Source organism: Rissa tridactyla, chromosome 6 (genome assembly GCF_028500815.1).
Source record: "Rissa tridactyla isolate bRisTri1 chromosome 6, bRisTri1.patW.cur.20221130, whole genome shotgun sequence".
Taxonomy (NCBI): domain Eukaryota; kingdom Metazoa; phylum Chordata; class Aves; order Charadriiformes; family Laridae; genus Rissa; species Rissa tridactyla.
This window is the reverse complement of record NC_071471.1, coordinates 18,645,216-18,789,394: the sequence shown is the minus strand read 5'-3', so window position 1 is coordinate 18,789,394 and position 144,179 is coordinate 18,645,216. Positions and strand designations below refer to the sequence as shown.

The 144,179-nt window shown below is 42.5% G+C and overlaps 2 protein-coding genes across 7 annotated transcripts in view; both read left to right on the top strand.

The window, feature by feature from the left end:
• Positions 1-893, top strand: part of FOXL2 (forkhead box L2) — a 921-nt gene extending 28 nt beyond the window's left edge. Inside the window, exon 1 of the mRNA XM_054206107.1 lies at positions 1-893. This exon is cut by the window's left edge and continues 28 nt beyond it. Coding sequence (XP_054062082.1) covers positions 1-893 — 893 coding nt within the window.
• Positions 894-33,508: 32,615 nt separating this feature from the next.
• Positions 33,509-137,728, top strand: PIK3CB (phosphatidylinositol-4,5-bisphosphate 3-kinase catalytic subunit beta). Of its 6 annotated transcripts, none has more exons than XM_054206102.1 (25): positions 33,509-33,579; positions 54,092-54,264; positions 76,320-76,439; positions 90,963-91,148; positions 93,945-94,170; positions 97,537-97,760; positions 100,439-100,621; positions 100,874-101,044; positions 102,159-102,236; positions 106,371-106,622; positions 107,161-107,257; positions 108,173-108,303; positions 111,776-111,829; positions 113,799-113,987; positions 117,351-117,472; positions 119,524-119,667; positions 120,723-120,822; positions 123,279-123,457; positions 124,114-124,223; positions 124,542-124,620; positions 132,024-132,191; positions 132,697-132,820; positions 133,899-134,044; positions 135,564-135,696; positions 136,193-137,728. In XM_054206102.1, exons 4-25 carry the CDS (start codon positions 90,996-90,998, stop codon positions 136,328-136,330), a joined length of 3,201 nt encoding a protein of 1,066 aa, XP_054062077.1. In that variant the 5' UTR covers positions 33,509-33,579; positions 54,092-54,264; positions 76,320-76,439; positions 90,963-90,995; the 3' UTR covers positions 136,331-137,728. The 6 variants fall into 6 exon arrangements, with proteins under 6 accessions (XP_054062077.1, XP_054062078.1, XP_054062081.1 ...); XM_054206103.1 differs by having other exon boundaries at positions 33,540-33,579; positions 54,096-54,264; XM_054206104.1 differs by lacking the exon at positions 33,509-33,579 and adding an exon at positions 33,941-34,070 and having other exon boundaries at positions 54,092-54,261.
• Positions 137,729-144,179: the final 6,451 nt, after the last annotated feature.

Here is a 144,179-nt window from a genome sequence, read left to right as displayed (position 1 = left end):
AGGACACGGTGGCGCTGCTGGCTCATAACACCAGCGGCAGCAAGGAACCGGAGCGGGTCAAGGAGGAGCTGAGCGCCGACAAGGGCCCCGAGAAACCGGACCCCTCGCAGAAGCCCCCCTACTCCTACGTGGCCCTGATCGCCATGGCTATCCGGGAGAGCGCGGAGAAGAGGCTCACGCTGTCCGGGATCTACCAGTACATCATCAGCAAGTTCCCTTTCTACGAGAAGAACAAGAAGGGCTGGCAGAACAGCATCCGCCACAACCTCAGCCTCAACGAGTGCTTCATCAAGGTGCCCCGGGAGGGCGGCGGCGAGCGCAAGGGCAACTACTGGACCCTGGACCCGGCCTGCGAGGACATGTTCGAGAAGGGCAACTACCGCAGGAGACGAAGGATGAAGCGGCCCTTCCGGCCGCCCCCGACCCACTTCCAGCCCGGCAAGACACTCTTCAGCCCCGACAGCTACGGCTACCTCTCCCCGCCCAAGTACTTGCAGTCCACCTTCATGAACAACTCGTGGCCGCTGGCGCAGCCCCCCGCGCCCATGCCCTACACCTCCTGCCAGATGTCTGGCGGGAACGTCAGCCCCGTCAATGTGAAAGGACTCTCGGGCCCGGCTTCCTACAGCCCCTACTCGCGGGTGCAGAGCATGGCGCTGCCCAGCATGGTGAACTCCTACAACGGCATGGGCCACCACCACCACCATCCGCACGCCCACCACCCCCAGCAGCTCAGCCCGGCCAGCCCCGCGCCGCCCGCGGCCCCGGCCGCGAACGGAGCCGGCCTCCAGTTCGCCTGCGCCCGCCAGCCCGCCGAGCTGTCCATGATGCACTGTTCCTACTGGGAGCACGACAGCAAACACAGCGCCCTGCACTCCCGCATAGACATCTAGGGAGGCTCCGGCCGGCCGTCGCCGCAGAAATGTCCTTGCCCCGGTCCCGCTGCCCCTCTGCGATCCCGCCGCGTTCTCGTGTCTCTCCTCCTCTCTAGCTGCGGACTTTTCTCTCTCTGTGCCCAAACTGTTGCGGCGGGGAGATAGCAGCCCTGCTCCGCCTGTAGTGTAAGTGTAGGAGCCGTCCTGCGCTGAGGAGAAGGCAGTGTAAGTGTGGGAGCTTCTCCAGCGGGGCTGCGCCGGGCGCGGCGGTGGCCGGGCCGGCTGCCTCTAGGCGAGCTCGGATTTACCGATCGCTTCTCTGCTCGTGTGTTTGTTTGTTTGTTTGTTTGTAAAGGGGTTGGAGGCGGGGGAGCATGTAATTATAAGCAGGCTGTTTAGCCCTCAAAATTCTGCTTGTTTATAATTCGGCCATAATCTTTTCGGGCTCAGCCTTGGGGAGAGTAAAGCGAAGCTTGTAAATAGGGGAGGCATTTCCACCCGTGGCAGGGCCTAGAGACTGCCGTGTGCCCGCGCTGCTCGTCCTCCTCCTCCTCTTCATCTTCTCTTTCTTCTTCCTCGGTCTGTAAAGCACTGCCTTTCTTCCGAGCTGTGCCTTTTCGTCAAAATAGTACTTATGTGGGGACTGCTGTAACAGCAGGAGATGTGCGATATGCTGGTTATTAGAAACCAACAAACAAAACCCGCCAGGGTCACTCGTGAAACGTTTCGGCAGCGGTAAATGTAGTTTTTAAAGGAGACAATGTCCTCTGAGGTCTTAAAAGTAATTTTATACAGGTCTAAAAAAATATTTTGATGTTATAGAAAAAAAAAGACGGTTTCCTATAAATTGGAATATTTTTCCGTGTGCATATTATTATTAATAATGAAAGTTTAAACTATCTTCGTTTTGGTTTTTTGACCCCAAACCTGGCCCAAAGTGGATTTTCCGGTAGGTTCTGCTTTTGAATGCTTGCCCTTTTTCTTAAAACGTTTTGATCCTTCGATTTTACATAGATTAATGTGAAAAAAAAAGCATTTATAATACAGGGGCCAGTTCATAGCGATTTTATAAATGTTTATGTAAGCTGATAGATGCTGTGGCATAGTACCGTTTTGGGACCAACTTTTCTAGAGTGAACTAGCACTTTTATTGTACTTTCTAGCATTGTAAAGTCTCCAATAAAATGCCTTTCCTTCTTTCCATATCGTTTTATTTCGCTCCGCTCCTCCGTGCTCGGGATCGAGAAGCGGCACCGGAGACCGTGTGCCGGAGCCTCTCCGCGCTGCCCGGCCGGCTCCCGTGTCCCGGCAGCGGGCTTGCAGCGCTCTCCGCAGCCGCGCACGCCTGCTCCGCTGCGGGAAATACGCGGGCTGTGCTCGGGGGGTGCATCGGCTCCGCTGAGCGCCGTGGCTGGGAGAGGTCCGGCGGGGACGCGCCGACCGGCGGCCCGGTGCTGTCTCGGCGGCCGCCGGGAAGGTGCGGGGAGCGTTCGTTTGGCTCCGCGGGCGGGCGGGCCCGGGAGCGTCTCCGCTCCGGGGCGCGGGCAGCCGCCAGCGCATCGCCCGTATGTGCCCGGCCCTCCCGGGGCGCCGGGAGGCAGAGCGCTCCGCGCAGCGCCGGGGGCTGTGCCCGCCACAGACCCCGGCTCCGCTTTCGTTTCTTCCCCGCCTGCCCGGGGCCGCGGCGCTGGGCGGCACCGCGCAGCCCCGGGCCCGGCCGCGCTGCGACGGGGCCCGCGTCCCATCTGTGCCCCGACCGGTGACGGTGCTGGGAGCCGCTGGCGGGTCTCGCTCTCCTCGCCGGGCCGGTGGCTCCGGCAGCGGCGTTCCCGGGGCCTGGGCCTCGCTCCAAAGCCTGCCCGCGCTTGCAGGCAGCGCGCCCTGCGCGGGCTCCTGGGGGCTCAGGAGGGGACGGGACGGCGGGGTGGCCCCCGCCCGGTGCCGGCCTGGGGCATAGCGGGTCCTCTTGGACGCCGACCCGGGCCAGGCCTGCTGTCCCGCGGGCGGGAGCGGGGATGCGGGTGTTCCGCTTGTTCCGGGTTGCGCGGGTAGCTCGCTCCCCTGGAGACGGGGTGCCAGGGGCGAAACCCGGTACCGGGGGTGAGCACTCCCCTCCCGCTGCCCAGGGCCTGCCGCAGGGCCCAGGGGAGACGTGACCCGCGGGCGCTGGGTGCAGACAGGCCCTTGCTCAGCTGCGTGACGCTCTCCCTCTCCGCCAGGGCCTTATGCAGACTCCCCGCACGGAAGGAAGCGGCAGCCTCCAGCTCGGTCGCAGAAAGCGGTGGGGGGACGCGGGGACCAGTCGCCTCTCTGCTGCGGCTATGCTCGGCGGGCACGGCCAGGGAAGAAGGGCTCCGGGGCCACCCGCCGGGCCAACCCGGCCTCGCTGCGGGCTTGAGGCCCTGCTGTGCCCCTTGCTCCCGGTCCCCAGGCCCTGGCCCGAACGGGAGGCCGCTGGGAGCCGTGGGGCGGCCGAGGGGCTCCGCTCCCGGGTGGTCAGAGAAGCGGGGCTGCGGCAAACGGGGTCGCTGAGTGGGGCCGGTGCCGCGGCCGCTCCGCGGTCTGCAGAGGGCTGCGGGGCCGAGCTGCTGCCCCGGGGGCCAGGAGGGATGAAGCGAGACCAGGCCATACACGAACACCGATGTAACGGGAGGCGAAAGGCCGCAGCGGGGCGGCGGGCAGCCCCGGGGCTGCCAGAGCACATGGGATACGGCCTCGACTCACTGCCGTATGACCCGTAGCTCCGCCGGCCGCAACCGCGATCGGGGCGTTCGCCCGGGGCCTCTGACTTTCCCGGGGCCCTCAGGTGGGAGCCGGCGGTGGAGGGGAGAGGCGGCATCGCTCACACGCCCCGAGGAGCGCAGGGCGAGCACGGCGACCGGCCCAGGCAGCCCGGTCGCCGCCTATGGATTGCAGCCTCGCACCGGAGGACTCAGGGCCTTGGCGTCTTGTTGCTTATTCGATAGGCACTGCTAGTCCCGCTTGTCTCCTCCGGGGTACGTCGGGGCCATGGCGAGCTCGCAGGGGAAACCCCTCCTGCCGCCGGCGGTGGGCACGGGGCGACGGGAGGGCGGCAGCGCCGCCCCGGGCCCCGCACAGCCCCGCCGACTTCCCCCCGGGCCCTTTCCCGGGCTGTGCCATCGCTCGCGGGCTGCAGCGCCCGTGGCAAACGCCCGGGAGCGGCTGGGGCCTTGGGTAAAGCTATACCTGGCTGTGCGTAGGTGCAGGGGGAGGCGGCGGCAACCCGGGACCGGGAAGGGCCGTGCGGACCCCGGGGCTGCTCCGATTCCCGCGGGGGTCTCCAGGCGTTGGAGCCGCAGGGGGAGGGCCCGGGCCCGCGGTGGGTGATCAGCACCCGGCTGTGGCAATACGGAGAGGCAGAGAGCAACACGTTTGACTTGCCACTCGGCGGTGGGCAATCTCCGCCCCTGGACGAGGGTCCCCCTTCCCCAAGAGGGGGTGCGGAAGTGTGAGGCTGCTTGGGGGCAGACAGAGATGCCCTCGGGGTCCCCAGCCTGCTGTCACCCACCGGGAGCCCTCCGCTGCGGCTCCCCGGGCCCTGGGCCCGCCGGGGGCGAGATGCGGGCCGGGCCGGGCCGGGAGAGGCTGCTCGTCCTGCCAGGCCGGGGGCCTGTCCGTCTGCCGGGCTCCCTGTGCCCGGCCAGGGGTCTGCCCGCCTTCGCCCCGAGCCCCCTGCGCCGTTCCCCGGCAGCAGCGCGTCCCCAAGTCAGCCGGTGCCGCCGTCCCGCCTGTAGGATGTTTTCACGATCGTTTTCCGTATTTTATAAACAGAGACTGCACTGAATGTAAACTTGTACATTTTATTAAACAGCCACCGCGTCCCGAGCACGGCTGCTACCCCCTCCCTCCACCCTGCCCTCAGGACCGCCGGGGCAGCCCCGCTGCGGACCGCTCCCCCTCCCGGGCACGGAGGGACTGGGCTGCGGGGCCCCGGGCTGCCTCCAGCCCGGCCGTGCCCCCAGCCGCGCCGCCCCGCGCTGCCCTCGGCCCTCCGCAGGGGGGACGGGAAGGTAGAGCCGGAGCCCGGCCGGCGCCCCGGGCCGGCCTACCCGCGCTCGCCGGGCTCCGTCGGGGGCGGCGTGGGGCAGGGCTCGTCCCGCCGGCAGCAGCAAGACCTCTGCCGTTGTCGGGAGGTCAGGTCCCGCCGGCCGGGAGGGGGGCGGCCTCCACATCCCTGCTCGCTGGGCAGTGGGCACCCGGCCGGGGGGCAATCGCCAGGGCCTCGCTGTGCGCTAACAAACACCCGGCCGTGGGGACGCAGGGACTGAGCCTCCACGGAGAGACTTGCCCCCCGCGCCCACCCAGCCCAGGCCACCGGGCAGCCTTGCTGCTGTGCGGCGTCGGGCCCGCATCCCGCGACAGCGGCACCTGGAACGGCAGCGGCTGGGCGAGAGGACGGGGGCTGTAACGACCCCACGAGCAGGCAGCCCCGTGGGCACGAACTGCGTGGGCCAGTGGGTGCCCACGGCGGCTCGGCGTTCCCTCGCCCCGGGCCGCAGCGCCAGCTGCTCCCGCCGTTCCCACCTGCCCCGGGCCGCGCCGCCACCCAGCCCCGTCGGCCCCTTAGGAAAGCGAGCGGCCGAGCGCCGGTCTCTTGGCAAGAGCTGGCTTTGCGCGTTGTGTAAGGCCTTTCCCCGTTATATAAATGCCGGCAGGAGGAAAGCTCCGCGGAGCGGGACGCGCTCCCCGGGCCAGCACCGCGACGCGGAGCCTCCCCCCGGCCTCGAGGCCGCCGCCCGCCGCGGGGCTGCTCCGGGGGCCGGAGCCGGGGCACGGGGGCTCGGGGCCGCTGGCCCGGCTGAGCTGCCGCCAATGCCCTGCCGGAGCGGCCCCAGGTTTATGCAACGCTGGCGAGACATGAAAGCAGGAGAGCGAGGGTTGTTTTCTCCCCGCACGGAGCGGGCGTGGAAGCAGCCTGCCTCGGCCCTGCCGGAGCGGGACCGCGCTGCCCCTGGCACTCGGGGGAAGGGAAGGGTTTGCTCCCCGGGGCTGAGCGGGCTCCCACCGCCTGCCCGTAGCTCCAGCCCCCGGGGCAGTGCCGGGCCCGGGGGACTGTTTGTAGGGTTTCGTTTTCCGCCGGCTTTGCGTAGCCCTCGAGCCTTGGCCGTGCTTGGAGGGTGGCAGAGCCCAGGGCGCCGGGAGCGCTCCTCGCCGGCACGGCACGGCACGGCACGGCACGGCACGGCTGCCCTCTGCCTACGGCCCGGCGGGAGCGCGGGGGCAGCCGCCCGGCAGCGGGGCGCTGAGGGACCCCAGGGGAGCGGTGGCGCCCCTGCCCCTCTCGTCGCGCCCGGTGCCGGTGACTGCGGTCAGGGCAGAGCTGTGCTCCGGGAGGAGACGCACCCAGAGCTCTCACCTTGCGCCCCCCTCCCGCCCCGGCCGGTGCGGCTGTTTAATACCGCCTGATTCCTGGTATTCTTGTCCGTGTTTTAAGTGGCGAAAAAGTCATTTCCAGTCCCATGGTCCGCGTTTCACCCTGAACTCATTGAAAAGAGAGTGCGGGGTCAGGACTGTTTATTATACAACCAATTAAAACAGGAAAATATGCAAAGGCTTCATTCAGCGAGATCCGGCTATTGTTAAGCCGAAAACGATATTTTTGTTTCAAAAATAAAAAAGTACATTTGTTACTTAAAAAATCTCCGCTCTGCGTGTGTGGCGGACGCGGCTCCCGGCCGCTCTCCCCGCTGCCCGTCCGCCGTGCCCCGGCCGTCGGGAGCGCGGCGAGGTCCGGTGCCCCGGCTCGGGCCGCCCGCCGCCTCCCGGGACGAGCCGCGGGCCCTGCGCTGCCGGAGGGCGGGTCGACGGGGCGGGCAGCCGGCAGAGACCAGAGTCCCATCTTTTCCCCCCCGCTGGGGCTCAGCCCGCCCTGCGGGGTCCGGTTCTGCCCGCTGGCAGGACACGCCGGCCACCCTCAAACGCAGGGAGCCAGCTCGGTGCAGGCGGGGACGGGCATCCGGCGTGGTGCTTTGGGCAACAGAAGGCGGTGAAAAAAAAAACTACTGCGAGGACTAAAAAACCCGACACTGTTGTGAGCGATGGCCAGGGCCGGGATAACCGGACTGGAGAGCTCCGAGCCGCGCTGCAGAGCTCTGGTGCCGCGCTGAGCCCCGCCGGCGGCGCCTGCAGCCCAGGGCACCCCTCGGCGGCCGGGAGCTGGGGACGGAGCGAGGCCTCCAGCGGGGCTCCTGGGTCTGCCTTCTCCACCCCCTATGCGCACCCCTCCGAAAGCCCATCCCTGGGTCTGCGGGGCATCCCCGCGGCTTGGCAGGGCTCTTGCTCTGCGGCGGTGTAACATCTGCCCCGCAGCAGGGATGCGGCCCCGCGCAGGGCAGGCGGCGGTGGCGGGGGGGGATCCTTCCGGCGGGGCTCGGCGCCCGCCCGCTCGCCCGCTCCGTCGCCCGCGGCCGCGGCGGCACCGCCGCCCGCCCCAGGTAGCCCTCGGGGATGTGCTCAGCGGCGGGCCTGGGAAGCGCTCACCAAAACAATCGCTCAGGCTGCCCTAATCCAATGAGTTTATTTTAGTCCTTGAGCTGTATTGAAAACATTAGCTCTGCTTCTTGTGGTTGTTTACAGTATGCTGGTCTCAACATCACAGCCGCCCTTCTGGAAAAGTCTTACAGGATTCAGGCAGGGGGAAACCGACACAGAAGTGACTCGGAAAGCAAGATGGAAAATGATTAATCAAATCAGAGACAGGAAGGCGGAGGTAATCAATGAGTTTTCACTTAGAGTTTACTAGGATGGACATCTTTTTCCTTTTTTCTTTCTATAAGTTTAGAAACCACATGGGGTTTTATTAGCCAAACAAGCAGCTGCAGAATTTGGTGGGGTGGTGGGAATTCGTTCAAAATCAGCTGCGTGTTGCCTGAAGCAAGAATTAGGCTTTCGACAAAACCTCGTGCTTGTTGCCGCCCCAGCACACGGAGCCGGGCGGCGGACACCGAGTCCGGATCCCGCCCGCTCCCCGCTGCGGGGCCCTGCTCCCCCGGGGACAGCGGGTCGAGGGACACACAGCACGAACGCACTGCTTCCCCTCAGATTGCACAGCGAGCAAATGCTGTGAGAAATCTCATCAGGTGGGATCTTAAAGTGCAGCACCGTTTCTCCCCGCTCAGCCCTGGGAGGCAGCACCCCCTGCCCTCAAGTCCCGGGGGACCCGAGCTCGGTTTGCCCCGGAGGGCGCAGGCGGGCGCGGGCACCCAGCCGGCTCCTCAGCCTGCCCGAGAGAGGAGCCTCCTCTGACAGCGGCGGGGGCTCCTGACTTCCCAACAGGTCCCTGGAAATGCTGTTTTGCTGGCAGATGAATTGGTCACCTACCTTCGTTTAATTTCTTTCTCTCTCTTTCTCTCCCCAACGGGATTTTTCCCCCCACACCCCACGAATAGCTAATTCGTAGCGGTTACGAAGTAACGGGGCGGAATATCCCATTTCTCGTTTACACCGACTATTTTCGATTAAATTAGGCAGCAGGGTGTGAATGCCGCACGGGAGCGGTCTGGCCCTTGTAAGAGCGTTTCGATGACAACTGGTGGCAACTCTGGCACTTGGCTGGGGCGGGGGTGTCTGAAAAAAACGAGAGGCTTCGCTAAATGGGCTTTGGGCCAGGGTGGGGAAGTGGTCCGTGGTTTCTAGGCTAGCGGGACAGGTTCCACTTTTTCGGGCAAGCGGTGAGCGCAAAAATGCGCGCTTTAGAGACACGCTGCCGGCTCCGCCGCGCGGAAGAGTCAGGGACCTGTTGTTTAAGAAGAGGGTCCTGTTTTCCCGTTTTTTCCCAACGATAACTGTGATTTTTTTAAATTACTATCGTTCTGTTCCGTGAAAACCCAAACAACCAACAAAGGACAGGGCGAAACTGAGCGCTACACGAGGCGTAATGTCCTAAGTTATCAAAAGGGGGAAGAAACAAAAAGGAGTCACTCGCCGCTCATCTTTTGTCAGGTGTTGCTTTTAACAAGATGTTCAGGGGAAAAAAAAATATGTCAGGCACATGTTGTTGACGATGGGCTGAGTTTCCTCTGCTCCTTGCTTTAGGAGGCGATATCGCTGGGCGCTTATCGCTTCGTGCTGGGCGGCTGCGTCTGTGGTATCTGGTACCTGACTCCTAGAGGCTCCCGGCGCTCAGGTACAAATACGGATCGCGGTGCGGAGGCTGCCCGGCAGCCAGCCCCCCCTGCAGCCCGCCGAGCCCTGCGCTGGGGGGGGGCTCTCGGCCCCGGCAGGGAGCGAGAAGCGGCGCCGATAACGGCTCACCCAGCCCAGACGAGGAAGCGCTTGTGAAGCACCAGCGCCCCGGCAAACGTTCCCCGGCGCTGGCTGCCTGGTTAAAGACCCCCCCGCCCGCGGGGTGAGGCAGGGAAGGGCTTCGGGGGGAGGCAGGTTCAGGAGGCTGAGGTCTGGGCAGATGCAGTTCTCCCTTGATCCGTTTTCAACAAGGTTTTTCAGGCCGGAGGCGGGCGTGCGGCCACCCCTTCTGCCCTCCACATCATCCCCCGGTCAGGCGGGAGCGATACACACCGACTGGAACTAGATGAACTTTAAGGCCCCTTCCAACCATTCTATGACTGGGAACGGCCACCGGGATCCCCACTAATACTAGTGGGAGACGAATCCCCGAGGGGCTTTAATTCGTGTCCTCACGGATTGCCATGGCAACGAACTAATGTCCCCAAGGCGCGGCGGGAGGGGCGCGGGGGCGGTGGCCGGGCTGGGGCAGGGGCGGTGGCGGCTTCTTCGTCCCCTGGCCTTGCAGGTTGCCTTTCTGGTTCCTGTGACGCCCCCGAGATACGGGGACACTTTCAAAAAAGAAACATGAGATTTCTAAACTCGGGAGAAGAATTTGCAAAGTCTTTTAAAACACGCATTATTTATCACATCTCCTGTAGAGCAGTCTCCTGCCCTGGCTGCTGTGGTTCCAGTCCCACGGAACAGCCCTTCTCTTTTTTGCTCTTTCCCCAAATCAAGTGAGCTTGGTTTGGAAGCCCCTTGATTTGCCTTTTTTTTTTTTTTTTTGATGAACTACCGTTCAGTTCATCCCAGCGCAGCCAAGTGTTGTCTGGGACAGTCACCAGTTACTCTGGGATAGAAATGGGAACCAGTTGTTTAAACATCCTAAGGTCCCAAAATCTCTACGAGCCATCACAGAAGGGTTTTTTTTTCCCCTTCCCGGAGTGGGAGGGGAGCGAGGGGATTATAAGGAGGAATGTCTGCCCAGGCGGCTACAAGCACCATAAGATTTCGGTTTGCCTTTTTTATTTTTTATTTTTATTTTTTTTCCCATCAGTTTTTCCATTCCTTGAGGAAAATTTTTCAGTATCTGAATCAAAGTGCATTATTCCAACTTTTTTTTTGTTGTTTTGTTTTATCTTAGCCCTTTTTCATGTTTTCGTTTAAAAAGTGACAGATTTGGTAAGAACCCTCAACTGTTTCCCATTAGAGGCGGAGAGTTCACCAACGTGCCTTTCTGATGTTCCACATTACACGTTTGGGAGTTTAAAGCAGGAGTACATCCTAAGTAGTTACAGTTGGCCCGATGCGGGAAGCCCCGGTGTCTTTATCTCCCTACCGGGGCTCTCGCCGTGGCTCCGGCGGCCCGGCCCGCCGCTGCCCCCTGCCGGGCCCGCACCGACCCGACCCGCACCGACCCGACCTGGGGGAGCGCCTTGGCCGGCACCCCGTGCTGCGGAGGACCCTGCCAGGACGCAGGCGGGGGGGGCTCCAGGCTTCCCACCCCAGAAGGCGGGTTTGGTGCCCGCCGCCGGCCGCGGCCCAGATGCTCTCCGCATCGTCCAGTCGCCAGAAAATAACCCAAGAAAAGTCGTGGTGGGCGGGAGGTGTTTCCCAGCCGGCTGGACGTTCCTCATTCGGTCTTGAAATGTGGGCAATTCCCGGGATATAAACACGCAGTTGCACATTTCTCCTTTTGCCCTCTCCGTTTCCCTCGCTGATTCTTCTTTTCTCTTTGCGGCTGCTCTTACTACTATTGCTTCTCTCCCTCTCTCTGATATTACAGGGGCTGCAGCATTCCACCCTGACAGCAGGCTTTTACCATTGCTCTGTTGTTCCGTATCTTTAACCACTAATCTCTCCTTTAAGGAAAATCCCCTTGATGTAACAAGTCATTCTGAGTCCTTGTGTTTTGGAGTGTAGCCCTGTACAAATCCTGGTAAAGCGGTGTGCAGAGCAGCGCTTGGTAGGAGAGTTAGAAGGTGGCAAGTGATCTTCATAGCCAAATTTTCTTGTAGGTGCATGCACAATGCTATATGTTTCTAAAAAATTCTCCTTGGGAAACTGAGACCTTGTAACTATAGAAAACGGTTTTGTACACATGCGCTGAAATTTTTGGTGATAAGCCTTCATTTTATATTCCTTAGACTCCAAAAATCATGGTGTGGTCCATTGATCTTGACCGAATGAGCACATTTGTGATTGCAAAATGTGAAATGAGAAAGGAAAAAAAATATAGGTTAAGGAACTATCCCTTTCCATACATTACTTACATTTGTTAATGCACAAATGCAGGATAGCTGATAGCTTACGGCAGCAGTTTGTAATTTATGCAACAAAATCACCGAGTGCTGTAGTTCCTAGTGTAGTGGAGTTCAAGGTGCTCACAGTTTATTAGATCCTACATGAATTCTAATATTCTTTATATGATCAGCTATTGCCTTTAATTGGAAAAAAGAACCGAATATTTATGAAGTATTAGGAGAAACAGGGTTTGCTAAAGAAAATAAAAAGCAGGGGATTCTAGAGAAATACAAGGCACAGTGAGATAATTTATACTGAAGTAAGAAGGAAGTCCTGGTTCTATCTGCGCTGACGTGAGTTCCCTCGCTGAGGCTAGGAGCAAACCTTCCCTGTTTCAGTCCTGCGCTGGGGCTGGGCAGGGGGGTTTGTGTGCTGGCAGCACGACTGACAGGGATTCCTCACCTTCCCCTTGACTCAACCAGCCGAGGAAGATCACAAAGATGACTCCGATCCTTGTGTCCCAGCGCTCACCCCCGCTGGAGGATGAGCTGTATTGTTGCCTCCATTGCTGACACAGAAAGGTAGACTGCAACTCAGTCCCCGAGTATTTGTCTGCTCGGACTTGACGGGGGTGAAGCCACCTTCCCTGTCAGCGCTGCGATGTCAACGTCACAGCCCTGGTGGTGGGATGTCATTTTGCAATGGGAAGGACTGAGCTAGGGGAGCTCTCCGCAGTGAACAAACACCTATGCCGATCTTTCCGGGATTGTCTTTTCTTTAGAACTTTCATCTTTTGAGTAACAAATAGAGAGTAGAGCAGAGCTGAACTGTAGACTCATTGAGCACCCGCAGCTTGATGAGGGAAGATGGGGTGCTGGCTGTATTTGGGAGGAAGATGCTCACCTTGCATCGGGAATTACAGGAGTGGGCAATTTTTTGTGGTTTATCTTTATAGCCATTCTTATAGTTGTTTACTCTTCAAGCAAGATTGAGGCGTTGCTGTAATACCACAGTATATGAAGCAGCCCCAGCTCCCGAGAGCCCCCATTCCAAATATTTCTGTGTTTTCAGACTGTTGGCTACCTCAGAAGGAAGGGTGCCCTGCTCGCAGAGAACTTGCCAGGACTGCGGCTTCACTGCTGCGGATCAGCACAGCAGTAACAAAGTCAGGGCAGCCTCATCGCATTAGGTGTGGATTTCTACTTCTATTGACATATTCGGTTAATGTGGTTAATGGTACTTTTTTTTTTTTTATCCTGTGCTTCACATCACTAGTACAGAACAACTGTCGTGATTTAACTTTTGTACTTTTTCCCTAGGTTGTTGAGTGAGATGGATCATTTTCACTTAGTATTTTCTGGCTGGCAGTTGGAAAGAAAGTTCATCCACTTGAAACCCAGGTGGGGCGGGAGTAGGACAGAAAAGATAAAGCTCCGTGCACGGCTGTATTCTCAGACTACTTGAAGGAGGGTGCCTGTGGATTCGGCACCAGTGGATTGGGCACAACGTGAGAACTGTTTTTCTGTATCACTTACATTATAGTTGAAATGTGAAATGAGCTCCATGTGGCAGCAGCCAAAGGAAAGAAAAAGGAAAAGAAAAAAAAAAAACACTCTCCAAAAGTTTCAGTTATCCCTTGAAGCTATATTACAACATATACTACTCTAATTGAATCAGTGTGAGAACTTTTCCCCTCCATTTAGATCAGTGCTAGTGTCTGTCCACTTTTCCCTGGAGATGCACACATTTGATACCAAGATGTGCCGGGGACACCCCACCTAAGGTAGGATTTTAACATTCGGTTTAATGCTTTAGCTGCTGAAAGGGAAATGTCGATTCTTACGCATCTTTGCCAGAACCCGTTATGATTTTCTGCCTTTTCTCCCTCCTTCTTTACAGACTTAATACCAGGGTGTGATGCAGGAAAGTTTTGTCTGAGTAAAGGCTACTAGACCTGCTCTGAGGGTGCAGTAGATCAATTCATCATTTCTAGGGAGTTTGTTGGGATGAATCAGTAAACCTTAGCAATACTGGCGGCGTCCATGAAGAGCCGTTAACAAGGCTGATGGTGATGGAGAAGGCATGTGGTCTCGATGCTGCTCAAACTCTACCACCCTGTTAGCCCTGATGCGGAGTTGCCCGTGAGTGCTTCTTTTTCACCTGTGAAAGGACACTCAGCATCCTGAGCCCTCATTCGTTACATTTATAGAGTATTTTTAGAAGCATGGAGAAAATCTTCACACATTTCAAAGTATCAATGCTATTACATAGCACAAAATTAATTGACAGCTCAGAAAGCAAAAGCAATTGATACCCAAATACATGTCCGTCCTGTAAGTATTCACATATGCGAAACAATACGTGATCCACAAAAACATATGGCCCTTGTATCAAATACATGGAATCAAGTTGAATTATGAAGACTTTGAAAAGGTCCTCAGTTTAAATGTACACAGCTCTCTGAAACGTCCAGCTAAGTTTAGTGCAGCAATTAAAAACAGATAGATTGTCAGGTTGCATAGACCAGGGGTAGAGTTAATTCAGTATGAAAGAAATGAGTGACTGGGAATGAGAGAGAAGAGCAGAAGCAGCAGGAAAGGAGCAAGAATGAGTGGAGAGACAAAATGCTAATAAGAGGGGGTTAGAGAGAGCCAGGAATAGAAGGGGGGGGATAAACAAGTGAACAAAAGGAGAGAGAAAAAAATGAAGGAAAGATATGAGATAGGAAAGAGAAGGAGAACAGCAAGAAAAATAATGATATTTTATTGTGTAATCTGGCAGCTTTCACTTTAGGAGAACAAAGCCTGGAACAGACCTAAAGGCTACCACTTACGTATTGAAAATATGTGGGAGGGTCTGTCTTTGATGGTTTTATATATATATACACATATATGCATATAATTACATAAATAAGATTACATAGAAATTGCAGTCTTTCTGGGGATCTCGCCCAGTTCCCCGGAATCACAGTTTTCCCCAGGTTGCCGTGTGTCCGGCAGCAGCAATGCCCTTCCTACGTGCCGTGCTGTGAGCCAGGGCTTTCTGTTTCACTTTGCTCTTGGTTTCTGTGCCGCCTGCCCGGCGCTGGAAAGGGCATTTCTGGCTCCCCTGTTCTGCGGCCCCCGCTGAGACGACAACCTGATACCACTGAGGTATCGCTGGTGTTTGCAACCGCTGTTTCCTTACGTTGATATTCATGGCAACATTTTCATTTTGCACTGGCTGATCCAAATCGAGTCAAATGTTTTATTGTTGTATTAGTTGGGGGGGATGTTACAGTTTTTACCTTGTCTGTCTCTCTACATGTGAGCTGCTAGTAAAATGGCATAACTTTTCAAACTTCTTTTGGCTAAAAAATTCATTGATTGGTATTTTAATCTATCTATCTATTTAATAGTTTAATAATGCTGAATATTGATCTGAATAGAATCTACCTGCCTCCTTTAAAACAGGTCCTTTCTTATCTTAACATCGTCTTCTACCTTTGGTTTGGGGACTGCTGGGACCATCAGTTACATATCTTTGACTAAGACTATTTATACTCATGCCCAGTAAACTGTGTGGTGTTATTGTATGAGGAATAACACACTCGGCAAAGCAAAAATGGATTGGATGCGATCATCCATCTGGCTTTAGGAAGGCTGTCTCAGGGAGACAGGAGCAATGGATGAGGTTTCTGGCTTGGGCAGAGGGGTGTGACGCACATTTCTCCAGACAGCTGAGCATCCCAAGGGATTTATGATGCCTGCTGGAGCAGGTGTGCTGCCAAACCTCCCTGCCACCTACCTGTCCATGCACCGAGCTGACTCTTCTCATTAAACCCAATATACATTTTCTGGATCTTCTTAGCTGATCACAAGATTCATTTCAAAGCTGCCCACGGTCCCTGCGTGTGTTCTTCTCTTGCTCGAGGTTAAACTGTCACACCCACCACACCCGGTAGCTTGAGGATAGTGGAAAATTTCCTCATCTTGCACAGTGGTTGACTTGTTGCTGGATGTCTACACGGGTAAGCATACCCATACAGCTGGCTTCTGGGCTTGCACTGATTCCTAGTTTTGTCAGCCATTCCAGCTCCACTTTGTCCTGCCTTAGAGATTCTCCCCAGGGCATGACGGGGGTCAGATTCCCTTCGTTTTTTTCTTCCATACACTGTGGAGAGCTTCCTCTTCTCCAAGGGCATCCTCATGTCCTCCCATGATTGCATTTGTCCCTTGTCCCTCCAGGGAGGCTACCTTTTTGAGGAGTCCAAAGGATGGGTACGTTTGTTTTTCAGTGACGGACACTTTATTTCCTGGTGCTGTTAGAAATGGCAGCTCTGCATTTTGTTAGTGACCTGTGTGCTTCATTACTATGCCCGCTTACAGTTGGCATTGTTCAAATCACCTTTTCTAGGGTACAAAGTTTTCTAGTTTAAGCATGGTTCACAGGTTCATTAAACATTAAATGGTTAATCTGTACTTTTTCTGAAAAAAAAAAAAAAAAAAAATGGCATCCAGCCATTGCTGGACCATTTCTGAATGTCTTTTCTGCTGTTTCGGATAAAAATATGAGTTAAATTTTGCCATTCTCCCTCATCATTTCCCTGTTTCATTTCTCATCATTCTAATAGTTCTGTTATGAGGACAAGAAACAGAAACATGGATGTTTAACACTTAACAATGTCTTATTGTCTCATTGCTTTTGGAAAAGGGAATGGAAGTGGAAAAACCTCCCATACGGCTATAAACAAAACAGAAGGAAGTGAGTTCACTATCCACGGGAAAGCATAGCTCTCCCGTGAAGGAGATTTTTATTTCAGTAGAGGGGAAATGCACCACTGCTCTGGTACTGAGCAGTTCTTTTCAGCAGGCTGCAATGCCAAAAAAACTTGTCAGGATACCCCAAATGTGCCCTGTGTACCTTGGGAGCATTACTGATGAAGGTGGTGGTGAAAATGGCTCATAGTCTACCAGTGTGAAGTCAATGGCAGATTCGTATTGAGTACAGCGTTGCACACTTGGGCTTGCTAGGGAGAAAGAAATACCATATCCTGTCTTTTTTAGAGGTGTCATTTTTAGTGTCCACTCGAGTCTGACCTCTTCTAGTCCATTGTACCTCCCCAGCTGTTGCTTTCCAGCTCTTGGCCTCTTTAGAATTCCCTACCTTGTCCAAGTCTTGGGTATTTTTTTACCTTGTCCTCATCCCTGACCTGTCTCTGGGCACTACAACGACCTAGAAACCCAGCTGTCAAGGGCTAGGCATCTTCAAGCCACTGGAGATCAGGGTTGTCATCACTAAATGTAGTGAAAAAAGTGGAAGTTAGAACTTCTGAGGTTGTTAAAGGGATGGATGGTGTAAAAAATCTCCCTATGTTTTAATAAAAGAAGAGGAAAAAGGAGAAAGGATGAAACAAACCAGATAAAAGCTGCTTCTGGAGCCTGAGGCGGAACTAAAACATCATTGGAGAATTGTGGATGAAATGGTTAAAAAACTCCCCCAAAATTTCCACAAACTTAGTGATCTTTGTGAGAATAGCAAATAAACAGCAAACGTCTAAGTGAAGTACAGCATTGTTGTCATTACTGCGAAACGCAGAAAATGAGTCATATCCTCAGTCTAGAGCCTCAAGTAAGTAACAGAAGTGGGTGTAACATCATCTCAGCATGAGCTTTCTTGGGGATACCTACAATATCTGTTTCAGCATGACGAGAGGAGGAGTTGTAATAGATTATTTAATGCCTCGACTTTGATAAAGCACAAACGTAATTGAGCATCCTAATTTTATTCCCTTCCTCCAGAAGATGGCAAAAGTTAGCTGGACATCAGACAGACAGATGGAGGAAAAGGTTTCAGGACTGTTTGTGCTACACTCCAATTTCAGGTCACCACTGGTTTAATGCTCCAGGTGGAAGGGTTGATGCCAAACCCGCTGAGATAAGCGGTTATTTGGAGCAGTCGGACACGGCAGCTCCAGGTTGGCAGCGCCACGGTGTGCCGGCTGAGGTGCCGCGCTCCGGGCAGCAGAAGGGGCTGCTCGGCTGCAGCAGGAGGGTGCTCCAGGAGCCATGCGAGTCCCAGCATAGGTCACACGTTTCCTTTTGTCGGGAGGGAAATTGCTGGTGACATCTCCACGGAGGTCGTAGCCAGAAATGCAGCTGTGGGAAGTTTAAATTTTGTACACAAAATATGAGAGATGTGAATTGCAGTGTTTGTTAGTGCTCATAGGATTACAGACCTTTTGCTGAAGAAAAATCCCTTGGGACTCACTCCTTGAGTACTAAAGAGGTTAGTTCCCACTAATATATCACATATTTTGGCTAGGACAGAGTGGAGAACTTGCATTTACAGAGAAACCTTGACTACAAAAAAGGAAAGAATATGTGACAAATATACAGAAAGAAACAGATTAAATACAGATTTGGCAACAAGGAATTTTTTTCCAGCTCAGCAAGGAACTCTAGAAAAAGGAAAGAAATATTACTAATAAATTCAGAAGAAACACAAAATAAGCTTTTCTTTCTCATACAGTTAGTTTATTTTGCTCCTATATTTAGCTGCTCTGGCAGTTTATAGTTTCAACATTAGGAAAATGTGAGAGTATTTGAGTAAAGTGATATGCTGAAGTCAAGAGGCTTCCTGCCAGCAGAGAAGGAGAACTGAGGACTGCTTGTTTAAAGGATGCTCCTGAGGTGGTTCAGCTTAACCTGGTTCTTATCCCACGGTGAAGTTCTAATTTGATTCCAAACAAATTTGTCCTCACAATTTTTTCAGCCTAAGGGTTTTGACAGCTGCTGTAGCTGACCGATGGATGCTCAGAGTGCGTTTGTGCCCATGCCCTTGGAAGGGACGGGAGTGATAGCCCAATTTGAAGGACGTTTGACACCCTTGCAAAAGCCAACACATCAGCAAGCTGTGCTAACAACGCAAGAGTCCATGATAGCTATTCCCCTTCTTAAATGTCCTCTAAGAAAAGGTAGGCTGTGTCCCTAATTGTCAGAAAGCTCCAACTGTCATTTTAGAAACCTTGCAGCAGGGCAGGACCAGAGACCTTCTCGCTCTCTACAAGTACCCGAAAGGAGGGTGTAGAGACGTGGGGGTCAGTCTCTTCTCCCAAGTAACAGGCAACAGGACAAGAGGAAAGAGCCTCAAGTTGCACCAGGGGAGGTTTAGACTGGATATTAGGAAAAATTTCTACACTGAAAGGGTGATTAAGCATTGGAACAGGCTGCCTGGGGAAGTGGTTGAGGCACTGTCCCTGGAGGTATTTAAAAGACAGGTAGACATAGTGCTTAGAGATATGGTTTAGTGATGGTTTTTGTCAATGTTAGGTTGATGGTGGGACTAGATGACCTGAAAGGTCCCTTCCAACCCAGGCAATTCTATGATTCTATGATTCTAAGGACACATGAGCTCCCACCTGAGCGGCCTTTACATTGAGTTGGGGTTTGGATAAGGTGCTGCCATTTGAATACACAATTTCTCCTTTGGACAGTGTTCAATGTATCAGTCACATCACTTAAAACCCACAATAAGGTAGTGATTGTATCTTCTGTTATGAGAAAATGTTCATGTCACAGTTGACTTCTTCAAGGTCATATCCTTATTATTCAAGCTGACTGGGAAATTTTAATGAAGTGATTCCCTGGCCCTCTGCTCCCTGAGAAAATGCAAATTTATCAGAACAAAAAGTTGTTTTTTTCATTTTGAAGACCCTTTGTATGTCAAAATATTCTGTTTCCCATCCAGAAGGAGGAAAAAATCTTGTTATCTCAAAATTTTTGGCCAAGCTGGGTTTTCTGGGTAATACAAATGTGCAGAAGGAATATTGCCAACTGGCTGTTTTTAGCAGCATGAGAAACAATAGCAACCATGGGGAATGACCCCGCATCGCTTTCATTTGAGTGACTCAGCAATACTAGTTGTCAAGAACCGATTCCGATCAGGTTGGCAGAGCCTTGCAACTGCTGCCGAGTTGGTTCAATCCCACCGGCTGCGTCATCGATGGCTTCCCTAGCTGTGCGGCGGAGGAAGCAGTGAGACAATAGCTACAGCGGTAGGAAGCTTTCTAGCCTCACCCCTGCTTCCTCCCGGCAGCAGGGGTATTACCTGCTCCTCTGCTGGGTTCACCTTCCTATAATCCCTCTGGTTGGGACAGAGGGAGTCACATTCCTGCAGAAATGAGATTGTTCTCGAGGTGTGTATTCGCCAGTGCACTGCTGCAAGCTCTGAAGAAGCTGTTGCAGCGTTAATAGCTCTACTGCTGCCAGATGAAAGGAGGAGACTATTCAGATCTAATAAATCAACAGATGTTAAAGCAATTCCTGCCTTCTCTGTTATATTGCACATCAACAGGAACGTGGTAAAGTGCTTTTTTTTGTACCGTTTAGCAGCTGACATTTCAGCACATCTTGTAAGTGTGCATTAGGAGAGCGGAATGTTGCTATATTTGTACTTGCAGATTTGGAATGAGAATGAAATCTGGAGAGATGCAATGTGCACACGGAATGTTTTCCAGAGGGGCTGAGGCTGAAGAAATCCAGCACAGTGAAGCTTGAGCTGTCTTGAAACTTCAGGCTGCAAACGCAGGGAGACAGAGCACGCATGGGTTTTGAGACAGAACTGAAACGCGTTGAAACTTGTAGCTGCTTCTCCAAACCCTGCTCAGTTGTGGGATCACAGATACCATTGTAAAATACTGAAATAATGTGTTTGATTTTTGCTTTTTGTTACTCTCAAAACATGTCGTTCCTTTGTCTTGTCTCCTAGGATATCGGTGGTGGCCCTCTGCCCAGTCACTTCACAAGGGAGCCACTGCCATTGAAAGTGCTACTTTTAGGGAAGCTGGACTTTTACTGCTGAGACCTGGTGGGGCCATGATACAGCACTGTCTCTCTGCAGCCATGGTACTGTGCATCAGCACCACCTCTCCCCAGGCTTCCATCACCTGTTTTCTGTTAGATCCCTTCTTATCTGTTAGTGAGGTCTCTGCAGACACCACAAGCCTGAGGTCAGCAAAGTTACTCTCTTGTTGTGTTGGGGCCCTGAGGACACTAATAGGCTCTAATTATCCTGAACAGCCTCACCTGGGGCCTCCACATACACCCCTGCCCAGGAGCCTCTTTCAGCTCATCCTGAGCCTTCAGTCCTCACCTGAGCTATGTGGCAGGAGTGCTAGTCTCCAGCCATGGTCGCACCCGTGTCTGGCGGTGAACCCTGCTGACCTGGACCCCAGTCCACAGACTGATGTCGCAGCCTGGCCTCAGACCTGCCTTGGAGACGTGAAGGGGACAGGTATGTTGCTCAAATGGTAGGGAACCAGCAGTGGGGACTGTATTTTGACGTGGAAGACGGGCCTTGGGAGAGGGGCCTAATGTTTAACTCCCCCACCCTTGTGAAGAGAAAGTGAGTTCTCTCCAGAGGTGAAGGAACCCTTCTGCATAAGGTGCATTCCTGGTGGACTTGTGCAGGGAGGGTCAGCGTATCCTAGAAGGTGGAGGTGAATTGCAGAGGCAAAAATGGTAACATTCCTACCCCTCTTCCCCTGTTTTCCAGTACTTCTCCTCAATTCGCTTGTTTGAATGTTGCCTTTCCCTTCTAAGTTCCCTTCTCTGCTCCTGCCTGGACTTTGCTTTGTCTTTTTTAAGAGCGACACCAGCTTTCAGGTCTCCTTTGCTTCTTCTCCAGTCACCTGTGCTTTGCTGGTAATGTTCTTTGTTTCCAGCAGAGGCTGATAAGTCTGCCTTTACAGTTGATGGGGTTCCAAGGGGGTGCAAGGGCATATCTGCTTTCTCTCCTTCCAGAAGGGCCTTAGGCTTTTCCCTTTGATGGGAGGAGCTGAACTCAGCATCTTCAACAAGCCTATGGCTCCCAGGGGTTTTCCATTGGAATTCAGCCACTTCTCAGGCTTCCTTGCCCCATGGCCAAGCTATAGAAGGATGTGTCTCTTCACTCCTGAAATCCAGATCCATCCTTTTCCACCGAGCTGCAGAGCCAAACTGGGGCAGCGCCGCAGAGGGACTGCAGCCAGCCCGGCCTTCCCACCTGGAGTGTTCGCTTAAAGGCAGGTGAAAGGAGATGGGGCCAGGAAAGGCTTAGCACATCTAGGTGAAAATATAGACATGGAGGGAAAGGCTTTGGATGTTGCTGGAGCCTGGATATTGTAAGAACATTTAATGTGTCTCTGTTTTTAAGGCACAGATGGGTAGATACACCTTGTTTTATGGTAACAGAAACTTGTTTTTTAACCCAGCTGTGAGGAATTCCTCTCTCAGTAGACCTGAAGATCTAGCACTGAGCACTGGTTTGCAGCTTGAATGTTAAGAAAAGGGCCAGTTAGCCAGAGAGCAGAGCCTCCGGCTGTTATCGACTGCCCACCCGAGAGAGGTTGCCCACCTCCTGCGTCCTGCAGTGCCTCTGTCTTTGGACCATTTGGGCATTACGGGTGTTCACTTGAAGGCACACAGGCTGTGATAGCGGGACCCAGCAAAAAAAACCCCAAACTACTTGTCTTTACCTTTGCTGCTGCAGTCGGCTGCGCGGGAGCCTTCGTCACAGGGTGTTGAGCTGTTGGACACAGCCCTGACCCCCTCGGGCAGTGCTTTACTGTGTCTGTGTTTCTACTAGTGAAGGAGAATCTTCCACAAACATCCCTGTGCTAATGAATATTTGCCTAAGGCTCCTCAGAAAAATCACTCTGCTTCCAGACTGAGTATCTGTCTTGGGCTGGGCATGCTTCCTGCGATGCTCCGCTGTTGTTTTGCCATTTAGGCTGGTTTGGAATACTTTATTTCACTACCCAAGGGATTCCGCGTTAAGACTTCTGCGTGTTGGCTGAGCAGAGGAATAAAAAGCTCCGTAGCCTCCGTTATCCAAACGGTTCCGCTTAGGAAACGGTGACTCTTTGTGTCAAAGGCCTTAGGGAGGCTTCCCCCCGAGACCGGCAGACACCGCTCCTGCGGGGACGCGGTGCCGCTCCCCTCCGCCAGGTGGCGCCATGGGGCGCGGCAGCCGCGGGGCTCCCGGCTGGCCCCCGCCAGGCCCAGCCCCGGCCCGGCCCGGCCCGGCCCCTCCGCAGCGGCTGCCGGCACCCGCGTCTGGGGACTCCCGGCCGCACCGCCCGCCCGCGTCCCGCACCGCCCGCCCGCGTCCCGCACCGCCCGCCCGCGTCCCGCACCGCCCGCCCGCGTCCCGCACCGCCCGCCCGCGTCCCGCACCCGACCCTTCCCTCCTCCTCCCGCTGCGGCAGCCAGCTGAAATGGTGGCTTTGCTGACGTACCCTGTTTAAAAAAAAAAAAAAAAAAAAAAAAAATATATATTTTCACGATTTTAAACTTAACCTAACCTATATTTGTAAAGTGTCTGGTAGAGAGGGGCCCTGACTCCACTTGGAACAGCGGGACAGTAAAAATACGCTGAATCTTAACACGCCCTGAGGTGAGCAGGTGTAAGAGGCTCTCCCCAGCAGCCATACGCGCCGGGCAGCGTGGCAGGTGCAGTCCGCAGGGCGTTGCTGCCAACTTGAACGGAGCCGAAATTTCAGCCCCGTCTTTTGTTGAAGAGAAATCAAGTGCTAAGATACAGCACTCGTGAACTGCTGCCTCTGGGGTATGTTTTGCAGTGTTCGCCCATTGCTGAGGTCCTCAGGCCTTCTGGCATGTTCTCCATGGGGATTTGAAAGGATCATTTACAAATACCTAATTGAACGTGTACTCCCCTTGCCCCAAATGGAATCAGGCCAGTTTATAAATACATGTCCAATCCTTTTTGGATACAGATGAGTCTCAGCTCAATTTAAATCTTGTGGGAATGAGTTCCATAGGTTAATTATGTGCTGTATGGAGAGGGATTTTATAATTTGAAATGTTGCCTTTCAAATTGTATTGAAGTTGTCTTGTTCTTGTATTATTAAAAGGGGGTAACCAGTCAGCCCAGAGCTGACTACAGGGACTTAAACAATATGCATTAGTGTCAAACATGTTAAGCATGAACAGGACTTGGGTTACTATGCGCTCCTGTTAATGTCCAGACTCCCTCTATGCTCACCTTAAATTCTGTGTGAAAAGGTATTTCCTTTCCTCAGACTTGAGTTTTCCACCCTTTCCATTCCCTTGCATATCCCCGTGTTCAAACAGCAAGACAGGAAAGAGCCAAGGCCTGTCTCCTGTAGTGACCCTATTCATTCCAGGGAGTGCTCATACCAAGTCTCCTCTTACTCACTTTCTCTCTGTCCTGGAAAGTCCTGGTCTTTCAGTCTTCATTTGAATTTTCCCAGGTCCTGTATCATCGGCATCTTTGTGAAGATGAAGTAGCCAACAGCTGGAGGGCTGGTGTTTTACCCTGAAGCAGGCAGGACTGTAATGTCCCTTCCTTCCTACTGCCACTTAGCACTGCTCATGATTTTTTCCCGTAAGCTGAAAGAGTAGCTGTACAATTTTACGTAATTACAGCTGTATGTTGCTCACATAGCTCAGGTTCCTATGAAGATATTTTATTTTTTCATTGTCCTGTGTCTCAAGCATCCAGGCACTTGTTGCCTTCTTTGTCCATAGCTATGCATCCCCATGAAGGCTTTCTGAAGCTGTTTGCAGTACGACCCAGGTAGATTTTGTATTAGCACCATGAACTGTGAGCAGCGATGTCTGAAAACATCCATGCCTCATTACTTTACTGAAGTACAATTATCTCTTAAAATGCCCAGTCTGACCTAGCCTTTATTTTATCCCCTGTAATTGAAATTTGGCTTGAAGTGTTTCTAACTACAGCCAGTAAATAGAGACAAAACCAAATCCCTCAGCAGTAACTCATTCACCCATTGTCTGACAATGTCTCCAATGATTTATTTGATGACTGTTGCTTGGTCATGTACGTGATGGGGTGAGCAATGGAAATGATACTCATTAGGACAGATATGTCCTAGGACAGGACACTGATGAAAAAGCAGATTCGACTATTGCTGAGTAATTTGGAGAGTGCATCGGAGAGGACTGTATATTGGAGGCTGAAACGTATATTTCTCAGAGGAGTAGGAGGGGAGGTCAAAATACGTGCATCTTTAAACAAGCTGGCGTCCAGATTTTGTTACCCTTATTTAAGGTTATCCCAACAGGCCAACTGTCAGACTTCACTGAAGTTTGCTTACGTAATGACTGGGTTTTCTTCCTCTTTGGATTTTGTCCAGAGAAAGTAGGGAGCAGCTATCAGTGAGCTTCCAGCAGAGCTCCAAGGAGAGGGGATGGCCAGCGCATATGAAAATAAGATAGCGTTACTCATTACAACAAGTGGCAAAATCTGGCCTGTAGATATCACCACTATTTTTCCACTTATGCAGAATATTGGTCGTATGCCAATAGAAAAAGCTGCCAACTAAAACCTTTTAAGAAAGGAAACGCTGTTTGAAGTCTGGCAATAAATGCTTTCCTTCCCCTGAAATATGTGCTGAACATATATAAAGAAGACTCAGAAGAAGTGTCTAGTGAGGTTTAACGTTTTGTGATCATATGGGTGGATTTGTTAACATTTTTTCACGCTTTGTTCTTTAATAGATGAACACTGTAACTAACGCTATTCAGTTAAACACAGTAATTAAACACTGAAAACAAGAGATAATGTAATGCAGTTGGATAAATCTGTTAAAAAGGCAGTAGTATAACATTAAAATGCCAACACCATGAATTCTTTGTTGGTTTAAAATTCCTTTGCTGTTCTGCCACTTTTCTTTGTTTCTTTATGCTACTGTTTTTTTTCTTGTAACTGAAAACATCAGATGACCACTAGCAATGAATATGCAGCGGTGCTGCCTCCCAGGATGTGTAGCTGCAGCCTCTAAGCCCAGTGTTACGCCAGCAGTCGGGATCCACGTGGCCAATTGTTTTGCAGACATAATGGTGGCGTATTTATGTATCTCTAAACTTGTTTTTCAGGATCTGGGGCTGCCTGCGTATCGTGAAGCTCGCCGCTTAACAACAGAAATAAAGCACTTGTCAGGCAGAAGCAATGCGTCAGTGCAAAATGGAATTTGCAAGACTAAAGTTTACACGAGGCAACAACAAAATCTACTGTGCCATTCTGTTAGGCAACAAAGGTAATTTGTTATGCAACATAATGAGGACTTGTGTGTGATAGACGGCAGTGGCTCCCGGTTACAGGGCATTGACATCAACAAGCACATGCAGCGCACAGATATAAGAGAATTGCTATACAGCAGAGAACTCAAAAGCTCTGTTGTTATAACGGGTTTTTTTCCACCTTAAAAATCACAGAATAAACAAACACACTGAGACCAGTCCTGCAGTCCTTCACGGTCTGGGTAGGACCTTTTTCATTTCCTTTTGGATTGGTCAGTGTCTTGGACGTGACCGTCAGCCTAGGGGCCACAAGGTCAGGGCTCGCAAGTGTCATGCATTTCATGTGGCTCTGACACATTTGGCAGGTCTCCTGCCAGCCCACAGAATGACAAGGGAAGAGCGAGGGGGAGAAGATACACTCATAACACTGTTTACCACTGCCCAGAAGTCCATGATGTCTAATCCCACGTGCCCTACTGCTGCTCTTAGCCCAGACACCCCTAAAAGCCAGTTATCCTTCCTGTAGGGAAGCAATGGCCAGTCACCTGTTTTGCAGATAAACTGCCCGTAAGTGGGCTGCGTACCGAGCTGGCAATAGAGCCCTGGCTTATAAAGCAGCGCAGTTCATCTGCTTTGCCGTATCACCTTTCAAAACAAATCTACCTGCTGATGTGATTGGGGCTCTTGTTTACGATGACTGAGGCTGCCTTCTGCCTCCAGAGCTGGGGCTAGACCCAGAGATCCTGTTTGCTGACATTCCAGTGCTGTCTTACAAATGCTTGTGTAATTTGCTGTCGGGTATGCGTTCTCCTGGCCCACGCTGAATGTTTCCCTTGTCGTTCAGCTGGAAGAGAGAATCTGGGAGCAATATCTTCCAGAGAGCTGCAAAGGAGAGGCTGGGCTCCAGCTTCACTGGTAAATTCATGCAGGAGAAATAAGGAATCAAGACTGTGCCACATGGTGTGTAGAGTAGAGGATTAAGCTGAAGTTGTGTTCGTGTCCTTTGTCCTGGCAATCTGTGGGGTTGGTTCAGTTTCTTCAGGATGTATGCGACGTTGTACCTTACACGTGATATTCTGGAATAGTCATCATCAAACAAGCAGTTTTATTCCATGACTGTTGTGTTAATCTGGAGTTAATGCTTGCTTTTTGCCTCGAACCGCAGTTGGGCGTGCTTGGCCAGACCACTTTAGGGGAACCTGCTCCTGTAGCAGTGTTGAAGACCCCCATTCCCTCGTGTGCTGTGCCTTGAGCATCACTGTCACTGGCAGGATGTTGGAGTTCCAGCTGTGCCAGTGACTCAGCAAGGGGCTCAAGCGGGAGCCCGACTACTCGGCACAGTTATGACAGCAGCACAGTTGAGGGTAAACCACTGAGTTAGCCACTACCTCGGTCAAGCTACTTTACCACTCGGTGGCTTGGGTTATATGGGAGCATCGTCACTGTGAACTTACTCTCTGGTGCTGGAGGGTTTAACCAAACGGACTGAAATAGCTAAAGAAAAGCTGTGAAACAAAAGCTGCTTCAGTGAACTACTGTGTAATGTTGGGCATGACACTCAGGTCAAGGTATTCAAATTAATATGCGATTGGGAAAAATTTTGCTTTTGGTGCTAAACAGGCACCTGTACTCCATTTCCAGCCATTCAGCAGTGGCTTCCTCGAATTATAAGGCAGATGGGGTGGTCTGGCCCTCTTTTTCTTGTGTGGGTTTTTTTTCTTTTTTTTTTCCACAGCCCCTTGAACAATAGGGATCTGGTCCTGACAGAGATATTTTAGGGGCCACTATGATAGAAATACTTAATGATGATACTGTTTTGTTTTTTTTTTTTTAATTTAACAAATGTTCATTTAATTACCAACCGAAGTAATTAAATTAAGTCTAACCAAAGGAATATTGCATCATAAGAAGCAATAAGATTCCATACTGTGAGGGTAAGAAGCAAACCAACCAACCCTGCCTTTCATGCAGAAGATGCTATCTGGTATTTGCATAGATATTGTATTCATAATTAAAGCCATCCTTAATGTGTAATGCTGTTATTACAGCCCTTGCTATTTTGTAGCAGTTGGTAGACCTTATAATGAGCAAATATAAAAATATCCCAGGGACTCTAGAAGGCATTACAGCGATGTTGCAGGCAATGACTGTCTTAAAGTAAACCCCGTGAGCATCCTTGCTTTTTTTCCACAGGGAAACCTCTTGTTAGCATCCGTCAGCCCGAATGCCATTTTGCATCAAGAAAATGCTGATGGTGGAACAGCCTGGGCGCTGCGCACAGGAAGCTCGCAGGTGAGTAAGCCACCTGGATCTTTCCGCAGTGCAAGCACAGAGTGTTTTCAGCTTCGCGGTGCTGCTTGGCTGAGCCTCGGGTCGAGGAGAGGTGAGCTGCCGTGCCAGACAGCCCGGTGCGAGCTGCCCTCCCAGAGGTACCATGCTTGGCTGAGCGGCGCGGCAGAATTGTGCAGCGGTAGGCGATCCCGTGCCGGAGGGTTGTCTTTCCGCTTGAATGCAACTCCTTGCAAATGTTGTGCTGCTTCTCTCCTCCGCAGCCCTGCTTTCAGGACCATTTCAAGGTCAAGGCTGTTAACGGGGCTGTGAGTGCAATGCTTCCTCTCGGACTGCGAGGCCCGTGGTACGGGGTGATCATTTACGATACGCTGGTGCTGTACCTAGTGCACTGAAATCTTACTTTCCTCAGCACCTGCAACCTGCCTTAGGGGCCGCACATGTGCCTTTTGTGCATGTCAGCCCTGCTGTCTGTCCCCCAGGGTCCCCGCGTGGGCAGCTGGGCTACCGTAGCCTTTGGGGCTCCCACCCCAGATACCGCTCACAAGGAGCAGCTGGAGTGATTGGTGCTGGGGATTAAAGCTGGATTCTGGCTCTTCCCTTCTCTTTTGCATAGGCAGCAAGTGGGCACCCACCTTGCAGCAGTGCCAGCACCCAGCAACAATATGGCAACCTTACCCATCCCCGAGGCCTCTCTGTCCTTGTCCCTTTCTCCCTCATTTATTCCTTCATTTCCTGCCCCCGTAGCAGAGGACACCCCACCACTTCTTCAGCCCCCTTGCCCTGTTCTGTGGAGTTCTGCATTCCCTTTCCAGCACTCCTCGAGTCAGGCACAGCAAGATGAAGGGACAGCTCGGTGATGTTTAGCTGAATAAAGTGTCACGCATAGAACCGCACAGAACTTGCACCTTACCAGAATATGAGTGAGTACGATTGTTCAAAAACCAAGTTTAGAAGGATTTTCACATGGACTGAGATTTGGTATGGCGGCAGATGGATGCGTGGAGTCATGTGTTTTAGGCCTCTACTTTACCCTCTTCAAGATACTGAATTAGCGTCAGGCTCATCTGGGTTGAGGTGATGGAATTTGTTCCTTGGCAGGAAGCTTGCCATCCGATTGCTCCCTGTGGGGGTGCTTTTTGTGCAAATGGTGTATCTGTAGTGCCTTAAAGTCAGTGTTGTGCCCAAACTGCACCTGGATAAGCCTTTTCAAAATTCAGGAAATGTGTCCATAGAAGGGTTTGATTTTAATGATTAAAAGAACAAAAAAAAAAAAGAGAGAGATTCCTTTACTCTGCTTTCAGCAGGTGCTGCACCTGGTGAATGTCAGATACAGGATGAATGGGATTGTAAAGGGCTGACAGGTGACCAACCAACTTTAGTTGACCAAATTGGTAGGTTTTTTTATTGTAATCTAAACTGAGGTTCAAAGCAGGTGTGTTAGAGGTATTTACTAAGTGCTAGGGCTCGATAAGTGCTGTTAGTAAGACGAAACTTTGAATTATGCACTTCGAAAGTCATACCAGGTCAAGTATCTAATGAAAAATTAAAGAATGAAATTAGCGGGAGCAAGACAGTTCCCACCAGAGCAATAACCCGATCCCTGAAAGCAGCCGGCCGCCTCCGCCGAGGCAGTGAGCCTGCTCTCTTCTCACAGCTGCTTGCATCTTCTCCCGAGACTGTGGCTTGGCTTAGTTTTCCTTTTGTTTGCTGTCAGCACAGGCTGATTTGAATGTGGTCTGAGTAAAAACAGTTAAGATCTCAGGATCTGCCTCCGAGAGAGTTTCAGTTGTGCTTTCAGGAGTGGTCACGCATGCTGCTTACAGCCAAAGGTTCTCCACTATTAGTCAGTCATCTCATAGCCTAGTCGTACTTTCGTATTTCTTAGCTATAGAGCAGAAACACTAAGAAATTGGCTGCGTTCATAATACGCAAAGATCACTGAAAGGGCAATATTTGGGAGTAACGTGCCGGTTTTTCCCTGTATTTCTCTGCCCAGGACTTGTGACTGCCAGAAGGGACTGCAAATGCAGCGGGCCCTGGGGAGCAGCGGGCAGCTCTGGCTCTCAGCCTGCCGCCTCCTGCCCTGGCTCGGCTCCTGGTTTACTCTTAATGCTTCCTACAGGGCTGCTCGCTACCTGGGGATTGCTGCTGTGCTGCCGCTTTATGAGAATGGTAATTTTTGGCTGCCTTTGCCCCTTCCTACAGTGAAAGCAAAATGCTGAGCACCCCCATTCACGCAGTTACCCCATGCCAGGGCAGCAAGAGCTGTGGGTGGTATTGCCAGACACGAGTCTTAGCACATCTTCTGCTCTGAGTGTGTGAGCGGGGTGATTTCTGGTTTTGGGGTTTCTTGTAAGATTCCAGATCTTTAAAGTTATGTTAATAAAAGAAAACATCAACCTTAAAAAAAAAAAAAAACCAAACAAACAACAAAAACAAATAAACAAAAACCCCAACCCCCCAACCGTAGTCCTTATAAAAAAGTAAAGAATTTAAATTAATAATATATGATAAAATATAATTTTTGCCCTAATGTTGCATGAAAAAAACTAGAAATGAGATGCAGCTGTAACCTAATAGTTCAGGCAGAAATTAACTGGTAATTAATATGAAAAAGTCATACTCGAAGTAATTTGCATGATTTTTAAATGCTAAGTATTGGCAATATCATCTCTTTAATGGCTAAATTCAAGGCTACGATACTGCTTTTTCCTCCAAATACTGTTATAGCAATATGTAAAAGCATGTTTAATACTGTTAGTTGATTAGAATTGGGCAAGCATAGACAAGCAAGAAATAAGGAAGAACACAGAGCCAATTCCTTGTGGACTTTACAGGACCATCAGGACATTCTCACTGTTTATCAGAAAATATGTAAATAGCTCCTGGCTCCTTTACTTGCTCAGATAGTGAGGCAAGACCTTTTTCGGTAAGCCTTTTTCTTCCAGGAAACCCTCCTCAAGGTGTGTAATGAGAGACAACAGTAAAAGGAAAAAGCATGAAGAGTAAAAGGCAACACTAGATAATGACAAGAACACAAAGATCCTGGGAAGTGGTGAGGGAGAAGCACGGATTGTCAGGATCTGAAGAATGCTAAATACGCTGATAAGTGACAACTAGGTGAGATGAAACTGTGGTCAGGAGTATGTAAATTAGGCTGGGCAGACAAGCTGTCTGCGGCCTGAAAAATCCAACTATGCTAGTGGACATTCAAAATAAGATTTCTTCACAGCAAGGGCAAGAAACGGAGCAAGTCAGACTTGTCTCTGCAGTACCTTAGTAATTATTTTTACCCTTTCAGGCGATGCTTAGGTGCCGTAGCTGTGTTCAGTGCATGGGGAACAGCCTGACTCGGGGAGCATCAGCTGTGCAGGGACAGCTGATGGAGGGTGGAAGAAGTGAAGTATTAGTCATGCTCTGTGGGAGGAAATTGGAAGTTTGGATTAAGGAGCTGTCTTAGGGATGTTCAGTGAAGAACTGGAGCCAGCAGTGCCTTTGCTGCTGATTGTTCTCTGGGATTTTTAAGTTGACACACTATCTCCCTTGGCATAGGTGGCCATACCAGAGTGTCGGAAGGAAGCAGAGTCCAAAGTTTGGTTTAACCTGCAGATGCCACAAAAGCTGCTGGTGAAGTGCTGTCAGAAGTCAGTTATGGAGAATTATATATATGCCTCACTCAAAATGTCAATTCTGATGCAGATATAAACTCAAAAGCACCGGCAGTCTCTGAGACGTACTGGTGGAAAGCACTTTGTTAGGTCCTGACTGAAATTGTTTCTCCTGGTTGTTCCTTCTTAGCTGTTTATAGGGCCTTTGTCACATCTGCTGTTGATTTACATAGGTGTTAGGTTAGGTGGCTGAATTTAGATTATTAAATGACTACTTCCAAATACAGAAGTGAGTACTGCCTCTTCGATGATGAGAGAAATCGAGAGGATATATTATTTTTCCTTTAAGAAGGCAGTTGTTAAGAAGTCACAAGAAGCAAAAAGTTCTGTTTTACCTGGATTAGTTCTCTTGTCCCATTTGTCCTGTGGGAAAGAAACTTGCAACAGTGGAACGGAGGGGGTGATGCAGAGAGCAACGCGAGTGGGCAAAGGAAGGTGGTGTCTTCTTGCGGTGTGGGTTTATGCCAGATGAAATTTCAGGGGCTGGGGCAGGGGGGAAGAGCTCTGGCACTGAGGATTTGCAAAGCAAACCATGAGCATAGGCTCCAGAGGAGCCTGGGAAAGGAAGCTCCAGCTGAAGGCTGCTTTGGGTTCCTTTGTTCTGTGACATTGTCATTCCTGCCTGCTCAGACCCCTATTTGTGACCAGCACAGCTGTAGGAGAGGGTTTGGAGTTGCTGCTGTTCATTGCAACTTATTGCCCACTAAAAGAATGTCAGGCTTCAAAAATATAATGTTGCCACATTTTTGCATATATTCCAACTTTGTATGTTTGAAAATTTGTATTAAACCTTTCTTCAAGTACTAAAATTTACAAGAGACCATTAAATCAAGTTCCTCTGCTGACAAACACATTCTCACTGCTTATGACAGCCAATAAAAGAGGAATACGAGGTTGAACTTGCCTTGTGGGATGTTCCAGGCCTCCTGCTAGGGCGTTTTTTGTATTTGGGCTTTTCTGAGATGCTATGTTTGCCTTTGGTCTCAGCGATGGAGGCTACCCCTGTGGGGTACCTACCCTGTGGGGGCGCTTACTGTCCTCCTTTTAGCTCTAACACCCTCATGTCTCCAAGCAAACACCCCTAGCCTTCCCGCCAAATACAGCCTGCAGCCCCCACCAGCAGAGCTTTGTGCTCTACCACCTGACACGTTGACAAATGTGATGACTGGGTTTGCACATCTGTGAACATAACACCTGAAGTTACAGGTTTTGACTTATTAAAACATCATCTCACAAGCAGTGACCCAAAACCCGTTGGCTGTGTTGCTGGTGAAGGTTGGCACAAGATGCTACTGAAATGTGGAGGAGAGTGCTTTGAGTGAAGGGGTTTGAATGGCTGGAGGTTAGCAAGATGTCCGTGTCGGCTGTGGGTAGCTGGTTTCTGCTGGTGCCTGAAAAATGTGTGGCAGCACTGTGCTGGCTCGGGCAGGCCAGAGCATCCTCTGGTCTTGCAGGGGGGTGCCTGTGGGATGGCCAGTGTGTCAGCTGGGGGGCTTCTGTGTGAGTTTCTGTGGCACATGTGACGTTTGTGAGGAAGGCAGGCACCGTGGATGGGTGGCTAGATGGCAAGGATGGCCTCGGTTGGCTGTGGCAGACCTGGGCCCTGCATCCCCCATTGGTATCACCTGGTACTTTACAGCCAGTTCCTCAGGGGGGAACTGGCAACTGGTGTGCAATGAACCAGCAGATTTTATTGCAATAATCACCTTTCCTGTGGGAAGGCGTTAAAGGGGCAGTGGGTGAGGGATAGCTGGGTAGCATTTAGCATGACTCAGTGTTTCATTGCCAAGTGTAGAGTCATGCCTGAAAAAAAAATCACGCTTGTAAACTTTGGGGGCTGACCTGCTCTTCTGCCCAGGGCAAAGGTAACTAACTTGCCCTGGGGCACCTGTGCACGGCGGTGGCCCGCCGGGGCTCCTTTGGCCCTGGGATGCTCTGGGCAGGCAGCGCCGCTTCAAAAAAGTGCTAATACCTGGAAAAAAACCAACCCCAAGGACCTGGCCCGAGGCCCCTGTGGGGAGCAGGGTGCCGGCAGCCCCGCTGCAGCCCGAAATACCCAGTGTCTAAACGTGGCTTGGCTCGGGGCCGGGCCGAGGAGGAGGAGGAAGAGGCGGCGGCCGCGGGGCGGGGCGGGCTGCGGGGCAGCGCTGCCGGGGACGCCCTGTCGATGCGAGCCTGCGGGAGCCGCGGGGCCGCCAGCGCAGCCGGGTAGGACAGCGGGTCTTCTTTCTTCTTTGTTTCAGTTTTTTTTACCTTCCCCCCGACCCCTTCCCAGGACTGGGAGCCGTGGGGCGGGCTGCGAGAGCCGGGCGCGGCGGGCGGCTCTCCTCCCCGCCTGGGTTCCCTCCCCAGCGAAGTTACGGAGCCCTCCTCGGCGGAGGATCGCAGGGACGGCGCTGAGGAAGAGCCCGGGCTGAGGGAGCGGGACAGCCTGGTCCCCTGCCCTGGCTGCGCCCAGCCGGGCACCGGCTTCTGCGGCGGGAGAGCCCAGCTCCTCCCTGCTCCGGCTTACTGACAGCCGGCTCCTTCCTGGCTCCTGCCTGCCTGGGCTCTGGTGCGGTCCCCTCCCTCTCGCTGGCGCCTGGGGCTTTCGCATTTTCTGAGAAGCTCCTGTGTCCCACTTGGTGGATGCTGGTTGAGCGGCTTCCCAGCCCTTCACGGTGGTGCATCCCCAGGAGGGGGATCCCCCCTCCCCGGAGGTGCTTCTGGGGTCTCTTCCCGTTTTCGCGGGGGAGGGGATGAGAAGTGGGGTTGAGATTGAAAAAGATCAGATGATGCTGCTGTATCAAAAAGAAACCGGGGGGGGGGAGGGGGAAGAAGACTTAAAAAATCAAAAGCCAAGGAGACATGAGTACAGAGGCTAATTTACCGAAAAGCAATGGGAACAGGCCTCTAATAGGGAAACTTGCAAACCCCAGGAAGGTCTGGCAGCTGCCGGGAGTGGGGAAGTGTGGCTGGCAGCGTGTCTGAGGCTAACATCTCCTGCCTGCCAGCGTGTGTCAAACCGTTTAGGGCGTTAATGGGAAGAATTCACCAATTAAACAACATTTCATCTTTTTTCCTTAAATGTTTTCCACGTGTGCTGTCCTGAATGGTAACCTCAAATCTTTTTAATGATGTAAAGTATTAATGTTGCCTGTCTTCTGTAGCAAGGTGTTTTCCTTAGCTGTGATTAATCACCCTGTTTTTCTATGCCAATTAAGCTGCTCACTTGGAGCGCTGAGACAATCCGTGTCTCATTGTAGAAGCTGGGCTCAGAATTATCAGCGAGTTTGTCCCTCAGATTGGATTCTTGGTAGACCGGAGGTATTTTCAGTTTCAGGCTATTGTATTTTACTGGCAATTGCAACATGCGGGAGGTTGTTTGAGTCGATGACCTGTTAAAGCATGAGCAGACTGGGAGGGGTCTGATAAGAGCAGAGCCTTGATTGCCCACACATATGTGTGCAGACATTACATCTGGCAAGAGACTCAGACAGCTACTGAGGCATCCGGGCTATTCATTGCCCTGGGATCAGGATCTATGTTAAATGTTTGATTGCAATGTTCCAGTAATAGTTTTTTGTACATTAAAGACAAAGATCAGTGAGTTAATCTTTGACGTTGTCAGGGCGATGCACAACATTCCCTGGTGAGCTTAGCTCCTTTTGGCACTCAGGGTGGACAGGTACTGGAGCCGAGATGCTTGAGGAGGGGAAGAAATGGAGGAGGAACAGCAAAATACTTGCAATTCCCAAAAATGGGAAGAGTCTGGCAATGCTGGCTATGGCTTCTACTATTGGGGCCTCCTGTGTCCTGGTGTAATTAGCTCCATCTTCAGCAGTGGCAGCTTCAAGGGTCCCAGAAAATGGTGATGAACAGACCTGATCCCCAAATACATTATTTTGCTGAAAATTTTAAAGCAAAGAGTATTACTTTTGCCAAAACTTGCAGTATATATGTGTTGGTTTTTGTGGGTTTTTTTAAAGTTTTGAATACTTTTGGTTGATAGCTTTGCCTCAACTGCAGACTGGCCTCCCTGGCTGGGCTGTCTCTGCCCAGTTGTGTCATCATCCGTCCCCACTTTGTGTGCTCTCACACCGCCTCATGGGAGGTGTGCTCTGGCGGCTGCGGCCAGGGCGACGGAACCACAGCTCCAGGGAGGCACCGCTTCATACCCAAGTTTTTGTTGAAAAGCAGAAGATAGTAGTAGATCTTGTGTTTTTAGAAATAAAATACTGGAGAGAGTGAGTGCTTTTAGTGGAAAGCTTTTGTTCTTTCCCTGAAGAAAGCCACAATTTTCAGTAGAAAAACATCACGAAGGGATTTTTTTTGAGCAGCCCCTGGCATCAGTTATTAAGATCCAATATTAATGGAGGGATGAGAAATGAATGCAGTCGATCTTGTCCGCTTCTCGCCTTGACAGCATCCATGAGTGAAACGCTGACTGCCACGTCATCCCGGTGTGGCACTTTCTTCCCAAAGAGTAGGTGGAATGTATAAATCTCTACGCTTTCCTCCAGAAGCCCATGTGGTGTATGTGGTAATACTCGTGCCTTTCATGCCTTGGTGGATTGTGTTCTGTTTGTCCACTAGTTGCCTAGTTCCTAGGCTAACAGAGCCATGAGTAGTCAGGTTTATTTTCCACACTTTTGAGGCATCTATGGAAGTTTTTAGGACCTGGGAGTTCTGCTGGGATGCTGTGTGCTGTACCAAGTGCTGTTTTCAGGGAAAAATGTCATGAGCAGGTCCCAAATTTTATCACCGTTGATGCTGTGTTCTGAATAGTGGATCTTATTTTCTGCCTTGCGTAACATTCCTCTAACTTCGTGGTGAATTTTAGCAAAACTTTTCTGGCCTGTTCCCCAGGAATCACGTTTAAGTCTGTCAGACAGTGTGGCTGGGAACCTTCCTCTGCCACATCTGGTTACGAGCAGTGCTGCAAACAGGATCCTTGGCAAAAATGAACCTTGCTCTCTGAACCATTGTGGTTTTTCTGATGAGATCAGTTTGCCACCTGCATCTCTCTGGGGTGTGACTTTATTTTAGAGATATTGTAAATGTATAAACAACCTTCTGACCTTCCTCACTTCCATCTTTTGCATTATTCTCCATTTCCTTCCCTTCCTCTTCATCCTCCCTCACAGCCCCGTGTCCTTGCAGACATTCCCCATTGCTGGCTTGAGACACGTTACCAATTGACCATTGTTTTGCAGCTACTTCAGACAAGAGGAGGAAAAAGCTTGCGCAGTGAGACGGGTAGCCTTCAGGATTTAATGAGCACCCCCTAAATATCACATCAGCTAAGCTCTGGGGTTTTTTGAAGGCCTCACGGTACTCTGGTTCTCAGCCTCTGACTCCTAAGTGTTTGCAGCAACTCACCAGAGCCCCGTGCTGGGACCCCCCCGGGTGTATACATCGAATCAGCGTCTCCATTTTGTGAACAGAATGGACTTTAGCAAAGAGTTGTGAACAGTGAGACCGAAATTCCCCAGTGACAGGGTGATCCAGGAACCCAATTACCCTTGATAGGGTAATGCTGAGAGAGATAGCTTTATTATTATTTTTCATTAAAGTTCCTCAGATATAAGGAATTTGCATTCAAGGCCTTAATATTTGTGATTATATTGTTTTTATTTATTGTAATCAGTCAAAACAACACTGGCACTGAAACTTCTGTGGGAAGATTGTTTGTGAACTATTAATTATTTTCAGTCTACTTGGCATAATGTGAAGGATTATTAACATAACCAGTCTTGCAGGTGATGATAAATTCAACAAGCATTACTTCTACTTTTTAAAGAGGTTGGTTTTCATTATTAATCTTTCACGGAGGTGCCCTTTTCTGGCTGACACAAATTCCTTCTAGAGCTGACCTAAACCTTGTAATTTGCCAGGAATTTAGGAGAGCTCTTTATTTAAAATACAGTTTTCCACCTTACTTAATATAGTGACCAAAACCAGGCCTTTAATTGCATCTTGTAGAAAGCAAAACATGATGACATTATCTCAACACTGTGAAGTTAGTTTACGTGCTATTCTGTGACTTAGCAGTTCATTTTAAGAGGAAGAACGGGTCTGTTAAATCATGGGATAACTTTTGTTTTCTTCAATTAAACACCTTCCCTCACCAATATGGCCAGGAGGAAAAATGTTTTCCAATTGTTCCTATCTATTTCCTTTCAATATTGAGTGTAGCAGCCCGAATTGCAGAGGCTGGACTGAGAATGGACTTGATGTTGGTGAAGAAGATACGTATATTTTGGACCAGCTTGCACTTCTGATCTACCTGCAGCCCCCCTTGGCGGGTTACTCACAGCTCTGACGTAATGTTGTCAGCATGCTTGTAAGCATTAAATTGCTTTTGTGGCTTTGATGGACATTTGTTTTGGTGAATATATATTAGTTTCTTGCTGAAACTAGTAAGCAGGTTGAAACAAAAGACCAGCTATGTAATCTTACTCATTTTCCTGCCTCCATTGCAGGTGTTCACGTCATTTCCAAGCATGCATTTGCTGTGCGGTACCATACTATATTGACTAGTCAAGTATCCCGTGCATTCAATGGCCTTTGAAAATGGAGGAATAAAACATAAATTCATGAGAAAGTAACACAACAGTGTGAATACCCATTTATTATATTGACTGAAATGCGTGTGTGCAAAAAGTTAGCCCTCTAATAGCCTAAATAGAGAGCTACTTGTGTGTATCTGTAGGAAAAGGGCGGGGGGGAAGGTTGTGCCCCTCCCACGTTATTTTTATTAATAGTAAATACCTTTATCTCTTCCCTTGGTGAGCAGGTGTGGTGATGATGTGCCTGTAGTTAAAGGAAGTTAATCTGCTCTTGGTTTAGTTACTCGTTTTGAGGCATCAGATGAGTGAGGGTCACTTCGTATGGTTAGAAGTACTCAGGGTGTTTTATAATGAGGCAACTACTCTTCTGATGAAATGTACCCTTCGGTATCCCACCCTCACAGCTCCTTAGCAGTGACTTACTGAACTTTCCCTAGCCTAAACAAAGCTTTGGTGCTGCTATTTGTGTTAGTTGTTTGCATTGTAGACACCACTTTTTTTTTTTTTTTTTTTTTTTTAGTTCCGCTGAAATCTATGCTCTGTTGGTCTTTTGGTACAAACGGCTTTGTGGAACTTGAAAAAAGCTGTCATGAAGAAACCTTGTTTGTCCTTAGCTGAACTTGTAAATGGAGCCTCAGTGCTCAAAACGAAGTGCAGGGCATACCTACAGTGATGCCACACATCATCTCCACGTGTCCCTCACTCTTTTTGCTTCCAATTAGAAACACAGAAATGTGAAGCAATGTAAATAACTGCTTGTTTCCCTTTTTCCTGCCTGCCTTCCCAATTAAAATGCTGCAGACAAGTGAATATTAAAAAGGAATGTCTATTCCTTGTCTTGACTTTTAACCCCAGTAACATTTCAATGGCAAAGAAATGTCTATCCTGCTAGTCATCTTTTGTGATGTGGTCCAGCAAGTAACAATGTAAACTGTATTTCAAAATAGCAATTATAGAGAACAAAGAGATGGCCGGAGAGGAGCTGGTGTTGTCAGTACACATTACAGGGCTCCTTCAGGACTGCAGATGCCCTCAGAAGTCTGCAAAGTGTCCTTTTAACTGTTTCCTAAAGTACAGGTTCAGATGAATTTCCTTTGCCCCATACCTAAGCTCTCAAAGTGATGGTAGCTTCAAACCTCAGTTAATACTGTAGTGAACTTTCTTATGGATGACTTAAGTGACTTTTACAGTCCTCCTTTCAACTTTTTTACTTAATTGTGGGTTTGGTTTTTTTTCCCCCATATCGTTCAGCTGCATATTTTACCTACAATATTTGTGCTTTGGTTTTGGTGGGTGAGATGGAAACACGGAAATCCCATTTTTCATGTTCCCCAGCTGCACAGCCAGTGTATTATAGTTCCACCTGTGTTGGCAGGGATTTCCTGTTTTAGAAGATTAATTTTGTTGAGCAACTCTGAGTTCCTCTAAAAGAAACGATTTTCCTTTCCTGTATGGCAGCGGAGATTGCAATCTTCTGAGGCTGTAAACTTGTTTATATCTACCAATAAAGCAGTTGGTTGCATTTAGGGATACCTAACTGCCTGCTTTAAATTCTGTTCTGTTACATGGATGTAAATCTGAGTAGCTGCCTCTTTTAGAGGTTGTTGTCTGTGTAGCCGGAGTTTTTCATCCAGCTGGAAGTTTGCCTTTCTCTCTCATTATCTCCTCTTTCAAAGTCAAAAGTTGCTATCTGTATTTTACTACATCTCAGAAAATGAGTGCCCTGGTTGACTTCAAAACTTTAATTCTGCAACTGCACAGAAGTGGTTTCTAACAGACTGCCCAGTTTGGATGGCCCTAAGGATTCGTGTGGAAACAGTTTTCAATCATTTTCTTTTTTTTTTTTTTCTGCCCTCTCTCCCCTTCAGCTGGTTGAACGGCCAGCACTCCTGCCTCACCCAGTTAGCTTGTCCTGGTCCAGTTCCAAAAGTCAGAGGGAGAGGAAATGGCCTTTTTCCTAGTTAATTTGGCCTCTGACAGTTTTTCTCATTCGTGTCTACCATGTTAAATTGACATATTTCTTGCTTTATTATGCAGTATATTTGAACATAGCTTGCTTAGGAGAGCTAGATTCTGGCTTTGTATTCATTTTGTTGGGATATCATTGGATTATTTATTTTGTTGGGATATCATCCCTTATGTGCGGGGCTACCATTCAGTTTGATGGAGCAGGTCCAGAGGAGGGCCACGAAGATGCTCAGAGGGCTGGTGCACCTCTGCTATGAGGACAGGCTGAGAGAGTTGGGGTTTTTCAGCCTGGAGAAGAGAAGGCTCCGGGGAAACCTTAGAGCCCATTCCAGTACCTGAAGGGGCCCTACAGGAGAGATGGGGAGGGACCTTTCACAAGGATGTGCAGTGATAGGACAAGGGGTAATGGCTTCAAGCTGGAAGAGGGTACATTTAGATTAGATATCAGGAAGAAATTTTTCACTCTGAGGGTGATGAGCCCCTGGCCCAGGTTGCCCAGAGAAGCTGTGGCTGCCCCATCCCTGGAGGTGTTCAAGACCAGGCTGGATGGGGCTTTGAGCAGCCTGGTCTGGTGGGAGGTGTCCCTGCCCAGGGCAGGGGGGGTTGCAACTAGGTGATCTTTAGGTCCCTTCCAACCTAAAGCGTTGTATGAATATTGACATTTGGGTGCATGTGCACCGCTTGTCCTCATCCCCTAGAGATGCACTGTCAGAACCGCAGTGCCGTTAGCGTTGCTGTACCAGTGTCTGAGGAAGCTGAAGGGGCTGGTAGTGGCTGCAAGACTGTCTGCCTTTCGTAGTGGGTTGAGGACATAATATATAAAGAAGGCAGCACCAAAGCCTTCTGAACCAAAGCAGGACCTAGGAGGCAGATGAGATACCTGTGAAGTGAAGCAGCGGGGATGTACGCTGGGCTTGTTTTCTGAAACACATCATGGTGATAAGTGAACCAGAAAGAAGACTCTTTCCACATGGTTCTGCCCAAAACTTGGTTGTCTGCCTTGGCTAGCCAGAGCTTCCCAGGGACGCTCGGGTTCCCGGGCAGTGGAGGGTGGCAAAGGTGCTGTGGGCAACCAGCGCTGAGGCTGCCGGCCAAAAATACTTTCTTTCTCTGAGGTTCTACAGATTTGTGAAAATGCACTGCAGCAACAGAAGCACATGGCACACGCACGATGTTCTTATTCTCTTCACGTCTGAAATACAAGCAAGCGTAAGTCCTATTATTGAGTATTCTGTTACTACAGTTCTTTTCAGACAGTTATGGGGAGACACAGGCTGGTTGAGAGAAAATAACTGAGCCAGAACCTGCAGTGAGGCTGAGGAGTTCAGATGCGCCCTGAGAAGGCAGCCCCGTCCCTTGGGATTTCTGCCACAGTTGTGTAGTTAAGGTTTCTGCGTACTTTCTAGAACTAAAATGTTAAAAATGATCCTAGACAGTTTAAGCTGCATCTGTTACTGCCTTCTGCCAGTGTAGTTTGATCCCTTTGCTTTTAACTGGGAACCCTCAGGACAGAGAACACCATAATTTTAAGCAGTCTGAAGTCTTGCTGTTTGTTTTTTGGTTTATCCTCCTGTGCTTTTTATTAATGGCTTGTTTGGGGGAGGCAAGATGGGAAGGTAGCTGGGAATTGCCAGATTTCCAGAATGCCAGAACTCAGTGCGTCACATCTCTGAACCCAATATGTGGTTAGAAGTGAAGGTGAAGTCAACATGCAGTAGGATGGGAAGAGTGGAGACAAGGGACAAGAAGGGATAAGAGGAGTAAAAAAAAGAAAGGGGACAGTGTATCATCCAAAATAATAGGAGAGTGAGAAGGGAAGGAGTTCATGAGGGACATTGAGATTTTATTTCTAATTTAGGCACGAGCTATAAAAATATATGTATTCATATATCTCTCATATGACTTGCTTTGAAGGCTAGTAGGATTTTCCATGAATAAAACTCTTTGTTCCTCTCTCTGACCTGTCATGCTCAATCTTTTAAAATAGTTACAATTTAGCGGCAACTGTAAGAAGATATTTGAACTGGTCTCCTGATTCCACCCTAGCATCCGGAACCAACACACCAATCGGAGATTAATGACAGTTGTGAGAAATAAGCAACTTTTTCTGCGTGTGCCATCGACACACAGCTTATTGGAGATGGCAGGGCAGCAGAATGAGATGTTGTCCCATTATGTTTTCAACAGATCTCATCAAGCCCAGATCTGGCACTGTGGATTTGAGACTGCTGTTGATTTGAGATTAAGAAAGAAAATAATTCTTAACAAACGCTTGGGAAATACTGTTCAAGAGATGTCATTTTTCTCCCACTCCTGCTCTATGTCTAGGTGGAATTTTGGCCACAAACCAGACTTACGTGTGTTTTTTCCACTGCGTACTTTGTCTCATGCAGTTTTAAGGAGTTAGACTAAAAGATGTCTGCTCAGCTAGAGAGTATTTTTTGATCTGATGTAGCAAAAATAATTTGGTACTGGTTTGAAAACTCACCCTGACAAAAACTGGAAAAATAACTTGACAAATGACAGGCTTCTGCCAAGTATCTTTGAAAAGGTCACACTCAGCCAGCCAGTTTGGAGAAACACTGTGGAAAGAAATCGAGTTAAGCTAGTTCTTTAATAAATTTCCCCTTAATATCATTACAATGTACATCAGATAGGAAAAACTGGAAGGAAAAAGGTGAATTTGAAACCTTGGAAAATCATAGTCAATAGATGGAAAGGTTATAAACAAATGGGATGAATTGGAAAAAGGCAAAATGTACAGAACCTGACTTGTGCCGAGCACAGACTGGTTTGGAAAGACAATTGAACTTGGCAGGATTGCTCGTGTGTGTGAGGTTACGTGTGTGGGTATGTGGAATCGATCATTACAGACCCAGAGAGTGAAACAAATTGTGTTTTTCTGCGTGTTAAAGAGGCTGATCGCTAATTAAGATACTTGGTATCTCACTACCTGTCAAAGAACCCGAATGAAGCAACCGCAGTAATGCAGAACTGGCAGTAAACTCGTTATACAGGCAGTCATTTGTAGTCTTCTGACTTTGGTAAACTTAAATCTAATCCTAATGCGTTTGCGTGCCATCATTTGCTAAATGCGAGGCACTTTGCTAATGTGCAGATTAGTTGTTTGCTACTGAGTGAATTGATGATGTGTACGGGCTGCAGCAGCGTGTTGTTGCCAGCAGTAGGAAATGCAGGTAGAAGAGAGAACTCATTTTCAGCATAAAGATGGGGAGGAGCAGCGTTGGGACAGCTGCGGTTTCCGACAGTCTGCAGGTAGTGCCACAGGTAAAACTTGCGTGCGCTCTCTGAACGCCTGTGCTTGAATATTATCTCCAGAGTTATCTTACTGCGAGTCTGATTTATGCAGAGTCTGCCCAGAAGGATTTATTTCAAAATGCTCTGTTTCAGGCAGGACGCGTAGAATGGGACACTGGTTTGTCCTTCTCGGCTGCGCTACAAAAGCGCCTTTCAGGTGTATTTTAACAGGGTGTGGAAAAGCAGAATGACGCTAGTACAATATTGTGCGTGCTTACAGTGCTGGAAGGGGCAGCCCCCCGGAGGAGTTATTACTGGCTGTAATGAGAAACACAAAGCATCTTTTGTTGAGTCTCCCCACGCTATTATTCTAATTCAGGGTTTGCACAGTGCCACAGCCCCGCTTCTTTATCAGACACTAATTAGGGGCTATGCATATTTTTTCATCTTTTGAGGGAGGTTATCACCTGATCCTTCTCGACTTGAAATAATCAGGTTTTTAACAGAGTTCATGTGGCCAAGCTGCTGTAGAACTGCATGTCTGTTCCCTCAGCTGTCCTTGGGGGGAAACAACAAAAGAAAATCATGCTCAGTTTTTCAAGGTATGTTTATGGTAAATGGTAATTTAGCTGAGCATCATCAATACTTAGGTTTGTGTAAAGTGATTAAGCCACAAAGTGTAATGGCATATTCTTTGATAGAAAACCTGACATCCTGTAACGGCACCTCGTTTTCCACATCTACTTATATTTCTTTTTAACGTATTTCTGTGAAAAATGGTACTTTGAAATGCGACGAAGGTTAGAAGAGATGAGGTGCACATGTCTCTAATGCTTCACTCAAGACTTTTTCTCAAAGGAATATTTAGCATTAGAGTCAAGGTTTAAAGGTTAAGCATACATCTTTAACTTAAATTATTAGAGGAAAGCACTAATGTTAAATTATAGTGTTTTAAGAGGTTATTTTGGATATGTTGCACGAAGAAGTTGGCACAGGATGTTTTTTGTTAGTTTAACAGGCAATATTTCACAAATAGAGACTTCTTTTTCACTACTGTAGAGCAGATTTCTTTTGCTGTATTGTGGCTGTTCTAGGTACTGGATCTGTTTGTTGTTAATGGTGCTCGAGAACAAAGATGGCATTTTTAAAGTGCGCGAAGGCTGATACTTGGCACCTTTTTGCCATTACGAAACACCCCTCTAGTCCACACGATAATTGATTGACCCTAACTGGAAGTCGTAGTTGGCAAAAAACATTTAAATAGAGTTTAATGACAAGGTAAGGATGCATTTGAAGTTTCAGTCTAAATTATTCTGTGTTTGTAGCAGTTGTATGGTGGCGTTAGAAACGCTGTTGGATTTCCATGGGATGGCTAAAGGCAGTGTGCTCTCCTTTAATGGTGTTACATCGCTGCTTTGCTTTAACAGTTCGCTGCAGTTTAAGATATGGATCACTGCAGCTGAAATTGGCTTGCCAGAGTCCTCTGTTCGAAGCTCTGTGAGTTAGCGTGTGGTAGTAAGGATACAGATGTGTGGGTAGACAGGTATGGTGGGATACAGATGTGTGGGTAGACAGGTATGCTGGTGGTGGGTGGGTGGAGGGGAAAAAGGAGAGTGCAAATGCATTTCCTTTGCTGTCATCACATTCCTCCCTGTATAGGGAGGGAGCTTATATGTGAAGTTCAGTACCCTCAGTGCCCTGGCTGAAAAATACACAGCTTTTCAGTTGAATATAATTTCTTGAGAAGTTCTGGAAGCCACTGGTCTTTCTGAGAGTCCGCTCAGCCCTAGCAGTACTGTTCTTAGAAGTCTGGAAATCAGTGGTTTCATTAGTCTTTCACCAAAAAGAAGGTTATTTCACAGTATAAAGAATAATAAAGAATGCAGTGAGTTACTCTTTCTTAGGAAAGCAGCAGTGGCTAGCCAAAGCTTTCTCCAAAGGTGTCTGCGGATGGTTTGGTCTTTCCAATAGTTCCTCTTCTGTGAAGGAACTAAAAGCAGCAGGGAAGTAGCATTCAAAAACTTTTCTTCAAAACATTCCTCACTGAGCCCTGGCATTCCTGTGATAGCTGTAATGCAATCATTAACTCATTGCTGCGTTGCTGGAAACAATTTTCTGAGCAGGACAGGCTCTTTCTGGCATGGTTTTTGCTTTGTGCCTGTCTGGATCAGCCCAGACATAAAAATAGGCCCACAGCAGCAACTTTTCACATTACTGTGGTCTGATTTTGCCATGGTGGCCATAATTTCTGTTTCCCTCCGTTTTATTTTCTTTGAGCAGTCACTGGTACCGGTGCTCACTTATCATAGAGGTGGGAAGCCTCCCAAGAGCTGGTGGCCTTGGGGTGGGAGCTGCGATACTCGGTATCGCTAACCCGATACTTCTCATCCAGATGTAGGAGATGAGGCAAAAAAGGCCACTGCTGTAAGCAGGGGGAAAGAGAGGGCTTGGAGGAGATTGTTCTCTGGTATTTGTGCTTTCCGTATATTGCCCAAACAGGAGCACGTTTCTTACTAATGGCAGATTGTCTCTGGGAGTAGTCTTCTTGTAACTCAATAAGGAAGCCCAGGTAAACTAATTTCACTTTAAGACAGTCTTCCAAAAAGTTGTATTAGAGCCACATGATCAGTAAACATCAAAACAGGTTATTAATCTCCTGTTCTTTGGATGTTCTTATGTCTTGTGCCAGAGGTTTCCTTGCGCGCCGTTGCTTATGAACTCCTATCAAAACCACATTAAAACCCAGCGTTAGTTTGCCATGCTTTCAGCTTGGAAGCTCAGTTGAGCTTTTTCCTTTTCAAGCATCTTTGTGTACTGAACAACGTTTTTCAGCATGAGCGAGACCCTTGGTTCTGAGTAATGTTTAGCGCTGCTGGTGTCGTGTCCTCAGCTGGGCTGCAAGTTTGATTGCCAGGAAAACGATTCACTTATGCAAAGGAGAACACCACAACTGTGAGCCCTGTGCAGCTAACAGACATTAAAAGAAATAATGTAGACTTGGAAAAAGTGATAGAAAATGCATGACTTTACCTTCCTACTTGAGAGCTCTCTTCAAAGTTCTTGCCCAAGCGCTTTTCAGAGCGGAATTTGGTGGTGTTTCCTGGGAGTTCCTCAGATACTTGGCCCTAGGTCAGTCTCTCCTACAGAAAACTTTTTGGGAAAGTACAAATTCCAATGGAAAATCCCAGAAATTTCCTTGGGCAGTTCTCCTTTGGGATTAATGGTTCTCAGTCTCGTGGAGGTGATTCAAAAGGCCATCTTCATCCCAGCGATGTTTTAGCCCTAAGCAGGTCCCCTTTTGGTTAGTTGGCTCGGAGCTGCATTTGCCCCTGTTGTGGAGTGTCATAGACAGTAAAGGAGAAGGAATTACTGGCATATGCTGTGCAAACAGAACACGTGCCTAAAGCTATATTAAATTCTGAGGGGATTTCCTCTACCAGATTGAAAAGGACTGTGACTTCCCAGCACTCTGCTCTCACACCCTTGGGAAAAACTATGTGAAAATACATAATCTGAAAATCGTGAGGGAGTGTGTGTGTGGGGAATATTGTTGGACAATTCACGATGGGAAGCCAGGGGTTCCTAGGAAACATCTTTGGTGGTATGAGAAGAACCCAACTTGTTTCCCATTAGAATTTGTCGTTTGTCCATAAATGTATTACCAGAACTGTAATATTTTTGGGACGTCAGGTTACCCCTTTGCGTAGGCTATAGGGCTAATCAGAGGCTTTCAGAGAAGGACATCTCTGAGTAAGGCTTCATTAGGTAAGTTGTCAAGGGTTTTAAAATCTATATTGGGAGATAGGGGAGGAGGAAGATTCCAGTCAGTAATTGGTAGGAAATGCTTCATTAATATTAAGCTTTAGGTGCAGAAGAACCCAGGAAGTCGTTTTTCCACTATCACAGAGGGAAGCAATACCAGTTAAGCCAAGGCCTGCAGCAGAAGCATTTACTGGAAATGTTTACGTGTTACTTAATACCTTGACATGCATTATTCCACTTGTGTAATGTCAGCTGGGGTGGAGCAGGGAGGAATGGCTTTGCAGAAGAATTTGTTTGCTCCCCATGGAATATTTTTCTAAGCTTAGCTACCTTCTTTGGCAGTGAGGTATGTTCCAGGAATAATAATAAAAAAAAAAAAGCTCTTCAGCCACATTTTTGTGAACTGCTGGAATGTGTTCTCTTGCAAAGGTGACCTAACCTTGTCCAGATGGCTAGCCCTTCTCTGAGCAGTGATATCCTGTCGGTTTTTCTCCACTGCAGAGCAGAATTGCAACAAAACCCCTCTATGAGCCCCCTCCAAGCAGGAGAGCCACACGCTAGGTGGTGGAGCCGTTTAAATGGATGCACTTCCCAAGTTGGAAGTGAAACCCCGCTTTCCCTCTCAGAGGTGTACGCAGCAAGTGCTCTCTCCTGAGCAAACCACGGACACGTGTGCTTCAGTTTCCCTTGTGTGTCTGGAGGACTTTCTGAACTGCAGCCAAATGGTGAGAAAAAGGCCAGAAGAGTTTGTCTGCTCGTATTAGCACTGTCACAGTGATACAGCGAAGGAGCTGGGAAGGAGAAATAGATTGGGAAGCGTGAAGTTAAGCTGGCATCTCTCCGCTTCCCTCTGTGTTTACTTAGCGTCCGCACAGACAGTAATTTCATGATTCACCTGCTGAATGATTTGTTTCGCTGACAAAGCTATGATAAATAGAGACTTGGCATCATTTGCATAGTAGTTTAATCTGAAGGCGTGTGAGTCATATAAATGAAGCTTTCAGACTTGTTGTGATAGATTGCCAGACAGAGTGGGTGAAAGAGACACATATTTTGATTTGGTTGATCAATACCTGGAAACGTTGTTGTAAAAAGCGATTTAGCACAAAACCTGGAGTTTCCAAAATGGCAAGGCAGGCTTAATTTGTTACTTTTGAAAGTAATAATAACATACTTTTCCCCTTATGCTGCAACATTGTTTTGTTTTGTTTCTTTTTTTTTTTTTTAATGGCATCTGGCCAGATTTAGTAATATTTGCTACTGAGGACTAAAAATGAAGATGATGCATATGGAGCTCGAAGAAACTGTCTAAAATGTAATTCCTAGAAATAACATGAGTCTTCTCGATTCAGGATGACTGGATTGTTTAGCAACAAAAGGTTGTGCGACGCGTTGCTTCAAACTATGTACTGGCGTTTTAGGAGTATCCCCAGAACCTCTCCTGCCGTGCCCATTGGGAACAATTTGTGGGTGCTGTTCTGAAATGTGTCAGAGTGCTGGTTTTTCCGAGGGTGGGACTCGGGGCTCCTGATCATGGGAAGTTAAATTAATAAAACCATGACATGAAGGTGTTTCTGTTTGTTCCAGCAGAGCACTGAATATTTTTGGTTCTCACTGCTTTTGGTGTGTCCTAGCGACTGTTTGCGCTCATCTTAGTGTAGAAGAATAGTTTTATAGCAAAAGAAACGTTGATATGATTACATGCTCATAAATTAGTATTAGACACTTGAGACATCCTTAATATGAAATCTATAAATACCTTTTGAATGCCTAACTGCTAGATATATGTATTTTTGATAGTCCTTTTAAAAATAGAAACTCATAAGTAGTATTAAAATTGTAACAGTTTTTCCAGAGGGAAGAAATTCAAATCTGAGATTTGAAATAGTGATTCAAAATAATAGTCCCTTTGTAGCTAAGACTTGATGTTTTTAGAGGAATGCTGTTGCGTGTAGCATCTGTTATTTTTCTTGTGCTTACTGATTTTTAAAATTTCACATGAACGTTTTCCGTTTGCCCTGATATGTAGGTATAGATAGATACAGATGTACAAACTCTCTAGCAGTGTATAATAATCAATGAGATTACAGTGATCACGTTTTTCCATGGGCTAGTGAAGTGTTAATGCAGTACCTGTGTTTTATGGTAGCGGTAATATTTCACATTTGCTTTTATCTCTTTCTTTGGTTTGCACATGACATAACTTGTGTGAGACAAAGAAAGATTTGTATTTGAGCAAGTCTTTCATGGTTCGCAAATGGCACATGACCAAATTCAGAAGTGATGCTCACTGTGTGCTGCAGGTCAGTAAATGTATTGACTCAAAGGGTAACTACATCAGTGTAATTTAGGGGCTGAAGACTCTGTGTTTTCTGTCTTATGGCAGTTCTACACAAAATGAAGTTTTGCAAACCCCAACTTAAACCGTTGTGACTGGACAATGAGCTCCTCTAAGCAAACTTGACAAAACACCCATTGGAAGTCTTCTGCAAGGCCAAATGCAGAAATAATATGGTGTATTTCATATCCATAGTCATTAAAGAGAGTGATAGACTCAATAGTATTCACGATCATTATTCATTTGCACAGTTGTTAACATCTGTTCTGTTATCAGAATAGCCATAACAAAAAGGCCAGCTAGAAAATAAATCTGTAAAGAAGGTGAGAGAGATACAGGTTTCTTTAAACCATTTGTGTTCCAGTTCCCGTAATGAATCTCTTCCTAGTCTTTGCCTCTGGCTGAGAATAGTGATACACATTAACCCAAGAGATGTGAAACATGCTGTGCTGAGCTTGGAAGGGTGTCAGAAACTCCTCCTGTAAGGATGAGAAGGTACTTTATTGCCTCTTCCATTGTTGGACAGTCTAATCCTGGTAGGCATTTTGGCAAAATGGAGCTACTAAAGTAATTGTGAAGCCTGATGCTTGCTTTCCATCATTAGCATGTTGCAAAGATGAACTGGTAGTATAGCTGTATCGAGGCAGGTACAGCAGCTATTACACTTGAAGTGCTGTCTAACACATTACAACCTGCTGGACATTGAAGCCTATTTTTAGTAAAAGAATAAATAAGCCAGCTGTGCCCTACTTTTAGCCAAAATGTGTCATGGGATCTTTATATTTGATTAGAAAACTCAGCAGAAATAACACAAGGGAACTCAGTGCCTCATCTGAAAACTGGCAATTCTAACAATGCAGTGCTGCTTCTTATTACAAAAATACATTAATATTGGGTATGAGGTCAGACCCATAAAGTGGGCAGAGGAGATAATAGCTGAGGGGAGACTCGCCTGGTGGTATGTGAGGATACGCATGGACAAAAGTCCTGGTTCTATTAGGCACTAGCTATTCAAGATGCTTTTGATGAAAGATGTGCTTTTGGATTGATGAATGGAACTATTCTTGCAAAAGCTCTGTTAGGAAACTGGACAAATGAGAAACTGTGTAGTGATATTTATATATAAAGGGAGGACGTAGCAGCAAAGTCAGACGGCCACTTCAGGATGCTGTTGAGCTTTGTAAAGTCTTTCTAACTCTGAGCAATTTTTTTGATCTCCATGGCTGATATAAGATGGATGTCCACATACCTTATGAACAAGCTGTCTTGTAAAGAGTGCCCATACGCAGAAGCCTCTGTTTGCCATGAGCAGGTGCAGAAAATAAGCAACTACATTTCCATTTGCTATAGTATAGTCACAACTACTTTCAACCAGTTCCTCTACAGATAAGTGATATAAAAAAAAAATATGCTGCTTTATTACAATAGAATCGTCATAAATTGATTGAGAATGCCATCAGTTAAAAGTGTCCGCCTAGGAGCTCCCGATAGTGGATTTTCTGTGATTTGGGAGCAATATGATGCTGTGGTGTCTAGGTGTGGATTTACAGAGCAGGGAGGAGGGTTCGGCTCCCAGTTCTGACGGCACACGTGCAGCCTCAGTACGGAGGGGCTCTCCTTTCCAGTTCCTCCAGATTTAGGGAACCCGAGAGAAGCAGTCATGTTCTGTGGGATCACCAGCAAAGCCGGTACTCCGGCGCTTTGGTGGGTGAAGGCCTCTCTCCAGCTTGGACCTGCTGCTGCACACCAGCTCCCACAGCTTGCCTGAGCGGGGAAAAGGGGAAGGAGCTGAGCCCGCTCCCTCCCGCAGGGCTGGGTCTGCCCTGCCGGCTGAATCAGCTGTCGTGCTGGTACTTCTGGTGTGGTACAGCGGCCGGGGGAGGCCAGGGAGTATGAGGAAGAGGCCCTCTCTTTCAACTGGCTTTACGTCACTTAAGTTAGGCTTAAAATTTTAAAATGAGAGACACTGAACTCAGCTGGGGGAACAGAACAGTGATGTGCCAGGGTGGTGAATATTTGGGTATCAGTGCTGCTGGCTCTTTGAGGCGCTGCTGTAGATAACAGAGCGGTTTGCCTCTCTGGCTCCTGTACATATGCTATAGAGTTTCCACTGAGTTTTACACATATTAAATAACTTGGTTTAGCAAAGCACTGTTAAAAGCTGCTTGTTCTTGCTGCAGGCTGTAGCTTCATTAGCCAAATTCAGCATCCGTTTTGTCTGACATCTGCATTTGCAGTCTGGTACTGAATGTCACTCAGTCCATTATTTGCCACTGCCTCCCCCTTCACCGAAGTCAGTGTGGGGAACAAAGAGAAGCTTATTATAGACACACACGCTGGTGCAAGCGCAGGAAAAGGCACCAACGTACTGTGCAGAACACCTTTGAGGGAATGGTAAGCTTACAAAATCGAGCTAGTGTGTTACGCTGAGTTTTGCACCATGCAATTAGCACTTTATCAGTGCACCCTGAGAGGCCCCAATGGCAATGGCCAGCTTTGATTGCACGGAGTGGTCTCACATCTGCGGAGATGGGGAAGGTCCAGTCCTGTAGGGCAGCTTTTATTTATCAGCTGGGGCTGGTACAGGATCATGCTAGCCACATGCCGTATCTTCTCTATCACGTCATTTTTATGTGTTGTAGTGCTTTAACCTAGTGCATGAAATCATGTGTAGACTTAGTGAACATACTTTTAGCATACAGAATTCTTTGGAAATCTCTTAGTATTTCCCTTTTAGGAAATTCAGCATAGACTTTGACAGTTAAACCTGTTATTCTTGTGATTTATTTTGTGTAAACATATGGCTTGAAATAGTCACACCAAAATTACTCGCTTGGTTATTAACACCTCTTAAATTTCAGTGACTAACAAGAGATTGTGTCCCCCAAATGCTAACAACTTACTGCCTTAGGCTACTGGGGACATGGGTTTTTTTTGATAGATGAAGGAAGGACTTAGAATTGGAAATGAAAGTTTTGTTAATTCCAGATAAGCTATTTTTTGAATATTACAGTCCAAACTGGCTTTCCTCTAGTGGCTACTTAGGAGACTGTCATGTTATTTTTCATATGCAAGATGTTCTAAAGCCTTTTATTTGGGTGACAGTAGGCAGCACGCTGACCATGCAGTGTAGAGTAACCTTTATTCTCTCTACCATTGCTCATGCAGTTTTGAATGTAACTTTTTTTTTTTTTTTTTAAGAAAAGAAATACTCATGAGAGATCCTCGTGTTATTCTGTATTCACCACAAAACCTTCTTGTGCATTAACTACCCAAAGCTGCTTTGGTTTGTAGATGTTGCCATTGTGTCACAGTATCAGACACTAGCAAGTTGCTATAAGCATTTAAGTTTTGTAATAAATGATTTCTGAGCATCCTCTGCCCAGTACTTGGCTGTGTTCTGGATCATTGTCCCTTAGATTTACTAACTTGAATTTTTTTCAGACCAGCTTTTTGTACTTTAGGCCAAACATCCTTCACATGGCTTTTCCGCTTGCATGTTCTTTCTCCCTCTGCCCGGGTCTGCAGACACGGTTCTGAGATGTCTGCAGATACGTAGACAACTTGAGCATTAGTTTCTTTCTTCTGATCACTGCAGTGACACAGGGCTAAAATAATGTAAACCCAGAATGCTGAAAATGACACATTTTCAAGTGACCAAGAATGTGCCCTAGGTGTACAGCTGCTTCACATGAGAAGACATGACTCAGATACAGCCTTTTTAGACAAAACCCTTTTGTTATACTGAGAACACATGTAACAATAGCCCGGGGGGGGAGAATAATAGAACATTTGTTACTTTGTGAAGGGGGGTAGGAAGAGAATCTAAAGATAAGGAAATTGAAAATTAAAATTATATTTAAAGTCTGGTTTTTTTTCACTGCCACGTAGGGTATAAAAACATTTCTTTAAGATGTTTCAAGAGAAGTTCCATATCGCACACGCTGTCCATAACAACACCATGTGTGACAAGAACATGAATATCATGCAAATTTAGCAACTATAATCTGAAATATGTTGATAATTACTGATTGAGATCTCTTTACTCCCACTGCTAAGTACTAATGTTGTATTTGGAGGCATTCAAACCCAAAATGGAAAGGAAATTTGAAGTCAGGGATTACAACCCTACAGAAAACTCTGTGGGCAGATTTCATTGAAGTGTGTTCATAGATACAGCAGAAATTGTCTATACAAGACAATTTTTAAATGCTTGGGGCTTTATGCATCACAGATGCTTGAAGGTGTCAGTATTCAATTGAAAAGATGTCAGTGCAGTAAACAGACTTTGAAGATTCTGAATTGTAGCCCTCTGCTCAGTCTAGTAAATGACTCACATCATAGTTGACTTACACTTTACAAAGACTGCACTGGGTCTTGTAGAACAACCATCTCATGTTGCAAGATCCAGAGTAAATAGCTCTTTTTCTAAAAAAAAAAAAAACCAAAAACCAACCAACCAACAAACATTATCTAGCCTTTCCAGGCACAAACCCATTTATCATCAGTGAGGCCAGCTAGCGAGCCAAGGTTTGAATATCTAGGTCAAGACTATCTGGAATATTTAATGTCAAAACCACAAGTAGTAGAATGGTTTGAAAATTTCGTAGCTGGGACTTTGTGCACTACTGGATTTCATTAATGCCTTATTTTTCAGAAATATGTTTCAGTAGTAATGTAAACTTTAAACAAAACAGACAAGTGGCTCAATGTGCTGAACTAAACTTTATTAATAGGACACGATCCATAAAGATGATACTGTCTTTGCATGATCTGTACACTTGCCTGATAAACCAGTTACTTTCATTTGAAATCTATTGGCTTTTTTTTTTTCCTTTTCCAGGAAGAAGGGAAGTCAAGTGAAGTTACCACACTCCTGCGGTGTGAAGCAGCAGCAGGACCTTCAGAGACAATGCCCGTAGTACTGAGTGGCCTTAAAAGAACTGGTTAAAAGCAGGAAGGAGAACTGTTAATTGGTACACCCAACAGATGGGCTGTGAAGACAGCTGACAGGTGGTAGGCAACGTTTCTCCTTGACTTCTGCCCTTCCACTGAGATTTGCCTAGATGTTGCGTTGCGTGCTCAGCCTTCGTGCAAAAATCCCATTTGCTGAAATAAGTGGGGAGATTGTTGTCCTTCCCATACACTTCCAGTCAATCCGTGTTGTGGTTGGTTGCTTTGGAACAAACACCTAAACATCCCCTAGATGTTTTCTAATCCAAATTTAATGAATCATTAGTGCCTTGAGTAAGTGGAGTTGATAAGGAAGTGAATCCATCCATCTTTCTATTTTCAAAACTGGAATAACTGGAAAAATGAATAGAGAAAAATAGACAAGGCTAATAATACAGCATGATTATTGGCATAGGGATGATAAAATATGCATAATATGATCATACTCTTTTTGAATGTGCACAAGGACACGCTGTGCCTTGCCCTCTGTTCGTTAAAGGCAGGAGGAATGTTACTGCTGATCCCGGCGGGTGGGGACGGGACTAGCTGCGTGCAAAAGTTGTTTCATTACCGGTTACGTTCTACCTTCCTTCTCTTTGATAGCTTCTTTTAAGCTTTAGCAAGCGGCTGGTCCGTCCCACGCCGCCGCCCGGGGCAGGGCCCTGCGGCCGCTCGCCGCCACCCCCGGCCGCGGCGGGAGCGGGGACCCGGGAGCGCCCGGGCGGGGCGGGGCCGCGCGGCGCCATTGGCCGCCGCCCGCCGTTTGATACTGAAAGCTGCGCGCGGATTGGCAGGCCGCGCCGAGGGGGCGGGGCGGGGCCCGAGGGCGAAGCGATCGCCTGGGTAACCCGCGGCTCCCCCTCCGTGCCCGCGGAGGCGGCAGCGCGGCGCGGCCCTCGCCGGTGGCGGCCTGAGGGAGCGGGCTCCCCGCGAGCGCCGGCGCCGCCGCGCTGGCTGGGGACGGCGCGGGGGACGGCGGCGGCAGGTGGGTGTTGTGCGGTCGGGCGGCCGGAGCCGGGTGTGCCGCGCTCCGAGGGGAGGGGACGGGACGGCAGCGGCGGGGCACCGGCGGGCGGGCAGGGCTGCGTGGCGGCGGGGCTTCCCCTCGGCCGCCACCGCCGGCTCGTTTCGGTCCCTCCCCGCCCCGCGGCGCCGAGCTCCGCAGGAAGCGGGCACTTCTCGGCTGCCGCTCGTTGCGACACGGCGGTTGCTCAACCGGGCGGGAGGGGCTGTGCCCGCTCCCCGGCGCGGGGGAAGGTGTGGGCAGCGGGGCGGGGGGGCCCGGCGGCTGTGAGCGGGGGCCCCGCTGCGCCGGAGGGCCCGGCGGTAACGGCCGCCGCGACAAGTGGCCGGGCTGGCGCACGCAGCCCGGGACGGCGGGTCCTTGTGCCCCTCTCGGCCGGGCCTGGCCCCCGCCGAGGGCGGCCCCGGCGCCTGGGGGAGACTGGGGGGGTCCCCAGGTGCTCAGCGCCGGCGCCCCGGGGAGGGTTCGCCGGACAAGGTCGGACTTTGCTTCATGCCTGGAGAATTTTTTAAATATTTCTTTTTTTTCCCCAAGCTGGGCGCTCTTAGTGATTGCCTTGTGATTTGTAAGGGACGTTCAGATTACTCGATACGCCCGGCTGTTTCCAGCTAAGTTTCTGGGCGCTTGTTTTCCTTCTGAGCCGCAGGAATTCGTGTGGAAAAGCAGCCTTTGGGAAACGTATTGCCAGCGAGATGCTCGCTCTCTGCGCAGCCCAGGGCGGGCGATGCACAGAGACGTCCCTTTGGCAGCGCGCTCTCATCCTACGCTTTCTCCACAGGCAGCTGAGCGCTTCCACAGCTTGAGGACCTGTTGCTGTGTAAGGGGGGAATAAATCTTCATTAGTCCCAAAGAGTTCCTGAAAGAGAAACGGAAACCTTTCATGCCAGAATCCCTGGTTTGTCGAGCTCCAGCACATGTGTGCTTACAGACTGATGCTGGATACCTTCCAAAATCAAGAAAGCTTAGGATTTCTCTTTCCCAGAACTTTCTGCATTTACAGACTTTCCTTGTCACCAGATAGGTTGATGAGTTTTGTTCATTTGGAATTGACAACTGTAGCCAAAGTAAATGTACTCTCTAGGTCAGTGCTGCTGCTAACGCTGTTGATGCTGCATTTTATTCAGGCTTAGGAAGTTCTTGAAGCTGGGCATTACTAGAAAACCCAGTAACGTGTTATTTATGTTTTCAGGACTGTAGTTTAGGGTTCAAAGTTACGTGAATACATGAAGGATGTCATAGAAATTTGGTCGGCCTGTGGTCTGTAGTATTAGCTAGACTCCCACAACTGTGGGTCTTCAAAGATTAATTAAATGGTGAAATAAAACTTTGTAATACTTTTGCTTTTAAGAAAATTGCACATAAATAAATATTGAATGTCCATACACTTATCAAAAGGTTGCGAAGTCTAGTGGAACGCGTTAAGGTGGGTGGTGAATCAATCGCCAGGTCATTTGGAAACTTCAGTCTAGAAGCTTCAGTTCAGACTGGTGATGATTTTTCAGGTTTCGGAAGTTTTGTGCCACCAGCAGTGCTTTTCAGAAGAGTGAGAGAAAGAAAAGGATTATTGGAAAAAAAAATTGTTGTTAACTCTTTTTTTGGCCTTTTGAAAAAGAGTGTCAGAGATATCAGTAATATCAAGAATGTTTTGTTGTGGACTGATGGTTGAACTAGCTGATCTGTAAGGTCCCTTCCAATCTAGGCAATTCTATGATTCTATGACTTGGAAATGTGCTTGGGTGGGGTTTCAGCCTGTAATTAAATGGATTTTAAAAATTTAAAAAGGAACTTCCTCCATACATCATCTTAAAATATTTTTCTTGATACCTATTTAAATATCTGTTTTTCCTGAATAAAAATCACTTCCGTTAAGTCAGGTTTCACTTCCTTGGAATATCTGATGTCATAAATTTGCTAGTTCTCCAATTGTCTATAGACTTGTGTCAGAACTCCAAATTCTAGTGTAGGAAACCCTTTGTAAAAAAACAAAATAAATAAAAAAAAATCTTTCTTTGGTTCTTGTGATATAGTAAAGCGAGACCGTATCTTGCGTCTTCTCCCTTGTTTCACTACTCCTTTCCCTTTTTTGGAGGTTGAACATAGAGGCAATAGGCTTGTGAAACGTTGCACACTTTTTTTTTTTTTTTAAAGTTTGCGTGTCTGCACTATGCTCTGTCAGGACAAACTATCAGAATGGCATATATACAAGGAGGGTGCAGGAAAAATGCTAGCTGTTATTATTGAGAAGTTGGGTGGAAATGCGGGCTGGTGTTCAGGCTGTTCAGCTGGAAAGCTGGTGTTGTGTCTCAGTGATGAGAGGCACAGAGGTCAATAGCTGAAGTGCTTTTTCATAGATCTAGAGATACACATGGAAGTTTTGCCCTGGGTTCTCTAAAAGTTGCCACCAGTTAACTTATCTGATAATAAATAGGTGGGTGGTTGGGCTGTGGAATGTGGCATTGTGTTTTATGCAAAGTCCGTGGGGCTGCTTGGGTTTGAGGTGGACCTTCTGACTCCACATGCTTGGTAGCAGCAGCAGCAGCCCCTTCAGTCCTGGACTTAACCCTTTTCACAACTGGCGGTTTCTGTGACAGCAGGCCAGGAGAGAAAAATCTGCAATAAGGATCATTTACACAGTTACACAGAAAAGCTTGCTTGTTTGGTTTTGTTTTTCAGTAAATGTGTGTTTTTACTCAAACTGATACGCTTGGAGCAGTGACACACATGCTGTTAAGTACTACATCTCAAATCTCAATTCATTTGGCTCAGAATATGAGGACTTCGAATTGCAGAGGGCTAGAAAGAATATTCAGTATTAGTGTCTGAGTGCATTAAACAATTTATTTTGTGGCAGTGCTGTTAGTCCTCACCGTCACTCAGCACATGAAAGTTTCGGTGTGTTTTGTTTCGATAACTTCATCAGATCAGGTGGCAAAAATCATCTTGCACTAGAAATTAAACATTTTTTTTAAAATAAATTTTTATAAATCAGAGTAGTAACTTGTAATCAGGCAATTTTGCTTTGGGTTAGTAATGTGTATACTTACTGTCAAGGGGTAACAGCAGGTAACAAAGTGGCAGTTGTGTCAAAAAATCACAAATGGGAGATTCTGCAAGGTTAAGGCTACATGTTTTTGTATAATGCCTGAAGTACCAGTTAGTTTGTGTGCAACATTGACCAATCTGTTTTACAATCAGTCAAATTTACATGGGTAAATCTTTATATCTCAACCTTAGGTGGAAATAAATTCAGGAATGTGGTTGCATTTACATATTTTAAGAGTGGCAGAGTAAGGCCCTCATGTGCAAATGCTTGTGCATATGTAGCTACCAAAATAATTGAATTTACATACTAGCTTCAGAAGATTAAAGAAACAAATACTGACACTGATGTGTCAAAAAAAGCTTCCTTTGAGAAGCAGGATTGGAGCAATTATACTGTCTCCCACTGATAATTTTTTTTTTGGAGGGGGGAGCAAGCAAGTTGCTTATTTGTTTTGGTTTTGGCAGTTTTAGGTAAACTAAAAGTTTAGGCTTTAGCCAAAGTTTAATTGCTAGCATGCTACAGAATACGGCCTTTTGTAAATATGGCCGTATGCAAATAGCGGACCCAGGCTGTCCTCGGGTACCTTCTTTGCTGCTTCCACTTCACAGCTTTGGCCCTCGGCCATGGGAGGAAAAATGCCCCAAATCTTTTCCAGTTGTATTAAAAAGGGGAAGAAAAAAAGAAGGGGGGGCAGCTGTGAGAACTTCCATTATTCAGTTTCTTATCTTAGATACTCTTGACTTAAAATTGTGAATTAATTGAACTTGGGAGTAATTTTGTGTCTTTGGAGCTAAATCTACATATATATAAATATTTTTTGTATTTACTTTAACAAAAGTGTAAGAGTTACGAGTAGTATAATTTTTCTCTTGATGCAAAATATAAATTTGCTACTCGTAGCTTACTTTTGTTTCTTCCAAAATTGTCAAACTTGCATATTTTTGATAAGTAGTGTTGTGTTAAATTTTCATTGTGAAACTGAATTGTAAAGGATGCTCGTCTCTTTCCAGAATATCTTGCTATGGTTTCCAATAGTTATTCTGATTTTTAGAGTAGCTTTGTGAGTTCTACATCACAAAATATCTTAAGGGAACTCCATCAACGATATCAGTGTGTAGTTTTATGATTGTGTAACTTAACTCTATGTGTTGCTGTAGTGCTGAACAGTTTTACTTCCCACTTTAAGTTGATAAATCATCCCCAGATTTTTTACTACTACTGGTCTTTTGGGTTTTTTTTTGTAACAGAATCTTTGAACAAGTAGGGTACAGTTCCTTGGGGCAGGGGTATGGAGTGAGTTGACCTGATGGGATAGATCTGCCTCTAATAATAAAGTACTTCTGAGATATTAGATTCAAGAAGAATTTTGAATCTTGCATATAAAATAGCTGTGTAAATACAATAATTTTTTTTTCCCCACAGAAACTATGACGATTCACTGGGAAAGGTATGCCCTGTAATGGAAAAAAACCCCAAAACATCTATGTTGTGGGTTTAATTTTTGTGCCTGTATGTGATGGTATCTTTCTTCTTTGCATGAGTTTACTTGTAAGAAGGGAGGAGGCGACAGCCCTGTGATTTCTAATTTCTTTTTATGAGACCCAAGTAATCGGTGTGTTCTCATTACTATCTTTTGAAAGATCAGTTTTGGGAACTACCAAAGATTTAGACTGAAGAGTCTAAACTTCTTTTCACAATGTTCTTATGAGGCTTTTGTTCCCAGATTTCTTGTATCCAGAGCAGAAAGCAGAGGCTTTTGTTCATGCATTAATTTGGAACTGATGAACATTTTTAAGTGATGTGGAGTCCATTAGGAACTTGCACTGTTTGGGTCATTCTTGTCATCCTCTTGCCCCCAGACACCGTATATCCACTGGATTAAAAAACAGCTATGAAAGGATTCAAAGATGAGTTAGACAATGTAAGTTTTGAGTCTGCATCAACTGGCAGTATGTGCGCAATAGCTTGTTTGGATAGCAGAGGTAGATAAATAGTTCTGTGGAAGTCACGGGCATGTTTGTGGTTTGTGTTGTCAGTTAATAAGAATTAATAAGAATATTAGTGTGTCTTTGGTTTTACGATACAGTATTGTTGTGGAGCATTTGCTAATTTTCAGTGTTTCTGAAAGTCCTTTGTTGACTGAATGCACAGAGTGTATCTTTAACAAAGCAATGAAATATTTAAAAAAACTAAGCATAAGAATAATGAGTTGTTTATGAAAGCTTTTGTGTGGAATGTGCAATAGCTGGTGTTCTGTAGGATCGACCTGACATTGAAAGAGGCTCACAGTCCTGCCGTCAAGTGGGGTTGTGACAGATTTAATGCAGAAGACTTGTGCTTGTATGCAGCTACAGAGTGCTAGAAGCAGTTTAAAAACCAGAGTAGATGGTAGATGGTTTGGAGAATATTGTAAAAAATCCTCTAGAAAATAGAATAACTGGTAACATTTGTAGTGCTTGAGATTCTTGTGGTAGCTACCTGTTGAGCAATGCCTTTTTTATCTTTTATAAGGCGCTTGAGAGAGAGATTTTGATATTGCTGCATCGTTTTATTTTCTAAGAATGAAATGTGATATTTTGAAATGTTATTTTCAGTGAACAATTTTATGTTCATGGGTATAGAATGCTAATAACAGAAGAATATAAAGCATGCCTGATTTTAAAGACAGATTACATTTGTTTCACTACAAATAACTCCCCAAAAGACTGCTTTCGAGTGGTGCAGTGTGGTCGTTTTCTGTCGCTGTTGTGAGTATTGCTATTTAGCGTTGTGTCCTCTGGAAGGCTGTGAGTTGGCCTGTGGTTTGTGCACACGCACACGGGGACAGACACATGTACACACAGAGGAGAACCAGGTAAACAAAGGTAAATGTTGTCAGTAAAAACTCAAAGCTAAGTACAAAGTTGATGCAGTAGAAAGAAGCACATAAAATGTCATTTAAAAATTATCTTGGGCGCTGTATCCCGTTACTGATTGGCTTCATGCTTCACATTCCTTCCTCTGTTTTTGAAAAGCACTTCGGTCCTTAAGCCTGTACTTTTTTCCACTTCATCCACCTTTCAGTACTCCTGGGTTTTTTTTTTTTTTAAATTTTTAAGGTTTGTTTTTTTTTTTCTGTAGTCTGTCATTAAATACACTCCTCTTGGCTTATGCCTTCTCCCCAGAATCCCCCATTATTTCCCTCCCAACCCCCAAAGAAATGAAGGACCTGTGTGTTAGTCCTATGTGAGTCTTCTCTCTGTTAAGTGTCCTGTCTTTTTAGGCAGCTGGTTCTTGGAGGCATAGGCTGGTGTTCCTTACAGTGCCCTGGGGGTCCTGGCCTGAGGGTGCCGCTTGGAAATAATTTATGCTTTACAAAGTATAACATTCTGTAGGGTGGAATCTGCAGAAGACGGGACTCTGGTGCCAGCTGTGGGCGGGAAGGAACCAGTAGTTCCTTCCAGGCTGGGAAGGAGGGGACGGCGCTGGTGAGGCCTCAGCAGCCCGGGGCTGGGTGGGATGGCGGGGAGATGTGGGCTCGGGGTGGTGATACTGGATTGTGGTACTGGGAGGCCTGCTGTTGGATCACGTTTGTTTCACTGCTTGAAGGTGGCTGGAAATACTGTTTGTTCTCTGCTGATGTTGAATTGTTGGGATGTTTTTTTTTCCCCGATCCCTTTTGGACTTAAATGGGTGTTGCTAAGGGAGGCAAGGCCTTTGGGATCCGCCATTTTGTGTGGTGGTCTGAAACTCACATGGGCTTGGAGTACTTGTGTTTCTAGCCTTTTGTGCCGAGTGTCTTCCTTTTGTTTCAGCTGATACACGGGAGGACCTCTGAATTTGCTATCTGGTTATCTATATGCCCTGCTAAGGATGCAATTCAAGATGTCAGTGAAGATGTTTAAGGAGGATTGTCTGAGCCATAACCAGGGATCCTCTAGGCAAGGAAGAGTTAGTACTTGGTGTACAGACAGCAGTAAACAGGTCGCGCGTCTGTGTGTATGCAGTCTGTGTAAGCGTATGAAATGGCCAAATGTCAATGAGACACAGCAGAATATAAGTCCTGTTACTAATTTAACAAAAAACCCAATAATGAGTCCAAACCTAGTAGGAAATAAAATTTTAAATGTAGCTTAACCTGAAAGGAGGTTGGAGCAAGGTGGGGGTAGGTCTCTTCTCCCAAGTAACGGGCAACAGGACAAGAGGAAACGACCTCAAGTTGCACTGGGGATGTTTAGACTGGATATTAGGAAAAATTTTTTCACCAAAAGGGCTATCAAGCATTGGAACAGGCTGCTCAGGGAAGTGGTTGAGGCACCATCCCTGGAGGTATTTAAAAGACATATAGGTGTGATGCTGAGGCACATGGTTTAGTGGTGGAGTTGGCAGTGCTAGGTTAACGGTTGGACTCGATGATCTTAAAGGCCTTTTCCAACCTAAACAATTCTATGATTCTATGATTTTATTCTTTCGGTTTTCTCATGTCAGATTTGAATGGAAGTTTTATGGGAGTCTTACGTGCACCATGACATCAGGATTAAGCCATAATATCAGTACGTGAAGAACGCGTGTCTGTGTCTGCTGAGGTATTTTAAATTATTTACTTGTAGTAATAATTTAAGTGTGAAGAGGTGTGTGTATGTGTGTGGAGAAGAGCTGTCTTGTTTTTCTTTTCATGGGAGGACTGTAGTTGGGAAACTGTGATAAATGCTGACTGGAAAGTGAGTAGTAGTTTCTGAACCCTCTTGAGTGAAGAAAAGCATCATTAGCCTGGCAGATTGTCAGCAGCAAATGGTACATTAATTTTTGGCACAAAACTCTTGCTAGCAAAAAAAGAGACTTTCCTTTCTGTTGTTAATAATAAAAATGATGAGGGACTGATTATCTGTTCTCCAGGCTGGTGGTGTTCAGCTTCTTTTTAATATCCACATAAGACAGATGCAATGCTTTTGACAAAAGTCCTTTTATATTTCGTTAAAAATAAAAAAATACTTTCTAATATACAGAAAGTCTACATGCATCTACATAAATAACTCTTCTTTAAATAACTTCATTATGATTACAAACTATTACAAACTGTGTATAAACTATTTAAAAATTTCAAACATTATTTAAAGATAAAGAGATACCAGTATTAAGATGTGTATTGAACTGTATGGAATATGTTGAGTTTCATCCTAGGCCAGTTTTACTTCCCCAGTGCTTCAGACGTACTGTTTCATGTCTACGCTAGTGGTAGTAATATAAGGAAGTAATATTTTTTATTTAAAATGTTTACTTACACTTGAATTAGGTGATCTCAAGCTATGTTGAAAATTTTAGTAAGCTCAGCATAATGATCTAACTTTATTTTTTACCCGAATAATAATGAAAGCGTTTTTCTTTAGTAATTCGTTGCTTTAAGTGTTAGGGTACCATTTTTTAATGCTCAGTGTGATTCTGCATAAGTTCTTACAGTTCAGCTAATGCAAGTACATAGAAGTTGTTTATTTTTATATGGCAGTCTGTTTTGATAATGACAGTAATTTCTACTTCCTTTGGGTGCTGTACATAAATCTGGTATATGAAGAGCTACAGTGATTAAGAATAGCAGGAAAGTACTACATAAAAAGGAAACATTATTTAGTAGGAATTGAATTCTTCAGTAAGAACAAGATTTGCAAGAATGTGAAGATGTAATTAAAAAGTTAGAAGTAATGTTGAGACCACAATCAAGTCTTCCTCATTTCTCATCTGAATTTATAATAGTTTCATCAAGATTTGCAGTAGCTCTGTATCTTTTGAGATTGAGTGTGCATATTGGGTGCTTCCATAATTTCTGTCACTGCAAATACCCTGGATTAAAACTCACTTTGATTTGCTATTTACCACAAAATGACGAAACTCCTTATCTGTTTCCACTTTTTAAATAAAGAACTACTCTTTTTTCCTTTACTCCATTTTGTTTAACTTGAAAGCTTCAGCATTAATTTACTTGGGTGAGAAATACTGTGGGTGAAGCGCTGGCTAGGGATTTGTAATAATTAGATTCTGTTTGCAAGTGTGTCACCCGGCTGCTGTGTGAGTTTAGAGGAGTTTGGTTATCACGGTATGTTTTCATCTGTTCATTGGGGATGAGGTGGCTATTTGCTTGGTAAACTTTTCTTGTGTTTACGTCCTTGAACGTACATAATGTCAGCTGTCATGGACCTTAAAGTATGTGAGATTCTACTTTAGGATAAATGCAGACCCTTAATTGAAAAATACTTCGTAGCAGCTATGGTAGTTAAAATAAATAACAAATAGGTTTTATGTGCTTTATATTAGGATAGAGAAAAGGTAAATATATTTTTAAGTGGCCCCATTTAAAACAATCCATTTAAATGGCTACATACAATCATCTCAGCTGATGCACAGCCTCACTTTGCCTAGTATCTGTGAAAATGCTTTTGTTGACAGAAAATCTCCTTTATTGTATTTAAAAAAAAAAAGAAATTATTAATAAAAAGTAGGTAGAAGCAGACCGTATTATAGCAGCTAAAGTATTTTTAATGCATCATATTAAAAGATTAAAAAGTTAAGACTCTTTAGAGTATGGTTGTCATGGGAATAGAAATTTGAATGATTAACCCCCTTCTATTTATAGCAGTTTTGTCTGAGTTAATATTCCTGTTCCAGTTAATTTCTAGGTAAATTTTATGAGAAGGGAGAGCAATTCTTGCCTTAGTCTGTAGCTGCAGCTAATCATTTTAGTGTCCTCAAGTTACTTTATTTTTAATATGAATTTCACAAATCGTGCTGCTGTATTTTCAGATTTATTTGTACTTTGATAGCTTGTCAACTTTTATTGCATGCAACTACAGGATTTAAAGAAGCCTTCAGCATTTTGTTGGCTTCTTTTGTCCTCCCATCACTACTTGCTGTTTTTTAAAATACTGGTATATCAGTGCTTAAGACTGATCTTCTGGGGTTATGGGCTCATGAAAATGAGAGATGCAGGCTGTGTGTGCTATGCTGATAAAGCTCAAAAGAGCCAGACCTAATATATACCACTTATTATGACAATTTTCCACCCTCTTGATGCCAAAAGTGGCTTCTTCATTGTTAATTTAATTGGGGCTTGTTGGCCAGGAAAGTAGCGTGCTACTTTTAATTTGTTTTTTAACTCTATTTGTGGAGTAATAAAGGGTTTCTACTTATGTAATGGTGGTTTTCTTGAAAAACGGGCAGTGTGGTTAATTTGACCCTTGATATAAGGAGTCTTTGGAAACAGCAGCATTCCTGGAACTTTCAGCTCATGCTTCTACATCTTGGTGATTAACAGACCCAGCTAACCTGAAAAAAGATTTCTTGGGATGCGGTGGCAAACGAAATGGTGTCAGTGGTGTTTAATTTTCTGTTGTTCTGTGATGTATTTTTTTTTCCTTGTGATTTACTTAGGAGAAGTAAAATAGGATTATAGAGAGGCTTTGTTTTCTTTCTGACTTATCATGGGAGAGAATTTGAAAGGAGTTAAGGCAAATATTTTTCAGGTCTTTCCTCAAGACTTGGACCCCCTGGTAAATCCCTCTTTTGCTGTTAAGTGTGGTGGTGAGAAATTTTTATCACTGTCAAACCATTTTTGTTTGTGTGAATACTGAAAAGCCTTTGCTTTCATTTGCAAGAGTTGCTTTTTTGACTTCTGATTTTTATGGCATATTTTAAGAATTGCTTTCTTAACTGCAAACGCTGCTGCTCCAGTGCTCTTGTGTGTGCCCAGGTTTATATACCTTGTATATTACTACTACTGTTATTTGGAGGTGAAGCAAGTTGTTGTGATGTAGTGAAGTGGTAAAGTCTCTCTGGTGGTTTGCTCTGGAAGGAAGAGGAGCTCATTTTTACTTAGCAGAGAAAGAGATTTTACGTGCCTATTGCTAGAAACTGCTGTAAATATTGATCTTGTAATTCAGTGGTAGCGGGAGGATAAATACATTCTCCAGCATGCGTCTGCTGCCTCCTTGCTTCAGTCCTTCCACACCTTGCCTGTGAAGAAGTCAGAGAACGCATCACTTTTAGTCCAGCTTTTGTCAGGTTCCTCTTTAGTCTTGTGGCTTTAGAGATGTTACACAGAACATTAACAGGGCTGTATTCTTTCCATCTTGATGGTCATGATTCAGCTCAGCATCAGGAATTGCTTTGCAGCTTGATCGTATCGAACATACAATTATTCTTAAGCTGGTTAGAGCAGTTCTATTCACCATAGCATCTATGATACTACGGGTAAGAAGTCGCTCATCTGTGTTAGGGATCTGCCAAGCAGATTGCTTTCTTTATGGAGCAACCTTATTCCCCAAGGATTTCTGTGCTCTGCCAGTGCTGCTATTGCTACTCTTCCTGCAGAATTCATGCCCATGTGCTGAAAAGGGTACCTAGAGCAAGTCACAGCTCTAGCACTACTATAGCTCGATTCCTTCTCAGAATATAGAAGAAAATCTCTCACTGCAGTGTTCCCTGGTGCCATGAAAAGCTTTTACTTCTGCCAGAAATAAGGTAGTTCTTTAATCTACTGAAACGTTTTCATTAATGAATGAAGCTGAAAACTGCCATATAGTCTAAATTACTATGCTGAGCATTGCAGCTGAGGGAAATAGAGGGTTTGGGGTTTGTGTTTTTTACATCAAGTGTTCTGTAATTCTAGGTGCTATGTTTAAAAGCAGTGTAAAATCTACGAATACTATTCAAATCTGACTTTTGGATCCAAATCCAGATTTGAACTGTTGATTTAATGAGGAGGATTGTGGTTTGTGTGGTTTTTTGTTTGTTTGTTTGTTTTAAACCAAGCACTCCCCTGTGTCTAGCCTGGGAGTAGTGCAAATTTGGGGTTCTTAAATTGTGTGACATTATGTGTTGCTATGCTGAAATTATGCTTGATATTTTTACATTTTTTTTCTGAAAAAAAACCCGGCTTCAAAATACCCACCCAAAACTCAACCAAACTTCCATGAGCAGAGCCTGGTAGCTGCGTACTTTTTGAGTTATTCTTCCTCGTTTTGATATGTAGTAACTTTCATAAAGAAACCTGATTAAATTTATTAATATGGAGGGGAATCTTTTTTTTTTTTAAATAAAAATTGCTGGTGGTGCTAGGAGTTATTTGTCAGCTCTAAGATGACAGAATCTTTGATCCCTTTTTCTTGTGGATGTGCCAGATGGTAGAGAAAGTTATAGAACCTCTATGTAAAGAGGCGTTAAGGAAGACAGTCTATCAATATATATTGCATTGCAGCTCTTGTTATATTGAAGATAAAATAGTTAATGAAAGGGATAAAATAATCTTGCTATAAATGTAGATATTAATGCAAAGGATTGTATTAGAACCTGGGAATGTGATTGTTTAATTTTATATTAGAAAACTTGGTCTCAAAATCACTCCTAGATATGTTCTGTATTGTAAACTGTGCACTTACTATTGCCATTGTCCCGCCAATCTTAAATTCATACATAAGGGCTATAAGAAATAGGGATATTGTAAAGCTTCTGTCTTTTCAATGTTTCAGAGGAAGTGTAAGAATTAGAAGCCCAAACTTGTATTCAGGCTTGCAACTAGTTTTCTGTTAGTTCTGCCTGTTTTTCCCCACCTGTTTAAATGCACATCAGGTTTGCTGTTGAGCGGCTAATACGAGCAGGAGGAGGCTGTCCTTGCTTTCTTCACACTCTGGTCATCTTGCTTCCACGTTCCCTAGTGACACTCTCCCTTTCTGTTTGGTAACACAGCCGAGGTTCTTGGAGGCCTTCCATAGGCACACCGACAACACAAATTTGTACATTCTGGCATATAACATGCAACTCCTTTGGTAACACCCTGAGTTTCCAGCACTGAAGTATGAGGCAACAGAAGTCTTGCTACCTGAAAGAGGAGGGAGTGGGGAGCAAGAGCAAATTAAAATGCAGAGTGTTTCATTACCTAAGAGAGCTTAATAGATTTGCTTGTGAATGTTGGATGTAGCTGAAGGTAAACTCCATTTGTTAGATGCTTGAAGTTTTCCCTCTTCATCACAATAAATATTAGTGATTATTTTTAGTTTCAGATAGTATTTACTATATACGTGATATTAGTGATGAAATACTGTTAATATTTGTCATATGGTAATATTTGGAATCAAACAGCAAGTTGGACCCCAGCAGCATGTCTTTGAAGTACACTTAGCTAGACGTTGCTGTGCTTGTTCATAATCCTTGCAGTCCACACTTTGGAGTTTGTTTTAATCATTAAGAACAAAGCCTTTAAATAGGTATCTAGAGCAGAGTGGGAAGTAGCTTCACAAAATGGCTCATAACAATTAATTGCTGGAAAATTCATTGTTTACTCTTGTTATTTAAATCTAAATATGCACATAACAAAAAAGCAGAATTTGGAAACTAAATAGAAGTAAATTTGCATAGTTTCACCATATTAGGCGTTTAACATAATGTAAATGGGAAGTGAAACATCAGCATGTGAAAGTAGTGAAGAAAATAGACTACACAGATCACAAGAAACAGAAATCGCGAGTAGTCCTATTAATAATGTTTCAAATAACTAAATAATTGTGATAAGATCTTTGCAGAGCTAAGATGAAGACTCACAGTTTTATTTCTCTGCAAGTAAATATTTATTCATTTAGTAATTTTGGGGCGGAACCAGTAGGGTTTTTTTGCAGTGGTTTGACATCTGTGATACGGTAGTAAGTAAAAAATGCGTCAACAATTAGGGCCATATTCAGGTGTGCTGAATTGTGAGGAAATGCCTCGTCAGTGAGAGCTGTGCACCTTCAGTCTTTCAGAGGGAAATCATGGAGATGGACCTCATAAACTTTAGGATGTCTGAAAATGGCCTTGAGCTTATTAAATGAATGTAAGATTCCTTTATCAAAAACCGATGTTGTGGAGGTAATTTTTTTCCTTAACAAGTCCTTGTGTTCCCTGTTATGCCCTGTAATTAACTTAGCTGCAAAAGTAGGTTTTGAAACAAAAGTGTGGGGCATAATTGTGGTGTGATACGGGACCAGAAGAACCAGTGCTTCACTGGCTCTTTAAGGTACAGGAATTGCTGCGCTGCTGGCAATTAATGCCCCCCTCCCTGAGACTTCTGTTTTCAAATACTGCTTTAGATGTAATGAAAATCCATGCAGAATCAATTGTTTTTGTTATTGCTGGCAATCTATTTTAGTGTTCAGAAAGATGAATTTTAGTAGTATGATGGCTGAGGGTGCGCACTGATTGCAGACCAGTTGATGGGCAGTTTGTTAACTCCTGCAAACATCTCTGTAGATGTCACAAGGGCTTGTGCAGGGTGGTGGATTTGTTTGCAACTGCTCAGTGCTCAAGTCGGCTCAGCCTCAAGCCTTTGCGCTTCAGTATGTGTGTGCGAGTGTGCATATAGGTACGGATTTCTTGGAAGAGGAGCACTGCTCTATGACCGGTGCTTCTAACTCTCCACTTCTGAAAGCCAGATTTAGTGAGCCAGATTTAGTGAACCAGATCTAGAAAAGTGGCAGCAGTGGCCTGGAGGTGTAAGTGATCTGTGGGCTCTGGGAGGTGGTGGGAGAGTTTACATCTTCACACGGATGAATGAGTCTGTTCAACCTAAACTATTCATTTCTTTGTCACAAGCTTTGGAGCTACTGAACCAGTTGGGTAATCACTTGTGTCCTAAACTGGATTGAAACTGGAAATGAGCTGGAAAGTGTTACTCATTTGACTCCATGTTTATCAATCAACATAAAGGAAGTCTAAGCACTTGTTTGTGAGTCATCTGAAATCATAAAAACACTGCTGTTTTTGTAAGAGGGTCACATGCAGCCTAGAACTCTGTGTTTTTTTGAACTCTAGAGTACCCTCAGATCTAGTACATCTCCAGCCCAGACTCTCTCCTAGGGTGTTCTGGTGTTCTGCGGTTGCCATCAGAAGTTATCAGCACTGGCAGCCAGCCCTCCCTAATACTGAGTGCCTTTGCAGGGTCTCCCGCTTACAGAGACTTTGCTAATCTTGATTTCAGCAAACTGCGTGCAAACCAGAGAATGATTGCTTGTCTAACAGAATGAGAGAGGAAAAAATTGCCATCTACTAGAGTCTTTTTTTGTTAAGCTTCATTAACAGTGATGTCTTCCTCTTCTGCTTTGCCCAGAGGCGTTTCTTTTGAAGGTGGCAGAGCAGAAGAAAAACAGTTGAATCATTCTGAGAAAGTAATAATAAATTATTTTTGTTTAGGTTTTTGTTTGTTGATCCTAAATCATGCAGGTGATGCCTTGCCATCTGGAATTAATTGTTCTTTGCTCCTTTAGTTGTAGGTCCTTCATTTTTCAGTCCAGTAAGAACCCAAAGTCTTTTGCTCTTTTGTTGCCTTCATTGTAAGGACAAGAGATTGTCATTTGCCTCACAACTTCAATGGAACCGAGTGCTAAACCGCAGAGTAGGAGGATTGCTGGATTACTTAACCCTGGGCACCATCAGGATATATCACTGTGAAAGAGGGATTCCCCTCTGCCTCCCCCTCAGAATTAAATCCAAATGTCAGTAAATGACACTGTTATAAATCAGTGTTTTCAAAATAAAGAGTTGATGAAAACTTGCAAGATCTTTTCAGTATTGTCTTACAGTTCTAAACTCAAAGGAGTGTGTGTAACCAAGTAAAAAAAAAATTATTTATTGTAAAGCATATTAGTATGTGCTTGTGCGAGTCTAAATTTCTGTTAAACAAGGCTGTTGGACACTGAAGGGGATTTTGGAGAGCTGAAGCACAGTTTAGTGAGGCTGGCTCTCGGGGCAGGGAGAACGTGGCTTTGTTAGAGGGTGATTCTTAGCAGTTGAGTGCAGAGCTCCTGCTCTGAATCACCCACTGGATTAATGTAATTATGATATCCAGTTCTCTTTAATGAAGACATGTGACTGAATTTAGCTTCAAATTATGTTTCTAACTGTTATCCATTTAACTTAAAGAATAACATTGACCTGCAGTTTTAGTTAGTCATGAAAACGCTTTGTGGTCTTTTTGTCCATCTTAAGGAAAAAGAAAGGCTGTAAACTGGCTTGTAGTTCTGACATAGATCTCTCTTTGCAACTCATTTGGCTTAGAGCTTGGTATTCTGCAGTTTCTGTCTCTGCTTGGTTTTGTTTTGTGCTTTTTTTTCTGTGGGTATTTTTACGGGATGACAGCTTGTAGCTATGTGCCTGTTTTGGTTAAAAGGTTTTGTACGAGATAGGTGGGTTTCATAGAGCAATTGTGTTCTGCATTGTAAAGAGGCACATTTCAGAAAAGCTTGAGGCTTTTTTTTTAGAAAAGGATATTATTGGTTTTTGACTAACCACCACCACCTGTGTAAGTAGAACACAAGGAAGAAAGAACACTGCTGTGTGTGTAGCAGTACGCTGTCCATATCAATAAAATATTTTTACTCTTGATATTAGTGCAGAAATAAGTGCCACCTTTAAAAGGTCAAAACTGGTCTCTGCTGTTGAAGAGACTGTGGACGCTCCGTAATGATGCTTACATACAGTTCTGCTGTGTGGATCAGTCTGCACAGAGCGCTACACAACATATAAGAAATAATTTTTTCAGATTCAAGCTTTAACTTGCATTTTCAACATTTGCACTATGATGCCCAATATATGGAAGTTGGAAGTTGCTGTGATTTAGCCAAATGTGCACTGCTGCAAATTCCTTTTCTTACAGTTTTAATTCCTGAGTTTGGGTTGTAATGGCTTAATTACTGATAGTGAAAGTTCCTGAAGAATTCTGCACCTGGTATTGTTGAAATTTAGGATTGGGGAATGAGGGAAAAGAATGTTGCTTTATATTTCTCAGTGTTTTTTTGATTTGAAGGTATTTGGTGTATTTGCTGATGGTTAATCCTCTCTTGTCTGAGACTCTGTGAAATGGCGAGTTTCTTGGTTGCTGAGTGGCTGTGACAGCAGCTAATTCAGCTTGACATTCGCTTGTCCGGTCTTCAGTGCTATTGAGAGCATGAAATGCACGAGACGGCTTTGAGGTAGCTGAAGAAGTGAACCAGAAGCTATAAAATGCCCTAGCAGTACGTTTCTCTATGTATCAATGTCTAAAACATCTCCTCGTGCTCTCAGCGCTGGTCCTGATGCCTTCCTCAGTGCGTCTTCCAGAGTAGGAGGTTTATTTGCAGAGAGGAAGATACTCCAGAAACTGCTGCATCATGTCATTCAGCCTACTCAGAGTTCCTCATCCTAAAGCAAACACAGAGTATTCTTTCTAACAAACAGGAGCTTGTCTGATGGGTCCAGAAATTGTTATAGAGGAGAAGACCATAGGGCCACAATTAGCCCAGTAGTTTCTATGCGGCATCTTATATTGCTTATGAATTAATTTTTCTTTTTTCTTTTTTTTTTTTCTTTCTTTGTGAGTGGGTTACTTCTCTGGCTTATAATTGTTTCTGGTTTACATTAGATGCCACACAGGAGTTTTAGGCAAAAGTGTCTTATACATTTTCCCCCTTTCTTCCCTTCTGGTACAATTTTTTTGGTCATACGTTCATCAGTGTTTCTGTGGACATGAAGAAGTATAGAGGGTACCTATGGAACTGTAGAAAGTTTTACTATATTGTCACAGGCATTTTGATTGCCACCACACAGTTCTATGATTCCTGAATTATTTAAGATTGTTAATGTTTTCTCTAAAACAGTTATGATTTGCATAAAACCGGTATCTGTGTAATAAAGGTGTAATGAAAGGATTCACGAAAATGATTATTTTGTAAAACACAATTTCTCATGCAGAAGTTGCAAGCTGAAGTGGAATAGGATTGCTGTTAGGTCCGTGGTGGCAGTTTCTATAGAGGTGGTATGGGGGTGGACCCAAGGGCAAGTGCCCAAGGTGTTTTTGTATTGTGTTTTTGGCTGAGCTCATGGTCAAGAGCGACCCATCAAGGAGGCCCCACTGGTAATGTCCAGGTGACAGTTCTAGGTTTCCCATGTTCCCCAGAGCGATGCAGTGGGGAAAAGGTGGGTGCTCATCAGTTTGGTTTGTTTTCATCGCTTGAGAGAGTTGCTTCAAATCTTTTCTGATCTTTACTCTGTTCCCAGGGATTATGCTTGCACGTTTCTTCTGTAGTTGGAGTTGTCACTAGCTGTTCACAGTAGTTAAAAGGCCAGCTGGGTTTGTACCTTGCTTTGTTAGGTGACATAGTCACCAGCCTTTGAAAAATTTTCCACTCATGCTTTGAAGGTAGAAAGTGTACTGACTGGCATATGAAAGGTTGACCATGATGTGGTCTGCAGTTACGCTGATAACCATCTCTCATAACCTCTGTTCTGCTGGTCTGAAAAACAAGAAAGCTTGGTTAGCTAGAAAAAGAAAGCTGCACACTGTCATCCTGTACTGAAGGGTTTGTTTCTAATGCTTGAATATAGTAGTGGGTAGTTTGTACGCACCAGAAATGTTGTAAGGTCTGGAGGACTAGCCATTCCCCTAGCTGTCCTCAGTGTACAGCTGATTGCAGAGGACCAGCAGGAAGCCTGTTGTCAGTGTCATGTCCGAATTGCAGTGGAGATGCAAACTACTGGCAGAGTAGAGGGGGAAAAGGATGGGGAGCCATAGGGAATCCAGCAGAAATCTAGCAAGCAAGAGGCTGTGGAGAACACGGGAACTGATAAACTGTGATAGGAGCTATTCACAACTTACTGGTTTGTTCAATGTGTACAGTTTATGGACCCTAAATGTTTTCTGGGCTTCATGCATGTGCTTGACTCCCAGTTTGGAAGCCAGTGCATTTCCCACTGTGCTAATACGCATTTCTTTCATTTCTCACCAAATTCTGAATAAGGTATGAGGAGCGTTAGCTCCCCTTGGCTCGCCAGTGGCTTAGAGAGGGATACAGTGCAGGAGGTTGGCTGTCCGAGACAGGAATGATTTCAAGCATGACAGGAGCCAAGCAGCTGTCTCCTGTTCCAGGTCACAGTTTGCACTATATGATGCGAAGAGAAAGGAAAGAATGAGACAGAAGAAGGCTCTAAGCAGAAATTGCAGCACCAAAATGACTGCCTGCATTCTCTTCTGGTACTTGAGTTATTTCACAAAGTGCAGGTTTGGTTTGTTTTCTTTTTTTTTAGTACCAGCCTTGTTTGATTTTCTTTTTTTTTTTTTTTCAAATGCAGTTAGTCAAAAATGTGAGAAACACATCTGTGTTACACATTGTTCCCATTTATGAACTTAATAAAATGGGTAGGTAGTATGGTATAGGGAAGGAAAAAGTCACAATTTTTTCCAGTGTATTAGTGCTGATATTAGAAAACTAGTATTGTGCAGTTTGCCTGTGATTCCCACATTGCTTTTAGGAGGCCTTTCTGTGGTTTGCCAACCTCTATGGAAGTGGTTGTTGTTCTTAGGGTAAACTTATATTGTATATACCAGGAGAGGCATATATGCAATTTCAAAACACCATTCTTTGCTACGTCGGTGCTGGTAGGTTTCCCATGAAAGGTTTCCTATGAATTTGGAATGGTGTGTTAGGCTCCCACCGTCTGATTTGTCATCAGGTGGCTAGTTAGCCAGAGACCTCTAGAAGGTTTGGATATCCAATTTTTAGTTAAAATAACATCCTGCTTCCGCCCCAGGGTATGGTCTTTCAGGCATACGCTGTGTCCCCCCTTTGAGGGGCAACAGATCATGCAAGATTGTGCCCTCAGGTGGAAGTTCTGGAAGTAATGACTATTTATCTTGTATCTGTAGTATGATGCATTTCACACCCCCTCCCAAGCTCCTGCCTTCTGGCCGCTCACTTTCGATTCTGATTTTTGTGACCCCATAAACACAAATATTGACAGGCTGTAAAACGTTAATGCCAGACTGGTACTTCAGCATTGGTTATGAGAGATTCACACTGTTCCTTTGTCGTTGCAATTTCTACATTGTGTACGTCTGCCTTCATTTTCCTGTAGTCTTCCTCTTTGGGTGTTGCCTGCTGTAGGCTCCTAGGCTTTAATCATGAGAAGTTTCTGGACTAGTTCATACCTTTATGCACCACACAGTTGTTTTCAAAAGGTTGTCCATGGAGCGGTAACTTAATTTTTTCAGACTTAAGCAAACGGGGCAGCAACTGTTTTTCCCTCAAAGCCACTGAAGAAATCTAAGTTACTTCACAGTGCTCTATGTGCTGATCCCCAGAGAGGTTCTGCTCTGTATGGGACAGAGGGAACAACAGCCCTTGTTCCTGGTCCCTGTACTGGGCTGAGTCCTCCAAGCACAGTGTGGACTACTTAGTGTGGTTTAGAAAAACAATTGTTTACAGGAGGAGGAGCAGAGTTACATGCTTTGTGTTTTGTGGCTTGGCCTACAAACCTGTAGATAATATCAGCGCAAACTGATAGCACCGCTTTGTTCTCAAGGGTATTTTAAATATTTTTCCTTTATTTCACTTTGCTGAGAGCCTGGTTTGCAAGGCAGAGCTAAATGGAGGTGGTGTCTTGGCTATGTGGAGATATTTTGTCCTGTACTGTACGTCTGCAGGGTGTTGGTAAGAGCAGACCTATGGAACCTTTCCCCTGCTGTTTCACAAGTTGAAGTGTGAATAGGAAGATGGGATCATTTGTGTCATCAAATCAAATTCTCCACTATAAAACCAAAGATGGCATTACGCTCTTCTTAAAAACAAAACAAAAACCAGCTTACAGCCAAGTGTAAAAGAGAATACGTGGTCAGGAGAGTGACAGCAACTCTATTTCCCTTTCTTTTGCCTTTAGTTGCAATGGGCATCTGTTGATCTGATCTAAATTGTGTACAAAAATTTAAAAATATTTGTATCAGCTAAAAAATGTTTTTGGCTGTGTAATTCATGACTATGATACCTATATTGTTAGAATAATTAGCATCTTCTACATATTTTTTCCTTTCCTTTTTTCTTTCTGGTAACCAAGAGTTTGAGGACTTGACATTATTTTAATTGTTAGATTGTGTAATGTGAACATGGTACCATATTAGAAGAGAATGAAAATGTGTGGTTAATTAGATATTTTTGCACAAAAAGTTTATAGAGCTATTAAACCAACTAACTGTAAATTGCTTGTTTTCTCATTTGGTTAATTACAATATGTTGTGTTTTGCTTTTTTAGGTTACATTTAGTTCATCTTGTGGAACCTTCCGAGAAAACACGGGTGATAGCAAGAAAACGATGTTTAATAAAAGTATCTTCACTACACAGTCAGACTGAAACAGGAACGGGTTCTCTGGAGTAAGTATTACGGTTATTGGGTTGAGTTTTTGTGCTTATAAAGTCAGTAGCATGGTTATTAGGCTGTTATTCTATTTAACTTTGTTATAGTTGCATTAAAAAAAATGAGTGACTCCTTAGTCATTTCAGTTGATCAGCTGGTGATGGGCACTCTTTTGGACTCTTATTGAAGCCTCTCCCATCTTGGAAGCAATTGCACCTTATGAAATGTAGATGGGCTTCGGATGTTTCCCTTGGCTCCTGTGTATTCTGGGTATGGTTTGGAGCAGGAAGTGGCCTGGTATAGGTGTAATTGTGTATCACCCACGATTTACTGGCAGAAGTTGAAGCTCTGCCTGTATTTTTCAGGGGATTTGGAAGTGTAATTGTTTTTTGGCTGTAACTTCCCACTCCTGGCACTTTCTGTGTGACTTTGATGTTTTTGTTGTCAGTATTTTTAGTATTTGTCTTGTATTGCAGGTCCATCATCCATCAAACTAGCATAAGCCTTCAATTTATGGATCTCAGATATGTCTTTTCTTCACTGTTTCTAGTTAACTTATAGCTTTTGTGAATTCTAGGCTGAGATGTGGGTCTCATTTATGACACAAGAAGCTTAGCTACCTAACTCAGGGTCTGTGGATTGCACCTTTTGGTACTAGATACCTAAACATTTATATACTAATACAGTATAATTCTTAATTTCTGTGTGCTTCGCTTGCTTGTGATGGGAAATGTAACCATTTTTCTATCACCTTGTTTGTAATATGTTTAAACATATTCTTGTAGAGGTTAGAAACCAGGGAAAATCTGCATAATTTTCTTTCTGATGCAGATTTTGCTCATGCTTTGTGATATGTGAATGGAATTCTGCAGGAGTCATTGGAAATACACTTAAATGCGTACTTAGGAATGAAAAATATCTGCCCATTAGAACTGAAAGGGGGTGGGAAATGGTTTTAGTTTACAACAAGTAGATTTTGGCTTATTGCTTTATTGCCAAGAGGAAATGACTCTTCTTAGCTTCTTCTTTAAAAAGGGATGTGTACATGGTGTCATAATTTGGGTAGAAAATGTCTGCGAAACCTAGTCAGACAAGGTGAACTTTTCCTACTTGGTATTTTTTCCAAAGTGTTTTTAACTGGCAGAATAACACGTTTGGGTTGATAACTTTTTTTTTTTTAAAGGCAGGAAATAAATTATTGTGACATTTCAATTAAACATGATGTGTGTGTTAGTTTCCTTTCTCTAACTACTTGAAGCAAATGCTACAATTTTAATTCAGCATGTGTAAATTTGTATCAGTCCCTGATCTGGGCCCTCTGTCAGGTGGCCCCTAAACATTCTTGTAAAAGGTTCTTGTAGCACCTGATAATTGAACTCTGACCTCTGAAGCTTTCAGAAACTGGGCTGTATGAAGTTATTTGTCTTTTACTGACTCACGAAACAACACAGTAGAAGTACAGGCACCTGTCACAATATCCAAATAAAATGATACTTAATTGCTGCTTACACACTTACTTTGACAAGTTAATTCTTGACTCTGGTAATCCAGTTACTGAAACAGATGAGCAATAAAGTTGAAACCAAGCTCTCCAAAGAAATGAAATGAAAAATGCCCACTAGAGACAGCTTTTATTAACTTTTAAATCATTGTGTACAGGCTGATGCGAGGCACAGAACTTGCTCATGTGTTTAGTAGCCAGTAGACTTGTATTCCCCCCCCTCCTTTTTTTAGAGGGACTTAGAGAATTTAGATGTTTAAACCTAAAGTCGATTCTGTTTTGTTCCTTTGGGGGAAATATTTTTGAATCGTTTTTTGTTCGTTTGTTTTGATTTGGATGTTTGTGTATGCTTGTACAGATTTCAATCATCACAAAGCATTTTACAATTTGAATCCTTCCTTAAAGTACTAAAAACATGAAAATAAAGTCCGAGTAGTGTCTATATTCCCCTCCACTCAGGACCTCCAAAACTGCATCCAGAACACTGTTTCCAGTTCTGGCCCCTCCAGAACAAGAGGGATGCTGGCAAACGGGGGATGCAGAGGTGATTAGGGGGCTGCAGCATGTGGCATTCGAGGTGGGGGGTGTGGCTGTGCAGCACCTTTGGAGAAAGACAAGGAAAGATCTTAACTAGAGTTTTCCACTGCCTGAAGGAGGATTACAGAGAAGATGTGGCCAGATGTCTGAGAGGTGGGGGGAAAGACAGAATGCAAGTTGCAGAATGCACAAGTTACAAGAAAAGAAATTTTAATGGAACATAAGGAAAGAAATTTCGCTGTGAGGGTCGTTAAGCACTGGAGTGGGTTGCTCATGAAGGCTGTGGGAACTTTCAAAATTAACCGTGCAGCTCCTAAGCAACATGCTTTAACTTCAGTATTGAAAATAATCTTGGGACCAGATGACTCCCAGAGGTCCCTTCCAACCTAAATTAGTCTGTGATTCTTAGATAATCTTAATTATTTTTCGTCCTTATGATGAATGGCCAGGACTACTTTTGGCTTTACTACCATTAACTTCATGACAAAAGTATTGATTGTGTGTGATTTTTAGGATTATTCTTTTCTACCAAACGGCATTGTACTTCAGGTTATCTTTTATGAATAAGTGTCATGAAAAAGTTGTCACAAAATACATCTAGACATGAATTGTTGGATTTCTGTCAATGCTTGTTCAGCATTGAACAGTCTTGTTCATATAAAAAACGTCTGTGAACAGCCTCTGAATTTGTGTAGTGGGTGCCATCAAAGCTGGTGTTGGAAGAAAACTAACTGCAAAAATCCAGACCAGATTGCTTTGTGTAAGAAACTGACCCAATCAGGAAGAATGTCTAGTCTGATGAAGCATGTAATTTTTTTTTCTTTCCCTTAACGGGCATCTTTCTAACTTTGAGTATGCATGGCATCTCTGTGTATGAGACTTAAGCACAGTCTGCTTATGTGATAGCTCTGGGGTTTGGTCTGTGTGCCCTCCTTTTAGGAGAAACTTTCACTCCTAATTAATTTTCCACTGTTTTTAATTATTTCACTTTTTTACCTCTCTTTCTAGATGCACACAATCTGTCTGCTGGAGAATAACCCTCTTTCCTAGAGGTTTTGATTGAAACATCAGAAATAATTGAAAAGTGAATCTGTTAGTCCCTGTGTGAAGAGGTATCTCTATATAGGAAAATCTCCATTTCTGGTCTTAACTTTTTTTTTTTTATAGTAGAAAGTCATCTAGCTCATAATTTAGAGAAGTAACATTTTTAATAGCTTAAGGAAACAGCTGCTGGTGAAATTTGATGGTCTAGGTTCATCTGTACAATTCAAAAGGAGAGGAAATATTAACCATTTATATATTTAAATGTCTTGTAAGTGGAATGTTTACTCCTCCTTTCCTCTGTGTTTACAGTGGAACAAGTAATGACTCTGACTGGTAGAACAGGCAAGAAAATATGAGCGAGCAGAACTAATACTGACTTAATATTTCCTTTTTTTTTTTGACTGTTAGACTGTTTTTTTTTTTTAGACTGTTTTGTTAGACTGTTAAGAATTCTTGTATGATTCTTCCATAGCAGTGGGGGAACAGGGACCCTGCAGTTTACTTAGTACAATAAATCAATAAAAACACAACTCCACATTATTAATGCATCTTCTTGGGTTCATGACAGACACATTACATAGTCTTTCGAATAATAGCTTGACCTCTAGGCTGTAGTTTTACCTACGTTTTTAAAAATGAGCTTAAGAAGTGTGAAGTGGCAAGCCAGCCCTGGGGCTGGAAGAAGCTGTTGCCCTTCTTCCACCACTCATCTTGCTTCTGTTGACATCTTCACTTTGCTGGCACAAGCAGTTACGCAGCTCTGTAGGAAACGGTCTGACACACCTGTGTTAAAATGACATCTTTATTCTGGCTTAAGGTTCTTCTGGGTTAAGGTTCAGCTCTTTCTCCTCCTTTCCCCTTCAGTCTGACTGGCCAGTCCTCCTTCTTCCCTTGTGCCAGCTCCATTCACCTGTCTTGTTAGGCTTGATTTTTATTTTTATTTTTTGTTTTAAAATATCCATGTGAGCATCCCATCATTTAAGTGTTTAGTAGGATCTTTTTCCAATATTAGAACTCAACACATCCAAACATTTCATGCTGGCCTTCCCCTAGTACATAGAATATCCAGTGATCTGGGTTATCTGAAGTGAATTATCTAGGTTGTGAACTAACCAGGTCTACTCTTCTCCCAAATCTTTCATCTCATTTTCCCGTCCTGGAGCATGCTATACAGAATGCATTGGTCTTCATGTAAGGTCCCGCTTTGCCTACTGCTATTTAAAACTTACCAAAATATCTGAGAGCGCTGTTTACAAATTTTCCTAAAGGTGAATGTACCAGATATGTTCTCACAGCCCAATTGACGTAGAATACTGAATTATTTGACTGAGCTTTTTACTTCATTGGAAGCTTTTCTCCTTCTTTTCTCCCTAACTCGGTTGGTCAAGGTGTCAGATTAACTGTTATTTAGGTGACAGTGCCTTTCTAATCTGCTGTTTTCTTCCATTTCTTTATTTTCCCTCCCATCCTGACCATGCAGAACTGGATTCCAGTGAGCTGAAAGGGGATGTTTTCTTATAATGGCCCCAGCTTCAGTGTGATCCAGTGATCAAATGCTTCTAAAGACAATTTCAGACAGTAGTATTTAAATGTGAAAGATTTTCTTCTTCCTGCAACTCGCTTTAACTGTACAATACAAAAAGATGGCTTGAAACTCCTTATTTTTATATATAGATTTTAACGTTATCTATATAGTGATTTCAAGATACAGCAAAGGATAGTCATGAATTAGTCGTGAGAAGCTGTTATGTTACTTTTGTATTTTGTGTTCATTGTGAGTAATGTGCTGCCTGAGAATTGTCTGAAGTCTATCAGAAACCCGGGACTAAGTTTTGTTCGTTCATTTGGTTCATCGTGAATAATCTTTGGAGGGAGCGGGAACTGTGTTTACTTTCTTGTGTATAAAGCAATGAGGAGTAAGAATTTCCTTTTATCCTCATTGTTCAAACCCGTTCTGGTAAGTCTTCTGAGTCTGGAATACCATTTTAATAATGTTGTTCTCTACCTGTAGACTTTTTTACAGAAAAAAAATTCTGAAGACAATAATCTCACTTACAGCTAGCTTTAAAATTACACTTTCGTTGAATCATAAAATAATTTCCATAAGAAAGGAGGACCAGAGGTAATCTAATCTAACCATCTGTTCAAATCAAGTTGCCTAAAATTAAATTAAATTTTAATTTGAAACCAGTTAACGTGTTTGCCTTTTTTTCCTATCTCTAAGTCCCATTGAAGTCAATTCCAAATTCAGATGCTCAGCATTTCTTGAAAACCGGGCCACTTTTATTTAGAGGCATTAATATCAAAGTAGAAACACCTTTCATTGCGTTTTTAAAATCCTGGCTTTGGTTTTTAAAACTTACTGCATTGTAATGCTATGGGTACAGCAGAGATAAAAAGCTACAGAAGATGAACAGGCCATGGAAAGAGAAGATCATCAGGGACCATGGAAAAAAAACCTAATCGAGTTATCTTTGTTTGTGGAAAATGAGCTATATTTCATGAGGAGAATGAGAGAATCTAGACTCGAATAGCTGAGAGACCACTTTCGGTACCAGTCTGAGCACTGTGAGGGAATGACATTTAAATAAGACCTTTCATGTTTTCTATACATAGATATTTTTAGAAAACTAAATGGTGATATTTTTATTCTGATTTCTGGAGGAATCTTGACTAAATGGACACTTAATTTTCCATTCCATAGGGCCAGCTGATGTGGCAGTTGAACTAAAACTGCTGGGAAATATTTATAGTGCACATGATCTTTAAAAATAACTTCCCAGACTATGCTGTAGATGTCTTGAATTCTTAAAGTCTTTGCTGTTATAGATAGATAACCATGACGTTCCTGGAGTGAAAAAATCCTGGCTTTGCTGATTTAGGCATTTGTAATTATAAAAGTTGGTTTTATTTACTTTTCAAATTTGTAACCGCTTTAGATTGAAATTCACCTGTGCAGCTGCAGAAGGCCAGAACCCTGAGTGGGTTCACTCTTTAGGGCAAAATAGGAATTTCAGTGGCATGGTATGAAATAACATACAGAATAAACTTCGTTAGTGCCTTAGGTCCCATCTTTAAAAGAGGGTCACTCTTGATCCTGCATGAACTGTGAGGCCTAGTGAGCAGAAAATACGCTTTGTAGTAATAGTAAATGCGTTGCTTAGCGTAGGTGCTTCTTCTTGTCACGTTAAACCTTTAAACCAAACCTAGCTTGCAATTCCGCATTACACCTAATTTCATCCCTGTGAGGGCTGCTGGAGGGTAACAAGGGTGTTCTCACCCCACCCTTGGTTTTGATACGGTGCCTGCTTGTCACAGGGTGAGGCAGGGCCATGAGCTGGTGGAAAACTAGTAATGTTTGTTCATGTTGTTATTCCATTGTGTGGCTGGGGAGGCGGGGGATGGCCAAGCAAGGGGAAAAACGTAACAGCGCTGCTGCTGACTGTAGGCTGCCCTCAGTCAGCTACGGATACGGTGAAACTGCAGGAAGCAGTGACTTATGTGGGGGTCAAGCTGGTGTCTGAAGTGATCCTGTTCTAGTCACTATAAATACAGTGGAAGGCGGCAAAATGGGAGTCCCATGCAACGCTCTGAAACTGCTGCCAGTGTGTCGGCTGCAGAACAGTTGTCGCGGCCCCGTGAGCTCACAGGCTGTGGCAGCAGCTCCGAGTTTGTTACAGTTTCAGGAATAGAAGAGGATGTAGTTCTACAGAGCCATGAACTGGCAAGCTGATCTAATGTATATATTTGACTTCAGGCTCTTCAGAAGAAATCAGAATTCTTTTAAATAGAAAGGAGGAGGAATTTTTCCTTTGATTTTTTTTTTTTTTTAAACACCTCCGAAGTTTCACAGGACACAAACCTTGCTGCATACTCTGACTTTCCATCTTTGCTGCTACATTCTTTTCCCTTATTTGTTCTCAAATATTTCCTTTATAGTTTGCTCATCTTTTTATAGTATTAGATGTTTACGTAGTTAGAAAAATGATTACAATGATTATATTGTGTAAGTTCTTAGTGTTTCTCCTACTTAGACTACGTGATAGGCTGCGTTTGTTTCCTAGAAGATTACTGTGGTCAGATTGTCATCTAGTCTCTTCTGGACAGTAAGATACTGTTTAAACACTGTTCTTGTGTGTCTGGATAGGATGGCCCTTTCCAACTGCTTTCACTGCTGCAAGACCTCTTTTTTTTTTTTTTTTTTTTTTTTTTTAAGCCCCTTCACTGCCATATGACAGAGGAAGCAGTAGATAAAAAGCTGTATTGATCACAGTGATGGTCATCTGGAATGTGATACTAAACAGTTGTAATAACTTATTATAGAAAGCAAAAATCTGGACAAGCAGAGTGCTCTTAGTTTTTGCATAATCAAAACAAACTAGTTTCTGATATTTGTCCTTTATGTAAATGTTCATGTTTTTAGTGGAAAAAAATAATAAAAAATTTCAGGTTTGTATTTAACCTGAAGCGCTATAGATACTTATGTGCCCTTAAAATGCACCCTTGTTTGAAAGACGTGGTGTAAAAGAAACTTATTTCTTAAGGAAACTGACTTTTTCATAGACAAGTGATTTCTTCTCCTCCCCCCAAAACGTTTTGCCATCTATTTGGGATAGCATACTTATTTCATCCTGAGAGAACTGTGACCACGTTTCTGGGATGGGTGACATCATTTCAGATGTACAATATCTCTTCTAAAGAATTGTCTGAAGACCAGATTTTCTTGGTGCTATGAGGCAGCCCAGGAGAATAAATGCTGTGAGAGATAACAGGACACTAAAATTTTGCTCTAACACTGTGTTATGTGGGTGTTTGTGTTTACCAGCTTCCTTGCAGCTTCTTTTACTTGTCTTTTATCAGTATTATTTTTGATTACTCTTCAGGATAATAGATTGAATGTTGCATTGGATTTTAAATTGGTGTTCTTTTAATAATAGAAAAATACACCTCACAGGATGAGTGTTAGGAGATTTGTGGTGAGTTCACGAGTAAAGGAGAATTCTAAGCTGATGACATAGTATGAAATTTTGTAATTGGTGTATTCTACAAAATGTTGGTTTTAGAAGAATTTACCTGACACAGATTAACATTGGGTGTTGATAACAATCCATATGGATTTGTGAGTACTTTTTAAAGTCTAAGTCTTTTGCTGATCTGATAAATTTTTTTCAAAGGGAAGTTCATTGCATTGTTACTCCATGTCTCGTTTTTGGCAGTGCCTCCAGACAGGCTGGCTCTCTCTGAGTATGCTCTTGTTCAGCTCTTAATTTCAGGATAACCTCATGCAATCTCTCCCGCGCTTCGCTTTGTGCTTCGTACCTTCTTGGTCAGCACTGTTTTATGTCAGATATTCGCACCTCCTGGATGTAACTCCTTTACATGAGCAAGTTAAATATTCAATGCAGGTAAAACTGAGTTTGCCAGCTCTTACAGGAGTGGTGTGAAGCCTTTGCCACTGGGTAGTCCTGGGCTCTCGGTGCTGTCTTGTCCTGAAGTAGTCACAATGGAATTGGGTTTGCTACCAACTGGTCTTGCTTGCCTCCTCAGCAAAATGGGATTAGCTTCTAAGTGGATGGTTTAGTAAGCCCAACTTGTATCCACAGCTTCTGAAACCCTGATCCTTTAGTCTGAAAGATGTCTTGTAACTCTTGGGGGTGTTCTGAATGCCTGGGTTTTGTTACTTGATAGCGTGTGATGTTCCAGTGGTTCTGCTGGTGACTGGCGCTTGCTGGAAGTGTTGTCTGCATTGTTTTTACAGGCCGTTTTTGTACCTGCACTGTATAGCCCAGGCACGTGTGGTTCTAGTTCCGTGTTTCAGATAGGGGGAAAAAAAAAAGAGCAGGCTGCAATTCACAGAAAAACTTATGTAGCTTACTTTTGACTGTCATCTTTCCCAAAACCCTGATAAAAATCAATGAAGAAGCAGCCTTCTTCTGGTAGTCCTTTTTTTGATTGTTTGTTTTTTCCTTTCCTAGTGGTCTCTTTGGTTAGATGATGAGATATACTTTTGTTGGGAGGTGTAGGGGAAGCTTATGCGGTCTCTTGGCTTCTGGAATAAGGCCGTTAGCACTAGAGCAAATTCTTCTGCATGCCTAGAGATGGTAAGCCCTTTAAAAAAAACCAAAAACACCCCCCCTACACACAACTGCCAACAAAACAAGAACAACAACCAAGAGCCCTGTGCCTGGGAACACACAGCTGTTCTCAATAGCTGGTCAGGGACTGTGGTCTGTTGACTGATCTCTCCTGCTTAAAATGTCTGATTAACTTGTGATCAAGATCACAATACAGAGGAACAACAGAAAATTCAATTCTGTAACTTTCACGTTGATTTCACAGAGGAAATTCTCACCCTCTGCAGGAATCCATAGTGAAGACAAAAATAGCTTGCGTCGCTTCTATGGGGGGTCTGGTTTGTTGGTGAAGCAGTGTCAACACAAGTGAACGTTTATAGAAGACATCAGTGATGACTATGTAACTTACTGTGTGGTTCACTAGATTCCTCCCTCCTCTTTTACCTAGCTGGAACTGTCTTAGCATGAAGTATTCATTTCGCTTGAGGCATTTAGAATTTTAATTGTTTTTTATTTGGGAATCCTTTCTCCCTGTTGAAAGCAAATGGAAGTGTTGTTTCATGTGTTGCTGAGGTTGATCAAAATCTGGGCTGCTGTCAGAAGGGATGGTCCTCCCCTGTTCCCAGCTAACTGTTACCACCACCTTCTTTCTGTGTTCCTGTTGAGTGCCTGCATAGAAAGCTGTTTTGAATGAAAACTAGCTTTAAAGAAGATAAATACCTAAAATCTGAGTTGGATCAATACTCTGGTTTTGCTGACAGAATGGGCAGTATGATCTTCTGCCAGTTTTAGCCAGTTGTAAAGCCGCATCTTGAGGCCATAGTTACCTGAAGCGCTATGACACAATCTGGAGGCTTGCTGCTGATGAAAGGAGGAGATCCTGCTTCCATTCTTCTCCTTTCAGAGGCTCTGGCACTATTTAGATCCTTCCGTGATTTGATTCAACTAGATAATGTGAAAGAAAATTAATCATTGATTCCCCCTGGATGCTGAGCTGGCTCACAAGGAGAGCTGAGGTGCGCTGAAGCAGGTGGAAGGCTGGGCAGCAGAGCTGGTCCACCCTGAGCAGGGGAGGCAGGAGGCAGGCATTGCCCTTGAGCCATCGCAGAGCCTGGCATCCTCTCCCACAGCTTCACGTGGAGTGGGTTATGAAAACCATATTACGACACGGTGTGGAGGCTTACAGCCTAGGTGTTGGCAGTTTGTAGCGATAGCTGTTCCACTTCAGTCTTAATGCTGGGTGCACGTACCACATGTACAGATTTATAGACAGAAGAAGTTGCAGGCAGTTGGTTTGGTTTGAGAAGTCTTGTAGGGCTTCTTGTTCGTGTACGTTAAATAAATAAATACAAAGATGAATGTTGAATTTTCTTTCTCTTTTTCTCATTTTGCAGGCGTTTTCCTAATCTGTGTGTCTTTTGGAGGTGCTGGTATATCAAAATACAAATTTTTGGTTTTGAGATTAAGAGTTTGTATATATATACACACACATAAATATATATAAATCTAAAATGCATAAGTCAAAGTTTAGAGAAAATTTACACTTCAAATGGGAAGGTTTGAATGCTGTCTACCAATGCTACATACCTGTGACTTACAAAAGCATTTACTATTGGGCTTTGTTGCTATTAAATTCAAATAATCATTGATTAAATACTTCAGTAGCCAAGATTAAGTACTGTTTGAATTACTTCCTTCTTTTGTATGAGAAATTGTTTTTACCGTGACAGTAGGTAAGAATAGCTATGAGGTTAACAGCCTGAAATAACTTTTTATTATTATTTTGCTTGTTGGGCTTTTTCCTTTAGCTGGAAGTTGTTTAAAATGTCTCTGGTGCTATTGCTCCCCATCCAGATGGCTTTCTGCCTTTGTTTCAGTTACTCGATGTGATACTGTTAGTCACTAGTGCCACCACACATGTTACAGTTTGGCCCATGACTCATTCTCACGGCCGTCTTACGTTGGCAGGCAGTGTTATTCTCAGTATAAATACTTGTTCTCTCTTGACCCCTGTGATGTCAGCTACGGGTGGAAACTGGGTGCTGACTGTAGAAGACACTGGCCTCTTTCCTTGAGGAAGGAAATCTTAAGTGCCTGAAAGCAAGAATAGCTTCCCAGCATGCTCAGATTGGTGCGATAATTGCTCTTCCCTTTTTAATTGAAAATGGAACTGAAAATATTCCGAGGTCTGTGTTGGAAGTCCGTCATTATAAACAAGTATCTTACAAGAACTTTATAACTCTATGCGTTGTGCTGTCTAGGTTATAGGGTATGTAACGGCATTTTTAAGTCTTGCTTCTTTAAACATTTTAAACTCTTGGTATACTACAGTGGTTTCAACAATTGCAAATGTTGTGGAAAAACACCTGAAAGGATGAAAATAGAAAAGATGCTGAATTGAAATATAAATTATGAACAAAATAACTACATAGAACAGATTAATGTTTTCTTGCTGCTTTACCTGTTAAAGGAATGCTTTATAATGGTGGTACTATGACCACAGAAAATAAACTGAAAATATACTGTGTGTGCATTCAAGTATGAAAAATATTTAATTTTAGATAATTCAAATGATTTTTCTGTGGCTACTGTCGTCAGTTACAACAAAATTGCAGCCAGTATTTTATGGGTAGAAGTAGCTTGATGGAGGAGAAGAAATAATATCCCATTTAAATAGTAGCTTGTTAAAGATATACTGATTGGTAATGAGGAACCACACATTTTCTCTGGATTTTTTTTGGTAGATGTTGTGTTATTCTAACAGCGTAATCTGTGTTGCATGGTGGGGTTAAAGTTTATTTCTTTCCTTTAGACAATTTAAGAGATCACACGCTGTGCTAAACTTTCCGCATCCATTGATGAGTGAAGGGATGGATTTATAAAGATCTGGTAATTAAAATAAGATATTTTAATACCTGGTTTGTTATTTTCACCAGCTCTACGCCCCCACCTCCAGTTCTTTTTGTTTTGATTCAGTCTGGTGCAGTGTAGTGGATTTTTGGGAGGAATGAGGACCTGATGGTGATAAACTATTATTTGATAATGATGATGATGATAAGAGCGCCCTAATTGTTGTTTCTGTTGAGGAAAAATATTTTTCTCTATGTATTTATGCTTTCTGAAAGTTAGAGGTTTTTTTGTTTGCATTTAGTGAAAATTCTACTTTTTTTTTTTTAATGTAGTACAAGTGAAATACTAAGTGATCCACATATTTCATATGGTAACAAGATGTGTTGGCAGCTGTCGTGCTTGTGTGGATCCTCACAACTTTGCTACGGCTGAATGGAAAGGTTTTGAAATGAGTTGAGTCTCATTATTCAGTGTATTTACGTGGCAGTTAGAGGTGAGACTCAAGTGTGTTGTCTCCTATCTAAGGCAGCTTTGAACTGGCAAGCTGATGGTAGCACAGCTGCCGTACCAAATAGCTGCTTTGAATATTTAGCTGGGTTCCACGCGGGTTTTGGACTTGCTGTTCCACTGGGGACTGGTAAGCTTTAGGACACTTCAGTTCTTTCTAGCCAACCCTCTTTCTCTGCTGGAAGTTTTCTTCTCCTGAATTTTTCCCACTGTCAGATGAGTAATTTTATGTATTAATGGTAACTGGAGGGATAGAAACCAGTACTGAATAAGGCAGAGATGGCCTGTGAATACTTTAAAGTGGTGGTTTAAATAGTACTATTTGGATAACAATGATCAGTAAAAGTCAGCACAGAACAGCCCTTTATAATATATACAAAATATTAATAACTTGTTTGTCAATAAAAAGTTATGCTTCTCCAGTAGTTGATTTTTGTGCTGCTGGTGTATTCCATTATCCAGTGTGGGCACAGTCAGCTTTCCCCTATGCTTGCTTGCTTATTTATTTATTTCATTGCAAGCTGTCTGTATCAAGCAAGGGGTTGCGGAGGGACTTTCTGAAGTACCACTTTTGTGTTTCTGTTGTCAGTTAAGGACAATGATGCATATGATTTGGAAGCCTACCAATCGTGAAGGAGTTGAATTTCTGTGAAATAGGAGCATCAAACAAATTTGACTTGCTCTAAATGAAGCGATAACTCCTGCATATCGTAAAGTTTGGATTTAGTTGGATGGGGCCCTGAGCAACCTGATCTAGGTGGAGATGTCCCCGCTCGTTGTAGCGGGGGTGGACTAGGTCACCTTTAAAGGTCCCTTCCAACCGAAACCATTCTATGATTATATTCTATGATGTGCAGGTGAGCTTGTTTGAACCTGCTCTGTGATGTATAAAGAACAGCAGCCCAGCGTACTGGTTACATCCTGCTTTTTCTGCTGGTGCTATAATAGGAGAAATACCTCCAGTTAAGCAGAGCAGGGAAGGGATCTAGAAGGGAAGGAGTGATGTAAGTAGTGGAAATCTGTAACAGTAGTGGGGTTGCACATTCTGGCTTGTTTTTTTTACAAATGGTGATTTCCCACATCTAATGGTGTCCAACAAGAATTAGAAAGATGTAGAGGTGACTTGTCTTTATTGGAGAAGTGATTTACAGTAGTGTTTTATTACAACACTTCCCATCCCTTTGTCAGCTGAAGAGCATTGTCTGGATGAAGAGGGTGGTTAATACTGAAGTGAATACTAATTGAAGGGAAGACTCATCTTTAGAGAGTGGTAATCAAAAGAGAAAACTTGGAAGGTTAGAAAAACTAGTGGTAGCATTAAGTGTAAATAAAATGTTTTGAAATACAAAGGATGAGTAATGAGGGAGGCAGCATAGTGAATTGAAGTAGATCATACAAAGGGCTCCCCTCTACCCTGCAGTGGTTGTAGTTTACACAGTGGGTTAAATTCATAGAAGACTATCTTTCTTTAAGGCTGAAAGCAAATTGAGATAAATGTCTTTAGAGGAAAATGTCACTTTCTAGTAAAGTTGAAGATGATTTTCTTGCTATTAATATAGACTTTCAAATTGAATGTGTCACTCTGGCCATGTTTGTGGACAACTAACGGGAAATTTGCAAAAATGAAATTAGGAAATTGGTCATGTGTTTTCGTATTAAATATTGTCATGCTTCATCCAAGAAGTTTGCTTTGATTGTATTTTATGTAGGTAAATAGTTTTAGAGAAAATCTAAATTGAATTTCTAACTTTGTTTTATCTAACCTCTAACTAATTATTTTTTTCTCTTATTACTTTGTCATAATGACATAAACATCTCAACAATAGTGCTTTACCAGGCAAATGCTTTTATTATACTAAGTGGAATTAATGAGTAAAACTATGCTTATGTGTTTGCATTTGAGACCCCAGACTTGCAAGCTGAGCTGTACAAGCAGGCTTATGTAAACTTTCCAAAGGCTTTAAAATGTGTGTCTAATTATAGAAGGTTAAGTATACTGAATTTTAATTTATTTTTTTTTCCCCAAGGCCATGTGGTTATGATATTATTGAGATTCCATAATGCCTCCTGCCGTGACAGACAGCCTTGACATCTGGGCAGTGGATTCACAGATTGGTGCTGATGGCTCAATATCTGTGGACTTCCTGTTGCCCACTGGAATCTACATCAACCTGGATGTCCCTCGAGATGCCACCATATCTCATATTAAACAGGTAATACCAAAGGGTCAATTAACTTAAAAGTTAACTTACATTTGGAATGAGTGCTGTTTCTGATTTTTATATGCCTTTTGGCAAATCAAGTAATGAATTTGGGTAGGCATAAAAAATAATGTATTGAAGGTACATGCATAGCAGATTGATTAATAAAGATGTATATATGTCTGGGGGTTTGGAATGTTTTTGGGCAGATGGCAAGGTTTGGAGAAATTACTTCTTGCTGATGGTTACACTTCAGCAGAGATTATTCTAATAGCTCTATATTAATACCGTATTGTTACACCTAAGCCTTTTTTTAACACACTGTTAATACATTATACATTGACTTAACATTTCTCTGATTAGTGGGCAAACAGGAGATGCTGTGTCTAATTTGATTTTTGATATAATAGTCACAGATTGTGCTTCTGCTTCCTTTGATTGACATCAAAGATAGGTGCTTTAAAAACCACGTATGCCATTTCTTGAAGGATGTGTACAAGTGCCTTGCTAGGGCATCACTTAAAAAGTGAAGGAATACTCAAATCAAAGGAGGGGGGAGCATGTAAGGAAATAACCACAGATATTAAAGAATAGTCTAGTGATCTTTCATCAGATAATGGCCACGTGAGGGCATTTAGACAAGTTACTGTGGAATTAGGTAGTGGGTGCATGACAACACCAAGTAGTCTGCTCCTTAAACATAATAAACTTCTAAAAGAAAATAAAGTGTGATTTCTCATTCAATTGCATTGCCTGGTAAATAAGTACCTTGTTTTTCATTCCTATTCCGTCTGACAGTACTCACTTTTTTTATAGAAATTTTTTTCTTTCTATCTGTAGTAGCTTCATAGAATTTATTGTACTCCTCAGTTGAAACTTTCTAGATGCTGAAGTATTTTTTTTATGCAGTGGATCACTTAGTATTTTAGAAGAAACGAGAGTGCGACTAGAAATTGAAGTGGTCTGAGAAATAAATTTTGTGCTATACTCAAATACTGGAAATTATTCTGACTGGAAAAACGTCATTGTAGTTTTAGTAAAAGGATAACCTGGGCAACTACAGGTTGGCTGGTGGGTAAGGTAATGGAAGAGCTGATAGTGATTTCAACTGATAAAAAATTTAAAAAACAAGTGTGCAAGTGACAACAGTAAGGGACTTGAACTAAGCTGTCTGCTGTAAACAAGTACTGTTGATATTTAGCTGTTTTTCAAAGAAAAGGGATGTTTATCATAACTACAGAAGTCTTTCCTGGGAGTCACTGTGTTGGAAAACAAAGCAATAACAAAGACTTTGATGGCATCCTGGACGAGTAGCTTTGCTCCTACCACATTGCTGTGACAAGCCCTAATTCGTGGACGCTTGGATGTATAAATAGAGGACTTGAGTGCAAATATAAGGAGTTTATCTTCAACGTCAAACTGTTAAGATTAAAATAAAAGAAGAAAAATAGCCAATTATTTGAGGGCAGAAGAAGTTTTCATTTCTGTAGACTTTATAATTCTACCAGGCCAGTACTTTGGGTGATGGCAAATGGCTGCTTTCTGTGGAAGTTGGTTCCAGGGACTTCATGGCTTTTTTAATTTTACAATCATTAAGAGATATAATAAGTACCAGTAGCTGGAATTTGAAGTTAGACGACTCGGGCGCGGGGGGGGGGGGTGGGGCGAGGTACAAATTTTTAATCAATATAATTAGCTATTGGAGAAGAACGTGGAGGCAATAATAGATTTAGTCCTTTGATACCTTTGAAGTTGGAATTTTTGCTCTACACCAAAGGTAGTTGCTAGGCTCAGGTCTCACTCAGCTAGGCAAAATATGCTGGAATACATCACTGTAAAGCAGAATTCATTGTACAAATCTAGGGAATATATGCAGGTGTCTTCAGTTTAGCAAAAGGAGTTCAGCTTCAGTTGTTTGAGAAGAGGTTTTTGCCACTGCATTATTGATCCTGCAGTTCTCATTTCAAAATAGGTTTCAGAAACAAATCCAGAAAATGTAAACTTTTAAAATTAGGATAAAAATATTCTGACAGATAAAGATTTGAATAGGATTGAGATTGGAAGAGCTCTTTTTACTTCCAATTTTGATTTCTGCTAAGGATTTGATATATTTTATGTATTTGGTACATTGGTGTTACTTAAGGTGTAATCTGCTACTTAAGTATTCCGTTCAGTGAAGTGTTATTTAGTGTTCTGTGAGTGGCTTGCATGTCTTAGTGGCCTGACAGCAATTTACAAATAAATTTACTATAAGCTTCTCCAGGCAACAGGGAATTTGTTGTCTATGTATTACAATAATTACTGGAAAAGGAAAGTATAGATGTGTCTTGATGGAGAAGGATTTTGATAGGAAGCTATAGGAGTGGATGGAGGAGAGTGACATTTTGGTGGTCAGTGCAACATCTGCCTCCAAAATCAGTAAGTGCTTTGTTACTGTAGTGATAGCCATCCCTCCTGCAACTTCACTGCAAATAGGGCTGTATTGGGTCAATCCCAGGATAAGCATCAGGAGGAGGGTTAGTGCTGCCCTTCTCTCATCACCTCAGAGTACTTGTCCCTATATGTTTTTTGTCCTTGGGATATTTATGGACACAAGTTGCTGCTTAAAAATAACCTCAAGATAGTGACTACAAACAAGACAAAGTAAATACATAATGATATATAGGGATAAAAATTAACCAAGTTAGCAAATATATTACTCTAATGTTCCTTTGGGATCACAAATGGAAGTCAGCATTACCTTCAGTGCCATGAGACATGTTCATGCTTTCTTGGGTTGTTTCATTTATTTATTTATTTTCTTTGCAGCTGTTATGGAAGCAGGCACATGCCTATCCACTCTTTCATCTCCTCATGGAGATTGACTCATACATGTTCTTATGCGTGAATCAGACTGCTGTACATGAAGAATTAGAGGATGAGACACGGAGACTTTGTGATGTTAGACCCTTTCTTCCTGTCCTTAAACTAGTGACAAGGAATTGTGATCCAGGAGAAAAGTTGGATTCCAAAATAGGTGTCCTTATAGGCAAAGGTAATTACACTTAATTTTTTTTGAAAAATGAGGGTAAACTTTATTTTGTGTATAACTGGGCAGGTGACCGTGGAAAAAATTTTAAAAAATAAATTAAAAATTGTTTCCCTGAAGGAATTTGCCTTTCTCAAACCAGTACTGATCTAGTTTAAAAGAATTTAAATACTTAGGACAAAACATTTGGAAGTTGTTGAAAGCTACTTTCTGTCTGGTATTTTGGCAATGTATTGTATTACTGCATAAATCAAGAGCAAATTTTATCTTACTAGATGAGGGAAAAATCTATAACGTTACTACTAAGTGAAGGAAGGCATAATCCCTGAAAAGTGTTATCATAAAGAGCCTAACAGCAAACTGGATACCCAGAAGGAACTAGAAATTATTATGGTTTTGTTCTACATGGTTTCTGAGTTGGTTAACAATATGATTCTTGTTTTTGCTCTCAATTGTGGCACTGATTTTCAGCAAACAATGAAAAGCTATTTTTAAAGGTTTCACACTAACTTGTTCTTGATGTTATTTCAGAATTTTCAGCCTTTAAATCTACTCTGCTTGGTTATACAATCAAGATTGACAGGGTCGTGTGAGGTCATACCTCTTGTTTTAAAACAATGAACCATTGTTAGCTCTTTTATAAAGACTGCAGGTTTTGTTTAGATTTCAGCAGTACACTGTCTGCCTATTTGTTAAAACTGACAATGGAAACAGTTAGCCAGTTTAACCATTCAGACATATTCTGACAGATTCTGAGAGATTCCCATTCTTAGATTGAATATTTTGGTTATTATAGCTATGCAAGATCCTTCCTTATGCAGCCCCTATTCTGCATCTTAGCAGTGCAAAAAATGTGTTCCTGTCTAAGCTTCTAAACTTAGTGTTTTGTTCTCAAAAGGTGTTCAGTGCTTTGTGTAATTTGGACAATGTCCTTCAAAGTTCAGGAGAAAAGAAAGAAAGAAACACTTCAGGCCCTATGCTTCCTGAAGTATCGAAGAATCACAGCTGTGGGGACTCTCCACTGTGTATTCTCTCTTTACATATTTTGAAAAAGGAACTTTATGGGTCTTGGATTGGTTGAAATTTCAGCCCTGTCATTTTGACTTGAGTAGAAGATTTTAATCACAAGGAAAATTCAAGAATAAGTTTATCTATCCTTCTTTTTTGACTTTTAAATGAAATAAAAAAGATGGTCTTTCTGTGGGATTCAAAAAAAATACAAACAAATTGCAAACACTTTGTCTGCTCTACAGTCTTTAGGATGCACTTGCTGTGCTTGCTTTGCATTTGCTCTTGTGAGGAGAGACTTAAAACTTTCCAAACTATCTTGAACCCAGAGCTTAGTTGGGAGGGATTCTGTGGGAAGCTTCCATGGAGGATAAAGGAGTTAGTGAGTACTGGGAGTTTTTCAAGAACGCTCTCCTGGAAGCACAAAACCATTTCATTCCCTTTAAAGATAGGGGAAGTAGGTGAAGCAGGAGACCCCTTGGCTTAACTGTGGGCTTCTGAGACTGTTCAAAACCAAGAGAAAAGTGCCAGGGATGGAAAAGCAGACAAATACCTGTAGAGAACTACAAGGGCATTGCCAGGGCATACAGAGATGCAGTGAGAAGAGCAAAAGCTCAGCTCGAATTGAAATTGGCCAGAGATGTCAAAAATTGCAAGGAAGCGTTCTACAGGTACATAAACAACAAGCAGAAACAGAAGGAAAATATTGTCCCACTCTTAAACGGAGGGGTGAATTAGTCACCAGCAATGCTGAAAAGGCACAGGTTCTCAACATTTTCTTCACCTCTGTCTTCACCAGCACTGTTGGGCCCCAGGCCTGGTGTTGTGGTTTAGCCCCAGCCAGCAACAAAGGACCAGGTGGTCTTTCACTCACTGTGCCCCCAGCAGCGGGATGGGGAGGAATTGGACGGGCAAAACTCATGGGCTGAGATAAAGGCAGTTTAACAGAACAGCGAAGGAAAGAGGAAAACAATAACAATAATACTGATAGAGGAACACAGAAAGCACGATTAATGTACAGCCGCTCACCGACTGGAACCCAAAGCCCAGCCCGCTCCCAAGCGGCAATTCACCAAGGGCAAACCTGATCGCCTTCTACAGCAAAGTAACCTGCTTGGTTGATGAGGGGCGAGCACTGGACATTGCCTACCTGGATTTCTCCAAGGCTTTTGACACGGTTCCCCACAGCCTCCTCCTAGAGAAACTGTCGTGTTATGGTCTAGCCCAAGTGGTCTGTGTGGTGGGTGGGGAACTGGCTGACACGCTGCCCCCAGAGGGTGGTGGTAAATAGCTCTTTTTCAAACTGGCAACCTGTCACAAGTGGGGTCCCCCAGGGTTCAATATTGAGCCCAACGCTGTTTAATATCTGCATAAGTGATCTGGATGATGGTGTCAAGTGTACCCTGATGAAGTTTGCTGATGACACCAAACTGAGCAGGGAAGTGGACACTTGGGAAGGGAAAGCCACCCTGCAGGAAGACCTGGATAACCTGGAAGAGTGGGCTTCTGAAGTCCAACAAGGACGTGTAAGGTCTTGCAGCTGGGAAAACATAATCCAGGAATGCAGCACAGGCTTGGATCTACCCAGCTGGGGAGCAGCTCTGTGAAAAGGGACCTGGGGATCCTGATGGATCACAAGCTCAATATGAGTGAAGAGTGTGCTGCAGCAGCAAAGGAAACCAACAGGATGCTGAGTTGCATCAAGAAGGGCATCACCAGCAGAGATAAAGAAGTTGTTATCCCGGTCTACTCAGCACTTGTCAGACCACACCTGGAATCCTGTGTTTGGTTTTGGTTGCTGCTGTGCAAAATAGATGTGGACAGGCTGGAGAGGGTCCAGAGAAGGGCCACCAAGATGACCAGAGGACTGGAAAGCCTGCCATATGAGGAAAGGCTGAGAGAATTGGCTTTGTTCAGCCCTGAGAAAAGAAGGCTGGGGGGAGACCTTATCACCATGTCCAAGTATTTAAAAGGTGGCTACAAAGAAGGTGGAAACTCCCTTTTTACAAGGAGTCACGTGGAAAAGATGAGGGGTAATGCATACAAGTTACTCCTGGGGAGATTCTGGTTGGACACAAGAGGAAAATTTTTCACAGTGAGAACAATCAGCCATTGGACTAATCTCCCCAGGGAAGTGGTGGATTCCCCAATATTGGACACTTTTTAAGATTCGGCTGGACAGGACGCTGGGCCATCTTGTCTAGACTGTGCTTTTGCCAGGAAAGGTTGGACCAGATGATTCTTGAGGTCCCTTCCAACCTGGTATTCTGTGATTGAATGATAATAAAGGTTTGAGCGGGATGGTAAATAGATGGGCAGTATTTGTATGGGTATGTATCCTTTTGCTTGCTTGAATTCTTTCAGGTCTCCATGAGTTCGATGCCTTACAAGATCCTGAAGTGAATGACTTCCGAGCTAAAATGCGGAGACTCAGTGAGGAAAAGATTCAGTCGCTTGTGGGTCTCTCCTGGATGGACTGGCTAAAGCACACTTACCCACCAGAACAGGAACCTGTTATAGCAGAGAGCTTCCAAGATAAGCTCTATAGTGGAAATCTTGTCGTGGCTGTTCATTTTGATAACTGCCAGGTAGGAATGGTTGTTCGTCACATTTCATGTACTGTTCTTGATCCTGATCTGAATTAACATGTGATTGATCAAGGATGTAAATGAAATAGAATGCTAACATTATGGTGTTTGCTCTAAAATGCAAATTCTTTCACCACAAAGTGAGGATGTGAACTTAACAGTTGTGAACTGCACTTCTAAAGTCAAATTAGTTCTACTTCTAAAGTGAAAATGTACAACTTTTATATTCTATATTATTTCAAGTTCGTTTAAATGTAAAACATAATTCAAGGACATTTTTTGGCCAATTGTTACTGTGTTGCTTCATAAGCGTTCAATTTTAGGCTCAGGGGATGCTGGTGAATTTGGAGGCACCATATTTAACACTTCTCTGTGTGTGTGATTCATTGTTGAACATGTTTGGGGTTAATCTGCTAATTAGGTTGAGCAATACATTTTTAAAACAAAGAGGAATTAGTATTCCCTATGCTAGACACGCATATAGACAAATAAAACACTAGCTGAGACTTTCTGTTACCTTTCTGTTTCGGTGAACAAATCTATAGCTTATTTTTAAAATAAAAATCCCTTTAGTTTCCTCCTAAAATGATTTAGCTTCAGTTTTTTGATGTTGAAATTGCTGATTCTTCGGAGTCCAGCATTCCCGTTATTCATTTTTGCACTGTGTTCTTTTGGATAACAGCGAGGGATCAGCATTGGAAACCTTAAAATCTTGCAAGTGTTTAAATATATCAGGCTACATTTGGTGTCTGTTTTGACCCAGGTGCTAGATACTGATGGTCTAATGATTCAGCTGATTTTACTTACAAAACTATATTATTTCTGATACTATCTTTTTTAACTTAAAAATTAAAAAATCCCAAATAGTAAAATCATATGGCTCTGGAAACACTAAATGCAGAGGTGAATACTAATTGGGTCACCAGTAACACTAGCTGGTGTTGGATGCATGGGTGGTTTTATGACAAAATCTTTTTCCGGTCCTTTTTGGCTTAGTAGAGGACTTGTAGTTGTCCAGGAGCGAGAATATCTGTGTGTTTGTCAGCTTTTGATTAAAATATTGTATATATGCGTATGAAAACAGTACAAAAGCAGTGCAAAAGTTCATGCTGGTGCAGAATGCATTTGCCTGCTGTTCTACTAGCTTAGGCTGCTGACATTTCAAATGTTTCACATGCTTCTGCTGCCAGTTCTGACCTTCAAAGCTACTAACAGTTCAAATCTGAGCCACGTTTTAGAGAGTCAGCTCTGCTCCAGACCTTACTACTTGCACTGAGCACTAGAATCATCTCAGGGGAATTAAATTGGAAGGTATGGGGACTGCTGTGTTCCTTCAGTAGGAACGCTGCAAGATTGAGAGAAAGCAATATTAAAATACTTTTTGTCTAGAACGCATGGGTGAGCTGTAAAAGCTACCTGATTGTCTCTGGCACAAGAGAAAGAGGCTGATCCCCGTTTCTGTGACATCCATGTAGAGACCCACAGTTTGGAAGTCAGGCAGCTGTCACAGAGCACCAGCTTCGTGGGAAGCAAAAATGTCATTCCCTATCTACCCAGTGCCAGTTATGGTAGCAGGAGAAACCCTTCATAGTCTGGCAGCTTTCTGAAAGGGAGAACCTGTTGTGAACCGTGCAGAAAATGAGAAAATACAGAATTAATTTTGCCTGACTTTACAGAGTTAGATTTTTCTGTTAGGGCAGCTTGGCTTCTTACGAGTAAACTTCTGTATAAATAAAGCACAAGTCAAAAGAATGTAAGCCAGACAACACTTCACATTTGTAAATAACTGTTTTTAGAATGCGTACATCTTCAGGAATGTGTGTGTTTGTGTAAATAAAAAAAAAATCTAAACAAAACTCCAGAACTTGCTGAATCAACCTTTGCAAATAAGCATGTGCAGAGTGTGACGTGGTAGATTAAGGGATATGAAAGATTTCACAGAAGACATTTTAAATGAGGAACTTTAAATTAATTTAAACCTTCTTTTTTTTAACTTTAAAAAAGAAAGTAGCTTCTTACCTTTACCTTTTTAGAATGCATCAGAGTTAGAGATACTTTGTAAATATGTAGATAGCCTCTAAAGCTTTGATTAAAAATTTTGTTTGAAAATGCAGAGTCTTTCCATGTTGTATTCAGAATGCCACAGGTATTGGCTGCTACCCCTCTTTTCTGCATTCCTTGAAGTGAGAGGGTGTTATTGTATATAAATCATATTAACAGTTTCTTCTGCTTTATTACTTGAAGCTTTCTTTTCATTCTGAGTACAGTGGTACCTAGAAAGAGGCTAACTTGCCAGAAAGAAAAATTAACACATGTAGTACTGCTAAATACCTTGAAATGTAGGCAGGATTTATTGTCCCTCTCATTCACATTCTAAAATACAAGCTTCTGGATTCATATACTGATTTAGAAGTCTGCTGAATCAATTAGATAAAGTTCTGCGTTCTTATAAGTACTCCTGATACTATAAAAGTTTTGGAATTGACAATTTTGCAGCTTCTAGGGTCACTATTGCTCTGATTGCACTGAAGACATAGACATTAACTGTAAGTGTTAAAATAGACTGGTTTTAACAGTTGCATATTTCTACCTATTTAATTGTGTATGCTACAATTTAAACCTTTTATGACTGCCCATGAGAAGTTTGACATTCAGTATTCCTGTTTGTGTTTTGTTAGGATGTATTTAGTTTTCAGGTGTCTCCTAACATGAATCCCATCAAGCTGAATGAGCTGGCAATCCGAAAACGTTTGACTATCCATGGGAAAGAAGATGAGGAAGTTGATCCGGCTGACTATGTGCTGCAAGTTAGCGGAAGGCTAGAATATGTTTTTGGTGATCACCCGTTAATTCAGTTTCAGGTACATAAAGCTCTTTGGAACTTACCGTAAGAGTTCTGTGGTGCCTTGGCCAAAATTTGACCTTGCTTCCTGTGCCATTGGATGGTCAGCTATGCTACATTTCCTCCTCAAGTCTGCAGCCTTCCGCAATTGTAAAATACATGTGCACCATTTCCTTTGTATCTTTGTAATATATTATTTGTTTCTTTGATTTGAAAGTCACTGTAGAGACATTCTGCTAGCTGATAACAACTGTTTTCTATGGGCTTTTAGTATATACGCAACTGTGTGATGAACAGAACTCTTCCTCAGCTGACACTAGTTGAGTGTTGCACCATAAAGAAAATGTGCGAGCAGGAGATGATTGCCATAGAAGCTGCCATAAACAGAAAATCATCCAACCTTCCTCTTCCTCTTCCACCAAAAAAAACAAGAGCGACAACTGTAAGTTGATATGGAGAATATCTAATACCCGAAAGGAACAGTGACTTACGGAATATAAATCATAGAATCATAGAATGGTTTGGGTTAGAAGGGACCTTAAAGATCATCTAGTTCCAATCCCCCTGCCCTGGGCAGGGACACCTCCCAGTAGACCAGGCTGCTCAAAGCCCCATCCAGCCTGGCCTGGAACACCTCCAGGTGCCCCAAGATGGGGCATATGCAGCTTCTCTGGGCAACCTGTTCTACTGTCTCACCACCCTGAGGATCACAATCATGGTGTCTGGGATTTGTGCTGCTACTACTGTTTTCCCGTGTAGGTCAGCTGGATCAGAAATAGCAGACCTTGAAGCTTTTTGGAAACTTCTTACCTTTCTTCACCTCATCCATCCTCCTTCTCCCCCACTGTCTCCTTTCCATTGCTATTGATTATACTTTTAATCACACCCCAGAAGAGCGGGTAATAACAACTGGAGAAGTTACTGCAGAGAACCTGGATTCTTTAAAAGAGGGACGGGAACCTTTAAAGGTCTCCTCCAACCCAACACATTCTAGGATTCTATGATTCCAGCTTCAATGTAACATGTAGACTCCACTAGCTTGGGCAGTGGTAGTCTGGGATCTCTTCTATTAGCCCGATGTCTTGCATGGTGTTGCCAATTCAATGATGGCAACTTTTGCCATAATATATGTCTTAACTTTTCTTTTGATGTGGTGCTTCATTTATTGCTAAAGTTACGACCTTACAGCACAGTTACAATTTACATACTGTCACTCTAAGAAATGTCGACAGACTTTGCTGTATTACACACTGTATATAAATGAACACTAAATTTGAAGGGTTGTTCTGAATTGTCAGCAAGTAGTCCTGAATGTATGTTCCCACCCCCCTTTCAGCTGAGTATTTTTTCTAATTTTTTTTCCCTTTAGAGCATCTTGTATGCTCTTGTAGTTATGATAACCAATTTATTTTTTAAGATTTCAAATTTATATTTTTAAACGTGCATCTTTTTTAGTTTGTATTTATGCCTTTTGCTTAAAATGCTTTGCCTGTAAAATAGGTCTTAATATATTACAGTGGTTAAGAACGGACGTGTATCTTTGTTTCCCTTCTCAGAGTGTATGGGATATTTCCAACCCTTTCAAGATTATTCTGTTAAAGGGTAATAAACTAAATACAGAAGAAAATGCCAAAGTAAGTAACTATGCCTGGTATCAGAAGACGTTCTTTTCATTTTAATGATTTAGTGAATTTAATGTTTAGAGAATTCAGAATCATACAGATTTCAATTCAGCAAAAGTCTAAGCATTTTTAGTTATTCCCAGTTATATTATTAGTATTGGCTACAACATCGCTTTATTGTTTGAAGTGGGTATGTGGGTATATTGTATGAAGTTGGGAAGTTGAACATTATCAATAATCATGGGCAGTATGACACAAATGTTCATATGGTACTTGATTTTTTTAAGATAGTATCTTTAAAGTACAGATATTAAACTGTTGTAAACATCTGACAAACAGAAGTAGATTAAATATTAAAAATTTTTCAGTGGAACATAAGGTATTTTTGGTAGTCCAGAATATATTCTCTGTGTGTCTAAGCATGAACTGCATGCTTCTATCCAATCTGTCTTTTATTTTCTAAACATGCTGAACACAAAAAAAAGCTGTAGTATCACTTCCTGTAAAAATGTACATGACTGGGCTACTGGCTGTTTTACAGACCACAAGTTGTTAACACATGGGATTTTATTGCACAACTGCTTTAAGACCTTACAAGACACTTGCCTGTGAGGTAGAACAATATTCATTTCCTTTGTTTTGTTTGGCAATCAATAAATGAAATAGCCAGTCATGGAGATGAGGAAGAAATTCAGTTAGCCTCAATGGCTAATTTGCTGTTTGCTGTTCTGATGGTTTGTTCACGATACTCAGTGCATCTGTTTTTTCTTTCAAAACTATTGTTACAACCTGGTCATATATTAGCAATACTACATTTTACTCCATATGGCTAAATGAGCCATAGTTACAATTTACTACCTGAGACACTGTGACCGTGGAAATAGATGTCTGCAAAAACAGATGTTTCTCTTTCTTTGTCGAAACTGTTATTTAGCTAGTTGTAATATCTTCTTAGCTCTACATTCTATAGACTCACTCTGAAAGTTTTTAAAAGAAAAGGGAAGGGAAAAGAGAAGGTGGATTCCAGAAGCTATATATATATAGCTTGGGGGTGTTTTTTCCTACTTAGAAAAATTGAGTTTTGGTTACTTTCAGTATGCTTTTAGAGGAAAAAGAAAATACGTTGATTGTAAACTTAAGGAGAAACAGAAAAAATTGACAGTTCTTTGGTTTTGGTGCTGGTGGACACTATCTAAATATTATTTAGTGTTTTGAATGCTTTTTAGTTTTGAAAACTTTAAAGTCCTGTAGTTACCCAAGACCAAGAATGCATGCAGTAACCTTGCAAGCTTGTGCATGTTTCCCTGCGTTGTCTGTCTGCACTAGTATGGATGGAATTGTCACTATTGAGAACGTATTTGTTTGCTAGTCCTCATTGTAAGGCTGTTTAATTCACTGCCATTGTTCTTTTACTTTCGTTGTGCTTTGGATCAAGCCAATATTCATCCATTTTTGCTGAAACCACCAACAGTGTTCCCAAATGCAGTGTTTGTAGTGGGAAACAAAACATTTGTCAGATGGGTAGCACTCCACTGCTGTGAGCTGGACTCAATGTTTTTCCTAGAGCACGAGTGACTTCATTCAGCTGTTGAACACCTAATTTTCCAAATACATGACATTTGTAATTGCTTTTTTTTTTTGTCTTGCTCTTTGGCTGTGCCATCAGTACATACAGTTTCATTAGTGAAAGGGGAGTGTCATAATGAAAAGAATAAAATTTGGATCAAATCCCTTACATTAACAGGATTGGAAATCATGGAATTAAAACTAACCAAAAGGCAAGCAAAATAACAATCTGTTCCAACAGTACAATACTTTGTTACTATCAAATTTTACTTGATCATTTATGCATTTTATATAAGTCAGGGAAGTGTGATGGCATGTAAAGTTACAATATCAGACAATAGCAAGTCAAAGAACAATGTTCAAAATTATGCAAATGTGAATTTAAATCTCTGGTTTAAAAAAAACCAAACTGCCAGATTTTAGAATATTTACTGTTGCTGGTGTTAAAGCACAAACAGTTAATACAGTAGATATGATCACATTCCCATAAGATATCTGTAAATCAGCAAAAGAACTTCATTATAAATTCAGTTGAACATACACAGTGGATCTCCAAATGGATTAATGTAGGACCATCTGGTGAATTGTTTCAAGAAGGTTATGAACCAACCGATTTTAATCAGTTCTCTGATACCGGAGAACATAAGAATATAAGGTACGTATATATACATATAGGTATGTACACACACGTATAGTCACTTAGATTTCATGAAGTAAGATAACTTTCATGTGATCTGTTCCATGGATGTTCACGTTGCTGTTCTTAACTGACAGTGGTTCACAGTGGTGAAGCTGTGCTTGCCAAAAATAGGTAATAGTGCTTTTTATGAGTATTGCTGGGACTCAAGTAAATACAGTTTTCTAAATGGATCTTTTCTTTCAGTGATTGATTGTAAACTTGGGAATGAAATTGGGATTGTATATGTGTAAATCAAGGAGTCAGTTTAATAACGGATGTTCCTTTGGCACCTGTATCGAGGAGGAGTGTAACCCATAGCAGTGTGTTCTCCAAGACCTAATACCCCTGCCGGTGCCTGTGCTGTGACAGCAGTCTCTCGATCAGTGGTAGCAATTGCTTCAGAGAAGTCCAGAACGATCAGAACAGGTGTTATTTGGAGACCATCATTGGTGCTACTAATGCCTTCCCCGGGGATTATTCTGGGCTGAAAATAGATTTGCTCTCCAGCATGAATTAATTTAAACTGTATTCCACTTTGCCAATGACTAGTTTATCTGGGCTGGTTTATGAATGGAGAGCTTAGTACTGAGCAGTAGCTGGTGTAGCCAAAAAGATATCTTGAGATTGGAACTGCCTTGATGTTGATCACACTATTGTTTCTTTGAAGGAGGGTAAGACAGACTCTCTGACAGAACAGAGCTTGTCTAGGTCAGTTGGGAATTCAAAGGTGAATTATTTTTTATCCAAAACCTGTACCAAGTTTGAAACATCTCTGTCTTTCCCTTGCAGTGCTCAGAAATATGATAGCTTAAAGGGAATGTTGGGAAGGTTATTTGAGGAGCGGAGGGAACCTGAAACATCAGTTCACCTTTTACTCATGTAACTGTAACATTGAGAACATTTTTTTCAGTGTTGACCAAAGGATTAAATCTGTGGTTTGTTTTTTTCTTTTTCCTCTCTCTCTTTTTAAAATCACTGATATTTTGGAAGGTCACCTGAAAGAAGTTGACGTATTTCTCTCTTTGTTGTTTGCTCGAGCAACAAAAACGAAGACCTCTGTGTCATTCTTGTTGAAGCTGTCCAAGAGTATGGATACTAGGAAACATGCAGTTTTCTGCATACCCGTGTTATTAAACAGAAATGCAGAAATGAGCGACACCTTGGCATTGACCTGTAATGTGTTTAATTTCAGTGCCAATAACTCAGACTCCTTTCTCTTCTTGCCATTCTCCTTTCCTGTTTCTTATTTCTATCATTCAAGCTATCTGGTTCTGTTGGTTTCTGGGTGCTAAAGGCAAAACAGGATTCCTGGGAATAACATTGTTATTATTACTACAGGTGATTTCTGATGCGAGTCATCAGTGTTCCCTCTCTACATTTTTACAAAAAAATTAAGTAAAAAATGAATTCTTAAGCTGAAAAAACCCCACATTTTTCTCCGTTAAAAGCACAAATTGGTTCTACCTGGTGATTTGAATTTGAATTCAGAAAGATAGTGTTACCTTTTTCATTCTGCATAGTTGTTTCTTTCCTACAATTTCCTTCCATGTTAGGTATGTTAAGTTAGAAGCGTTTGTATATCCGTATATTGTATTTGTTACTACAAATGAGTTGTTAATATTATTAGTAATATGTGGTAATATAAGTAATTCAGTACTGAATAAATTGTTAGCCACCATTATTTAAACAAATAGATTTTGATTTGGCCAGGAACATGAATAACAAAGTAAAAAGAACCTTGTTCTCAGGAATCGTTTGGTTCATTTTAAAACCTCAAAATTAGCACTGCTTTTAAGATAGAAATATTGATGAAATGCCTATGTGTATGTTCTGTGTAATATTCTGTGCAGAATTCTGTATGTTCTGTGGCAAGCTTAAAATTTCTCATTTCTTTATTGCAGGTTCATGTTAGGGCTGGTCTTTTCCATGGTACAGAGCTCCTTTGTAAGACTATTGTAAGCACAGAAATATCTGGGAGAAGTGACCACGTTTGGAACGAAGTACTAGAGTTTGAAATAAATGTCTGCGATCTACCAAGAATGGCAAGGCTCTGCTTTGCAGTTTATGCTGTGATGGATAAGATGAAAACTAAAAAGTCAACCAAGGCAATGAATCCTTCCAAATACCAAACCATTAGGAAAGCAGGAAAAGTGGTAATTCTTTCATTTTTCTTGAGCGTACCTCTGAATTTTGTTCAAATGAGTATTTTCATTGTCCTCGCTTTAGTGTTCAAGAATGCAAAATGAAAAAATAATTAAAAGGAGCATGCGTATTAAGAATTGCACGTCTTGGTATGAAAAAACTTTTCATACTTGCCAGATGTGAAAATTTTGGTTGTAAGCTAGTTGGCAAATGGTTGTTTAAAGAATTGTATTTTAAAAGGTCAGTTTTGTTCTCAACTCTAGATGCGCTGTGATTGGGAAAAGGTGAAAAAATTAGCATCTAGGCTCACACTCAGGGAAATGTGTATTTTTACACTGGCAGAGTGGCACCCTTAAAATTAAGCCTTATTGTCCTCCATGGTACTGGAGTACGTACTAAAAAATATGAATGTGTTTAACTGCTTTTCTGCAAGATACCACCATTTAAAACCAAAACAGCCCTCTCAGTTTTTCTTACATTGTAGTGCATGCTGTGTAGTAATGTTCACTTGCATCTTAGTTCCCATGTAAAAATTGTTTTCTTTCACAGCATTATCCTGTAGCCTGGGTAAATACCATGGTATTTGATTATAAAGGACAGTTGAAGAATGGAGAACTGGTACTGCACAGCTGGTCGTCATTTCCTGGTGAAGTTTAACTTTTAAGATTTGGACTTTAAACGCTTATAAGACTAAAGAAGAGTAGTATGAAATAGTAGAATATTTACTGTATGCATGTCCAATTCTCCTGTCATAATCTCTTTACTACTTGTATTTTTTATGTGGATCCATATATAACGTGTTAATCTCTTTCCTGAAAGTAGTGTGTATCAGGAAGGAGGAAGGACAAGAGTCTGTTTGGAGATAGTATTCTAAAAGTTTTATCTCTTATGGAAGGAAAATCACATAAAAATAGATGCATGTTTATATCTAGTGTTACCTGGTTTTAAGATGCAGTTTACGTTTCATTTGGTTCCCTGTGCTATCATCCTAAGCTAAATAGATAAAGCTATATTGTATGTGACAATATTTGCATCATCAGGAAATGTGAATTAGAATTTTTTTTGTCTTCCTTCCCTGACGTTAAAATTGATTAGTAAGAATATCTGAAATCTCCATGTCACTCTTCATTCCATCCTGAGAAACCCGTATCGACTTGGCTGTAGTGCTGAAAGAAATCTGGCTTTAAACTCTCTTCTTTGTTTCATACTATGGGATATAGAGGCAATGTGTATACTGCTTTACAGAAGCTGCAGATCTTACTGGGATTTGATTCAGTATAGGGATATCTCAGTTTCCCTTGACTGTTATGTTTATTTTGGGAAGAGAAAATCAGTTTCTCATGGGGTGATAATCCAACATTTGTGAATGGATTATGGATTTGTGTATGGGTAGTTTATGCTGGAAATGCAGTGCATTGTAATAAACGTGCTGTGCAGCAGAACATGCTTCTCTCTGTCGTATACAGTAAGCAATTTCTTATTCCCTTATTCTGCCTTTCAGATTTTTTAATCTTAATGCATGCCTGGCCTGTAATATTAATTGTTCTGTCTGATGTTTCAGATGAACTTGAAGAGATGTTGAACCCAATGGGAACCGTCCAGACTAACCCTTATGCTGAAAACGCAACAGCTTTGCACATTAGATTTCAAGAGTATTCAAAACAGCCTATTAATTACCCTCCCTTTGATAAGGTAAGGTATGACATCAGGAGCAGTCATGAATGCTTATGTGTAAATAACTATTTCTTATTTCCTTTCAAAACTGACTTTTCCACTGAATTCCCTACTTCTGCCTTTTAGTTAACATACTGCAGCTTTATAAACTTGCACTGTGTGAGAGTGCCGGTGCTCTGACTTCGGGGTTTTCGGGTATTTTGAAGACTTACACTTTTAAAAATACTTTGTACGTGGTCTCTTGAGGGTCAGAAGCATAATCAGTTTCCAATATCAATGATCTCACAAAAAGCTAAACTTACCTGCCATTTTGGAAACCTTCAACCTGTCCTTGCCTGAGATCTGTACAGACCTGGTACTTTGTACAAATGTACGTTACCCATTCTTTGGGACATTTCTTGCCTCTATGAGGATAATACCCTTTTAAGGATAAATAGAGTCTTAATACTGTATCAAAAGGGATTCCTCGAGGTCCGCTTTTGAATTTAATCCATTTACGCCGCCCGGTAGTTTTCTGCAGATCTGATAAGAATGTCTGTCTAGAAAGGAAGCATGTACTTGGAATACACGTGTTAGTGTCTGTAGCGTGGATGCTAGATAGCAAGTTGTTCACAAACCAGTAACTAAAGCTAAGACCAGGAAACAAGTAATAAAATAAGTGTTCAAACAGCTAATGATGCATTTAAAAAACAAGGTTTAACTCATCTGTACATTAGTCTGAATTTTTGTTTTGGGAAAGTTAATAAACACTTTGAGAAAATGGCCTTTAATTTTTTTTGAGGGTTTTGCACCTTTGGGGGCGTGAACAAAAAGACAGAAACCACCATGCTTTATCAGCTTTATTGAAGAGGGATTTGGGGTTTATGGTTCATCAAAATGAAATCAAACAACAAGCTAGATTTTTGTTGTTGTTGTTTTGATTTTGGATTGGGTTTTGGTTTTTTTTTACCTTGTTGGTGCAGTATTTGTTCTTGTGTTTAAAACGGCATTGGAAGTGTCTTAAGAGCTGAAACAGTACTGACTAATTGTCTTCTTAATTATGGTGGACCAATTTACTCTTCATACTGGACATCTTTTTATCAGTTTTGTTATTGGTTTATTTGTAATGCTTTAAATTGTTTGCTCATTACACTATATGTATTTAAATTTTAAAGCAAAAAAAGCTGCTGCTTTTATGTGCATGTTACAGACATGTTACGTTAATGTTTCTGAAGTAATAGCGTACTTGTTCTAGCTCTATTGTTCCTTTTGTACCTGCGATACCAAGTTTTCAGTATGTTAAAATGCTTAGGTGAATACAGACAAAAGATTCTACTGCGTAAGCTACCTGATGTATTGACATTAAGGTGGTGTCTGATGGTCTTCACCATCCCTTGTAACTTCTGTTTGGCTGCTGGGTTTTTTTCTTTTGTGACTTTACCCGTTTCTTGAACTTTGCCTGGGAAATCCTGCGTAGAAAATCCCAGAGCATCTTTATAAAGTGATTGTGGAGCTGGTGGTGAAACATTGAAAGCATTCAACTTTGAGGAAATGATACAAAATGTGGATTTTTTTTAGCAGTTCTTATATTTTTTTTCAGTAATTCTGCTACTTGCAATTCCCTAGAGTTAAGAAACTGGTTTGCAGTAGCACTGAGAAAATTGGAACTCTAAACTCCTTGATAATTCATTCAATTTCTGTGGGTATCCTGAAATGCCTCACTAGGAAAAGAGAGCAAGATACCCCGTCTCTGAAAGATTGTCTTGGTGAAGGTCCCATTGAATCAGGAGTACCATTGTAGCTGCTTGAATTATATCAGCTGAGAATCTGTTTTTCAACATTGTCTAGACGAGAGTTGCTTGGTGTATGGCTGCTTCTAATTTTCCCAGTGTTGTTGCTTGTTTCTGCCAAGAAAATGGAGAATCAGATGCCAAATCTTTATTTTAAGAAACGTAACGTGCAAAAATAGATTAATCTTCTTCGATCGTAGCATCAGTCCACTTGCAGTGAACAGCTGTTTGCAGCTGAGTGAGCAACTGCCTTGATAAGAAACCTGTTGTCTGACGCAGGAGCCGTGTGTTGGGCTGGTTGATGGTCGGTGCTGCTGACACACCGAGGGCTTCTGGTTCAGTTGAATGAAGCTGGACTTGCAGAAACTTTCGAAGTTTATTTGCAAGCAGAGTAACTCTAAAAAGCACAGGGAGCCAAGCATCAAACACAGAATTGGGGCATTGTGGTTTTATTTATGCATGTTTTCTCACACAGTATGTAAACAAGCTTTGTAGCCACCTAGCAGATGTAATACATCACATTAATAAGCATTTCATACTGAGAAAGAAATAAAACAAGTTAGTATACCTTTTTAAGGACTTTAGCTGCTGGGTATTTATGCTCTGACTTTTGTAGTCTTTTGTTGTTTGTCATGTTGCCTGAGTAAAGACAATACAAGCTTTGTTGAACCTGTGTCTGGGGGTGGTGTTATATTCCTGGCTGATGGGAGAGGCAGACCTCTGCGGGAAAGGAGATGGTGTAATTCCTTAGACTTCTTAATTGATATTTTATTTGATGAATTGTTCTCAAAGCAGTAGCATCTGACAACTGTAGACATATTTGCCTGACCAGTGCAGCTGGCACTCACCATTCCAACACATCTCTGTTGGTTGCAGTAGTGCGCAGAATGTAGTTTGGATAACTGTGTTTACATCTATACTTAAGTGCCCATCATGATTTATTACACGGTCTTCAAAAACTAAGTAGAATGTTCAAAAAGTCAGAAAAAAAAGGGAGCAGTAGTAACTCAGAGCTGAGCTTCTTGGGAAATGTTGCTTTACTGTTAAGTAGCAGTCCTTGTTCCTGAGGGTTGCTGTATGTTAGCTGTATATATTATATTAGAGCGTGTTGGTGGAATATTCGCTTTATCGTTAACTGAGTTCTTGTTGGAAGCTGGCTGTTCATGACGTTACACAAGGGAGGACCCTGGATTTAGAGAAGTAACTGGAAAGGCTAATTGAGATCACATGGGCGATCGGAGAGGATGGTGAAACAACTGAGTTTGTGGATTCATACTGGAAGAGAGGGCTGGAAGTGTGGGTCTGTGGGTGACAGGTATGGCTCGGGGTCACAGTGCCCTTGAAAACAGCAGAAGTAGAGATGAGAAAACAAAGGGAAACTTAAGGTTGAGGAACTGTTTTGCTGTACTGAAAAATAAGAAGGAAATGCAAACAGAAACAGAAAAAAAGACGCTATAGGGAAGACTGTTTAGCCCAGGAGTGGTGAAGAAGAAAATGGAGGTAATGATGAGCGCTCCTTTTCCTGATCTCCATGGTCCTGCAGATTAGAAAAGGGACACAGCGTAGAAGTCCATGTTATACCACTCTATATGCAAAATAATAGTGTTGTAATTATCTAGAAGATAGCAAAATTTCCTTATCTGCTTCATTTCTATATTTATTCTTTCAGTGCAGTCAGATTTGTTTTTAAATCTACTGTATTTAAAGACATCTCTTTGCAGATACTTGAAAAGGCAGCTGAGATTGCAAGAAACAGTGACAATGCTGCAATGGCGGTAAGCATCTGCTAAGGAGTATTTTAAAATTATTTTTCTGTGTGTTTTTGTCTTCTACATCAATCTAGAAATAAATAAGTCAACTGCTCAAATAATGGCGGTTCTACTGGTTCTGTTTTCTCCTGTAATTCGCTTTGGTGAACTGCCTTAAAATTCAGGTATATGTCCACTTTTTCCAATATATTTTGGACTTCTTGTCTGTTTTTTGTCAAAAAGCACAATTACATTACATACTCCATGGATTTGGAACACACCTAAGATTTACGTTAGATCTGGATCTGGAAAACGTTCCTAGGCTGTATAAGATATTGCTGGGAAATTGCTCAGTTTTATCAAGTATGATGATTTGCTTGATTATCAGATATTTCCAAATAAGCTCTCTCAAAAATGGTCACTGATCTATAAGATGATGTTTCTTAAATATGATGATTCTATGCTTTTCTTGAGGAATTGGATAGTTCTAACTTGAGGACAAATTTTGAAAAGATGACCAAAATCTTAAGACGTTTTCTTTGTATTATACACAAAATTAGAGAAGAATGCAATTTTAGATGGTGAAAGCACAATAATAATTACTGCATAGAATAAAGGAGCTAAATGAAAAATGTGTCAGTTACAATACCAAGTGCCTAAAGTGCTCAGGAAAAGTGAAAACCACTTAGAATGCAAACAACTTAATGTACAAATTATTGGAAATTTTAAATAGCAGCATGCCAACCTGAGAGTGTTGTGACATTTAATTTGAAAGATTAACGTTTTCAGATACAAGAATCACCTTATTGTCAAGACCGTTTACTTATTTTGATGCAGAAAAGAGAGTATGTACTTGATTTTACTAAACAAGCATTGCAATTCGTCTAGCTTTTTAAAGTCTATTCACTCCTAAAGAATTTATACTTAGGTAGTATTTTTACATTAAAATAGTTACTTAAAACATCTCAGCACAATGCAAGGCTCAGGCACTTATCGTTTCTAGGAAGAGCTAAACTTAAGTTCTGTGTGCGACAGATGTTATTTTTTTGTCAGGTGGGAAACCTGTGCAGGATGTTATTTGATGAGAGCCGTTTGTTTCTGCTATGAACCCTAATTGATTTTGCTTACTGCTTCTTCTGAACTTTCCTTTGATTTTTTTTATTTCCCATTAATTAATTCCATTAATTAAAGACCTTTCACCTACCTCTTAAAATTATGGAGAAACTTCTTCAGCTATGTGAAAATAAAGTTTGCTTCAGAATTTAAAGCTTGCCATATTGTTTTTCAAAATGTATATTGAAACTAATTTATTCCCTTCAATTAATACTTCCTCACCCAGAAGCTTTGTCTCCCATTAATCTCTGGAATGTTGTTGTTGCTGATATCATTACTTTAACTTCTGCCCTTGCAGTTTGCATAAGGGCATGGCTGGGGACAGAAGGTATTAACTGAGCCAGAGTGAAGACCCATTCATACAAACTGATTTACAGACACAGTGCTAGTGTTAGTGTTTCAGAGAGAGAAAATGGAGCAAAATGTCTGGAAAAGACAGGTCTGGATTAGAAGACAAAAAAGTATGTGTTTGTATACTTAGCAAATGTACTTCTCTTTGGTTGTTGTTGGAAAAGTATTTTTTTGGCTTTTAATTTATATGTATATCTATTCAATTTTCTCACTTGAGAAACAAAAGGAGAAAGTATATGCATCCTAAACAAATGTTCCCTGTGTTAGAGTTGGAAAATAGAAATATTGCCATCTAGTGTCATGAACTCTAAAGTTTAGTTACTTTTTCAGAAAATTCTGTACGCTGAATTTTGAATCTATTAGTTACAGTTCTGATAGCTTAAGAAATCTGAAAGAAGGGCATAGGAGTCATTCCACGGTGTTTCGTGAGTTTTATCTGATGTTCTTCCTGGTGTATGATTTCTAGTTTTTAAGCTAAAATATAAGAATCTTACTGAATATATCAAAAATTTATCCATGTCTCATTTTCTAGGGTCGAGGTGGTAAGAAGTTTTATGTTGTGCTAAAAGAAATAATGGAAAGAGATCCTTTATCTCAACTCTGTGAAAATGAAATGGATCTTATTTGGACTTTGCGATATGACTGTCGTGAAAATTTTCCACAATCATTGCCAAAACTGCTGCTCTCTTTAAAATGGAACAAACTTGAAGATGTTGCTCAGGTAAGGGAAAAGACGATGGCGGTGGGGAAGAATGCTGGTGTCAAATAGTAAGTAAATAGGGTTTCTTTCCCAAGTAGAGACATTTTGAAATGGTACTATTGTATAAACCCAAGTTCATTCTAAACATAGGTGTCCGTGGCCTGGACACATAAGCAAGAATTTATCTTTAAAATAAAAAAAAAAAAAACCAAAAAACCACAAAACCCAAAATGCGTTTCAGATGTCCTCTGAATGACGAGAAGAGCACAGCAATGATTTATACAGGCTAATTTAAAAATCTTGTGCTCAACTTTGATCTTGAATGCAAGGAATGCCACAGTATCACACAATCATTTAGGCTGGAAGGGGCCTCTTGAGATCATCTAGTCCAACCCCTGTGCTCAAGCACAGTCAGCTACAGCAGGGCTGTGTCCCGCTGAGTTTTGAGTATCTCCACCGATGGAGACTCTGCAGTCTCTCTGGGCAACATGTTCCGGCATTTGACCACCTTCCCGGTAAGAACTTCCTTTACAAGGTTATTAAAAAAAAAAAAAAAAAAAGAGAAGTTTGAGTTTATAAATCAAGACCTGAAATAAATCTTCTTATAAAAATTGTTAAACTGCCCAAAGGCTATAAAAATCCACATCTCAAACTGGGTAATTAAGCCTCACTGAGGCAGACAGATTATTTTTCAGAGACGTGATACCCACTAGTGGTACAAAAGATTTAATTCTCATCACATTGACTGTTTGAGGGTCTCTTCAAAGTGACTGTAAGTAATTAAGGACGTGAAGACTGGTGCTGTGATACAAGATCACGTTTTCAGCAGAATTGTGTCATTTGCTCTGTAGATGTGCAAGGTTATTTCACTATACTGTAAAGAAGTTGGTGTAGCTGCTTTTTTCTGTATTTGCCCAAATAGAATCCAACTCTTGTGATGCTGGGAATAGGTGGAGGAACCTTGATATAAGAAAAATTACATGAGTAATCCTACTTGGTAGACTGACTTAAAAGTAATAAAATAACAGATCCCTGGATTTGTATTGAAACTTTTTAGTCTGATTGCGTAGAGGTTGAGCAAAACCATAGAAGTCTGGCCAGTGTCAACAAGCCATAACCCCCTTGCTCAGCATAGTAGGGTGGCAGAACTTGTTAGCAGAATTCACAGGCAGTATTTATTCTTAAAGCATAACTCAGCCATTATTTAAAAAAAATAAAATCCATAAAACCTGCTTTCAGTGAAGTGACACCATCGTTAATGAGAACTAGAGAAAGGACCACTAATTTTTGAAATACTTGAAATAACTGTAATAAAAATACTGGCCTGTACTTAATCGTACTGTCTCTTACAGTAAACTTGTTTTATTAGGAAAGAAATTGTGGTTATTTCTTTATAGAAGGGATGTGGAGCTGCTTGGACTGTGCTTCTCTCTTAGTAAAAGTTCCAAGGCAGAATGTGAACAGAGCAGTAGGTATTTGGGGAATTTTCTTGGCTGTTTTATAGGTCATTTAGATCTTGCTTCCTTTAAGCTCATATCACTTAATATTTTCTCATTGTGGTAACCTCTGAAATAATTTCAGCAGGCAAAGTGGGGAGGTCTATATCTTCAAACAAACTTCACAGTTAATGTACATGCTGTGGACTGTGACTTTCAAAATCCATTGCCTGATACATGAGGCACGTAAGGCCACTTTGACTTGTCTTTTCAGACAGTATTTCAAGTTCTCCATTCATTTTGATCATGGTAAACAAAATGTTTCTATATTTTTGTTGGTTTTGCACCTGATTTGAAGAAGGTTGTCTAGATGTTCTGATACATTTGAAGTTTTTCACTGGGTGTCTGACAAGCATGGCTGCTGCTTGCTTTTTCGACATCTGTTTGACAGTATTATCTGCTCAGTGTTAGTATTTCTTTTAGAACTGCAGAACAAGTATTCATTATATGTGTGTGGTGATGGTGTCATTGACCCTTACTGGGCTATGGGTTGAATAAATTGTGTGTGTATGTTTCTATGGGAATATGACATCTATATTTAAAAACATCTTTAATTTTACTTTATATCATTATGAGTCTTGCACGTGTTCATACCAGTATTTGCCCATGAAAGTAGTTTAATTGAGTCTTTCCTCCACTTCTGGAACTGTAGCATGGCCACTGGCGTTGCATTGTGATTGATCTGTGCCCATTTCTTGCCTTCTGAATTTCACAAAACTGGACGGATGAACCAGTTCAGAGTCTGCCCCCCCCAGTGCTTAAATAGTGTTACGAGCGTTTTATATGCCTGTTACATGCAGGTTGAGACTAAGAACTCAGACGTGTTTGTCATACGCAGCATTAGCTGAACGATGACATATAGTAGAAAATAGGGATTTTTCACTATTGGTGTTAAAAGGTTACTAAATCAGGAGGAAAATAAGATCTTCCTAATAACTCATATTTTATAAGTTGGTATTTAAATATTAGATGTCTGTATTATCTAATTTGTAGGAAAGGGTATTTTCATCATGAGTTATGACTTGTTTCCTCTGGAGAGAAAACATCTTGTGCTGTTGATACACAACATTTACACATTCAAGCTTGTTTACTTTGAGTAATAGTCTATTGTTTCAGTCGTACAACTATATACATATTATTACAAATATACTCTCAGTGGGTAGCTCCATTAAAATGCAATAAACCCAGTTTATTTTGAGATCTCTAGACGTTTTTCTTCTTAGTAGTCCAAAATAATACACTAGTGTTTTCTGTAATTTTTTCCCACACATCATTGTCTTCAGTATTGTTTTTTTGGTTTTTTGGGGTTTTTTTTGGTTTTTTTTTTTTTTTTTTTAATATCAAACTGAATCATCCTTTCTGCAATTTCAGCTCTCTGCTATGTACAGTGCATGGGAAAAGGCTCCATCACTTGAGGTGGATAAATATTTTTGGTAAAGATTTCTCTCAACAAAAACCTTTAAATTTTTTTTTAATGGAGAACTTTTACCATTACCTAAATATTTATATATTTATGAGAGCATTTACAAAACACTGTCTAAATTTTATTGAAACTCTGATTCTAAAACATACACATCTGGGGTTACCTGATTTTTATTTACTGTGTGTTGTGTCTGTGTGTGAAGAAACAAACTTTTCAGGCTGTGTAAATGAGACCTGGTGCCACTGGTGCCAAAACAATGCTCTGGACTATTTTAGAGGGTAAGAAACTGAATCGGAAGTGGGCCTATTTTCTCAGAATTATTTCTCTTTTTTTTTTTTTTTATCTTTGCCAGATCAGTCTGTAACCTCCTTCTGTTACTATGAATGTTTTTATGGGCAGTTGTACCCATCTCTTTTCTTAAATAGTTACTTTACCTGTAACCTAATAATCATCTTTCTAAAACAGCTTCAGGCTCTCCTTCAGATATGGCCCAAGCTGCTGCCTAGAGAAGCATTAGAATTGTTGGATTTCAATTATCCAGACCAGTATGTGAGAGAATATGCAGTGGGTTGTTTAAAACAAATGAGGTGAGTATATCATATTACTTCAACATGCAAAGATTTCTAGGGTGAAAAACTGCATTCTGTTTGCCTATAGGAAAAAAAAAAACAACACCAAAGTGGAAAGATTTAAACATTGAATAGGTGACCAAATAAAGCAGTCTAATTTCTAGATAAGCACATTGGCAGACAAATAAAACCTCCTTATTCTGACATCTTGTATTCAATGGTTATTATTTTCCATGTTGCTTGGAGAACAGCAGTGTGCCTGTGTCCCAGGGAGGGTTGTGTGTTCACCCCTTTCTTGGGCAAAGGGAGAGCCAAGGTAGTGTGAGAACTTTTTAATAACAAAGGGACAAAGTATTACAATAGTCAAATCCTATAAAAACTGCCATCCAGCCTCACACTCTGTGCCAGGTATTGGCTGTATCATTTAACAGAAATGTGAGCTGTAGCATATATTAAAAAAAAGGCAACCCAACAGAGAATTACTGATTTGTTTGTTCTTCACAGTAGCCTTTGCTATCTGCAGTTCTTCCTTTATCACATAGGATTTTGTTCTTCACTGTAACCTAGGGCAAGATTTGTATAATATTATCATTTGCAGCATTACTGCGTATTTCCTGTCCTTGAATTCTAAATTCTCTGTGGTGAATAGTTTTATGATTAATTTTTTAAATGGTCAAGGCTAGATTTTTGGGGTAAAAAAAAGACTATTTTGACTTCTTTTAAATGCAAACAAGCAATTTAGCTGCTGGGTTATCTCAGTAATACTGAACTGTTACATCTGGAATTGTTTCCAGAATTCTTAGTTCTGGCTCTGAAGCAAAATTGTGTTCAGTCGGGTGTCACAAATCAATTTTCAACTTCTTAAAAAAGTCTGATGAAGGCACCTGGTAAAAACTGTACCCTAAAGGTGATCCTATTAGCTGAAATAAAATAAAATAGGCAAAAATAAATACAGCATAGCATAATTGAAAGTTTTTACCAAGTTACTGAAGTTTTTCCGAGTAAGATGGAGAGAATGAAAGAATTCAGTATTTGCATCTCTGAAGACTTCAAGTGATGGACAGAAGAATTTCTACTCTTTTCTTTCCAGCTTAGGCAGACAATTTAAATTCTGCAGGCCTATTATAAGAGGAAAGATACTAAAAAGCCAAGGAACGTTCACATTTGTTCTAGAGTAACATAATTGTCAAGTGTGGGAGGTTTTTTGGGGGGAGAGGAATACAGAATTTTATAGAAAATACTAGAATTATTTTTATTATGTCAGAATATTACTTGAAGTAGTTAATTAGCATAGAGGATTTTCAAAAGTATGTTTATGAACTGTGGCATCATCATCATCAAAAGTACATCAAAGGTGATGTACTTCTCCTTATCTTCTAAAAACCTTCATGTTGTTGGTATGATTTTAACAAACAAATAAAAAAAACCCCAAAACAAAACTTTTTGGCTAAATGGATTGCTTTGGATCTACTTAATATACCTACTAACACCTGTTAACTGTCAGGTAGTTACGTTTAAGGACAGGTTAATTGAATTGCTTTCAGGGGAATGAATACTCTTCTCTCCCTTCTTCGTAAGCTGAGTGACTTTGATAGGTACACCCAACTACTCTCAGTTCCTGTCCATGCCCGCTGCAGCTGACTGCTCAGTTACGGTGGTTCTTTATCTGCTTCCAAAGGTCCAGCTCCTCAGTCGGAGGTTGAGTGGTCAAAGGGAGCCAATGTCCAGTCTGAAATAATGTGAAATAATTAATCTCCCAGATGCTCAACGTAGCACTCAGGCTGAGATCTTGATCTTGTAAAAGCCCATGACAGAACACCAGGTTTTTACTTAGAGGTTTGAGGGCCCTAAGGTTCTGTTAGGGGTATAACTTACTGATGAATGGATCAACCTGGCAGTTGCACGAAGTTGTATGTTATTGTCCTTCTCCACGCGACTGAAAAGTTGGGGGACACTCTTCCTATGGAAACAAATCTGTCATCGTTGGATTTGTCATATGCATCTGGATTTATGGAATATCAATAATCTAGTTATGCTGTTACTAACTGCTTTTATGTACCTCATTCTAGTGATGAAGAGCTCTCTCAGTATCTTCTTCAACTTGTGCAAGTCCTGAAATACGAACCTTTCCTTGATTGCGCGCTCTCCAGATTTCTATTAGAGAGAGCACTCGCTAACAGGAGAATAGGACAGATGTTGTTTTGGCATCTAAGGTAGGAGTTTTTCCCTTAAGTCCTTCTGAAACTATTGAGTCTGATTGGACTTTCTAATATTATTTCTTGAGGATTTTTCTAAATGGCCATTATCGTAGTCCCCTACAAGTCCTCCTTATGTTTCTTTCATTTGTCATTTATGCATCAGAGCAAGCCTATAATTAAAACTATATTACAGTATATAAAAGTATATAAAGGTATATAAAGGTTTGTAATCTACTGTTAGACAAAAGTATTCCAAACTGCATTCAGCTCTGACTATCTCATAAGTTAATCTTGTATATAACCTTAGTGTTTGTTTTGGCTGTGCATGCAGTAAAACTACAATATTGATACCTCACAGTTGAGAAAAATTTATATTATTGTTGAGAGTTAACAGAAAATAAAAGCAGTTCTGTGTGTCGTTGCTACTTTTAATGACCAGTTCCATGAATGGCAGAAACTTTGCAGAATGGACTATTGGTTGATTCTGTCTTTAAAGCACAACTTAGTTTAATATTTCTAAATAAAAAGAGCAAGTACGACATGAAAATGTTTTGGAGGATAATTAGCTCCGGTATAAGGTTCAGTGGTTTCTTTCAAAGTGTTCCCCTTGAGGCAAATTTTGGCTTTTCCCTTACAAAGATTTGAGAACTCGTGGTTTAACATCAGCCCTGATTCTCAATATCATCTTCTAAGATTTACCAGTACTGCTTTCTTGAATAAAAGGGGCTCCTGAACACAAATATCCAGTCACTACCTCTTGACGTTACTGCCTCCAGAACAGTCCTAGACCTTGAAACAAGTGGCATGCATTTGAAGTGTTTTGTTTCTTAAGAAATTTAGCTTTTCATTTTATCTACATGACCATGGTTAGGGTTGTTTTCTGGGGGGTGGGGTGGGTTTTTTTGGTTTTGTTAGGTTTTTTGTTTAGTTGGGGTTTTTTTTGTTTGATTGGTTTTGTTTTTTTGTTTTGGGTTTTGTGGGTTTGTTTTTTTTTTTTTTTTCATTTTAATGGCTTGAAGAATGCTAATCTGTAAATGCTGTGGTCTGATGAGAAGTTTTTCTTCTTATAGGTCAGAGGTTCACATACCTGCTGTTTCAGTACAGTTCGGTTTGATACTTGAAGCTTACTGCCGAGGAAGTGTTGCTCATATGAAAGTGCTTGCTAAACAGGTATAGACTTCCCTTCTCCTTTAAATCTTGACTTGTCCCAGCCTGTAACTCAAATACTTATTCCATTGCTCCTGTGGGGCATATTGGTTACCTTGACAAAGTCCATCTGTTGGGGAGCAGGGGAGAGAAGAAAGCGTGGGGGTGAGAGAGAAATAAAAGGGCTAAATAGGTGGATGATGGAGCAGTCCTCCCTGGCAGAGAAAGCGGCTAGCGCCATGGGGTCTCAGAGGTAGGGAGCTGGGTTTATAGTGTCCGGAGATGTGCGAGGTACTTTCAGCAATACGCATATATTCTGGATAGAACAGTACACTGGCTGGATTATTAACTGAGGAAGGGTTTCTGTGCACTTGAAACGTGTGACCTTTTTTCCCCAGTTAAGTGTAGCTTCTTCCATAGCAACTATCACCTTTCTATCTAAACTTTACCTAGGTGACCCAAGGACTACTTTCCGCAGCTTTGGCATTTGTTAAAGGTTATGCAAAACCCCCTGAAGTTGTAGTATAATGTAGTACTCCCTGGTAACAGGTGCTGAAGTAAAAAAGTGTTAATATAGATATGCTGCTTACCAAAAAAAAAAAAAAAAAAAAAAAGGAGAGAGATATGTTTGGTTTTGAATACTCTAATAAGTGTGTGAGAGGTTTGCTTTTAAATACACTAAGTGTATCAGCAGATCATTAATAGACCCATTCATATAACATGTTTGAAGGCTCTAATGCAGTTTTAGCAAGTTAGTTTAGATTGCAATCATAAAAATCTTTGAAAAAAGATCTCTCTCTGGAATTAATCTATTTACTGTATCAGGCCACAAAAATTGCGCAGATACTTGTCTGATGAGTGCCATTTCTAACAGTTTTGATGCTGTCTATGTTGAAACTGCTTCGAGCGGCATAAGGAGCAGGAATGTACTGTTGTGCTTTTTATTACTGCAGCTCACAGGACATTGAAAAGACCATCTCTTACACAAGTGTGCTTGTTAGTATTGTCAAAATCATAAAAAGATTAGGTGATGAAATGCCTTAAGCAATAGACCTAAGGTCAGTAAAGTTTTTGTGCACTTCACAGGAAACAAATGTCAGTACAATCAAAGAAGGGGCAAAAAAATTCCCAACTGTGCAAACACGGAAGAAATTCAAAGTAGAAATACTTCAAAAAGTTCCTGTTTGTACAACGCAGGTTCCATTTTGTTCCCTTGTCACTGATGTTTGTACAGCTCCTAGAATAGTGGAAAAGCAGAGCGCTTTTGGTTTTGACAGATGGCTGACCTGGCAGGTCTCCATTGCCTCAGTTTTATAATCAAACTGCGTACAATTTCCACAGCATCCTGCCTGACAGGGCTCAGTCTCTCTGTAGAAGTGGTAAGTTTTGACTCAGCACCTTGTAAGTTAGACTGAAGCTTCCTTGTATAGAAATGGACTTTTGTAATGATTAAATTGATGCTGTTTGCTAGAGAATGTGTGTATTACTCAGCATGTTAATGGTGGCTAGCGCAAATACAGCTGATTGTTATAACAACTATTTCATATTTGGCTAACAAATGGCTTAGATGTAGATGCAATGTAGAAATTATGTTTGTTTTACGTGCTGTCTAGGTTTGTTACTGAAGGGCTTTTCTCTGTTAGTGTTATGTACATTTACATCACTAATTTGCATGTTTTCTTACAAGTTACGTACTGGTACAAAACTTTCCAAAACAGAAGGAGGGGAAAAAAGGGTTAAACCCACCTGTATTGATTGCAAATAACTTTTTTACACGTTTTTAAGGTAACAGTGTTGCTTAGATGTGATACAATGATTTGGAACACCTTAATTGATTAGAGCATTTACCGCATGCCTAACTTCAGCTGGGTTTTAATGAACAAACATTTAAGACTGCTCTGTAGAAGTATGTGTAGTTATGTACATGAAAATTGTCTGCAAGTAGTCATATGGCCATATCGTATTGTACGCGACTGCCATGTACAATGAGGCATCTACATCCATAGCTCATCTCAAGCAATGTTTGATTTTGTTAAAGTGTGAAGCACTCGATATTTCTGTTGACTTCAGTATGGATAGAGGCACCTATGTTACGGGCTTTGTTGAATCAGTGGATGAAAACTGTATTTTGAAGAAGGAATTTGTGTAAATGTATCATACGTTAAAATACCTCATTCATTTTTTTGGAAATGTTAAGTCATGCTTTAAAAAGTGGCTTGAGGCATAGGAGCTTTCACCCCATCAATGTCTTTGTTACTTATGAAAATGGTATTTCTGGGATATGAATGACTTAGAAAAGGCTGTTCTCGTATTCTTTCAGGAATGCCACCTTAATTGCATCCATTATTTCCACTTTTAAAAAGTTGTAGAATAATTTAATACTGTAGTTAAGTTCTTTGGGTTTTTTTGAACAGGAATTTTGCATTGTGTTATGTGTAAAATCAGAGCAATAACTTTTAAAAATAAAACATCTCTTTTAGGTGGAAGCCCTTAATAAAATGAAGACTTTAAATAGCCTAATTAAGCTGAATGCCATGAAGCAGAGCAAAGCAAAAGGAAAAGATGCAATGCATACTTGTTTGAAACAAAATGCTTACAGAGAAGCACTTTCTGACCTCCAGTCTCCTCTGAATCCTTCTGTTATACTTTCAGAACTGCAGTAAGTGAAGAATGAGTGAAAAAAATGTCACTGTAGCTTTTGCACGGAAACAGTAAAGCAGAAAGGCATATGTGCTTTAACTTCCTTTGGCTGTATTGTTCGGCAGATACGCTGTCATAGGGAGCTTTTTCTATACTGAGGGAAGGTCTGTTGGGAATCTGCCTGAGGTTCAGATATCAGTTAAATGAGAGGATTTTTGTGATCCGCTATGAAACTTAATGCTCTCTTAGTCAATGTTTTACCATAGCTAAATATATTTAAATATAAGCCTAAAAGTGAATTGGACTGCATTCCTGGCTTTTGTTAAAAAGAATAAGCACAAAAGCTGTTAAAATTTTTAACAGCATTTAAATATAAAGCCTAAAAATTGATGGGAAAGGATATAAAGAAACCTATTTTCTCTGAAAATGCAGGTGTTTAATTTAAGCATTAGGAATGTGTATGCCAATCACGGTATCCAATACCTTCCATCTATAACAGATTATGTTCATAACTTAGTAAGTGCTTATAGCATAGTAGCACAATGAAAGCAGAGATAATGTTTAACTACTTCCAAACTGGAAATCTATGCGTTCTGTTGTGTTTTGAAGAAAGTTTAGACTTTTTCGGTTGAATTATTCTTACTTGACTAAAAGATTTGTTGCGTTATCTTTTAGTGTTGAGAAGTGTAGATATATGGATTCTAAAATGAAGCCTCTATGGATAGTATACAACAACAAAATGTTTGGAGGAGATCTTGTAGGGATCATCTTTAAAAATGGTGATGGTAAGCAGTGCTAAAAATTTTAAATTTTTCCTTTTCCTTCTTCATTCCCACACTGGCACTTAAGCTGTGTTGCTCTTTATTGCCATAGTGTAATGTGATTTATTCTAACATCGGTAAACAAATCTAGCATCTTCTTCTGACTGGGTTTCAAAGTATAGACATTATCAGTCATGATGATATAATTACGGTTAATCGCCCTTTAACCTTTAGACTTGATGAATCGTTTAAATACCTTTTTCTGAAGGCCTTATAAGCATTATAAAGTTTGTCGACAGCACAGCAAGAGACTGAAGTAGCAGTTTCAACCTTTCGTTATAGATCTCCGACAGGACATGTTGACGCTCCAGATTTTGCGTTTGATGGACATACTTTGGAAAGAAGCTGGTCTGGATCTCCGGTAAGGATCTCTTGAGGGCTGGTTTATTTGGTGGAGAGTCCACTTTTAGCAGTAAAACTTTCCTGTTTTTTAAATAGCTTCCCTACTGTCCCCTTTCTAAACATCTGTATTGCTGCCCAAAGGTTTCAGTTGTTATAGCCAAGGTGAACAGGCTATAAGAAAGCAGTTACCTTGGCTAATTTAGATGGCTTCTCTTGCAGTTCATTCTCTAAATGGCCGATATTGGAAAAGAATTTAGCCGTGGAAAAAATAATGGAAGAAGTAAAGTGGAACTTTGGCATATTTTGTTTAGTATCAAGCAGAATATTTTTTCTAGTGCACCATATCTCTTGTCATTTAAGTTGTTGAGATGATTATAAATTCTACTATTCTCTTATATAGTTTACTGTTTTCATCCTTTGAAAATCATCTAGATTTGTATGAGGTAAGGAAACAATTCTTGAATTAAGGGTCCAGCAAGCACGTTTTCTGCCTTTTTGTGTTTGTTTGTGACCTTTCCAAACAGAGATGTTTCATAAACCCCTCATGTAACAAACTTACCTATTAATGGTCACTGATTTTCCAGGCACATGCAAAAATGAGGACTTATTGATTGTGGGAATTGCACCTCTTAAGTTCTAATACATGTATGCCAGTGAGGTACAAACATAGAACACAGATCTGCTGGCCAAATGTTAGCTGCTGAGGATTGCATCTGGATTCTCTAATAGGTAGAACTAATAGGCAAAACACTTTAGAAATTAGTCGGCTTTAAGTGCTGGTAATTTGGGGGCGAGGGAGTAGGAGGTCTGAGATTCTTTATAATAGGATTTCACTTTCTGGTTGAGAGTTACTGGAATGGTGAAATGCACAAATACAGATTCTTCTTTTTAACATTCTTATTTGTCTTGGCCTTATTTCTTAAGGACATCTATGGATTATGCAGCCTTGGCCACAAATGAATGTATTACTGTCCAAATAAATTTTATACCTGTGATCTATTTCCTACAAAATTTGACAGAGGGGTGTCATCCTGTATTAACAACATCATGGGCTTCATGAACACGAGAATCTGGGAGAGGAGAAGTTAGTTGCTTGTGCCTCACTTCTAGGAGTACTGCCGCACAAAGACAATGATGATGATGGTTGGGAACAGTCACCCTGGATGTACCAGGGGTAAACCATGCCTGACTGTCTGATTGCTGCCTTTGAGGGAGGCAAAAGAGTAGTGGATGTCCTTACCTTGACTTCAGCAAGGCATTTCAGTCTGACACACGTAACATTCTTGCCTCTTGAGTTAGGATGTTACAGTCTGGATGGATGAACAACTACATTCTCTGCCTGGAGGTTGATGTCAAGTGGATTATCACTGGATTATCACCCAGGAATTTTTATATTCTTAGCCTTGTCAGTATCCTGCAATGAAAGACTTGTATGTATGTAAGAAAAGGTCCTTCCATCTGTTTTATGCTTACCACCTGCTAATCTCAGTTACTGCATGTTTTCAATTGTATTTCTGAATCGTGATAAATAGTGGGTAGTCATTCGAGAGTAAGACGCGATTCTATAGTAAGATGAGGCTGGCAAAAAAGGTGATTATATTTAGAAACACTACTTTTTGGGGAAAAGAAATATGTTGTAGCTTCCATAAAATTTCACTTTTCAATGCTGTTTCAATGAAGTAGTTCTAACCCAGCCAATTATACAGTCAGTTGAGAAAAAGCATAATGTCCTAGTGCATTTGTACTAAAGTGCTAAAGAGGTTTTTATAGTATTGAACTTGCCCATATTTCATGCTAAAGCTTCCATTTCTGCTTCCTTTGGGCAGCTTTTGTGAGGTTGTAAAGTTACAGTAGAAGTGAAAACTCATAATTTAAGTATTCTGTTAGGGCAGAAATACGCCGTTTGAGAAGAATCTTCTCATTTGCTGCTTCTGCAAAATCACATCTCTCAAAATGAAGTAACAAACCTTTCCAGGACACCACAAGTACAGGAGTTTCTGGCATTTGAAAAACTTGTTCAGAATGATGAGGAGGGATGTGGGATTTTAATTTATTTATTAGTTCATTAGTTAAGTCTTTAGGACAGTTTCTCCTCCCATGTAAGCTACTCGCTTTTTAATTGGTTGTGTAATTAGCAATGAACTCAACTATTTTTTTTTGTAGCAGCCGCTTTTTTTTCCTGCTGTGAGCAGTCCTCTTATCGCTGTTTATTCACAAAGACTTGCAGTCATTGTGAACAACTTCAATGTACATTCTGAAGTTCCACTTTGCATTTTTTTCGTGGTAAAGCACTATTTGGATGTCCGAAAATATTTTTCAGACCAGAAATATCTTTGTGTCTTCCAAAGTCTCTTGCTAAGTAGCTTTCTTGCCTTCACATGCTTGCTAAGATAACCATGACTTCTTTGTAGGAATACTAGAATATTCCAAAGAGAAACAGCATCAGGCATTTTTCGATGTTATGATACAGCCCTCTAGTATGTGGGGAGCTTTTCCAGACAAATCTATTCACCAGCTTTAGCTAATATAGTTTTCAAATTCTAATTTCTTTCTAGAAAAATAGTTGTAAAGATACTGAGTGTCCCATTATTATAAGCCATTTGGAAGTCATAAATTCAATTTTGTATGCCTGTGAAAGAGCTGTAATCCTTTGTTGTTAATTTTTAAGTGCTGTTTATAAGGCTAGAAGTACTTATTTAAACCTTACTTGAAATACTTCATTTATATTCTTTGAGCTCATTTTAGGTTTTTTGTTGTTCAAGCATAATAGTGTGAGCTTCATAAGGCACATAGCAGCAGCCCACACAGATAAGTAAAATTATAAACTTGTTATTTATGCTACTTACAGAAAGGTTCCTTTGAGTGAAGTATGGCATAAAGTAGGAACGTGTATAATAAATTGTTTCTGGCAGTGTATGTTTGCGATGAGGTGGCTGAGTGTGCGTTAAGTTGAACACTGATTTGAGGGAACTCTAGATAATTTATGTCATTATAAATAGACTGTGAGGGGACTAATCGAGCATTTGGGGGCAAGGACAACCTCTAGCAGCTGTGGAATCCCAGATGAGGCATTCTTTGGTTGCTGCCTTCCCAGAAGCTTCGCTTGTGGTTCCAGCCTGGGCCACACACCGTGCCTAGCAAACAGGAATAGTGATTAGGAGTCATCAAATATGCTTTTCCTGACTAAGGCATTTTTTTAAACTCAACAAAGGAAAACCAAAAAGTGGCTCTGATGTCCAGGATTTTTCTTCAAACTCTCAGAAGAAAAAAAATAGAAAGGGGAAGTTCCTAGTGAGAATTGAAGTTCTATAATTGGCCTCTTCCATTTATTTACTTAAGCGGGAGCATCTTCCTTCCATTCATCCTCTCTTAGTTATGATTATAAAATAAAATGCTGGGATTGAGGCAGGGTTACAATTCTGTGTCTATCAAAGAGAGATTAACCAGGCAGTTGCCAAGGGAAGGCTCTGAAACGGCCTTAATTGGAAACAGAATTGGACAAAACAACACTCCGAACGCCCAGAGGGTGAGGATGCAGCTAAGAGAGTAAGACTTTGTGATCCCCGTGTTTGCAGTCTACATGCCTCTCAAGAAGAGGTAACTCCAGAATCTATTAACAGCAGTGGTAGTGAGTTCTGTTACCCTGTTCATGAACCTGAACTTGTTGGCTTGCTGCTTTTTGCTTCAGTAAGAGGTATGGCATCAGACGAAAAAGTAGCATCAAACAGATCTGCTGTCCTGAAAAATACAACTTCATGCATCTATACTAATGAGCAGAGTCTTTTCTTCTTGCCCTGTATCATCATCCTTTGAGGCTTTAGTTTCCCTGAAGCTGTCACTTCCCTTTTTCCTTTTGTGGATGCATAATGGTTATGTGCTTTTCAACTTTTTTCCACTATAGAGTGTCCGATAATGCCGTTCAGGTAAAAGCAGGGCTTCTCCCTTATTTCAGCAGTGTAGGAGCAGAAGCACTTGCTGTTTGCCTCTCTCCTCCAATCAATAATGTCTCACTACAAGCAAATTGTACAGCTTCTGTGAAGCATGGATCAAATGGCAACCATCACGCTGCCATCGAGGAGTTTGGGATAGGATCTGTTTCCTTATAATGGCACTGCAGTCTGCAGCCAGTCATTTAGTAGTAATTTAAAATGAAATCTTAGCCCTGTCTGTGTTGAAAGCAAGCATGATATTCCCAGTGGGATCTCTCAGCTCTGGAGAGGAACACCAAATATATATTGTTTCTGAGATCTCCAAAGCTAAAGAAGGAGAAAGGCTGGTTAGTTGGTTGGTTTGTTTGTTTTTTAACTGTCTCACAGGTAAACTGGCCCCTGTCGCACATGGTGTGTTCTGTTGTCTAGGTTCCCGTGTGTGCGTTCTGACTAAATACCAGAACAGGACCAGTGTTTGTATCAGAACAGGAAACGTATGCACGCGGGAGGACGCACCAGTGTACTCCAGTAGGTCCTTCATCCTGGGCTGTCGCTGGATGGACTGTGGAGCGCGCAGCTGAATACAGCTGCAGATGTAAATTGCCTCTGCTTCTCAGCACAGACCCAACCGTTAGACAGCCAAGACCATCCCGCGGGACGAGCGCTGCTCTGTCATTTAGAGAAGTCTGGCTCACAGTCAGTTTACCCTAGACATCAGTCAGTCAAGTACCAAAGAGAAATTAGAAAACCAAAAAAGCATATTTTTTAATTAATCCCCATACTTAAAGAAAAACCAAAACACCCTACCTGTTCATTTCTAAGACAAACTATTACCTGAAAATTGAGCAGGAAATAGTTGGCCTAAGACATTAGTAAGTACGTGCAGGTAAACTTCCTCAACTCTTTCTGTAGTTTATCTCTAGTTGTTTCTAGTACCATAAGTATGGGCAATTATGGAACAAAGTTACTCAGTTAAACAGTATTTATATTGAAATTGCATCTGCAGAGTGACGAAACGAGAATTTCAGAGATTCAAACCCTGTGAAAAGTTACAACTACACAAGTTATTTTGCTTAAAAAAAAAAATCTATGTCTGAAGTCACCTGTATGGGCATAGTCATAGTAGATGACTTTCTATTATTTTTATGAGAAGTGTTTAAATATTACAAATATATGTCACAGCAGAGGAGCACAACATCTGTCCTCCCAAGCATGCTGTGGGGCCTGCAGTGTTGCACCTCTTAAGAGAGTAATCCTTGCATCAACAAGTATTTCTGCTGCTTTACCTATATTACAGCATCGAAATTGTGTTAAGGGGGAAATTAGTAAAGTAGCAGAGCAACAGAAAATCCTAAGTTTGAGGCGTTTGATCTACGCTGAGTGACCTTTGCTGTGGTAAATTGTCATAAAAGTATTTAGTACTTAGTTACTTTTTGGACAGATAGAGGGGAGTTCTCCAAACTTTTTCATTTCCCTGCCTGTTTAGAGTGAGTTTTCATTTTCACCTCCCTCCCTTAATGAGTGTGAAGGCTGATGTTAAGCGGCTGTGTATGAAATCAGAGTTCACAAACATACTGAAAAATATATTTGTTACAAGTTTAAACAATATAATTATTTTTAACCATTGGACCTGATGTTACAGAGAATGTGCTGATAAATTACCAGAACTTGGTGTTGGATTTGGAAAGATACTGCTTTGGAGAATTAAACTCTTGAAATAAAGAACGGTATTAAATGGGGTGAAGAAGATGATTTTCTGTCCTGCTGTATTGATCTCTTCATGGTCTTTACTGGCATTAAAAAGCAGGGAGCATATCCTGCTGACAGATGTTGCAGTCAGAAAGACCAGGATGAGATGGAAAGGGCCCAGAGGATTTGTCCCTAACTTGACTCCTGTCAAACTGTCTCTCTGACAAGGATGTTTTTTCCTCCAGTTGTAAGCACACGGTCCTCGAGGGGCTGAAGGCTTTCATCATTGCTTGCTTTTGAAGGGGAAGTTGTTGGACATGTGCCCAGTTAAGCTGCAAGTAGGGTGGGTTGAAATGCCATGGAAGAAGGCCAGCGTGCACTTTAACCTGGCAATATTTGGCTTGCGTTTGTCGTGTCGTGATAAGGATGGGCAGTGCTTCCTTGTATCATGAACGCTGGTGTTCAGTAATCACAGATAGCCTTCTGTCCCTGTGAGAACCCTCTGGTCTAGAGAGTTGGGGTTTTTAATTGGGAAATAGAGTAGAAACGGGAAGAAGGTTCCAAATCTGCACTTACATTTTTTTTGTTTTGAAGTTGTGTATTCTCTAATTGCCCTCTTGAATCTGGTTTTCAGTTCACGCTGTTGCCAGTAGAGAAGAATCCCCAACTACATAGTTATTAATACTTGCAACGCTTTGGTTGTGTGTTATTGCTGAGGTAGAGAAACTGTTCAGTTACCTAATAGCTATTATGCCAGAAAGTTCCAATTAATTTCATCTGGAATTTTATTTATTTTTCTTCTATGGCTTGGGATAATAGGCTGTGTCAGTTAAGAGATGTGGTTGTGCTTTGCAGTGATGAAACTAAGTATCTGTTTTATATACAAATACCTATGACAACTCCACTACACACACACATACACACACACACACTACTGCAGTTAGATTTGCGTGGGCATCTGTCCTTTTATGCATGGATCTAAGACCAGGATTGAGATAATATTCTTGACCTGGTGCGTCGCACGATTTGTGATGCAGTGCCTTTGAAGAGTTTGCTTCAAGTTTCCATTGTGTACATTGAACTCCCATCTAAGATGCCATTCTGTTTAGCAATTTGGGCATCTGGAGTGAGGAAACGTTTCAGAAAAATTCACATATCTATTTAGACACATCTCTCCTTGATTCGTATCTTTATCTGTGTCTTATTTGCGTGCAATGATATTGTTATAAATATTTTTACTAGGCATAGTATATGAATGCACAGGAATATTCTTATATATCACATGGGTTAAAAGGTGTATTCTTGTTTTTCATTAGGTTTCTAGGGTTAAAATTAGAGTTGGAAAATATTATTTTATGTTTATATTTAAAAGGTTTTCCAGCATTTTAAGTTGAAATGGGACGAATGGGGAAAAAGGATAAGAGCCTCTTTTCCATTTACGCAAATAATCTAGAATGAACATGAGTGTAATTTACTGTCGGTTTAGCCAGTAAATTAACAAACGAAAACAAAGGGCTCCCTCTATGGTTTCTCCTGTAAAATTACAAGACAACTGTGTTCCCTAGTAAAAGGGAAAAATTAGAGTTGCTTATAATTTCTTTTTTACGTATATATGTAACAGGAAAAATTAATGTTTTACATGTATTGCTGGGATTTTAGCTTTGCAAGCAATATCTGTATATTAACCTTTTAGAGTTTAATGTTCAAGTTAGCATGAGTATTCAGCCCTCTCAAAATGTTGATACACTGAAGAAAAACATTCTTACGATTTCCATTTTTAACAGGAATCTGTGTTTTGTTTCAGGATATTGCCATATGGGTGTTTAGCGACGGGAGATCACTCTGGCCTTATTGAGGCTGTTTCTAGTTCAGAAACCATTGCTGACATCCAGTTAAATAGTAGCAATGTTGCTGCTGCTGCTGCCTTCAACAAAGATGCTCTCTTAAACTGGCTGAAGGAATACAATTTAGGGTAACTTCTACAGTTATTTTCTCATCTATAGTGTGAGCTACAAAATTCCTGTAAGTTTCTATTTCCATATTGAGGAATGTGTGGCTCTTCTGGCACTTTTCTTACTACTTATTTTTCTACTATGTCAAATCCTGAGTCAGATTTATGGTGCTTTTTGGAATTCAAACAACGTTCCAGCTGAAATTCTGGCATTTGCAGCATTTTGACTGTATGTTGTTGAATAAGTCATACTAGATTTGGCAAAACAAATAAACAAACCCAAGAAAACTATGTGGGTCTCAAGTCTTGATGTTGTTGCCTTTCATGATATTTGCATTTCTCCTATTTTCCGTAGCTACTTTTTACAGTTATTTTCTCTTAAAGAAGTCTAGTTTTACAGCATCCTAATGGGCTTCTAGTTTAAACAAGTAAAAATCCTTATTAAGGTCAAGGCACAACATGAATTACCAGTAGTATGCACTAATACACTAATATTGTCTGTCTGGTTTTTTTTTTTTTCTCTTAGAGATGACTTGGATCGAGCCATTGAAGAATTTACTCTGTCTTGTGCTGGCTACTGTGTAGCTACTTATGTATTGGGAATTGGCGACAGACACAGTGACAATATCATGGTCAGAAAAAACGGTCAGGTAAAAATCTCTCCCATAGGCAGAATAACTGCGGCATCTCTGTTGTGCAAGAATTATCTGGAGAACTTTTAATTTCTTTAGTGTCTCAGTAAAATTAAATCGACACATTGTTGGAACTGATGTCTTTGTTCACTGAGAATTGAAGAGAGCTTCAAAGAAAGGACATGTAAGACTAGTGGAAGGACCAACCGATGCCTGTTTAGTAAGCAATTCTATATCAAGTGAGGCTGTTCTACAGAACTTTTTTCAGAACATCCAAAAGGCCTGTTAATGCTTCAGATTCATTGAATAAAAATAGTCTTGGAGAATCTTGCAAAAGACCATCCTTAAGAATACATGAATTACAGTTTTGAACAGCGTAGTTTTCCTGAAGTTGGTCTCTACAGCGTATCCTTGCAGAAGTGTTCAGTGTGGAACTCAGTACCAGCATAATGCTGTGTCTGTGAGTCTCAAAACCTAGAACCTACGTTAACTCTTAGACATGTATTTTCCTCTTTAATTTTTACTTTCTACTGTAACTTGTCTGATTTTATTTAAATTATTCTGCCCATAGAACTAGCAAGGGTTATAGAAGTGGGAGTTCTGTAGACATTTGCAGTATTCTTTTAAGTTTTTACTTACTAGAAGAAAACTGAAATGTCCTTATCTTTGATTCTAAAATGGAGAACTGTCTCAGGGTCTCTGAGATTAACTTAAGTTCTACTGGCCTTGCTCCTGACTTTATGTAGGAAGCCCTTGGATACAGAGTTGTTGAGGCTCATGGGCTCATCATTGGGATCATTTTTCTCTCTGACATTACCAACAAGACGTCTATTGGCAGACATCAGAAGCTAAAACCTGAGATAGTCTTTTGCATGCTAATTTGTAGCAGTGGTCACTCGTAAGAGCGTGGATGTTATCACTGACTTTAAATAAATCTTGAAAAATTTTAAAACTAAATGCTCACAAGGGGTCGAAATCATGGGCTGTGGAGGGTAGCATTAGGAGTATAACTGTTCTTGATATCAGCATCCTGTAGAGATATTAAAAAAGTGAAATATCTCACTGGAAAAATAAATTATCACTTCTGTTTTTTTAGCTCTTTCATATAGATTTTGGGCATATTCTTGGGAACTTCAAGTCCAAGTTTGGAATTAAAAGGGAACGGGTACCTTTCATACTCACCTATGATTTCATTCATGTTATTCAACAAGGAAAAACAGGGAACACGGAAAAATTTGGTCGGTGAGTATTATTTTGATCTCTTCCTTTTGTAACTGAGATGATCTCTGATGATAATTTCCAGCACAGCAGGAACCTGTCTGGGTTTGGTTTGCTCATTTGTACTTGTGGGGAAGTGGGCTAATGTGCATTTACAATACTATCTACTTCTCTACCCGAGCTAGAATATTCATACAAATTACTTCATACGTCAGAAACTGCAGCTCTGCAGTGGAAAGACACAGTTCCTTTTTATCTCCTTCAGCAGGAGATGGCTTCTTCTGGGCTCACCTTTTTTTACCTACAGCATCACTGGGCAGTAAGGAGGGATTCCACAGACTACTGTTGGAGCAAGATGAAGCACGGGGCTTAGAAACAGGCTCCCTTCTGCCCATCAGTGCACACTCAGCGTGCTCATCAATCCTGGCGTTCTGTAGATGCTTAGGCATATAGAGCCATGTGCTCATCATCCAACACTTTTGCATGCCCCTTCCCATCTGTGGTTAGAGCGCTGCAGCGGAACAAGAAAGCACACGACAAGGGAAGACTGCCCTCTGTCAGTCCTGCCTGTTGAGGCAGATTTTTCATTTTCCCTTCTGTATCATTCTCGCCAATTGACGGGAGGGGCATTCTGAATGTTTTGTGCTCACTTTGCTATCAGTTTTCACAGGAAGAATTTATTGACAGAGAAATGAAATTAAGTACTTGGGGGTATGGCTTGATAAATCTTACGGCTGCTTCTGGTAGAGGAAGCTGTACATATGATTTTAATGGTGTGTCTAGGAAGAATTGAAATCAGCTGCCAGCGACCCATTTCTCTCCTGGAGAGTAAGGAAACCAACCTGTAGCTCCATTTTTAAAATCAGGAAGTAAAGGCTGTTAGGTGACTGTGCTATTGCAAGAGCCGTGGAATGCGGAGTGCTTGAAATGGCAGTAGGATTCCACTTTCAATTGAAAAATGCCTCAGAAGAGAATTTATTCTTTGAAGTGTAACCTGTCATCTTAGTCTGAAGGGTTCTTCCCATTTCCTGTGGAAATTTACAGATTAGATGCTGGACAGTGGCACCTTTGGGGACATTGAGCAAGTTCTCGAGTGTCTGTGTGATGGGTCTCTATGCCAGATCTGGCAGTCGGTTCAATTTTGTCCATGTTTGCAGGAAGGATTTCCCTTATAGAGAAAGGCTGGATTGGTAGATCCTCTATATAGGATCTTCAGGGTGTTTCAGCTAACAAATTCTGAGGGAGAGTGGGCTCTGGCATTACTTTTGGCATTTTTTGCTCTTTATGAAGAACGGTGTTTTTTTTAAAAAGCTTTTGGTCTTTTGTACTGATGTTTTAAGGGCTTGTTGGAAAGTCGTGGGGTATTTTTGTGGGAATACATTGGAGGTTCTGTAGACATCTCTGTCCTTTCCTTTCTGTTACTGTGTTCCTACGATACGTGCGTTACACCAGATAATTTTTGGAAATCATGACATATGTTTATCCACTGTGTAAGTTCTCATGTGTTGTCTTCATTGCATGTGCTTTGTGGTTGAACGTGAAGTTTCCGCCAGTATTGTGAAGAAGCGTACTTGATTCTGAGAAAACATGGAAACCTATTTATTACACTCTTTGCACTGATGTTAACTGCAGGGCTTCCAGAGCTAACCTCTGTCAAGGACATCCAGTATCTCAAGGTAAAGTAAGATTTACAGCTCGGCAGGATTCGGCGTTTTTCCAGTACGTGAATTTTGATTCTAAGATGAATACATTTTAATTGTTTTCCATTTCTCTCAAGATTTCCACATAGTTCTCAAAGCTTTCTTTCTCAGCTCTATGGAACAAGGTCTGTAGTCAGTCCTAGCAGTCGAAGAAAACTAGGACTATACGCTCTTCTCAACCATTCTATAATGAGTTCAGCATCCCTGCATCTTAAATGTAGTCATTTCAGGGGTGTTTTATGTCTTGGCTCATGCACAAGCATAGACCTGTAAAGGTGAAAATTATTTGCTTAATTCTTTTTTAGTTTTAACTTTAAACCCAGAAGATACCACTGATGTAGTGCTTAATGAATAATAGGTGAAAAAGTGTCAAAACGGAAGAAACCAGAATGTGGTTTGTGTCGAGTTGTGGAGGAGGCCTTAACTGTGGTTTTTAAAATTCCTAACAGTACTTGTTTTCCTGTCACCTTAGGACTCTCTCGCCTTAGGGAAGAGTGAGGAAGAAGCACTAAAACAATTTAAGCAGAAGTTTGATGAAGCACTCCGGGAGAGTTGGACTACTAAAGTGAACTGGATGGCTCACACTGTTCGAAAAGATTACAGATCCTAGATTTTTGCATTTGCACTAAGCTGAATGTTACCTTGATAAGTGTTTTTTAAAGGCGATCTGTAGTATGGACCAACGGAACTCGCTTCAAATAAGAAAGAAAACAATGACAAAAAGAAACGGGCTGAAATAATTCCCGAGTCTTTTGCACTCTGCTTCTGAATGCTTGATTCCACGACTGTCTCTACAAATAGTGAACATCCTGGATAATCAGTTCCTGCTGACTTTGCACGCTGAGAGCTACTAGGCATTTTTAAAAATACTTTGGTACTTTATGGAGGTGTAAATATTTGTTTTTATACGTTAGGGTAATGTACTCTAACATACTCAGGAGGTTCGAAGACCTCTGACAGAACTGTTCTTTGTTTAAAGTGGGGACTTGAAGAGTAAATTTTTTTTATATCCTAATCTGGCTAAAAATGATCACATTGTGTATATTTTTCATATGAACTCTGCCCTACTGGCACAGATGCATTAATTCTACTGTAAATAGCAACCACAATATCATTGTACTACAGGGAGGTGCTTCTTCACGTCAGATACTGCTGCCGAAAGTCGGTATTTGTAAGATGGGGAGGGGTGAGAGATGGAGGGGCGGGGGGGAGAGGCATTTGAAAGCAATGCAGTGTCCAGATGTTCAGGGTTGCATGATTTTGTTCCTCTGACATAACAGACAGAAAAGAAGCCCTTCAGTAAGAGGAAAGTTAGGTCAATTCCAACCATGTCTGAGAATCCCTCATTGGTAACGGTCTCCCATTCGGCCTCTGGGGCTTCGTTTTCAACTCCTGAAGAGGCACATTTATTTCAGGTTCAGCAAGACGCTCCTTACAGCTTTACATTGAAATTCCTATCTTGGACTAGTTGTGCCATGCAAACGTACTGACTCATGTATGGAAAATTTTCATTAAATGTACTTCACATAGTGGTTTTTAGAGCATACATACCAAAAAACCCCAAATGTTTGGAAAAGCAAGTGTTTATGGGAAAAGATCATTCCATAAAACACCAATGAGAAGTCATTAATCTTTTCTTTCTGTATTTATTAAAAGCTTGCAGTAATGTTGCTTTACCAAGATATATATGTTGAAGATGGTTGCTGAAGAAACTGGATTTGTTTTAATTTATTTAGTGAGGTACCAGGCTTTTAGGTGCTTAAATGGAGAGCAAATTTGTTACGTGCAATAGGGAACTGCTGGTTAAAAGATGTAACATACTGTTTCTGGACATCAGCAAGATAGACTTTAACTACTGCTCGTTCTCCAAGGAACACTGGTAGCTCTCAATTCTTGTTGACATTTGAAAGAGAATTAAACATATATATTTACTTTTTGACTAAACAGTTGTTTTGCATAGAAATGTTGTTTTATGTAGGAGTTTAATTAAAGGTGGTTTTACTTTGTTGAGAGTGATTTATTATTTCTTGTTGTTGTTTTGGGATTTTGTTGTTTCTTTTAAAGGTCAAGAACCTATCTGGAGCCAGGATGGTGTTTTATGTAGTGGTTCGATTCCCTTGTCCTCACCCTTGGGCCTAAGCTGTCTGAAAAGACCTCTGCTTCTACAGTATTGTAAAAGTAAAAAATGGTTTGTGGTTTGTTTTGGTGGGGTTTTGGTTTTGGTTTGTTTTATAATATAGTAGCATTTTAAGTGTGCCATGACCTTTTTAAAATGTTTTTAATTTTTAAAGCAGATGGGAGGAAGAGTAAAAAGAAACTACTTCGCAGGTGACAACTCTGAAAAAAAGTAATTGCATCCTCAGCTAATTCACAGCATATAAATTTGAATAAGTAATCATTCCTGGACACGTTATAAATTTCTGTGAGGCAGAGTACTTGGACATCTCTGGTATGTTGTCTTGCTGAGGGAGACATAACCTTTTCCAGAACTCAAGATAAAGTTGTCAAGTTCACCTTGGCTGCTTGGGGCTGATGTGCAAGGTATGTGGTAGGAGGGAGCGCGATGGCATCGTTGTATCCGTAGCTACAAAGACAAGTCAGTTCCACGTTCTGCCCCAGACTTCTCGTGAGACTTTGAACAAATCATTCAAAGCTGTGCCTTGGATTCCCTTCTGCAAAAATGGAGGAAGTAGCACTGACCTCCAGATGCAGAAACACCTTCCCTCAATTACCACCAGCATATTGCACAGAGTAAAGATGTTTTGTGTTATGAGATTTTTTGGGATGTGACTTTGATGCAGGTTATAAAAGTACTTGAGATGGGCAGAGTGATTTCCTCACCATCTTCTTTGAAATAGCCAGTATTTAGAGATGATTAGGAAATACTACTTCTGCTCAGTATTTGTATTGGTTAATAGCCCTGGAATGGGCTATGTTATATTTGGTTGTCTTTACCTTCACTGCATTTACTCTTGGCAATTTGTTAGCAAGTATGGGAAAAAAAGTTAAGAGGCTTGTTAAATGATGTATTTTCATGTTTGCCAGCAAAAGAAAATGATGCATTTTCCTTGTGTACGTTGAACTTAACTTGGTCTTCAGATAGCTGAGAGCATAGCACGTCTCACAAGAATGCTTTTCCAGGTCGACCTTTCAGGGATGAACCTTAGATGAAGCAGTGTTTATAAGGTCACCGAGGTTAATTTTGTGCTACTTTCATGTTCAGTTTTGAGTAGAGTACTGCTTTGCTGAATTGTTTTAGTAAATAGATCACCACTTTCCCTGGGTTCCCGTCATCCATGCTACAGCTTGTGGCATACATATTTTCATTCAGTAAATAAATGAATAAATGAACTGCTTTGTGAAAAGTAGGAGGAGAGACAGCCTGTCCTCCACATTTTGTCATCGAAGTGGAGAATACTGGAATTTTGTCGCGTCAGTCCATTAATTATTTCTGTACTTAACCTCCCAATATCCAGCTATAGTATCAAAGTGGTAGGTTAATTTGGGCTGAGTGGGATCATATTTTTTTCTTTTTCTGAGCCATTATTTTAGACCATTTGCAGTATTCAGAAGGCATCAACTGGTCAGATCACAATATGAGAGTTTAAAGATTTTGATCATAACAGTGAGTAGAAACGTAACCTTTTTAAATGTGGAAGCTTTGGGAAAAAATGTAGCTCTATGCAGCTGTAGAAAAGAAACGTAAGCTACGACTGTGGTATGAAACACCTTCGGTTCAGATGGTCTCATCTTAATTACTTTGCTCCAAGTCTACTTCTAATTGGGTCTGCACATTTCCACTGGAAAAATGACTTTTCTTGAACCAATTCTGCTTCTCGAGGCCCTCATTGTATCTGATGGGAAAAGATACCTAGACACTGCTTTATAAACAACAACTGAAATTGGGTATATGTAGCATATATATTGTATAAATTTGTTCTGTTTTTCTTTTGATTGCGTGATTACTTAATGTGTTTGCTTTCTTTACCTTGTATCATTTGATTTGTGACAAATGGTGAGAACTGTTCAGAAGACTGCTTGACAAAATCCCTTGGGAGGCTGCCCTGAAGGATATAGGAGCCCAGGAAGGCTGGACATACTTCAAGAGAGAAGTCTTAAAGGCACAGGAGGAGGCTGTCCCCGTGTGCTGAAAAACAAGTAGGCGTGGAAGGAGACCAGTGTGGCTAAACAGGGACCTTTGGCTGGACCTCAAGAACAAAAGGAGAGTCTGTGGCCTCTGGAAGAGGGGGCAGGTCTCTCATGAAGACTGTAAGGATATAGCGAAGCTATGCAGGGAGAAAATTAGGAGAGCTAAAGCACAGCTAGAGCTCAACCTCTTAACAGCTGTTAAGGATAACAGCTATAAATTCTATAAATTCATTAACAACAAAAGGAGGATTAGGGAAAATCTCCCTCCCTTATTGGATGCAGAGGGAAACAGTCACAAAGGATGAGGAAAAGGCTGAGGTGCTCAATGCCTCCTTTGCCTCAGTCTTTAGCAGTGGAACTAGCTGTTCCCTGGACACCCAGCCTCATGAGCTAGGAGACAGGGAGGGGAAGCTGAACGAGGTCATCACAATTAAAGAGGAAGGGATCAGTGACCTGCTACGCCGCTTGGATGCGCACAAGTCTATGGGACTGGATGGGTTACATCCAAGAGTGCTGAAAGAGTTGGCAGATGTGCTTGCCAAGCCACTTTCCATTATCTACCTGAAGTCATGGCTAACTGGGGAGGTCCCAATGGACTGGAGGGTAGCAAATGTAGCGCCCATCTACAAATAAGGCAGAAAGGAGGATCCGGGAAACTATAGGCCTGTCAGTCTGACCTCGGTAGCAGGGAAGGTCATGGAGCAGATCATCTTGAGTGACATTACAAGTCATCTAATGGACAAGCAGGGGATCAGGCCTAGTCAGCATGGGTTTATGAAAGGCAGGTCCTGCCTGACGAACCTAATCTCCTTCTATGACAAGATGACCCGATTATTGGATGAGGGAAAGGCTGTGGACATTGTCTACCTAGACTTTCAAAAAGTATTTGACACTGTCCCCCATAGAATTCTCATGGAAAAACTGGCAGCTCATGGCCTGGATGAGCATGTGATCTGCTGGATCAAGCACTGGCTGGATGGGCGGTCCCAAAGAGTGGTGGTCAATGGAGTTAAATCCAGCTGGCGGCCGGTCACAAGTGGTGTCCCTCAGGGCTCAGTGTTGGGACCATTTCTGTTTAACATCTTTATTGACGACTTTGATAAGGACATAGAGTGTATCATCAGCAAGTTTGCAGATGACACGAAGCTAAGCGGGAGTGTTGATCTCCATGAGGATAGGGAGGCTCTACAGAGAGACTTGGATAGATTGGACCGATGGGCCAATGCTTACGGTATGAGCTTCAACAAGGCCAAGTGCCAGGTCCTGCACTTGGGCCACAGCAACTCCATACATCGCTACAGGCTTGGGGAAGTGTGGCTGGAGAGCTGCCTGGCAGAAAAGGACCTGGGGGTTCTAATTGACAAACAGCTGAACATGAGCCAGCAGTGTGCCCAGGTGGCCAAGAGGGCCAATGCCATCCTGGCTTGTATTAGAAATAGTGTGACCAGCAGAAGGAGGGAGGTGATTGCCCCCCTGTACTCAGCACTGGTGAGGCCACACCTTGAGTATTGTGTCCAGTTTTGGGCACCTCAATACGAGAGAGATATCGAGGTGCTGGAGCGAGTGCAGAGGAGGGCAACGAAGCTGGTGAAGGGCCTGGAGAATAAATCTCATGAGGAGCGATTGAAGGAGCTGGGACTGTTTAGTTTGAGGAAGAGGAGGCTGAGGGGAGACCTCATCACTCTCTACAACTACTTGAAAGGACACTGTAGAGAGGTTGGTGCTGGTCTCTTCTCACAGGTAATTAGTGACAGAACAAGAGGGAATGGCTTCAAGCTGCAGCAGGGTAGGTTTAGGCTGGACATTAGGAAGGAATTCTTCACAGAACGAGTGGTCAGACACTGGAATAGGCTGCCCAGGGAGGTGGTGGAGTCACCATCTCTGAATGTGTTTAAGAGTCGTTTAGATGTGGTGTTAAGGGATATGGTGTAAGGGAGAACTTTGTAGAGTGGAGATGATGGTTGGACTCGATGATCCCAAGGGTCTTTTCCAACCTGAATGATTCTATGATTCTATGAACTGCTGCTTTTACACTCCTGCTCGTCCTGCATTTGATTTCCAGGGAAAGAGCTGCCATGGATTTGCCCCTCACCAGTGAAGTTGCTTTCACCAGTTCATGTGCTAGCGAATGCCTTTGACAGAGCCTATTCATATATTTAATATAATAGAGTCCGATATTCCTCTTTAATTTTCTAAAGCTATTGGAATCGGATAATTAAATAGTACGGGCTCTTAGTAATTAATATGTCAGGCTATGATAATAGCTTTATTCTTTAGGAATTATTTCAAGCCTAAATCTTTTAAGTATGTAATCAGTATTTCTTTTATTATTCTTTCACAATATATTGTATTAATTTAATTATGTGTCTGAGCTGGCTTTAAAATCTAAAACCGAAATCCCGTGCTCACATAATGCATTCCAGTTTCTGGCAAGTTTTCTTAAAATAATTTTTAAAATAACTTGTCTGGCATAATACTGCCGAGAGATGAGGGAGCAGAGCTCCCTTGATGGAAAACAAGTTTTAGTAGATGCTGCCATACGAAATGGCGATGCTGCATCACTGTTTGGCATCAACATTTACATATGGCTGTGGGTTTTCTATAGACAAATGTGCCCCATTCTGGCTTGGCTTGTGAGATAAAAGTCAGACTAGGCTCAAGGTAGTGGTTTTGTGGCCTGACCACAATACCACGCTGACTGCTATTTCCAGTGCAAAACTGTTTTGTTCGAGGCACGTCTGTCTGCCACTGACTTGGTGGATATAGTCTGGGCATAAGGTTAGTAGTGAAATTATTTCTGTAGCTGGAATCAGTCACAGTAAGATCATAATCATAAAATCTCAAGGGATTAAATGGACATAGGAACTGCTGATCTTTCGTGTTTTGGCATGTCAGTCCAGAGAACTAGCTTTGCCGTTCCTTAGCAAATTTGTGTAGATGGCGTGGATGTGAAAGCTTCCTCTGACATCTTCTGTGGGAACAGCGTGCATAACCTCATGCCCACGTGGGTCACTTACTGAGGGAGCACAGCTAAATATCCCTTAATTCAGGGGCTGGGGGGTCAGCAGAGCTGGATTTTCTAATGTTTCCATGGGGACATTAGGGACTTTTTCATATAAATCTGAGCGTGCGGAAGGAGCAAATGTGATCTCAGGAATGTGCAGTACCAAGCAGATCTCTGAAGCAGATTTCAGTAGCCAGTCCAAGAAAGGTGCAGTAATTTTAACGGCTAATGCTACTGAGAAAACTTGAGTAGTGTGCCGTTTGTCCTACCTCAATGCATAATAAAAATCTTGTTGTTATTCTTTCCAAGCATGACTTCATGACTGATCAAGAACAGGGCGCGTGCTTCCGCCAGTGCTGACCAGGGAATTTATTTACCCTGCTTACATTACTAGCTGTTCTTCAAACAGCGTAGCAAAATAGCATTAACTGTTGGTGAAGTGAGGAGAAGAAAAAGCTTTTTCCTTTAATGAGCTGGATTTGCATACTACTATTACTTGGATGACTTTCCAACCGAATAGCCCACATGAGGAGCTTGCTGTCTGTCCTCTAGCAAACCACAAGGGAAAATTCTACTAGTCAGATGCTGATGGAACTTTACTTGTTATGTCACCTCTAGAACGCTTGGCTAAATGCCAGCTCAGCTATGTAACCTATTTTAACAGGTTTTAGTGGATTGGACTGTCAGATTTAAAATAACGCTGCTGCGATGAGTTAGTCCTTCATCCTTTCAGTCTATCACCTTGTTTTTCCGCAGGTGATTGTCTGGAGAAGCTTCCCTTGGCATTGCGTGATGAAGAGGCATGGGGATGAATATGTATTTCTTAAGTAATGGCATGGCTTATTCTTGGGAAACCTGTGAAGGATCACAGTTTAAGAATAGCAGTCATAGAGGAATGTAAAAGGTTAATTCTGATTTGCCAGACATGGTTTGGCTTTTATGAAGCAAATGAGCAGAAGCGACAATCAAGCACCATGGAAACATGCTTTCTGAGGGATTACAACTGTGTAGTGCAAGGATGTTTGTAAGATCTAATTTTTGGCTTTAGAAGTCTGCGTTTGGGCAGGAAGTCTGGGCACTTGCTGGGAGTGCCCAGAACAAAGGTCTGGGCAGAAGTGAGGAAGCTGATAGAGGTTCATTCCTATTTATGAATCCTGCCTAAGGTTTTCCGCAATGTATCTTACCTAACGGGCTTTGCCCCGTGAGCATTCTCAGGATGCACGTTTGTGACCTGACCACCTGTATGACGCAGGCAAAACAGCTCATTCTAGTTTCTGAAATTGTCTCTATACCTCCTTCGCTTAAG

Excerpts from the sequence above, each read along its gene's own strand:
- PIK3CB (XM_054206102.1), top strand. The coding sequence starts at position 90,996 with ATGCCTCCTGCCGTGACAGACAGCCTTGACATCTGGGCAGTGGATTCA. Across the intron at positions 91,149-93,944 it reads CCATATCTCATATTAAACAG|CTGTTATGGAAGCAGGCACA; the intron begins GTAATACCAAAG and ends TTTTCTTTGCAG. Across the intron at positions 120,823-123,278 it reads TGAAAGTGCTTGCTAAACAG|GTGGAAGCCCTTAATAAAAT; the intron begins GTATAGACTTCC and ends CATCTCTTTTAG.